This window comes from Balaenoptera musculus, chromosome X (assembly GCF_009873245.2).
Source record: "Balaenoptera musculus isolate JJ_BM4_2016_0621 chromosome X, mBalMus1.pri.v3, whole genome shotgun sequence".
In the NCBI taxonomy this organism is placed as follows: Eukaryota; Metazoa; Chordata; class Mammalia; order Artiodactyla; family Balaenopteridae; genus Balaenoptera; species Balaenoptera musculus.
In genome coordinates, this window is record NC_045806.1 from 46,414,123 (window position 1) to 46,556,495 (window position 142,373).

General features: G+C 44.6%; 3 protein-coding genes and 1 long non-coding RNA gene across 13 annotated transcripts; 2 read left to right on the plus strand and 2 right to left on the minus strand.

Annotated features, from left to right (window-relative positions):
* The first annotated feature begins 8,923 nt into the window (after positions 1-8,923).
* Positions 8,924-13,886, plus strand: TSR2 (TSR2 ribosome maturation factor). The gene is made up of 5 exons (XM_036839187.1): positions 8,924-9,027; positions 9,191-9,281; positions 11,823-11,914; positions 12,471-12,644; positions 12,887-13,886. Exons 1-5 carry the CDS (start codon positions 8,944-8,946, stop codon positions 13,004-13,006), a joined length of 561 nt encoding a protein of 186 aa, XP_036695082.1. The 5' UTR covers positions 8,924-8,943; the 3' UTR covers positions 13,007-13,886.
* On the minus strand, positions 13,852-50,125 carry FGD1 (FYVE, RhoGEF and PH domain containing 1). 3 transcript variants are annotated; one of them, XM_036839176.1, is made up of 19 exons: positions 49,323-49,657; positions 33,247-33,351; positions 32,994-33,167; positions 32,512-32,689; positions 31,948-32,386; positions 30,573-30,662; positions 29,738-29,886; positions 28,204-28,360; positions 27,960-28,098; positions 22,664-22,722; positions 22,372-22,518; positions 21,881-21,973; positions 21,639-21,718; positions 17,962-17,992; positions 17,345-17,446; positions 16,845-16,970; positions 16,508-16,669; positions 15,312-15,455; positions 13,914-14,775 (listed from the first exon to the last, which is right to left on the minus strand). In XM_036839176.1, exons 1-19 carry the CDS (start codon positions 49,627-49,629, stop codon positions 14,470-14,472), a joined length of 2,988 nt encoding a protein of 995 aa, XP_036695071.1. In that variant the 5' UTR covers positions 49,630-49,657; the 3' UTR covers positions 13,914-14,469. The 3 variants fall into 3 exon arrangements, with proteins under 3 accessions (XP_036695072.1, XP_036695071.1, XP_036695073.1); XM_036839177.1 differs by lacking the exon at positions 33,247-33,351 and having other exon boundaries at positions 13,852-14,775; positions 49,323-50,125; XM_036839178.1 differs by lacking the exons at positions 33,247-33,351; positions 49,323-49,657 and adding an exon at positions 33,438-33,441 and having other exon boundaries at positions 13,918-14,775.
* Positions 50,126-54,817: 4,692 nt separating this feature from the next.
* Positions 54,818-75,504, minus strand: LOC118888221. Of its 2 annotated transcripts, XR_005018272.1 has the most exons (5): positions 75,255-75,504; positions 74,426-74,529; positions 73,223-73,313; positions 56,511-56,625; positions 54,818-56,014 (listed from the first exon to the last, which is right to left on the minus strand). It is a non-coding gene; the product is annotated as an uncharacterized LOC118888221 (long non-coding RNA). The 2 variants fall into 2 exon arrangements; XR_005018273.1 differs by lacking the exon at positions 73,223-73,313.
* Positions 75,505-75,695: 191 nt separating this feature from the next.
* On the plus strand, positions 75,696-111,269 carry GNL3L (G protein nucleolar 3 like). 7 transcript variants are annotated; one of them, XM_036839184.1, is made up of 17 exons: positions 75,743-75,844; positions 78,088-78,155; positions 80,138-80,194; positions 85,148-85,209; positions 86,023-86,130; positions 86,872-86,988; positions 87,731-87,814; positions 88,370-88,505; positions 89,431-89,534; positions 91,572-91,716; positions 93,723-93,810; positions 94,297-94,471; positions 94,558-94,700; positions 95,009-95,145; positions 105,143-105,270; positions 109,117-109,336; positions 110,953-111,269. In XM_036839184.1, the coding sequence occupies exons 7-17, from the start codon at positions 87,755-87,757 to the stop codon at positions 111,033-111,035; spliced, it is 1,419 nt and encodes a 472-aa protein (XP_036695079.1). In that variant the 5' UTR covers positions 75,743-75,844; positions 78,088-78,155; positions 80,138-80,194; positions 85,148-85,209; positions 86,023-86,130; positions 86,872-86,988; positions 87,731-87,754; the 3' UTR covers positions 111,036-111,269. The 7 variants fall into 7 exon arrangements, with proteins under 7 accessions (XP_036695075.1, XP_036695079.1, XP_036695076.1 ...); XM_036839180.1 differs by lacking the exon at positions 80,138-80,194 and having other exon boundaries at positions 75,696-75,844; XM_036839181.1 differs by lacking the exon at positions 80,138-80,194 and having other exon boundaries at positions 75,758-75,847; positions 78,089-78,155.
* Positions 111,270-142,373: the final 31,104 nt, after the last annotated feature.

The following is a 142,373-nucleotide window of genomic DNA, read 5'->3' on the forward strand; positions in this document are numbered from 1 at the left end:
GAAGTCTTAGCCAGAGGGACTCAAAGTTGGGACCTCAGTTTGGCAGATCAGTTTCGGGGAGCTCTATCTGGGAATTATACTCTGGAGAACTCAATTTGTATGCATCAACTGGGGTACTCTGGCTACCAGGCACAGTCAAGGGGCTCACTCTGGATGTGAGAGACTGGTGCTCCATCTAGCAGTTTATTCTGATGTTACTCTGATGTACTCTGAGATTCATTTTGGTGGGGGGCTCAGTGTGGCCTCAGTATGGGGATCTGAAACTTCATTCTCCAAACTAAATCTCTTGTACCCAACCTGGGGAACTTCTTCAGGGAGCTCAGGCAGGGTATTTGTTCTGGGGACATCATTTTGGGGGTTTGACCTAGAAACTGTTTGGTCACCTACCTTATGGTTGCTGTCTAGGGGCTCAGGCACTACTAACTTAGTATCAGGGATCAGTCTCACGGTACTGGTCACTCAGGAGCTCTATCTGGATCATTCACTGTTGGGTGCTCAGCATGAGGATTTGGGTTTAGAGTGCTGACTCACTGTGGCTCAGACATCACCCTCCCACCCCCGCCCGGGAGGGCTCAGCATCTCATCAAAGATGTGATTGCAAGCAACAGAAAACCACCATATAAGGATGGCTTGAACAAGACAAAAGCCTTTATTTCTCTCAGGTAAAAACAGTCCCAAGGAACTGCCCCTCTATTCCATTTAAATCTCATTGGCCAAAGCGTGTATCACATGGCTGTACCCAGTTGCAAGGAAGACTAGGAAATGTAGTCTTTTAGCTGGACTTTTGCCCACTGAGCTAAAAACATGGATTCTGTTCCAAAGGAGGAAAGGGAGAATGTAAATTGGAGTGTTAAGCTAGCAGTCTTGCTACACAGGTGTCTCAACCTGGGTTTCTCAGTCTGAGCCCCTGGTTCTGTGGATACAGTTTTGGGTACTAATTCTGGGGGTATGAATTTAGAGTCTAAGAGATTGGAAGTTCATTCTGGGGAATCAGTTTCATGATCACAGTTGGGGGACCTTAGTCTAGGAACTTACTCTAAAGGCTTCAGTTCAATTTCTGAGTCTGTAGACAATATGGTAGATTCAGTCTATAGAATCCCATTCTTGGTTTTCATTTTATAAGGGGCGTAGTCTGGGGGTGCTCAGACTGGGGGTCATTCTAGTATTTCAATATGAGAGTTCAGGGTCTTCCCTGGTGGTCCAGTGGTTAAGATTCCATACTTCCACTGCAGAGGGCGCGGGTTTGATCCCTGGTTGGGGAACTAAGATCTTGCATGCCGCGCTGTGAGGACAAAAAAAAAAAAGAAAAAAAAGAGTTCAGTCTAGGAGTCTGATTCTTGGGGTTCTACCTGGGGACTCAGTCCAGGGTCTGTCTGAGCTTCTGTATCACCAGTCTGATGCTTCATTCTGGGCTTTGGGTTTGTTTTGTGGGCCCAGAGGTTGGAGGTTCAAGCTAAGGAAACCAGCTCAGTTTTGGGGATTAGCCTTCAGTCATCACTTTTCAGATTCAGGGTAGGGTCCTCAGTCTGGATTGTTAGGACCCCCTCTCTGGTCACTTGTCTGAGGATTCATTTTTTGGCATATGTCTTGAAAGCTCAGACATTGGTAGCTCAGTCTGGGGGCTGTGTGGGAGCTTTCTCGGGGGGTCAGTTAAGAGGAGCTCATTCTGGGGCACTTAGACTGGGCGCTCAGTCTTGGCAGCTAATTCTGTGAACATAAGCCTAAAGTTTTCAGAGTGGGAGTTCCATCTGGCAGCCTTTGGGGTCCACCTGGGTTGCTCCCTCTTCCATACAAACCTGAGGACTCAGACTGGGTTATTAGTTTGAGGCTGAGACCTTGGAAGCTCATCTGGGAGCATGCTGGCTTCTGATCTCAATCTGTAGACTTATTCTGAAAATGGGAGTTGTGGTCTCAGACATTGGCAGCTCAGTCTGGAGCAATTAACCTCACAGTCTCATGCCTGGGAGCTTGTGTTAGTTCTGAGAAGCAGACACTAAGATGGGATTAGTGTCACAAAAGTGAGCAACAATTTTATCAGGGGAAATGCCAAAGAGAGAAAATGGGGTGGGTGCCATGGAAGGCTGGGAGAGCCATTGGAACATAATGCAATCTGACCCAGACTAAGGAGAGAAAGAGGGAAGGTTGAGTGAAAGTGTCCTAGACTGCTGTGCAGTGCAAGGGAGGTTTGGCAAGACTGTGTGGGATTCCTTGAACCAAAGTCACCCAAGTATCCCTGCCACACTCAGTCATTGGCTGGGAGTAGCTCGTGGGAAGTATGGTCTCTGCACAAATGAGGGGAATTCAGAACACAGCAGCTGGGGCTCTTGATCAATTATGCATCCTGAAGTTTAAAGTCTATGAGATGCATTCTCATGGCTACCATGGGATGCATACTGGTTGTTCCCTCTGGGGATTCCCTCTAGGGCTCATTCTGGGTGTGTTATTTGGGACCTCAGACATTAGGTTTTCAGTCTGAGGGAATCTGTTTCAGAACGTGGGCTCAGTCTGTATTTTCAGTGGGGGCATATCTGTGGCCTCAGTGTGTGAGGGGTCCTTCTGGGAACTCAGTTTGGTCTCACTTCCAAGATACCACCCCCATTCTCCTTCAAGGAGTTAAGCTTGAGGTCTTAGTCCTGTGGCTCTGCCTAGAGGTTCATTATGGGGAACCTGACTTTGAGGGTTTAAATGTTGACGGTTCACTCTTGAGACATCTGAGAATTCAATATGGGAGCCTGATTTTTGGTCTAAGATATGACTGAGTCTCTCACCAAGTGAGTGCTAGGCTCAAGGCTCCGTCTGGGTGGCGGGTCTGGCCACCTTCGGGAGGCTCAGATACTGGGGGCTCAGTCTGGGGTATTTTAGCCTGAGGAGTCATGCCTAGGGTATCTCAATGTGATGACCTTACATGGGGATTTCTGTCTGGTGGGCTCTGTCTTGCAATCCTAAGAGGGGTCCTAGTCTGAAAAGTTTCATCTGGAAGCACCCTCTGCAGTTCAGTTTGGCAGTTCAACCTGCATTTCAATCTTGGAGCTCTGCCTGAGGTCTCATGCTGGGGATTGAATTTTGGTTTAGGTTTTGGGAGTTCAGTCTTCGACACATCAATCTGATCATCTTCATCTGAAGGCCTAAGCTAGCCTGAAATGTTCCCTCTAGAGTAGGGTCTAGGAGTATTTAACCTGGGATTCATGGATTTATTAAGTGTCATGCATAGAATTTGGAGTGTCTGTGTATTTGGATGCTAGAAAAATACATCTTATTTTCACCAACCTCCACTGAAACTTGACATTTCTTTCAATAATGAAAGTAGGCAACCAACCACAGTAGTATTAGCAGTACATATGACTTTGTCACCAATACACAGATATTTCTCATAGCAGATCTCTTAAAGTATTGTTTACATTCATCATTAATTTGAAATCACAGTAGTCATTTAACCTGTTAGTGAAACTGTGCAACTCAGGTTGGGACTTGAACCCTCGTGCCAGGACTCGAACCCAGACAAAACCTACAGTTTTTTAATTGAGATCACACACCTGGTCTCAGGACTTATTGAAGCTCAGGTTCTTTATGTCTCATTGCAGAAAGAATTCAGTGAGAGACAAAGTGATAGGTAAGAAGTAGATTTATTTAGAGAGGTACACATTCCATAGACAGAATGCAGTCTGTCTCAAAAGGGGGAATGGCCTTGGGAGAACCACACTCCACAGACAGAGTGTAGGCCATCTCAGAAGGCGAGAGGCCCTGAAATATGGAGTGGTTAGTTGTTTTTTTTTTTAATATTTATCTATTTATGTATTTATTTATTTTATTTTGGCTGCCCCAGGTCTTAGTTGAGGCACGTGGGATCTTCGCTGCAGAATGCGGGCTCTTAGTTGCAGCATGCGTGCGGGATCTAGTTCCCTGACCAGGGATCAAACCCAGGCCCCCTGCACTGGGAGCACGGAATCTTACCCACTGGACCACCGGGGAAGTCCCCCGCGTGGTTAGTTCTTATGGGCTGGGTAATTTCATAGGCTAATGAGCAGGAGGATTATTCTAACTATTTTGGGGGGAAGGGGGCACAGATTTCCAGGAATTGGGCCACCACCCACTTTTTGGCCTTTTATGGTTGGCCTCAGAACTGTCATGGCACTGTATTACAATGAGTGTATAATGAGGCTCAAGGTCTACTGGAAGTCGAATATTCTGCCATCTTGGACCTAATTGGTTCTAACCAGTTTATGTTATGTCCTCAACTGCTGTCATTCTTTTAAAGGTTGTGCCCTTCCCTCTTCCCTCCTGTTTCATTAGTAGATCATGGTATTTAATGCATTAATAAAGAAATATGGGGCTTCCCTGGTGGCGCAGTGGTTGAGAATCTGCCTGCCAATGCAGGGGACACGGGTTCGAGCCCTGGTCTGGGAAGATCCCACGTGCCGCGGAGCAACTGGGCCCGTGAGCCACAATTACTGAGCCTGCGCGTCTGGAGCCTGTGCTCCGCAACAAGAGAGGCCGCGATAGTGAGAGGCCCGCGCACCGCGATGAAGAGTGGCCCCCACTTGCCACAACTGGAGAAAGCCCTCGCACAGAAACGAGGACTCAACACAGTCATAAATAAATAAAAATTAAAAAAAAAAAAAAAAGAAATATGTATACTGGGAATTCCCTGGCAGTCCAGTGGTTAGGACTCAGTGCTTTCAATGCCAGGTCCTGGGTTTGATCCCTAGTTGGGGAACTAGGATCCCACAAGAGGAATGGCATGGCCAAAAAAAAAATGTATATTACAATTAATTTTTATATTATTTTGCTATTTTAATATAATTGGTTTCCTTTGTAATTCTATATTTTAGTTTATGCACTTAAAAACATTATTCTGGCAAGAGGTATATTGTCTTCACCAGACTGCTAGATGGGTTCAAGGCACAGAAAAGGTGAAATCTTAGTACACTCAGCTTTGCACTTCAGTCTCAAGATGAAATCTCAGGGTTCATTCAGCGGCCTTGGTTTGTTGGAGTCCAGAATTGGGCTCCCTGTGTGGGAATTTCCAGCAGGTCTACTGTGATATTGTGATTTATAATAAGAAATACAAATTGGGTCTTCAACCCATTCCTGACACAGAGCTCCTACAACCTTTGGAATTTCCTCTGAGAGTGATAAAAAGTGTCTTTTGTTACATTAATGAAGAGACGTTTGGAAAGCCCCTAGGTAACTAAGGATGGGGGCTGGTTGTCTGTGGCACCAACCACAGGATTAGAGGGTTGGCACTTTCAGTCCCTCCCCTCCACCTCTAGGAGGGGAGAGGTGCTGGAGTTTGAGTTTAATCACCAATGACCAATAATCTAATCAATCGTGCCTCTGTACCGAAGCCTCCATAAAACCCCAAAAGAACAGGTTCTGAGAGCTTCAGAGTTGATGAACACGCAGAGATGCCAGGAGAGTGGCATGCTCAGAGAGCTTGGAAGCTCCTTGACCCTTCCCACATAGCTTGTCCTATGAATCTCTTCCATCTGGCTGTTCCTGAGTTATATCCTTTTATAATAAACTGATAATCTAGTAAGTAAAATGTTTCTTTGAGCTCTGTGAGCCACTCTAGTGAGAGGGGGGGCGTTGGAACTCTGACCATTGGGCCTGTGGGTCAGAAGCACAGGTGACAACCTGAACTTGGTGATTGGCGTCTGTGGTGGGGGCAGTCTTGTGTGACTGAGCCCTTAACCTGTGGAATCTGACACTATCTCCAGGTAGATAGTATCAGAACTGAGTTGAATTGTAGGACACCCAGCTGATATTGAAGAATCGCTTGGTGGTGTGGGAAAACTCAAGACACACACGCTGCAACTGGTAACCGGAATCTTACCTACTCTCTCCACGTACGTAACTTTGAGGCCCTGGGAACTCACGTGCAAATGCTTAATCTCAGTTTCTTCGTCTGGGCTTCTTTGAACTCAATTTAAATTGCTGAGTCTGCAGGAATGAGTCTCTAGAGCCCCGTAGGAGTTTATGCCTCCTTAGATGATCAGTCTGGGAATGCTCATGATTATCATCACACACCATGTTGTTCCCTGCTTCTGTTTCTTTGTATAGATTGTTTCCTCAGCGTGAAAGGCTCTTTCTTTCTTTAGAAACACACCCTCACCCTCATCTACACAAACTCCCCATCACCTGGCAAAATTCCTGTCAAACTTTAAGTCTGAGGCATTATCTCTCAGAGGCTTGCCATTATCCCCAAGGCTGGATCAGGAACACCCTATGCTGGACTCCCATGGGCTCCTGTGGTCCTTTTTCCTCTAGCATTGCACAGAGATGGATTTCTCATAGAACTAATAAAGTTTAAGCCTCCGCACCTCACACTTACACAGACCATTTCCAAGTCCCTGGTTGTTGAGCACTGTCAATTTGAGAAGTACTTAAGATTTGTCACTGCACAAGAACAGTCAAAATATCATGAAATTTTACAGCTCACATGTAAAAGAAACTAAATAGAAGTTTTCCCAAATTTAAAAACAGTCTTAAACTTTGTGTTACTAATAACAAGCTGTGAAGTTGACATTTTTCTAAACTACCAATAACAAAATAATTTTGATCAACCGAATGGAACTGAATTCAATTGAATTCTTTTTATTCTCTCTTGAAAATGTTATTATAAAATAATTGTCATTTACTTACAGGAGGACATCAAAGTGTTTGCAGCCAAAAAAAAAAAAGGAAAAGTTAGTAGAGAGATTAGTCAGGCAATTAATAAAAATATTTTATTTCTCTAGTTTTGAGGATGTTTGTGGCATTTGTCAGTTTTTTTTAAATTGGAATTTGTAAATTTTAAAATTTCTTTTATAATCTAAAGCAATACTCACTTTCATTCCTAAATTTGTACTGTTTTTCTTAAAAACAGCTTGCAAAATTCTAGCTGCCTCAGGGCTTTCAAAAATCTGCACTCACCCTGAGCACTGATCATATTCTATGGTCCTTGGAAAATCTTGCATGCCGGACTGTAAGCTCCTTGAGCATCTGACCAAACCCCATGACCCAGCAGCACTAAGCACAGGGCCAGACACAGAAGTATCAGTACTGTTTGTTAACATGGACTTGTCCAAAGTTTGCAACCTTTGCTGTGAGAGGGAATCACCTATAATACTTCTCTAAAAACAGCTTTATTGAGATATTATTTATATACCATAAACTTCACCCATTTAAAATGAACAATTAAATGGTTTTTAGTATATTTTCAGAGTTGTGCAACTATATTAGTTTGCTAGGGCTGTCATAACAAAATACTACAGACTGGTGGCTTTAACAACAGAACTTTATTTTCTCAAAGTTCTAGAAGCTAGAAGTTTGAGATCAAGGTGTTGGCAGGTTTGGTTTCTTCTGAGGCCTTTTTCCTCGTCTTGCAGATGTGTGTTCACATGGTCATCTCTCTGTGGATGCGTCTGGTTTCTCTGTCCTACTCTCCTCTTTTTTTTTGGCCATGCCATGCGTCTTGTGGGATCTTAGTTCCCTGACCAGGGATTGAACCCCCTGTGTCCTCTGCAGTGGAAGCACGGAGTCCTAACCACTGGGCCGTAATCTCCTCTTCTTATAGGGACACCAATCATATTGGACTAGGGTGCACCCACATGGCCTCATTTTACCTTAATTACCTCTTTAAAGGCTCTGCCTCCAAATACAACCACATTCTGGGGATTAGGGTTTCAACGTATGAATGGGGGTTGGGGGCAGGACACAACTCAGGCCCTAACAGCAGATGTCACCATATCTAATTTTAGAACATTTTCATTGCCCCTAAAAGAAACCCTATACTCATTAGGAGTCAGGCCACATTTTCCCCCTTCCTCTATCCTTAGGCAACCATTAACCTATTTTCTGTCTCCGTAGATTTACTTGTTCTGTACATTTCATATAAATGATACCATGCAATATATGGGCTTTTTTGACTAGTTGGTAGTGATGTCACCTCTTTCATTACTGATTTCAGTAATTTGAATCTTCTCTATTTTTTACTTAGTTAATCTAGCAAAAAGTTTGTCAATTTTGTTGATCTTTCTTAAAAAGACTGATTTTTGGTTTTACTGATTTTCTCTGTTGTTTTTCTATTTTCTGTTACATTTATTTCCTCTCCAATTTTTATTATTTCCTTCCTTCTGCTTGCTTTGGGATTACTCTGTTCTTCTTTTTCTAGTTTCCTAAGGTGGAAGGTCAGGTTATTCATTTGAGATCTTTCTTCTTTTTTAATAGGGACGTTTACAGCTATAAAATTCCATTTAAGCATTGCTTTGGCTGCAACTCATAAATTTTGGTGTTCTGTGCTTTAGCTTTCAAGTCATTTCAAGATGTTTTCTTATTTCTCTTGTGATTTTTTTCTTTGACCCATTTGTTATTTAGAAGTGTGTTAATATCCACATATTTGTGAATTTCACAAATGTCTTTCCGTTATTGACTTCTAATTTCATTCCATTGTGGTCAGAGAACGTACTTTGTATGATTTCAATCCTTTTAAATCTATTGAGGCCTGCTTTAGACTTAACATACGGTCTGTCCTGGAAAATGCTCCACGTGCACTTCAGAAAAATGTGTATTCTGCTGTTATTGGGTGGAGTGTTCTATAGATGTTAGGATGCATTATTGAATGCAGATTTTTAGGCAATGCTACGTGAGGTTGCTTCTTCTGTCCTAGGGCCTGAAATGTGCATCTTTAATAAGTTCCCCACATCTTTTCCGCGCAGTACCCATGGGTCCGGAACTCATGGCCTCAGCCGCCCTCCCCTCCTGGCTTCCTTAGATTTAATTATTACATGTGAGTGACGGCGGTGGTGTCATCGATTGCTCGACAGACTTTTCTATTGCTCTAGTCTTGCTGCCAGGTCTGCGGAAAGGCGAATCTGCGTTCTCAGGCTCGGCTTCCGACTCCTTCTGCCTGGGCGGTGCTGCGCAGGTATTGGCCCGCCTTGATGTCACGTGCTCCGCGGCCGGATGATGGCGGGCGCTGCTGAAGATTCGCGAGCGCTCTTCGGGGTTGCTGTCCGCGCGGCGCTGGAGGCCTGGCCCGCCTTGCAGGTGAGCGGGGCCGCGGCTGGGACAAAGGTTAAAGACCGGGGCAGAACAGGAGTTGGCCCGGCGAGCCGCCCGAGGCTTGGTTGGGCGGTGTAAGCAGCGGCCTCCTGCGCCCCTGTAGGCCGGTTCCCGGGCTGACGTGGTGGGCTTGGGCCTGTGTTCGCAGATCGCTGTGGAGAACGGCTTCGGGGGTGTGCACAGCCAGGAGAAGGCTGAGTGGCTGGGGGGTGCAGTGGAGGAGTACTTCTTCCGCAATGGTGAGTGAATGTGAGGCGCTAGGATGTGTCTCTGTGGGGGCATGGGAAGGAGGAGGCCGATCCTAGTGAGTCCGCACTTCCTCTTGCGCAATTGTCGGTTGGTACCTGAGGGCGAGGTGGAATGAATGCAGGCTTTGGAGTCAGAATCCTGAGTTCGAATGCCTTACGGGCCGTGCCATTGACTCAGGATATCAGGCTGGACAAGTCGGTTTACTCCCCTGAGACTCAGTTTCATAATTTGTAAAATGGATATAAAAGTATCCACCAGCGCAGTCCAATAGAAATACAATGCTAGTCGCATCACGTAATTTAAAATTTTTCAGCAGCCACTTTAATAAAGTAAAAAGCAGATGAAATTAATATTATTCAACTCAACATATCCAAAATACTTCAACATGTAGTCAGTATAAAACACTATTAATGAGATGTTTTACATTTTTTTTTAGCATTACGTTTTCAAAATCTGGTGGGTGTTTTTCAGTTTTAGCACATCTCTTTTTTTGGCCTAGCCACACTTTAAGTGCTCAGTAACCACATTTGACTATTTGGACAGCAGAGATCTACATCTTTGGTGTGTCTTGAGGGTCGTATAAGAATAAGGGGCCCCGCAGGGAGTCTTTTGCGAAATATGATTTTTACAAAATTTTTCATATAGTTTTTTAGTCTTGGAGATGACATTAGGCAGTGTCTTTTCTCTCAAGGAAGTTTACCATCTAGTGAGGGATCCAGATAAGTAAATAGGCGTTTACACATAGGGTGATAGGTGTTCTAATAAAGAGGAGCTCGGTGCTTGGGTAATGTGAGACTGGGAAGGAGGCGTCTTTTGGAGATCGTTAGGGGGTGGTGGTGATTGGGCTGAATCTTAAGGGATGAGAAGGAGTTAACTAGCTGGGGGAGGCAGAGAGCAGCACTCAAAAATAAGTCCTGTGGTATGAGGAGATTATGCGTTATATTTGGAAAGTGGCGGGGAGCTCAGTGTTAGAGTAACGGTGTGTGTGTGCTTGTGGGTGTGTGGAAGGGAGGAGTGGTGGAGATTGGGGGTTGGAGGGGACCCTGGAAAGGGGTGAGACATGGAAGGCCTTTGATTTTTGTCCTTTAAGCTAGTGTTTGCCAAAATGCATGCTTTGGAAGACTAGTTCTGTTAGATGTTCAACGAAGAAAAAGCTGCTCCAGTCAAATTATATAAGAAAAGCTCGTTTTTTCAGTTCTTACTTAAGAGTCACAGTAATCATTAACATATTAAAGGCTTGGATAAGGTTAATCACCGAAAAGAAACCTGTTTACCTTTGGTTCCCATTAGTTTTCTATGAATAGCTTCCCTTAAAACCCAGCAGGACAGTTATTTCTCAGAAGCAGAACATGAAACACTGCAGTAGGTGATTAAAAATTCATGAGCAGGATCTAAAACGATGGGGTTTTCTGGCTAGAAAGTAGTCAGTGTGGAGCATGGACTGGAGAGGGAAAGACTGATGAGAAAGCTGTTTCTGTCTAGAAAATGATGAGGCCTGAACTAGGGCAGTGGCAATAGTCATGGAAAAGAAGGGGTGGTCCTAAGGAAATTGTTTGGCTGTAGAGGGGGAGGGGAAGGGAGACAGGTTTCAGGTTTGAGTCGCTGGGTGGCTTAGGTGCCTTTCATGGAATAGAAGAACGCTGGGGAATGAGAAGTAGGTTTGCACGGTAAGGTGATGAATCTGGCTTTGGATATGGAGGGTCTGAGGCACCTGTGAAACACGTGGAGAGTAGTCTGGGTTGGAGACAGATTTGGGGGATATTAGAGTGTTAGGGAAAGCCAAGGGGGTGAATGAGCTCTCCCAGAGGGAAGAGAGCAAGGAGCTTTGTGGAAGACTTTCTTGAGTTATTCTCTAACTCAGAAAAAGTAGAGCATGGGCCTATAAGGTAAGTGGAGCCAAGAGTCTTAGCCAAAGTAACACAATAGGATGTTAGGTCAAGGCTGTGATGATTTCATCGTGGCAAGTACTTATATCCATTTCTTCTTACCTATGCCATTGGTCTGTGGCCTCCTGTGTCGGTGGAACCACAATTGGAAAGAGTCTACATTTCAAAAACTTCAGCCCTTGAGTGATGGAAGTGAACATGGATTATGGGTCTCCCCTGTGCTAGGCATTGTTTGGGTGACTTCTCATAACAGACCTTCAAGGAGGTTACTATTAACATCACTTTGCAGATGAGAAAACTGAGGCTTGGAGATGAGTAAGTCACATGCTCAAGGTCACACAGAGAGGATTCCGGTTAAAATAGGCCAGATGAAAGAGGTCGAGTGTGGATGGAATGCTGCAGGAATAGAGGGCTTAGTAGAATGCAGGAGATTGGAAATTAGGTATTTTATTTAGTGTTTGATTTTTTTCTTTTTAAAAATCATGTTAAAACCTGGAAAGTAGAGCACTTTAGCAAATAAAAGGCTCACTGAACCTTTACCCACCAACCAGATGCGGATCCACTAAGTAGGTATTGAAGAGTAGTGGGCAGGGGTGATGAAGTTGGCTGGTCTTTGATGAGAGGACCCTATCCTTTCCTACTCAGCTGACTTGGAGCTAGATGAGGTGGAGGACTTCCTCGGGGAGCTAATGACAAACGAGTTTGATACGGTTGTGGAGGATGGGAGTCTGCCCCAGGTGAGCATATCGTGGATACAACTGCTGTCTCCCTGCCTGCAGCCTTTCTTCTCCCTAGCTGTCTGTTTTAGACCAATACTTTTGGCTGTAACCATTCTTTTCTTGAGTCCTGTGCAAGAACTTTCTATGACTCCCTATTGCCTGAGTCTAGTCTTCCCAGGCTTTTCAAATCTTGCCTCTTTTATTTCTTTCTATACGTCATTCTCAGCTAGGTCTGTTCGTCACCCCCATCTCAAGGGCACATCAGGCCAGGTACATTTCCACCCCTGCTCTGGTTAACATTACTGCCCCCGCTGGGATTGCCTTCCCTTTTTACATCTTCCATCTTTCAAACCCAGTTCTAGTGCCTTCCCTGCTAGGAGGCCCTCCTTCAATGCTTCAGACCCTTACTGAGCCCTTCATATGTGATTGCTTCATTAGTGAACTCCTTGGGGAGGAAAGAGCCCCATTCTCTTCTGGAAAATTCCAGACCCCTTCCCACTCTTGCTGCAAACACGGGCTGGTTGTATTGTAGGTTCTCTAGAAAATCCAAGCTGGTTGAATGTTTTCTTGGTAGGTGAGCCAGCAGCTACAGACCATGTTCCACCACTTCGAGAGGGGTGATAGGGCTGCTCTGAAGGAGATGGCCTCTCTCATCACCCAAAGAAAGTGCAAGGTCAGAGCCACCGCACTGACGACAGCCAGAGAGACTGATGAGGATGATGATGCAAACAGCGTGGAGGAGATGGAGGTGAAGGGGGTGCCTCTTGGGTGTGGAGATGCAGATATTTTCAATCTTCTGGAAGATCACCTAGTTTCACAGGGAAGTGATGGGGGTGGTGGTGATGGTGGTGGTGGTTGTATTATCCAGAGAGGGCAGGAAACTTTCCTAAGGTCACACAGCCAGTCCTGGCAAAGCTGGGAGAGCCTGGGTCTCCACTGGCCACAGTTGGGAGGTGTTGTATTTAGCTCTCTCTTGTATTTCTCCTCCAGGTCGCAGCTGATGGGGCAGCTACAGATGGGGTCTGCCCCCAGCCTGGTCCAGACTCCCAGACTATTAAGGAAGAGGATATAGTGGAGGATGGCTGGACCGTTGTCCGGAGAAAGAAATGAGTGGGGCTGGAAATAGTCTGGGTCCTTGTTTGCTAGTTGTTTGGGGCTTATTTGTAGGGGTTTTTTGGAGGGTCATGGACCTCTGGACTGGTTACCCCATCTCCACCCTCTCCCATTCCCCTGTCCAGCTCCTTCCAGGGGAAGAAGAGCCCAAGGGTCTTTGGTCTTGGGGTGGTCTGAGTGATGAGGCCTGGTTTCCCAGCAAAGTGCCACTTGGGTGCAGTCAGCGTGAAGAGGGAGGGATGAGTGGGTATGGGAGTGACTAGAGGAAAAGCTAAACGCTGGCTGGTAGTAGGCAGGTGGATGTGTGAAGGGAGAGGACCAACAGGAGAACCAGTATTCCCGCTGGGTAAGGAATGTTGAGATGAGCTTGCTCATGGAAGAGAGGTTAGTTGATGATGTGAATGGAAGTAGCTGTGGTACCTCTCCCTCACTTCCCCCCGCCCCCACACGGAGCATCTCTATGCCCCTGCCCAGAAATTGGAACCTCCCAGGAACGCTTCCTTCCTGCAGCCCAGTTTCTAGCCCTGGGTTCCTTCAGGATGTCTAAGACCTTGTCTAGGCAGTGAGCTCGGGGGACCTGGGCTTTGTTTTCTGTCTCCTTCAACCTCTTTTCAAACTCCTCATCCCATTGAAGTCCAGGGATGAGGCTTAAGACCTCAATAAATAATACCTTATTGTTTAATTTGTGGCTTGACCTGTGAGTAGTCTTGGAATCAGCCTTCTGGGAGCTGAGCTTCAGAGCTCAGCAAGGGAGCAGTTTCTGGGCCCACCCCAGCAGCCTGGTACTTTGGACAAACAAACAGATGGACGAATGGAGCACAGCAGCGCTCTGAATGTTTCCGTAAGCCTGAAATAAACTGTATTTTTCTTTAAAAAACAAAACAAAGAGTATTCATTGTCCTCCCCCCCCTGTTCCCCTGTCCTGCCCGGTGGCCCTGCCATGGGTCTGGACGATAAAATACTGGGTAGCCTGGGGCCAGGTAGAAGCTGTAAGCCGTGGGAGAGGCAGGAGGTCACCACCCCATGTAGCATCATACATGTGAAGACACTGGTTGAGGGGGCAGGGGTGGGCCAGGACCATGGGGTCAGTGGCAGAGCTGGCACTTGAATCCAGATCTCCTGCCTCTGGTGCTTTGTGGGGAATTGGGTGGAGGCAGGATCTGTAGGGTATTGAGGGGTTGGGGGAAATGGCCTAATTCAGGCAGGTCTAGCAACAGCTCCCACCCTCCCTGGAGGACAGGGTTTAAAAAAAATTAACATCACTGTAGGAATATTTTTTTTAAAAGCCCAGGTTTTGTGAAAAGATGAATTAAAAAACCCAAGACCCAGCATTCAGGATTGAAAGTGCCCATGATGGGAGTTCAAGTATTGACTGAGCTGGGAGAGAGCGGGCTGGGGCCCTCAATTGGACATGGGCAGCTAGAGTGTGGGGCAGGGGGCCCCAGTTACCCACAAACCCTCTAGGTCTTGTCTCGGGTCTGGGGGGCTTCGGAGGGTTCCGCCGTGGCTCCTGAAGCTGCCACTGGTGCCTCCTCCATCTCTCTGTCCTCAGACAGTGTGGGCCCTGGGCAGAACGTGTCCCCACGGCCTGCCCTGCCGAGCACAGCCATCCAGCGCCGCTGCAGCTCCTCTGTCTCAGGGCTGAAGTACCAGCTCAGGTGGCTCTGGGTGATCTTGAAGACATGCCGTCTGTCGGGCCGTTCCCCAGCCTCAGGAGGCCCCACCTCAAAGCCAATGAGGGGCAGGCTGCGCTGGGCTTTCACATCCTGGGGAACAGGGACAAAGCCAGGGGTCACCTAGGGGTTGGGCTTCTCACTGGTTTTGTATCTGCTAAACCCCTCTTTTTCTTCCCCTGCTCAAGAACCTTACGTGACTTCACTGAGCAACAGGAAGATGTCTGAACTGGGGCTAGAATGCAGGCTGGTTCAAATACCTCTTTCCTTCCACACCCCAAACCAGGTGGGCTAGTCTCTTTAGCATATAATGTTTTCCGGCCTTTGGGCTGTTGCCCCCCATCTGCATCTTCCCCACTCCAAATTGGATTAAGCAGTGCCTTGTCTCCACTACAGCTTCCTCCAAGAAGCTAGCCCCCCCACAAGTCACCGACTTTTCTCTACATAAGTTGACCCACAGTCACTCCTTGTCTCTAGCCAGTCTTTGTCTCACAAGGGTGGGGGTTTCTGATTTCTCCTTAGGTTCACCCTATCCTCCAAGGTCAAGGAGAGGTGAAGGACTCAGGTGAAAGGAGGGCAGCCTGGTTTTGCCAGGTGGCTGAAAGGACCCAAAGGAGTAGGATGCACACCTGAGGGGCTCCGTAGATGTACAGCACCAAGGGTTCGTTCTCAGGGACCACAAACCATGCCTTGTGCCAGCCTTTCCCGCCCTTCTCCATGTAGTGCAGGAAGCTGCAGATGACGCTGTTCTCCGCAGCCACTGAGGCCTGTTTCTGTGGCCAGAGACATGGGGGGCATCAATGTTGATAGGAGGCCTAGCCTGGCTCCTCTTGGCTTCAACACCCCCTCACTATAGGGATTGCTATTTCCATGTCTCAGAGGAGGATGCTGAAGCTCAGGTGGCGGGAGTGATTTGCCCGTTGTCACTCAGTGAGTCAGAGTTGAGATTCAAAGCCAGGCTTGTCTGCCGGATTTGGGCCATGGCTGCTGCCTCTAAGAGTTGGTGGGAGGGGTGTGTAGCTCTCAGTGGGGGCACCTAAATGCCAGTCAGGCATTCTTCCATCAGTCCATTTATTCCTCAAGTCATTTATGCATTTACACTTCATCTTTTTTTTCATCTTTCATCACGTGCATTCCCTACACTCAGCGAGAAGCAACCTAGCGTTGTGGTTAAGGGGTTGGGTGGGTGGGTAAGGCAGTCAGTCCCAGAATCCCAGCCCTAGACGGAAATATATTGACTTGGAAGGAGAGCATATAGGGCTGTTGTAAGGATTAAATGAATTAATACATGCAAAGCGCTTAGAAGAGTGCCTGGCACAGATTAGCTTTCTTTAAGCGTTAAATAAAATAAATACCTCAATTTAAAAAACAAAAGCAAAAGTGTGTGTATGTGCATGCATCTAGAAAGATAGGAAGCATAAGCGTTAATGGTGGTAATCTCTGGGTCAAAGGAATACGTTGTTTTTGTTTTTGTTTATATTGTCTAACTTTCTTCAGTGCATATATCCTACTTTGTAATAAGAAAGCTGTCACTCACTGTGTAACATGGGCAAATAACCTCCCAGGGCCTCAGTTTCCTCATTTGTAAAACAGGAATAGGAATAGCATTGATAGGTAAGTTACTGTGAAGAATAAAGCACTTAAATAAAAATTACTCTTTCATTCACTCATACTCATTTTACTCACTCCAAGCCTGGGTCACTTGTTCAGTGGATACACACGGTACTACGATTTCAGAGGTGCCCAGGCCTCAGCCACCACTGCGTGGGTGGCTGGGGTCCATGTGGTCAGTGTGGGTGGGTTAGTTGGGGGGCTTGGCTCTTACCTCCAGGATGGACCTCCGGCGCTGGGGTGTATGCTGGCTGCAGGCTGGGCTGCTCCCGGGCACCCCATGCAAGGCCACATAGCAGTCAGTGCACACACGGTTGGAGCGGTTGTTGTCATAGACAAGGCGGGCCCGGAACTCGGAGCACTTCCCACAAACCACCTGGGTGGCAAGTGGGTAAGAACAGCCTGATTCCAGCAGGCCTTCCCCTTCAATGTACCAACTCCCACAGCAGACTCACAGCCTCCCCCCACTTAGAGAGTGCCCATTTAGAAGTGGGCCTTTGGGCTGCCAGCCTGTCCCCTCCCTAGCTCTGCCCCTGCCTCCGAACACTCACATGCCCGCAGGCCTTGCAGTGGTGCCTGCGTTTGGTGATGGAATTGAAGGGCTCCTGGCAGCGCATGCACATGGTGACTTCCTTTTCCCGGATGGGCGTAGGTGCCCGCTTCCCAAGATCCACATTCTGGAGAGAGGGCCAGGTCTCAGGTCAGCGACAGCTACTCCCCAGTGCAGTCCATCCAGCCCTTGCCCCTGCCCCTGCCCCAAGGCTTGGATCATCACTGGGAGGCAGCAGATACATTCAGAAGACCTGCCTTTGAGTCCTGGCTCTGCTCTACCTCACTGTGCAACTGACGACCAGTCACGTCTACTTTCTGAGCATTGTTTGCCCAATGATTTCTCTGTGGCCCTACCAAAAGAAGACTGTGCTTCTGAGGTCATGCACTGCCTCTCTGGTCTTTACCCTCTGGGAAGGGGAGAGGAGCATCACAAGGTAAGGTGGGCACCTGGAGGCCCAGAGGGGGTCCCGGTGCAGGAGGAGGGGGTGGGGACTCTTACTGGAGAGTTGGGGGGTGTGTCTTCATCTTCCCTGTTTGTGGAGTTCAACAGTTTGAAGGTCTCCAGCGTCTGTTCATGCTTCAGGAGGGTAGAGTTGATGGCCTGGGAGGAGGTGTAAGAAATAAGAGGTCAGAACACCTCAAAACCCACCCATTTCCACCCTTACCTCACCTTCCTATAACCTAGCTTGGAGTCAGAAAAGTTGGGTTCTAGGCCCAGCTCTACCCCTTGCTAGGTGTATGACCTTGGGCAAGCCCCTTCCCGAATCCAGGTCTCAGTTCTTATATTTGTGAAGTGGGGGAGGGGGATCAGGGGCTGAAAAACCACAGAAGGCCTTCCTGGCTATTACTATCTGGGATTAAGGTTTTACAGGGCTTAACTCACTGGGGTTACACCCTCAGAGGAGCCAGCTTTCTAAAGGAAGAATTGGTTGGTTTCTGCTTAACCTCTGGACCTCAGTTTGCTTATCTGTAAAATGGGGATGGTAAAGTATATTGGAAGGCAGGTGTCCAGGCCCATTCTGGTCAGATGTGAATTTTAGGGGAGAGCCCACCACCCCCTTGAAGACCTGTTAATACTCTTCCAGCCCCCTACCACAAAGCCTTCTTGGATGTTACCTGGACCCAGTCTTTCTTCTCCTCCTCAGTCCTTGGGTAGGGAAGGTGGTGGGGGCAGGGGGAAAGAAAGATGTTGGGTTAGGCAGGCCAACCAAAAGCAATTGTAGTGGTAAAGAGCAGGTGTTTTGGAGTTGGAAAGACCTGAGTTTGACCCTCTGCTCCTTCACTTATCACTTATGTGACCTTAGGCAAGTCATATAACCTATCTGAGTTTATTTATTCAACAGTTATTAATACTCTCCAGACCCTGTGCTAGGAACTTGGGCCTCAGAGAGGACCCTACCATCAAGGAAGGAGCTCACGGTCTAGAGGGGGAGACAGGGACAAAACAGGGGGATCAGTGCTGTGACAGAAGGAAAATGGGGCTGAGGAGCCCAGGAGACCTGTCCCATCCTAGAGTTTGGGTGGGGGCTGCTAAAGAAGGTTTCCTCAAAGAGGTGCTAGCCCTCAAGTACAGGGGTAAGAGTGAAGTGTGTGAGTGAGAGTATGGAACATACGGGAAACCATAAATAGTTCCCTATTTTTGCTGGAATGTCAAGTTTGAGAAAGGAGGGCAGTTTGTTTTTCTTCACCTGTAAAATGGATATGATAATTATCAGTCTGGGTTGTTCTAGGCAGTAACTGAGGTGATCTGTAAAGTGCCCAGCACAATCCTTGATACACTAGGTGCTCAATCAGTGTGAGTTGCTTTTTGTTTAAGCTTTAAATAGTATGTTATTATCCATCAAAGTTTATATGGCTGCTTCATATTGTTCCATAGAGATATCTAATTTCTCTACATAATTTCCCTCATGAACTGTATTTACTGCTTTTGTCTTAAAGTGCCCATATATGTATGCATCTATTTTTGGACTCTATTCTGTTCAGTCTGTCTAGTTTATATCCTTCTGCCATAAAACACTTTTTAGTAGTTTTTTGCTAAGTCTTGAAATCTGGTAATGTAAATCTTCAGACTTTGTCATCAAGATTGGTCTGGCTGTGCTAGGTTCGTTGCATTTCCATATATATTTAGAATCAGTATGTCAACTTTTACACAAAAAAAATCTACTGAGATTTTGATTGGAACTGAATCTGTAGACCAATTTGAGATCATCGTAGTCCTAGCAATATTGAATATTTCAGTACATGAAATGATAAATCTCTCATTTATTTAGTTCCTCTTAAATATCTCTCAGCAAAATTTTATGGCTTTCAGGGTAGAGGTCTTGAAACTATTTCATTAAATTTGTTTCTAGGTATTTGATCCTTTTGATATGATTGTAAAGAACATTATTTTTCTAATTTTATTTTCTAATTGGTCCTAGTATGTAGAAATACAATTAATTTTTATATCAACCATATATCTGGTGATCTTGGTAAAGTCATTAGATATGGTACTTATTAAATTTGTTTGGATTTAAAAAAAGAAGGCAGGCTCCCACATGCCACGGAGCAACTAAAAATTAGAAGAGGCCAGGCAGGAGTCAGCCAAGAAGCTGGTCCTACTCCTAGTGAGCAGTTGATGGGCCTGCACCAGGGTGGAGGCCTTGGAGACTGCAGGGCAGACCAGAGAGTTGGGGACGGAAGGCAAAAATATATACTGATTCCTAAGTCAGTGGTTCTAAACCTTGGTGCACACATTAAAATCATCTGGGGGAGCTTTTAAAACTCCCCATGTTCAGGCTATACCCCAGACAAATTAAACCAAAGTCTCCAGGGGTGGGTCCCAGACATCAGTATTTTTTAAAAGCTCCTCAGCTGATTCCTATGTCACCAAAGTTGAGAATCAGTTGTCTAAATGGTGGGCATATGGGTATTTGTTGTATTTCTACTTTTCTGGATATTTGAAATTTTTCATTAAAAACAACTTTTGAAAGGGCAGTAAAAGCAACTGCAAAGCAAATGCTCCATGCCTTCCCTCTGCCACTAGGAGGAAACCCTACACTGTTCGGTGCACCCTTCTGGGCCCAGCATCCCTCTGCAGCCCCCTCCTTCCCAGCCTCCCAGCAGACGACTCATCCCAGTCACGTGGCTTATCACTTAGGCTCTGCTGAGGCCTGACTGGGCCCCACACCTGCCCTCCCCTGGAAGCGCCTGTTGTCGCCTTTGTTCTCACTTTCCTGGCCACAGGCCTCTGAGATGCTCTCTCAGTCTCTCAGAGCATCAAACCTAACTCCCTTCTCTCATCTTCCAGGAGGACAACCTCTAGCCCACATTCATCTCTCTCTCCTACCTCCACACAGTTCCAGCAATGAGGGTTCTGACTCTCATTTCTTAATTCCTTGCAGCCTGTCAGAAGCAGATCATCTACCCATGTGCATCCACTCACTGGCCCTGACCATGGCCTCGATACCCTATCACCTGGGCCCTCAGAAGGCAGCATGAGCTCCAATTCCTGCTCTGCTTCTTTTTAGCTGTGGGATCTTGGGCAAGGTGCGTAACTCTTCTGTGCCTCAGTTTCCTCATCTGTAAAGTGAGGTTGATGGTAACAGTGGCTACTTCAAGGGTTGTTTTAAGAATTTGACTAGTCAATTTAAACTTAAATTGTTTAAGTTAAAATTAACTTAAAACTGTGCCTGGCAGGGACTTCCCTGGTGGCGCAGTGGTTAAGAATCCGCCAGCCAATGCAGAGGACACGGGTTCGAGCCCTGGTCCGGGAAGATCCCATATGCCGTGGAGCAACTAAGCCCGTGCGCCACAACTACTGAGCCTGCTCTCTAGAGCCTGTGTGCCACAACTACTGAAGCCCGTGCACCTAGAGCCCATGCTCTGCAACAAGAGAAGCCACAGCAATGAGAAGCCCGTGCACTGCAACGAAGACCCAACACAGACATAAATAAATAAATAAATAAAAATTAAAACAAAACAAAAACTGTGCCTGGCATAAGAGCAAGTCTTCATTAAATGTGAACTATTATTATAATCATTCAAGTAGAGAATGGATATGAAGGCCCCTTTGTTAAATAGCTAGGCATTATTTTAAAATTTGTTATTATGTAAAATTTTTTTATTATGAAAAGTTTCAAGCATACAGAAAAGTAGATAGGATAACACAAGTACATTAAATATATACCCACTATATAGATACAAATTTTAAAAATATTTTGCTATATTTATTTCATATATGTATATATTAATATATATTTATATATGTAGATATAATATGTGTGTATATGTATATATTTTTTGGTTGATAAATCATTTAAAAATAAGTTACAGGTATCATGATACTAAATCATCAGCATGCATCACCAAAAAACAAGGCCATTCTCCTATATCCTCCTATACCATTATCACACCTGAGAAAGTTAGCAATAATGCCCTGATAGCTGATGCCCAGTTCACAGTTAGGATTTTCCCTATTGCCTTGCAAATGTCTTTTAGGGCTGTTTTTCTCAAACCAGACTCCTATCATGGACCAAGCATTGCATTTGGTTGTTATTTCTCTTAAATCTCTGAATCTACAATAAACTATTTGTGCTGTTGTTATTTATGTTTGGTTTACTATCTCATTCTTCCCTCTCCTCTAACAAAACCCATCAGAAGAGCAAGCATCTTTGGGGAAAGGTACCCACCCTTTCTCTGGAAAAATCTCTCCTCTAGGGAGGTAGCCTCTGCCCTGGCACTAGGCCTAGAGTGCCTCAGCATATCTGAAGGGAAGAGGGGGCTGGAGGGAAGATACAGGCAAGGGCAAGTACCTGGCCTGGAGCTCCAGGGAGCGCTGCTTTCCTGACACCAGGAAGGTCCGAGGCAGATTGAGGTTGGAGCTTTCCTTTAGCTGAATGGAGAGAGAAAGGGGCTTGGTGAGGCCTACTGAGCCCTACAGGGCCCTCGCCCTCTGCACATATGCACACACTTGGGGTCAAAGTCAGAACGTCTTTGTTCCTCCCAGCACCAAGGCCCCACTCCAGGTCCCCATTTCCCACCTCCTGGTGCTCACCTCCATGCCATCTACATCGATGCGTGCCCGCACGCTAAACTTCTGGCCAAGGAGCCGCAGCCTGGGCACACAGTAAAGGAGGCGGTCGTTGAACTAGGAAGGAAAAGGTTTCAGATGTATGTGTGGAGGACCCACAAGGGGTGTGGCCCAGCTCCCTTCCGTTATTACTCCCGAAGCTTTACTGCTAGGGACTCAAGGTGGAGTCCTTGAGGTGGAGAAAACACAGTCCGGACTGGGCACAAAGGTTGCAAGGAAAGAGCCTAGGCATGGGAGTCCCTTCCTAGTTGGGAGGCCTTGGGCAAGTCACTTCTCTCTAAGTCTTAGTTACATTATCTGTAAAGTAGAGAGAAAAAAACTCCCAGTAAAGGTACTGAAAATACAATGAGTTAGTAGAGGAAAGAATGGAGAGCAAGAAGTATAGCCTTGAGTGGGTACCAGGTCAGTGTGGCGGGCGGGGGTGGGGGGCATGCATCCCTACCCGTGGCACTTACTAGTATGAGGTATCGGTCTTGAGTGGTCCCGTTCTTTGCTGACAGCTTAAGGATGTGGCCTTCTTTTATGAGCTCTTTAGTGGGGCTGACAATGTCTTCCTCACCCCCTAGCAGCTCATATACCTTCAGCAGCTTGTGCATTCGCTCCTGGCAGGAGATAGTGAATAAAAGGCAGGGTTTGGGGTGCTGGCCTCCCCTCATATGTCCACAAGTCGCAAGCCCCCCAGCCCAGAACGGACATCGAGATAGGTGGCTTGGCCAAGGAAGGGCAGGGGTTAGAAGGACCACTCACCATTTTGCGGATGGCAGCATTAGAGTGCTCTGCTGCTGTGGCTATCAGCTCCAGAGACTCTGTGGGCAGAGTGGGAGGTCAGATGGGGGGACTAGCAGAGAAAAGGCTCTTGGGAGCTTCTCTGCTCCCTGAATACCTCCTCCTGGCCTGACCACACCCTTCCCATTCCAGAAAGTGCCAGCCTCAAAGAGGTCCATAGCAACATCACTTAAAATCAGAAACTGACTCAATTAATGCCACAATAGCAGAATCATAGGACATGAAATAGCTGGCAGCCAATAAAACGCAAGCTTAAGATTATTATTACCATTTAAAAAACAACAATAATAGTTACACATGTAACTGGAAGGAAATATACCCATGTTTAACAAGTTGTCTCTGGATGATGGGACTATGGGTGATTTTTATTGTCTTCTTTTTCCATATTTTTGACAGAGAACACGTATTACTTTTATAATCAGAAAAAAGTCAGATAAAGAAGCAAAGAGATGCTCCTATTTGTCTCAATAATTCTGATTATAGGAATCTATACTAAGAAAATACACGTTTTATGTACAAATATACTTTCATTGCAGTGGTGTTTACAACAGTGTCAAACCAGAAACAACCCATTTAAATAAATGTGCATTCATATAATGCAATACTAAACAACCTTTGCAAATGATGCTTTTGTAGGGTTTTTCATAATCTGTGAAATGCTCAGGATATTTTAAGAAAAGGAAAGGATACAAACTTGTATATACCGAATGATCTCAATTTCACAAATATACGTGTATAAAAAACACCAGGAAGAAAATATGTCAAAATGTTCCTCACGCTTATTCTCTGGAGTCTCGTATCATAGGTGATTTTCTTCCCTGCCTCTTTCAGCTTTCCTGTATTTCCATATTTCCTATTGTGACCAGGTATCAGAAAAAAAACGAAATAAGTCCCTATGCATCTCCACACACTAACAAATCTTGCCCATGCTTGAGGCCCAGCTGCACTGCACCCCTCTCTTGTCTGCACGGTGCTGTATTTTCCCACTCAGAAAATATGCCTGTAATGGAGGAGCACAGGTGCTTCTGAAGAGGGTCCACATGGTTGGCAAACCAAGTGTCATTTTCCTAGGGGAAAATGACCAAGGAAAATGACCATGGAAAATGACCTCCATGACCAAATCTTGGTGCTCAAGATCTGTGGCCCCTAACCCAGTTCAGGCCTTTCAGGTGCCAGTCTCCAAGCTCCCAGCCCTTTTCCATCCTAGCTGCCAGAGGGAGCATTCTCACACACAGCTTGCTGTCACTCCTCTGTTCAAATCTGTCAGTGGTTTCCCTCTGCCTGCAGGGTAAAGACCCAGTCCTTTAGCCTGGCATTCAAGGCCCTTGGTGATCTGGCTTCTGTTGACCTCTCCAGCTTTCTCCACTTGTACCTCTCTAAACATGTCCTGTCTTCCTTCACCTGGCCAACTCAGTCTTCTGAATTCAGCTCACTTCCTCCAATAAGCCTGCCCTGAGTTCCCAGGCTGGATTAGGATACTGTCTGGGTTTCCACCTTCCCCTTTGCTCCCCTCTGTCCCACCAGTCACACTACGTATTCATTGTGTATTTATGTATCTGCATCCCTCAGCAGACTAGGAGCTCCCTAGGATGGGGCCAAGGTCCCACCATCCTCTCCTGGGCTCCTGAACAGATGCTTTGCATGCCATCATTCAATTGTCACAACAACCCTATGTGCCCTGTTTGTCCAATGAGGAAATTGAGACTCAGAGAGAAGAGGTGCCGGCCCTAGGCTATCTGCCTGGGAGGCAGCAGAGCTGACATCAGAGCTGCCCTTTCTCCCACACATTCTGCATCTCCCCCACCCCAGGGCAAGGGGCATGCTGGGTCGTGGAGGCAGGCAGTGCCCAGGGAAGGGGACAGGAAGAAGACTCTGGCAAGCTGTGGGCATATAAGTTCAGGCCTGTGGAGGCCGCTGGGCTCAGACCGCTTTGCTATCAAAGTGTATTGTGTGAGGTACAGACTGGCATTTCCAGGGGTCCAGTGTGTGTAGGCTCTGTCTGGGGATTCAGTGTGGGGATTTCAGTCCAGGATTTCATTTGGGGGTTCAGGCTAGGGAGTGCGCTTTGGGGAGCTTTGTGTAGGAGCTTGGTCTGGAAGCTCTGGTGGGCCTGGTCTGGGCTTGGCAGTCTGGGATCTTGGTTTGAGTTCAGTCTTGGGCTCAGGGTAGGCTGCTCAGGCCAGGAGTTCCAGCTGGCCTGGTTTGGGGAGTCTAGGGTCCAGGCTCCAGAGTTCAGTCTGGGAAGTAGAAAGTGGGGGAGTCAGTCTGGGGAACCAGGATTCAGTGGGGGCTCAGACCTGGAGGTACTTTCTGGGGCTCTACCTGGGGATTTTAGTCTTGAGCGGTAAAAAAAAATAGGGAGGTCAGCTTAAGATCTTGGGCTGGGGAGCTTAGTGAGCACATCTCAGGCTGGCTCTCATTCAGAGATTTTCATTCTGAGCAGCTCAGAAAACTGGACTGGGAGGTTCTTTCTGGGGGGTTCAGCTTTGGGCTCAGTGTGGGGAGCTCAGCTGGCCAAGCTCAAGCTCTGAAGTTCATTCTCGGGACTCAGATAGGGCTGAGATTGGTATAAAACAGGAACCTAAGTTAGGTGAACTCAATCTGGGGGCTGATTTTAGGGGCATTCAGTATGGAGGGCATCAGTCAGGGTATTCAGTAATAAAAACAACTAACATTTATTGAGTCTTTACCATGTGCCAGGTACTGTGCTAATAGCTTCACCCGGATCATCTCATTTATCCTCAAAACAATTCTATGAGGTAGGTATCATCATCATCTGGAGAGTCATTCTTTTCGGGTCAAGCTAGAAGTCTCAGTCTGAGCGACAGTAAATGGGGGGGCGGGTAATCTAGGGTGCTCAGTTTGGCAATACCTGTCTATAAAATGGTGGCTAAGGAGATGAGACTGGGAAGCTCTTTTGGGGGAATCTCCCTCTGGGACCTCAGGCCGAGGGCTGTGACTGGGAACCCACTCTCAGCGCCCCGGGTGGGGAGAGCATTTTGGAAACTCGGTCTGGGGATGTTAGTTTGGGAAAACCAGTGTGGGGGATCTATAACTGGGACCTCAAACTGGGTTCAGCCTAAGGGCTCAGGTTGGAGATGTCAGTCTATGGGGCTCATCCCAGGTAGTCAGTCTGGAAGGCTTTTTCTAGAGGTTTAGGTTTTATAGTTCATCCTGATACCTCAGTGGGGATTCTCATTTGGGGAAAGGACTAAGGCACTTAGTCTGCAGAGGTCTGTTTGTAGAGTTCAGCTATCAAATTTTCTAGTGTTCTAGCTCTTTCTAGAAGTCCAGGCTTGGTAGCAAAGTGCCCCATCTGGTGGGGTGGAAGGGGCTCAGTTTAGGAAGCGGACACAGCAGTGGACACAACTGTCTGCTCCCGACCCTTGTGGCTTCCAGGACCCCACATTTTCTTGGTTTTCCTCCTACCTTTAGGGCTATTCCTTCTAAGTCTCCTTTGCTGATTCCACCTCCCTCAACTTTGTCCTTGGCCCCCTTTTCTTCTCCATTTACACTCAGTCCCTTGGTGACTATGGCCAGCCTCATGGCTTTGCATACTATCCCTGTGCTAGTGACATCCAAATCTCTCTCTCTGGGATTCCAGGCTCATCTAACTCCAAATCAAAGTCCTAAACTCATCTCAGGAACCATCACCACCAGCCAAAAATATGCATGCAAGTCATTCTTGACTCTTTCTCCCAAGCCCCACACCCATTCACCCTAGTTCTTTCAGTGCTACTTTCAAATATAATATATTCTGAATCCAACCATTTCTCACTACTTCCACTGCTACCATTCTCATCAAGCCAACCTTTCCCACTTAGATTATTGCAAAAGGCTTCTAACTGGTCTCTCGGCTCCCTTTCTAGCTCCTCAAGTGATCCTAATCAAAACCTTGCCATGGCTACCCACTGCACTCAGAATAAAATCCATCTCCTCATCTTGGCCTTCAAAGTCTTGCTCCTGTCTCCAGCCCTGTTTCTTCCACCATTCTACCATCACTGGTCATGCTCAGGTCACACTGGTCCTCTTGTTGGTCCAGAGATATGCAAGCTGCCACCCCCTCCCCCCCCCCCCCTTAGGAACTCTGCACCTGCTGTTGCCTCTGCCTGGAACGTGCTCCTCCCTACTCAGCATGTGGCTCCCTTCTTCTTATTCAGATTTGACTCAAATATCCTCTATTCTGAGAGGCCACCCAATCTAAAGTTGACCCCCCAGTCACTGTCACATTACCCTCTTATTCTCTGAATCACACATAGCACCTATCTAATGTTCTCCAGTGTATTTATGACTTTTGTCTACTGTCTATCTCCCCGAGTAGAATACACACTCCCTGAGATCAAGGACCTTGTCTGTCTTGTTCACCTCCATGTCCCCTGTGCCTAGGACAATGCACAGAACACCAAGGTGCTCAGTAAATAGCTGTTATATTAATGAAGGAATGAATGGAAGTAACAGTCTGGGGAGAGAAAGTTGGGGAGACTCTGGGCAGCACTCTTTGGGGTGTGACCCTGAGGAGTGGGTCTCATACTGAAGGAATCAGAATGAAACACTTTTCTAGTGGTTCAATGTGTGAGTACTTGTCTAAGGAGGTGGTATCTCAGCCTAGAGATCCAAATCTGGGAGGCAGAAAATATGGAGTCCAGTCTGAGGTGCTCAGTTCTGGAGAGGTGATTCTGTGGGGTTCTGATCAGACATGGGGGTTCTTTTGGGAGGTTCATTCTGGGTAGTGGCTGGTGGATACGGAGTGAAGCTCTAATGTGGAGGATGAAAAGTCAGGGGCTTGATGAGACAAGCCTCTTTCTGGGGAGCTCAGCTGTGGAGATTCAGTAAAGAGGACTTGGCCTGAGAGGGTCAGTCTGGGCTCTTAGCCTGGTGGCTCAGTCCCTGGGGGTTTAGACTCAGTTTCATTTTGGACTTGGGACAACTTCGTTTGAGGACAAGTCAAGGGGTCAGCCTTGGGGTCTCAACCTAGGAAACAGATGGCTCCCTTTAGGGGATCTTTCTGGGTATGCCCCTCAAACTCTGGAGTTCCAGTTGGGAACTTCAGACTGGGGGGACTCCTGAATGTTCTGTCTGGGTGCTCAGGTAGAGATCTCAACCTGGAGGTTCATCCTGGGGTCTCATTCAAGACCCTCAAGGTGGGCCTTTCAGTTTGGAGGTCCTATTCTGAGATCTCAATTACGTGGCAATGGAAGGCTGACCCTGTGAGTTAAGTCTTGGGGTGGGGGGGCAGGGTCCGGTTGTGTGCACTCACTTTGGGCATCCTTGCTGTCCGGGGAGCCATGGGGCAGCTTTAACAGATAGTCCTTGAGAAGCAGCTCATAACGGGGGATGCGCTGCACGGGCTCCAGCATGTGGTGCTGCAAGGTCAGGTTGCCACAGGCTTCCTCCTTCTGTGACAGGCAGAAGCAGGAGGGTTCAGGTCTGGCCAAAGACCCCTGACTGGGTCCCTGCAGACCTGTCCACCCCAGTCGGCCCCATCCAGCTTCACTGCTTACCTGCACCTCATGGATGATCACTTTAAACTGGGTAGAGCGCTCTGTCCAGGTGTTGACCAGCTCCACGGCCCGGTCAAAGTTCTTCACATACTCGCCGTACATCTTGAGGAAGGGTGCCAGCTTCTGCAGGATGTCTCCAATGCGTGGGTAGCGGTCCCTAGGGGGAACCAGGGGCTGATGTGGTCCTGCTGATCCTTGTCCCCCACAATGCCCCCACCCTGTAGGCCGGTCTTATCTCAGTCCTGGAAATCTACCTCTCAGCCAGTCTGCTCCTTTGGAAATGCTGCTTATACTATACACAAAGTAGGCCAAAAGGCTCAGTTTGACCTGAGACCACGGCCTGGGCTGCCACCCACCCCAACTCTGCCCTGCCTTGAGCACAAGGGATGACACATCCTGGAATACCCGCTCTGACCTTACTGCAAGGGCCACTTCATACACTGCTTTTTGATTCTGTACCCAGCCTTGTGCTGGGTGATTCTGGGGACACAAATGAGTCACACTTAGCTGAGCCCTGAGAGGGTCACTGTCAGGTAGGGGAGGGCAAAGTAACCAGGCCTGGTTGCACTCCTCAGGAGTCACAGTCTACTGGAGGACACAGAGGACCAAACCTGGTCCCAGCCTTCATTGGTCACAGTCTGCTGGGGGAGACACAAGAACCAGCCCTGGTTCAGCCCTCAGGGGTCATAGTAGTTGGGGAGATGTAGGAAGTGACTTCATGCCAGCCGTCTGTGGTCACACAGACACGCTTTATCCTGTGGGTGTGGGGAGCATGGAGATGATTTAATCAGGAAGTGACATGGTCTGACTGTTGTTCAGAAAAACCATTATGGCAGGTGGTATAGACGCTAAAGGATGAATTGGAAGAGGAGAGCTTGGAAGCCAGGAGACTGCCTATGAACCTTGCCCTTCTACCTCAGGACTCAGCTCAGATCTCACCTCCTCCCTGAATCCTTCTTTAACCCCCAAGCTAGTTTTGGTCCCTTTATCTGGATTCCCACAGCCTCCCATTCTCAGCTCTATCATAGCACTGATAAAAACAAACAAAAACAAACAAACAAAACAACAAAAAAAACAATAGCTCACATTCATTTAGCACTTATTACATACCAGGTACTGTTTTAAGCTCTCTACATGTATCAACTCATTTAATCCTTAAAATAACCCTACAAGGTAGGCTATTACTATTACCCTCATTTCACAGCTGAGGAAACTGAAGCAGAGTAATTTAAGAAACTCACTTAACATCATAAAGCTAGCAAGAGGCAGAACTGGAATTTGACCCCAGCCAATTTGGCTCTTAACCTCATACTCTTTAGAGCTTTGCTATAATTCTGTTGTAATTTTCTGAGTCCTGATCTGTCTTTCATTATAGATTGGGAGGGCCTAGAAAGCAGAGCTTAGGCCTGATTCTCTCTGTGAAAGGTGGTGAGGGGAGAGGGCAGGCAGGAACGAACTCTCATGCACACATCTGGCCTGGGCTCGGCAGGCAAGTGGACAGGAAGGCGGGCAGCTTAGGTCTGGGGCCCCTCACCATTCCTCCATGCGCTTCTCTAGCTCAGGCAGCAGGAACTGCTGGTGGAAGCAATAGATGGAGCAGATGTTAGAGAAGATGCCATGGACGACGTCAGCCGGGAAGGAACTGCGGTTCCGAGCTTCTTCCAGCAGCCGGGCGCAGAACACCTAGGGGGCAGGGCAGGAGAGATCAGCCCAGTGGGGCCTGGGGCTTGGCTGGGGAAGGGGCAACTGGCAGGTGAGGGCAGTGTTTGTGGGCAGCTCTGTGGAGTTTTGGGATCAGCACTGATCTTGAGACTGAGGAGTGAAGGAATGGAGTTAGGCTTATAATGTGGGGTTGGATTTCAGGTTGTCAAGGTTAGGATCTGAAGGTAGGCATTGGAACAATGAGAACTCAGGATCAGGGTCAGGGTCAGAGAGAAGTTTGGAATTAGATCCATTCATTTAACAAATATTTTTGAGTGTCTACTGTGTGCCAGGCAGTGAACAAAGCAGACAAAAATTCCTACCCTTAGGGATTCTAGTGGGTTTGGGGGTCAGGAATAGGTCCAGGGTTAGAATGAGGTTCAGAGTGTGGTTCACAGCCAGGGGTTAATTCAGGATCTGGGTCAGAGTTGCAGTCAGGGCTGGTATACCTACCCAGGTTTAGGAATGAGGGTTGATACAAAGATCAAGCTTGGGGTCATGAATCAGAGTTGGCTTCAGGGATAGGATGGGGGTCAAGGTCAGAGGGGAGCCTTACCAAACTCTAGATTCTGGCCTCAATGGTAGGGTTGGGCTCAGGTCCTATCACTTCCTCCTTGGCACCCACCTACCAGGTCCTGGTGCCCCGGCACCCCTGAGGGACCATTCACCTGATCCAGGAGGTGGAGCCTGGAAACATAGGCTTTCTCGGTTTGCAGGAGCTCATTGGCAATGTGGAACACCTTCTGCTGCACAGTCAACTGGAGAGAGAAGAGGCAACTGGTGGTCCATCATCCTGTACCCTAATCTTCACCAAACCCCCAGAATTCTCAGATAGTGTAAATGCTACTCTAAGCCTAATGCCACCCCGAGATAACCCTACCTCCCATCCCTGAACCCATAAGCCCCACAGCTTCACCCCTAACTCCCCCGTGTTTCGTAAAGGTCACCCCTCAATTCTGAGGCCGTGCACTCCTCATTCGGTCACTCATTCACCCAGCCATCTGCTCCCTCTATTCACTCAGCATAGTGTAGTGGTTAAGGTGTGGGCTGGAAAGTCAGACTTCCTGGGTTCAAATCCTAGCTCTGACATTTACTAGCCTGCGTAAGTTGTATAAATGCTCTGTATTTAAGTCTCTTCATCTACATATACAGATAATAATAGGACCTAAGTCCATTTGTAATTGAGACAACAAAATGATTTAATATATATAAGACATATTAGACTACAGATTAAGTAGACTATAAATGTTATTTATTCACCCACTCAGTTCACTGTCAGCAAAGGCTTGCTGAGTACCTGGGGTGTAAGGAAAACCCAAAAGTATAAAAATGTATAAAACTCATTGCCTGTTGGCCCACTTGCCTCTTCACTGGACACATATTTGCTGAGTCCCAGACCTCGGCCCCCACATTTGAGCCAGGTTCTGGCGGAGCAGGTATTCTGGCTGCGACCTAATTAAGTTCAAGGATGCCTTTGGAAGCAGTGTTAGGCTGCTGGGGCACAGAAAGGGATTCCTGCTGCCGAGAGCCTTTGTCCCACAGCCTCAGGTTCCTAGGGGGCTCTAAGCTCTTGTGGCCCTCCGGAGGCCAGCTGTCTGGAATTCTCTCTGGATGTGAGACTTTCCATTTTACAAATAAGGAAACTGAGGCTGTGGTGGGGCAGCAGAGACTTGCCCAATGTCACATAGCTACTGAATCTGGGGATTTTCCAGTTGGAACAGGACTTTAAAGATCCCCAACCATGATGCCCATCTTCAAGATGGAAAAACTGAGGTCCAGCTAGTGGTTCTTGGATGAGGGTAGAACAATTTTCCTAGTGGGCATTTGGAATTGTGCATGGTCATTTTGTATTTACAGTGATGGGGGGACAGCGTACAGGTCTGCTACTGATATTTAGTACCAGGAGACCAGGGAAGCCAAACATTCCAAGTGGAAACAATGCCCTGTTTCAAGAAATACTGAGCTGGGGGAAGAATCAAGTGTAAAAGCCAGGCTCCTGATTTCTCCACACAGTCCTGCCTCTCGGTGAACGTGGGTCAGTACCTCCACAGACTCTTGTCTCTCCATCGGGGGCACTGGGATTTCTCTGTCCTTCTCATCCTCCTCCTCGTCATCCTCCTCCTCCAGGTCACTATCAACCTCCTGGGAGCTGGGTCGGTGGGGGTCGGCCAAAGCAACAGGGACACTGGCCAGGGCAGGGAGCCCGGGGCAGAGGCTGTGGCTGGGGGGCCCATCATCACTGATGAAGCAGGTCTCCTCGCTGTTGGATGGTGAGCTGATGCTGTCAATACCGCTGTCCCGATTGGGCACCTTCTCGCCGTCCCGGGGCCCGGGAGCCAGCAGGAACAGGCAGCGGGAGGCCTCGCCCTCGGGGAGCTGGGGCACTGGTGGCTGCAGGGGTGGCTGTGGCAACATGGCTGGCTCTGCGGGACCTGGGCTGGGGCCAGGGGCTGGCCTATCCGAGGCGACAATCACAGGCTCTCTGAGGTGGGTGGTGGACACACATGAAGGCAGGGTATGAGCTTGACTGAGAGGCCTGTCTTACAACTGTCCTTTCTATCCCAGGCCCACCCTACCCCCACAGGGTCCCCCGGGGACCAGACTCACCTTTCAAATTTCTCAATCAGTGAGGATACTGCTGCAGAACTGAGGCTGGCCTCTGCCCTGGAGGCCAGGCCCTTGGCTACTCGGGGGTCTGCAGGCAGTGGGCGTGATGGTGGGGGTGGGATGGGCTCAGGTGGTGGGGGCATCCGGGGCATCTGCAGGTAGCTGGGCTTTGGGGGGACTAGAGAGATGGATGGGAAAAAGAGGGGAGATCCCAATGGGCTGAGTTTGGAGTTGGCTGTCATAGCCAGACCACAGGCCCCTCCACAAACCCCCAGTCTGTACCTTTGCCTGAGGTAGGCACAGAGCAGGCCTGAGGTGAGATGCCAGTATGCACATGTTAGCCCCAGGTCACAGCCCTTTGCCCCTAGACCACAGTGCTTCCTGTCCTTCTAACAAGCCCTCTCCTCTCCCACTGGCCAACCTTTCCCCTCCTCTGTCCCCTCTCATGGGCCATTCCTCTGCCCCTCTCTGGACCCACTTACCCTGTGGCTTTGGGCCCGGTGCCCGCTTCAGTGGTGAAGGACGCTGGCTGGGGGTTTCAGTGGGGGGACCTGGGTCTGAGCGAAGTCGCTGGGGACCTTCTGGATGAGGCTCAAGGCTCTGGCCAGGGTCAAGGGACAAACTTTTAACCAGGATACGGTTTCCCTGGTGCAGCCCTGCAGAAAGGGAGAAACTGGGTGTGAAGCAACTGATTACCCCAAAGGAGACTGGGAAGTTGTATGTCTTAGCAGGTACCTGTGGTATCGGGTTTTCCTGAGCCCCTTTCCTGGCCACACTGCCTTTCTGGGAAGCCTTCACCCCAGCCGTCAGACGGGGAGCCAGGCCCAGGGTTGTGGCTGGCTGTTTTCAGTAACAGACAAGAGTTCTTTGTGATTAGTACATTGATTTCTTCTATGTCAGCAGGCATTATTATTAGGCAGTTTAACCAGGCTGGGGGTGAGCACGAGCAGCCTATGGTTTGTGTACATGCTTGCACTCTTGTTTATTTAGCCACAGTGAGATGCTGAGCCTAAACCATTCTTCACCTTTTTTCTTAAGGTCCTGAGGATATCTGGACTTCCTTTTCTACGGTTCTATATAGCTGAAAATGATGAAATTATATTTCATGAACAAAAGTTTTGCTTCTTAAAATGCCAGCTTCTCACTAATCTGTACTATCCTCTATTTCCACACCTACACACACAAACACACAGCCAGCAGCCAGAGTTCAGGTCACAAGAACAGCTTTAAACAGGCAAAAAAATTCAGAAAAGGGAGGCCTTTTTGCACTGTCCCTCTTCTTTCACTGTGGGCTCCCTACCTACCTTTGTCTTTGGGCCTGGGGGAGATGATGGTCACACTGGGGAGAGAAGATTCAGTCTGGGAGGTATGAGGGACACCCCCCCCACCAAGGGATGGCATGTCCTAAGGGAAGGAGTGTGGCCTGGATGGGCAGGGAGCTGTGGTGGGTCTCAGATGATAGAGAAGAAGGGGAGGGGGAAGAGTAGAGTAGAGAGGGCAAGCCCTGGATGGCAGTCTGAGGAGCTGGGTGACCATCCTGTGGGCAGAAGGGAGCCATGAAAAGCTGTTGTAGGGAAGGATGCAGGCAAACAGGTGTGAGGACGAGAGGGTGAGTGGCAGCCAAGAGCCCCCAGAGCTCCCACCCACATATGGTGCCAGTTTTGCTGTGCCACAGACTCTCACGTGGCCTCTCACAGCCACAGAGAGTCTGTTAATCTGTGTCACACAGTCTCATACATGACCAGTCACAAGTGGGCCCACTCAGTCACAGAGACACATGGGGTTATTTACACTGTTTCACTTAACTTTGGGGCCGCACAAATTCAAACATCCAATCACGTGCCACCATGCTTCTGAAAGCCTGGTCACACATAGTCACAAAGACCCACAGTCACAACTTCACATGTTATCACACAGCCTCACGGTATCACATGCACCGGCAAACGTGGCCATGCACAGTCACAAAGATGCAAGTCACACGGTGGCAAATATACAATTTCACACACAGCCCCATACAACAATCACCCAACCACTTACCATCATATACCCACTTATATACTCTTCAAATATGGTTCCACTGAGTCACAAAGATATACAGTGCCATTTATGCTGTACCTCACAACTGCAGGGCCACAGGGTGTCATACACACCAGGATATGGTGTTGCAGGTTCACACACCTGCGAACGGTTCACACAGTGACAAGACTATAGCCACACAGGGTCATTATACCATGTCAGACACAACCTTGCACAGTGGCAAAACAGCACAAAGTCACATGCCACCATGTACCCAGAAACACAGACACACAATCACAGACACATGGCATAATTTACTATGTCATACTCATGAAACAAACATGTCCATGGAGTCCCTGGGTCTTAGGGGCTCAGGTATACACACCCACATGACACTTGCCTCCTGGTCTAAATAGTCATGGTTTCACATGCGGCCTCTGTTGCAAAAACATACAGTACAACACAAAGATACCCTACCGGGTCACAGGCAGAAAGAGCAGCAGGGAATTTTAGCTCTCCCAGTCCAGGAGGGAAGGGAGCAGCCCAACCCACAGGGTTCCAGCAGCTTCCCAGGGTCTCTGACTCCATCCAGGCCACAATCCAGTCGCAAAGGCCCCAGGGGCCTCAGGCCATGGTCCCCTCCCAGCCCTGAAGGAACAAGGTGCCCCAGGCCACAGGCTGAGGCCCCCACCCCCACTCTGTACCTGGCTTTGGGTGCAGTTTCCCTACTTCCTTTCCCACTTGAGCAGGCAGGGCCCTGGCTGGGAGGGAGAAGGTGCTCCTCTCAGCTCAGCTGGGCTTCTTACCCTGCCCTGCTCAGCACATCCTGGCCTGCTCCTGCCCTGCCCTCCCCCTGGGCGTGGGGTTGAGGGAGATGAATCACCTGGAGGGCGGCACATGCAGAGACATAGTTCGAGAGACAATATGGCTAGAGAAAGTGAGAGACACAGAGAGCAGCTGAAAGGACCAGAGATCCAGAGAGCAAAGCGAGGCACCCCACCATGCAGAGACCCCTCTCAGGGTTACACACATAGGTGCCAGGGTCCCAGGTGCCCCTTGTCTGCCTCCTTGGGTCTGGAGGCGCCCACCTGGCCCTGTCTCCACACCTCAAAGCAGGCAGGCCTCCCTGGGCAAGCCCTCCCACCCAGTCGGTACAGGGCAGTGGGGCCCCTAGTTGGGGCCTCACCCTCTCTCCACTGCTTGTCCCAGGGATAGGGTGACCATGCCACCCTCTGTGGCCTTGCTCTGGCCCACTCTCTGCTCCCTCCTCACCCACCTCACCTGGGAGTGCACAGATGGGCCTGCCCCTCCTTTCTCTCTGCCTCCTTGCAGGCAGCCATGCAGAACGGGATTCAAATATTCGGGGACACCCTGGATTCCCAGTTGAGAGGGGCAGGGACTGTCAGCCCAGTTTCTAATGAAGAGATGAAGGCAGCGAGAGGGGCAGTGACTTGCCCGAGGTCACACAGCAAGTCAGTGACAGACTTGTAGCAGACTGATCTGAGACTGGACTTCTTAACCCTGCTCTCCAAGAGGAAGCTCAGAAAGAGGGGAATCTAGAGGGGCAGAGGTGCGTGTCAGTGCTTCCGAAAGTCATGAGCTAGTGCGGCTAGTAAGAGCAACACCCCCAAGCCTGCCCACAGATTATGACAACAGGGCTTCAGTTCAGGAGCCTAGGCCTGGCCAAGAACCAGGCAGGGCTCCACTGAGGGAAGAAGATTCAAGATCCATCTCTCTCCTATTGCAGTGCTCCCCCTCCCTGTCCCTCTGCCTACATTTCCCTGTTTCCTCCTACGTTTCCCCTTAGTGGCCCCCTTGGCCCCAGGTCTTGCTCCCTTCGGGTGGCTAGATGGACCTCCAGCTCAGGTCATGCCACTTATCTGCGCAAGAACGTTCCATGACTCCCCATTGCCCATCGGGAAAATAGAAGCTTCCCAGCTAGTTCTCTATGGCCCCTCAAGACCCTGCTGAACTCCCTGGCTTCCCTCAGCTTAGTTTAGTCGCCCCAATACTTCTGAGCTCTGCTCTGAGCCTGGTAGATTCTGTGCTGGGGGAGTTGAAAATCCTATCTCTGCCCTCAGGGAGCTCCGAAGGGAGGTCCTTCCCCTCCCCTAGATATCACAGCCCTTCCCACTTCCCCATTCCATCCCCACCCCCCCTTAAGTCCTGCATTGATTTTCTCCAGTCCATTTTTTTTACATTTAATTTAATTTTTTTGGCCAAGCTGCTCCGCATGTGGGATCTTAGTTCCCCGACCAGGGATGGAACCTGCGCCCCCGGCAGTGGAAGTGTGGAGTCTTAACCACTGAACCACCAGGGAACTCCTCCAGCCCATTTTTTATGGTTGATAATCCACAACATTCTCTCTTACACGTGCACGCACATCCACACTCACACCCACACACCTGACAAGGTCTTCCACCAGCACTGCCCCCTTGACCACTGGCATTAGAACAGAGGCCACAAAGGGCATCCCCTTCCCCCACCACGAAAGTCACACCACCAAATGCTTCCAATGCAGGGGGCACGGGTTTGATCCCTGGTCTGGTGGGGGGGGGGGTAGAGAAAACCGCAAAGACCTGGTGAGAACCACAAAGCTGCTCACACGTCCACATGCAACACGCTTGGCACAGGGTGTGCACACACAGCCATACTCAGGCGTCTCTTGTCACTGATGGGAAACACGCCCTGGGCACCCCAGGATGCCTGGGTGTGGCCCTGGCTCTGCTGTGGGTGTGGGGTGCGCCCTCCGACAGGCCCCTCAGCAGGCCGAAGGGCAATCTTGATCCTGACCCTGAGGGAGCTCCCAATCTCAAAGACAAGAAGCTCTCATTCAGGAAAAGCTAAGTGTGGCTCAGGAAGTGCAAGGGGGTCAGCCTGTCGGGACTGGGGAAGCTCAGGGGAGGGAGAGGCCAGGGACAGGATGGCCAGATAAAATACAGGATGCTCAGTTATGTTTGACTTTCAGATAAGCAATGAATAATTTCTTAGTATAAGCATGCCTCATGCATACTAAAAATGTATTATGCTATACTAAAATTTTTTTGTTGTACATCTGAAATTCAAATCTAACTGTACTTTTTTGGGGGTGAACTCCAGAAGCCCTAGTCAAGAAGGGATTCTAGTGAATGAGGTGGAGCCAGGCCTCCGAGGTGGCACCAGGCAAGCTGTGGGCTCTACCCAATTTCCCTGCAATGGGCACCTGAATGCTTATGACAGTGACATTATCTCAGGGATCACCTTGAATCTGGTCTTATTTATTAAAAAAACAAAGTCAATAATTAAAAACCTGTGGTACTTGACCATTCCAAAGAAGGGTGGCATGATCACACTCGATGACCAGACTGCATGGGTTAAGGTGTTGTGAAGCCTTCACTAGGAACATCTGGCTCAGGAGTAACACAGACCTCAGTTAAATCCCAACACCCTCACTTACTAGCTGTGTGGCCCTGGGCAAGCCTCTCCATCTATCCGAGCCTCAGTTTCCTTGTGTGGAAAATAGGATAATAATCACAGCTCCCTGGTTTTGAGGAGTCCATGACACAAAGAAGGGAAAGAGCATAGTGCTCCCCCACCCGCAGAGCAATGTGGCTTGAACTTGAAAGCCAACAGAACCGCACATCCACAAAGACACAAAACTACGCACACAGATACATAAACCCACAGGCCACAGGCTGCAACCCAACACAAAGCTATCAACACACTGAGAAACGTGTGCAAACCCAGCCAGAGATGGACACAGAATCCAGCACCACTCTCCTTGGCAGCTTCTCAGATCAGGGCGGGATTCCTACTAGAGGCGGAATGGCAGAGAAAAGACAATGGTACCCCATCCCCCATTCAAATTCAGTTCAAATATAGAAAGCAAACAAAACCATAAAATAAGTGTCAAGAAGTATAACAGAGTTTGGAATTTTCCCATGACAACTTACTGTTAGTGAAATAGCAAACTCATTCCAAAAATTGTTTCTGGTAGCTTCATGCCCCTGCTTGGCAGGTGCCCTGAGCATGTGCTTCTGGGCTTACTGGCAGAGTAGGTCTACCGTCTAGCTGAGTTTGAGGACAATGACTTTACCACTGGAACTGGACCCTTACCTCTTTCCGAGAATTTCAGCTCCCAGCTCTCCCCCTCCCTGGCCAGCAGCAACCCCTCTCCCTTCTCCCAGCTTTAGCCTTGGCTTAATCTCAAGACAGCTAATAGGACCCCAGACTGGACCTCAGCCATTAACTCCCTGGTGACGTGGGGAATCGCTTCACAACTCTGGACCCCGATTTCCCCATCTGCAAAATGGGGAGCATATGTGTGTGCTTCTCATTGTGAGGAACTGATGACATGCTATTGTGGGCAGAAGCCAGCCCTAGCACTCAGGCCTGCTGACCCCCAGTGCATGGTTCTCCCAGCAGCCCTCAGCCTCCAGGCTGAGAGGTAGGCCCCTGGGACAGTTGAATTCCTGGGGGTGGGGTGGGGTGGGGAAAGGGAGCAGAGGGAGTGGAGAAAAAAGAACAGCAAATAAGAAAGTGTCCTTTGGGCAGCCAGCTCTGTGGGGGGGGGGGGGGGGGGAGGGGAGTCCCTTAGCTTGAGAAAAAAGCAGAGGATAAAGGTGGAGTAGCTGCCCCACCTCTTCCCACCTGCCCCTTGAATGTGAGGTCCAGCCCAGCTGCCCTGCTCCACCTTTGCAGCCAAACTTGCTTGGCCTGGCAGATGTTCTTTCTGAAAATTTAAACACAAAACTTTGTCAAGTATGAGAAGTGCAGGGGGAGCTGTCTATAGGAACCCTGTGGCTAGCCCGAAGATCCCTTCCTTGAAGTGGACTGGTCTTGTGAACATAAGGACTCTGCAGAAAAATGGAGGCACCTTTTGCAGAGTGAAGGCATTTTTGGAAAGTGGGAGCCATTCTGGCAAGTAAGGAGCTTCCTAGAGTGTTCCCTCTTGAAAACTGGAGAAACTTTCTGTAAAATGAAGGTCTTTTTGTTAAAAAGAAGGCTCCTTCTGCAAAGGGAAGAAGTTTCTGCAATATGGAGGCACTTTCTTCAAAGTGGAGGGACATTCTGTAAAGTGAGGAGAGTTCTATAAAGACCCTTTTGTAAAATGGATGATGTCTGTAAATGAAGGACTCTTTGACAAAATACAAGACTGTTCTGTAAAACGGAGGAACTCTTTTGTAAAATGAGGCTCCTCTGTAAAGTGAAGAACGTTTTTGTGAAGTGTGGACCCTTGTGTAAAGTGAGGACCTTTTTGTAAAATGGGACAATATAATGCAATAGGGGATGGTGAAGACGGGGGTAAACTGGAGAGCACATGCCTCACTTAAAGTAGGGATGGCAGCTTCTCCCCTCTATCTAATTGTCACCTTGCAGTAATGGGGGCCCTGCATTTTCAGGTCTTCCAATATTTCAAGAGAATCAGAAATCCAGGCTTTTATGTGAAATCCCCTAATTTTAAAAACAGTGAGTAGGCCAAATGAAACTTGTGAGTCAAATTGAACTTGTGGGCCACCAGTTTGCAATATCTGAGTTAGATGGTCCTTAAGGTCCCTTCCACCTCTGCCATTTACCTCCTGCTCTATCTGATGTGCTCTGGCCCTAGGGCAGCAGCTTTGGAGTCCCTCCTCTACCCCCTGGAAGGGCCCAGTCTCTTCTGGGCCTGAGCACCCTCAGGGAGCTGGCTCATGTAATACTTGTCAGCAGTTCCCTGAACTGGAATCTGCCTTTCGTTCTGTCTGGTCTTCTGCCTTGTGCAGGATGCCTGGTGAAAAAAGCAGGAGACTGCAAGAACTTTTAGAACTCTCTGGAACTCAAGGTGTTCAGTTTTTTGTGGAGGATATAAGGTATGAGGATTCAACTGTTTGTTGAGCTCCTACTCTGCACCAGGCATTTTGTTGATGCTTTCCTGTAGGGCATCCTCCTAACAACCCTGTATGCTATTAGCTCCATTTTACAGATGAGGAAACTGAGGCACAGAGAAACAAAATAACTTGCCTGAGGATACACAGCTAGAAGTGGTTGAACTGAGACTGGATCCCAAGTGTGTCTGTGTCCAGAGTCACAGAGCACATCCTCGGTCAATGTTTGCTGAATTGCGAAAGAAATCACATTGGGGGCGGTCGGGGGGGAGGTCAGAGAACTTTCTAAAGGAAATGGTTTTTGAGTTCGCCCATCCAGGTTGTGTTTTTTCAGGTGTAGATAGACTGGACACAGTCCTGCAGGCAAGGGAAGAAAAGTGAGCAAAGGTGTGGATACTAGGGGTGGGGAGGTGAAGAGTGTGTTTGAAGGGCACAGTGACCAGAGTCTTGGGTTTGTAAGAACAGGAGGAAGGGGCAGAAAAAGCCAAAAGACAGGCAGGCACCCTCCTTCTCCACCAACCACTACCACCAAGATACAGACCCATAGGGGCCATGCAGAGGCAGGCACTGGCACAGAAACACACACACACACACAGAGTCTACATACAGAGACCCACATGCAGAAACATCTGGAAATGCCCCAGGGGCTTAGACAGAGCCAAGGTGTCATAACACAGGAACACATAACGTATACAGACCCAAAGACACACATAGACACACATGGATATATAATGACATGCACTCAAACATACACATGGATATACAGAAACAAGAACATTAAGATATACACAAAACAGACCCATGGGGACAAAGACAGCTAGGCAGCCAGGCACATGTGCACGCATGCGCACGTACACACACACACACACACACACACACACACACACACACACACACACACACACACACACACACACACACACACACACACACACACACACACACACACACACACACACACCACAGCCACATGGGAGCACAGACAGCCCATCTCTCTTCCAGTTGCTTGATTGCTGTGAGGGCCTGGCCACCTCCTCCCAGCATCTCTGGACCTGAGGCCAGAGAAGGCTGGGGGTGGTAGCTCCACCCCCAGGGAGGGGCTGGGGACTTCAGAGGACAGGAAGGGAAGGGAGTGGAGCTGCAGCTGGGAGCACTGGGGGCAGTAATTACCCAGTGCTGGGGCTGCCACGCTGGCTGTGATTTCCCTCCCCTTGAGGACAAAGCCGCTAGGGGATGGCCCCTCTGACCCCTGCTGTGTGTGACCCCAGAGCCCCCAACACCCACCCATCCCCCCTCCCCACTCCCCTCCCCCCACCGAGGCCTGGTCAAAACTGAGAGTTGGCAACACAGAAAGATCATGACGGAAAAGGACCCAGAGAGACTGGGACAAAAACAAGGAGGAAGAAGACAGGGAAACTACAGAGACCCAGAAAATCGGACAGCTAGAGAAGGAGACAGGAAAAAATGGGCGGGGGCGAGTCAGAAGGGAGACAGAGACAGTGAGGGATGCAGGCCCAAAGAGGCAAAGGGGACAAAAAGAGCAGACCAGGGCCACTTGTTGAACATGGCTACAATGTGCCACGCCGAGTGCTCTGCTCTACCTGTGGCATTTAATCCTAACAACCCTAGGAGGTGGGGATGCTAACCTCATTTTGTAGATGAGAAAACCGAGGCTCAGAGGGGTGAGGTGATTCGCTCAGGATCACATGAAACTAGAAAGTGGCAGAGCTGGGTCTGGGGGGCTCTCACCACTGCCTGCCCCTGACAGGGACATGGGGCCCAAACTGAGATCCCTGAAGGAATTCTCCAGAGACAGAAGCTGTCGGGGAGATCTGGAGACTTGGAGCCCCTAAGAGAGGCAGAGTGAAAGAGCCCAGCACCTTCCCTGCCCCCTCCCCTGTGCCCCGGGGTGGGGGAGGGGGCCGCAGCTACACCTGGAACGCATTAGGCTGGGAGGCCCCGCCTGGGGAGCAGGGAAGAAGCTGGAGGGGGGGGCAGAGAAGGTGAAGGTGAAGTTGAAGGCAGCGGCGTGGGCGGTGGCGAGGGCCTAGCAGGCCCAGGCAGAAGGGCTTCTATGCCAGCTTCAGCTCCTTGGGGCCAGCGCTGCCAGTCCTGCCTTTCCCGCTTTCTACAGGCGCCTTCCCTCCCTGACTTAACCCCTTCTCTGCACGGGCCACGGGGAGGTGCTGCAGAGGGCTGAAAGCCTCCAGCAACGGGAAGAGGCCTTCAGTTCCCTCTCTGGGCCTCAGCCACACACCTGTGCCCCTCACCCTCCTGTCCTTAGTCTGGGGCCCAGATGGACACAGTTGATGCCTACTGGGCACTGCCCCTTTTTCAGGCTCCTCAGACTCAGTGCATCTTAAAACCCAGCTCTATCCCAGCCCCTAGTGGCTCTTCCTCCTGTTTCCCCACCCCAGGAGTGGCACCTCCAGCCACCCAGTTCCCTAAGCCAGAGGCTGGGCTTTCTCCACGACTCCCCCTGCTCCCTTAACTCACACGTCCAGCCAGACCCCAAGTCCTACAGATTCAACTTCTTAGGAGGGCAGGAATCCATAGACTATTTTTCCCACTCCAGCCTCCTAACTGGTTTCCCTCCCATCCTCAGGGCCCTCTACAAGGTATTCTCCACACCACAACCAGGTTATGAAAACACAATCCCCTTCAATTTCTGTAGCCCGGTGAAGGGCTCCCCTTGCCTCCGGGGTGAACTCCAAACTCCTGAGCACAGGGACAAGTAAGGCCCAGCTTGAAAACACTTCCCCACCCCCACCCCCACCCCCACCCTGCAGCCACAAAGGCCTCTTGTCTGTTCCTCGAAAGTGCTCTCCTCTGCCTGGGGCTTTGGCACATGTCATTCTCGTGGGCCTGAACAGCTTTTCTGCTTCTCCTTACCTCTGGACTATTTATCCTTCAGATCTCAGCTCAAGTGTCCTCTTTTCCCTGCCTGCCCCCTCCTCATCTGTTCCTTCAGCATCTGTGCTTGGAATTACCTGTCATGTATGTCTTCCCTGCTAGAAAGGAGCTCCACGAGGACAGGGACTGAGCCTGCCTTTTGTTGCCCACCCAGCAATTCACACAGGGCCAAGCACAAAGTAGGTACTCAATAAACATTTGTTAAATGAAGAAATGTCCTCCTTCCTCCCCTCTTTCACTCTCCCTTATCTGCTCACCAAGTACTTATGGATGCCCTACTATACCCCAGACAAATGCGATGAACAGGTCCTTGATGTTACACATGGGGAAACGAAGGCCTTGAGGTGGGAAGGGAAGCCTGAGGGCACAGTGAACCAAGGGAAGAGTCAGGAGTGCAGAGGTGCCTTCTGCTATTGCCCTCATCCTTGTCTCCAGCCCTCTGTGTTTTGAGGTACCTTTTGGAGGTGTGATGCCTTCCAGGTCCAAGGAACTGGGTACTGGAGCCTGGAGAGGCTGGACTCACTGCTCCAAGGATGTCTGCTTTCTCCAGATGAGGGCACTTAACACTTCCGGGCTGGGCAACGGCAGAGTGCACTTCCTGTCCTCATTCCAGACAGGTCCTAGCCCCACCCAGCCAGCGTCTGGCCAGCTCCACATCTGCCTAAGGCATTTAGCTAACTGGTCCCCAGAATGCCATGGTTGGCATCTGTCTGGGGCACTGGTAGCTGCCGCTCACCCTTGAAGGAGCAAGTAGCCCCAGCCAGGCTGTCCCCTAGGGGCAGAGGCACGTGAAAGGGCCGAGGAATGGGGGTGCCAACCATCTGCAACTGGAAACTTCAATTCTTTTAGTCCTGTCTGGAGAAGTCCTTTTTGCAGCTACCCAGTCTTTACACTTTGTTGTGTTTGTTTGGGAGGCCCCAGCTGACTAGAAACCAAATCTGGGTCTTTTCCCAGACACTCTCCTGGAATTTCAAACTGCTGCTCTCCAAAAATCACCAGCAGAGCCCACCACCCCCTCCTGTCATGAGTCCCCTCTTCTCCTTTCCGTGAGCAACCTCCCTCTATGGCCTCTCAGGATGCCCTCAACAGGGAAAACACGGAGGGAGCCACAGGAATTTACTTCACCAATGTTTGATTTGCTTTTCAGGAGTACTCCCTCCGTTCTTCGCAGCAGCCACTACCCTGGGTATATGTGAAATGGGTCTCAGCTTTATGCAAATATACTTTAAAAACTGCTCCTCCCCCCACCCCACCCCCAAATGACATTTCTAAGGCAAAGTTTGGGTGACTCTGCTGACCTCACTATCTATGTCTTCAAGGATGGGACTGGGGCTTCCCTGGTGGTGCAGTGGTTAAGAATCCACCTGCCAATGCAGGGGACACGGGTTCGAGCCCTGGTCCAGGAAGATCCCACATGCCGCAGAGCAACTGAGCCCGTGAGCCACAACTACTGAGCCTGCGCTCTAGAGCCTGCGAGCCACAACTACTGAGCTGGCGAGCCACAACTACTGAAGCCCACGCACCCTAGAGCCCGTGCTCTGCAACAAGAGAAGCCAGAGCAACGAGAAGCCCGCGCACCACAATGAAGAGTAGCCCCCGCTCGCCACCCGGATGTCCCCCCAGGCCTCTCAAATGCAACAGGTTTCAAATGTACATCAGTATCTCCCCCCAAACCTGCTCCTTCTCTTGCAAGTAGGTGGCCCCACCAGCATCCACCAGGTCACCGTAGTTGGTTTCAGAAAACAACCCAGACTCATCCTGGACTTTTCCTTCTTCCTCGGCCTCTACGTCCAAGCCACCACCAAGATCTGTCCATGTTAGCACCAAAATATCTCTCAGATCTTACCTTCCTCACTTGCCATCACTCTAACCCAAGCTACTATCACCTCTTGCTGGGATGACTGCGACCCCTACCTGCCGGTCTCTGACCCCACTCTTGTGCCCCTACCATCCACTCTCCACATACAGCCGTGGGGATTTCTCAAACACCCACATCTGAGCACATCATTCCCCTTCAAAGGTTCCCCTTTGCCCTCAGGATAAAGTCCCTTCGCCAGCCTTATCTCTCTACTTCTCCCAATACCAGCCCCTGTCCGAGGATGCCTCATGTCTCAGTGCCTTTGCTCCCACTGAACTTCCTACCTGAACTGCTCTCTATGTTCCTCCTAGCTCTGCAAACCTTGCTGGCACCCCTCTAGAGCCCTTCCTTTGGGCCAGGCCCTGTGCTGGGTGCTGCTGATGCCAGCGTTTCCTCTGCCTAGAGTCCCAAAACTGTAACTGCCTTCCAGCTTAAACTGCCAAATGGCAGCCATACATAAGAGCTAGGCATAAAGGGTAAACTGAGGCTGCCAGTGTTTGTGCGTATGTGGGTGAGAGGTTGACTCACTCCCTTTAGCTTAGATCCCATGCCTCCCTTCAGGGTTGGGAGTTATGGTGGGAGGCCCACACAAGGCCCTGGGGAGAGGGCCTCAGAGTGGAGGCTGATGTGGTATCCTAATGATGCTGACTCACTGTAGGACCGCAGCTAAACTCCCTCTCAGAGTCTCCACTGTCCCAGCTCAAGGATGGTTCCCACTCTAGGCTATACATCAGAATCACCTGAGGAGCTTTCAAAATAGATTCCCGGGTTGCAACCCTAAGATCCTGGAGCTTTGAGGTAGAGTCTGGGAATCACATTTATTTTTTCAAAGTCAACAAGGGGGATTCTGATGTTCATCCAGTTTAGGAAGCCCAGGACCAGACGGTGACTAGGGGCCTTTCCAGCTCCAATTCTTACTCTTAGAGTGTCAGATGATGGCCCAGGCTCCAAATCAGGAGCCAGCCCCTCAGGCTGCCCCCCTCAACAGGCTGAGTCCTTCCACTACCCACGAAAAGGCTTTAACACCAGGTGCAACTCCTTTGACTGAGCTAGGGTCAAGTCCCAAGCTATCCCCCAATCAGCATCTGGAAAGATATTCCCAAAGCTGAGGAAGAGGGCAGGGCTCCCCCCAAATCTCTATGAGCAAACCTACACCTGGGAACTCCTTTCTGACTCTCTCAAAGCCCTCTCTGGTATCTCAGAGAAGTTTAGTTATCTCAGTAACCCAGTAAGGCCTTAGGTTTTATCAAACTGGGAAATGGGCATAAAAACAATCAACCAACCCCCCACTAGGAATCAGGGTAACTAAAAGAGAAAGCACTTTGAAGCAATTCAAAGCTTTCACATGGATAAGATATATTATTTTAAAAACCATCCCCTCCACCAGGATGGGCCACTGCCCCTAAGGATGGTGATTCTATAAAGGCCTCAGCAGTCTGAGGGAGGAAGCGGGGAGGCACACGGAAATCTTAACATGTGGACGAAAATGTTTCAACCCTTTAATTGACGCTCTCCCTCTCTCTCTCTCTCTCTCACTCACACACACACACACACACACACACACACACACACACACACACACACACCCTACAACTACCAACCCTGCCCTCTTTGGGCCAATTATAGGCAAGTCCTGTGGAGAGAGAAGCAAGTCACTTGTGCCTACCCCTGGGCTGGAAGGGCAGTGGGGGAGGCGGGATCTCACGCCCCATGCTGCTGTGAATCACATGGCCCAGCGCTTGTCTTGCCAGGGCCTGAGTAATTCCTCCGCCTCTTCTTCAGAAGGTTTTTCTCTTATTTTTTTTTTTAAATTTTATTTCATTCTGCAGGCTTTGCAACCAGTATCTCATAGACTTCTCATGGCATTCTCTAGATGAGGAAATTGAGGCTCAGAGAAGGGAAGTCACTCACCCGGGGTTCCACAGTGAGTCAGTTAAGAATGGTTGGATGGGAGGCCAGGTCCTTCCCTGACACCCTTCTTATTCCCACTCCTCAACTTGAAGTGAAAGAAAGAAAAAGACACCCATCAATTAGAGAGGCAGGGACTTCATTGGGAAAAAGGATCGTAGGAACTTTGTGCTGCTTTTTGGGGGGAGGAGGGGAGTGGTTCAGGATGGGTATTTTGATTGTAATTTGGAAGGACTGATGGAGTGGGAAGAATCACTGCTGTGTATTGATCAGAGGCCAGAGATCAGAAGCCTAGATGCTGCCCAGCTACTGACTCCCATACCAAGAGTATCTGGAGGGCAGGAGCTCAGTTGTCCTTCTCTTAGACAATGGTTACTGAGGGCCTACTATGTGGTCCCTTTGTATCTGTTCAGGCATTTGTTCAAGGATTTATTGAGCACCTACTGTGTGCTAGGCACTATGCTAGTTGCTGGGGATACAACGGTGAACAAAACAGATATAATCCCCTTGCCCTCAAGGAGCTCACATTCTAGTTGAGGGAGACAGGCAATAAATAAGTAGACACATAGAATAAGATAACTGCATATGTACTAAGTGCAAAGATGGAAGTGCAGTGGCAATTTCGATGGAGACCCACAAGGGCCCCTACCTAAAGTGATCAGGGAAGGTCTCTCAGAGGAGGTGACATCTGAGCTGAGACCTGAAAGGTAAGAAACAAGCCAGGTAGAGAGCAGGGGGAAGAGCTGCCAGGCAGAGGGAAAAGCAGATGCAAAAGCCCTGAGGTGGGAGTGCTTGTGGCATGTTTTGGGATCTGAAAGAAGGTGCTGCAGTAAAGTGGGTGAGTAACCTTCTCCACACAGTGTCTGTCAAGGGGAGTTTGGAAAGTCAGCAGGAGCAACATGCAGGGCAGGGTGTTAAAGGCCTGTTGTCAGCTGGTTATCTCCAGCCCACACCGAGGGAGCCCCTGAGAACTCCCAGAGGTTCCACAACTAGCCCAAGGTCACAAGAGCAGCAAGGGGCACATGTTGCCCATACTTTTATGCTTTACTAATGCTACCTGGTGCTGGGCCACAGTCCCCCCAAACCTGAGAAGCCTGGGATGTGGACCCTGGGAGGTCCCAGAGGCTCAACAGCTACTTCAAGTGTTGCCCAGTGGAAGATACTGCTCTTCCTCCATGGCTCCTGGGCTCAGGTCCACATGGGATGTCCCCAGACGGGGGAGGCCCTGCTGGACTCCTCAGGCACTCAGTTCTGTGCAGTGCAAAGGTCTCTCCAGGCAGTGGTCTGTGGCCCCAGCCTGACCTAGAGCTGCTCCACCTCTGCAAATCCAAGTTCAAGCATCCTGACTTCGCCTCACAAACAACCTTATAGCCCTGCACCTCTGCAGCTCTGCTACAACTGGCTTCTGCCTCCCCCCATCACCACCTTTCTGCTGTCTCCCTACCTACCAGCCCCTCCAGCCCTTCCCTCCAACTTGACCCCCAAGGCCCACCTCTTCCACCTTTCTCTCTCATCAGCACCTTCTACTCCCTCCTTCCCTTGTCCTCCTGCCACATACACCTGGCAAAACCCCAACCTTGGATCAATCCACCATCCCTCTTTTTTTTTTTCCACTCATACTCTAGAGCTGCTGAACAGTACAGGAGAAAATCACATAAGCAGAAGGCTTGGCTTTACTTTCATGGTCTCCAGCCTCAGTTTGGGAAGCAGAAAGACCATAGACTTTGGACTCAAATAGATCTGGTTTGGAATCCTGTCTCTATACTAGCTGTGTGACCTTGGGCAACTTACTTAATTTCTTTGAGCCTCAGTTTCCTCCCCTACAAAGTGGGGCTAATGATACTTACTTCACAGGAGGCTCCTGAAGATGAAATGAAAACCCATGTAAAGCACCCAGTGCCTGGCACAATGTAGGCGCTTGGCAAATGGGAGACTCCTTTTCTCCCATTCCCCCAAACAAACCCCCCTTACTGCCTTGCAATCCAGCCCCTTTTTCTTAGAGTGCTCCCTCTCCCATTAGCCTCAGCAGATGTAAGAGAAGAGGGTCGGAAGGGTTGAGGGGGCACAGGGGACAGAGAGGAGGCGGGAGGTGGGGGGACAGGGGTTGAAAGAATTAGACGAAGGCCGAGGAGCGAGGGAAGGGGTTGCGGGTTGAGAAGAGACGAAGGGCTGGGGTGAGCGGGCCGGCCCAGAGGTGGGGCTTAAAGGGCCCGAGAACAAGAACCCGCTCCCAGGCCCATGGCTCGGGCTCGCATGCTTTCTCGATCACTCACCAGGCCGGGGTTGCGAGCCCTCCAGGTGGTAGGAGAAGCGCAGGGCCCGGTGGTGCTGTGGACTGGGGCCGCAGGGCAAGACCCGGGGGCCTGGAGCGACGCCCAGACTGGCGTCCGAGGGTCCGGCAAACTGGGGATCCAAGAGGCTTCCGAGAGCCGAGCCTGATCCCCTGGGCACCGGCAGTCCAGGCTCCGAGGCTCCAGGGTCCGAGTCGGCATAGGCCGGTGGCGCGGCGCTGGGGGAGTTCGCGGTTGGGTGTTCGGGCTCGGAAGGCCCGGCGCCCCCCGGGGCTCGGTGGCCGTGCATGGTCCGGGCCTGGGCGCGGGGCCCAGGCTCCCCGCTTGGCTCCAGCTCCTGGGGCGTAGGCGCGGGCGGAGGAGGCCCGGCGCCCGGCGGAGCAGCGGCCTCAGGCTCGGGGGGCGGGGCTGCGGGCTCAGCCCCACTGCGGAGACTCGAGCCCCCGGCCCGGGCCCGGACCAGCAGCCGTGGCAGCGGTGGCAGTACCAGCAGCAGCCGCGGCCACCGCCGCTGCGGTGCCAGGCATCGCCGGCCCGGGCCCCGCGCGGGGAGTGGGCTCGGCGGGGCCGGGGGCCCGCTGGGGAGCGCTGTCTATGCGGCAGCGGCTGGGTGAGGGTCGGGGGGTAGCGCTCGGCGCGGGCTCTCTCGTGAGCGGCGAACCACTTCCGTGGCCCCGGGGCGAGCGGCCGGTCTGTTCCGAGTGCGTGTTCTCTTCTTTCTCCCCAGATGGGAATCGATCTGGGCTCTCCTGGCTGGTCGGAAAAGGTTCTTCCTCCCGCCGCAGCGGAGGCTGGGGGGCGGAGGGGAGGAGAGGAGAGGGAAGGGGAGGGAGGGAGGGAGGAGAGGATGGCGGTGGCGGGGGGCGCGCGTGTACGCTGCGCGCTCGGGCTGGGGGTTTCCCCCTCAGCCAATGCCTCCTGACGATGCTCCAGCGGCGGGGGCAGGGGAACAGCCTGGGCCCGGCTTCGCCGTCCTCCCCAGCCTCGGCCTGGGTCTCCGCGGCGGCGGGCGGGAAGGAGCCCGGGGAAGGGGGGTGGGGAGGCGGGAGCAGTCGCTGAGGCAGCCGCAGCCACAGCGGCGCTGGGACCCAGTTGCCCGGGCCCCGCCCCCTCGCCCGGGATTTGCGCCTGGCCACGCCTCCTCACTTCGGCCGGCCTCAATTCTCGCTGCGACCGCCTTCAAGGCCCTCCTTCTTCTTAAAAATTCCCCCTCAGCCTGTCCTCCCCATCTCCCCCTGGTCCCGCACAGTCAAGTCTACGGGCTCAAACCCCCAAATCTGCCTTTCTGTTCCATCTCAGTTCTGCCTCCCTCTGCTCATCGTTCAATCTCTTTTCCAGCAACCTTTCCACATGTTCCAAAGTTTCCCTAGAGCTTGGCTCATAGGGAACTTGCCTTTGATACTCTTCACGCAGCTCAGACCAGACCTCATGTTTCTTTACTTCGCCACTCTTTGGCCAATAGCCTCAGTTCCCAGGATTGTCGCATCTGCCTGGCAACATTCCAACCTTGAATCAGTCCAACTGTCCGCCTTTTCCATGCCTGTGCCCAGGCAGCTAAACACTGCTGGAGAAAACTATTCAACCTCACAGATTTGTGCCACTATAAACTCATGGTCCCCAGCTTCTACCAGGCCCTTGGTGCTGACCCACAACCCTACTATGCGTTCCCGGGCAGCCTTCTCTCTCATGCTCTGCAACAGCCATTTCTAACCTCCCTTTTCCTCAAACCCCCAACTTCTCCATCTGTCCCCTGACCCTCAGCAGATGACCCCACCTCCTACTTCACAGAGTAAACAGAAGTCATCAAAAAGGAAGTTCTTTCCTTCTTGCCACCAAACCTACAGAATCTGTCCCTTGTGCCTTCCCAACAGCATTTAAACATACTCAGGTCTCTTCCATCTAAAAATTACCAAAAAATCTCCCTCTCCAACCACCTCCCTCTCTTCCCTCTATAAACGTCTCAAGAGTCGCCTACACTTAACTGTCTTAATTTTCCCACTTCCCACTTATCTTTCAACCCACTCCAATCTGCCTCTACTATTTGCCTGATACTGCTCTCTTATCAAGGTCTGCCATGGCCCATGTCACTAAATCCAATAGAATCTATTCAGAGGTTATCTTACCTGACTTCTTGGTAGCATTTGGCACTAGTGACCACTCCCTCCTCCTTAAACCACTTCCATGACACCACACTCTCAGTTTTCTCCTGCTTCCTTGGTAACTCCTTTTTACTTTCCAGACTCCTTGTCCAACTCTTAAATGCTGGTGCTCTTTAGGTTTTGGCCTGAGCTCTCTTCTCTCTCTCTGCTCTTTCCTATGATTATTACATTCATTCTCATGGTTTCAACTATCATTTCTTTGCTGATGACTCCCAAATTGATACAAGTCCAGGTACTTCTCCTGACCTATGCGTTCAATGGGTTAATAGACAGATAGCTCTGCCTGAATACCCTGGAGACACCTAAAGCCTCAGCTTCTCTCCAACTCAAGGTATCCTCCTCCCAGCCTTTTTGTCCTTCTTTGTGCCTTACCTTAGCGAATGACCCCAGTCAAGGCAGAAACCTGAGCTATACCCCTCTTCTTTCTCCTCCACTCCCATGCAATCACCAAGTCCCGTCATTTTTTATCTCCTGAATATCTCCCAAATTTATTTACGTAGTCTCTTTTATTTCTGTTGCTACTACCCTAATCTAGGCCAGCACCATTTCTAACCTGAATACTGTCACAACCTCCCTGTTTCAGTCGTATTCCCTGGAATCTAGTCTCTTCACTGTAGGCAGTATGATCTTTTGAAAAGGTAAACCAAAATCATATCACTCTCACGTTTAGAACCCTTCAATGAGTCCCCCACTTGCTCAAAAGGAAAACTACCTTCCTCAACAGGCAAAGTTAAGCTGGGCTCTTAACGATTTGACCGCCACCAGCCTTTCCAGACTCCATGCTTGAGTCAAAGCTGAAATTGTTAGACTGTTCCTTAGTCTGTCTAGCTTTGGAGTCTTTGCATATGCTGTTGCATCTGCAAGAAATTCTGTCCACATCTCCCCAGTTCCATTTCATTTGTTCTTCAGATCTCTGCTCATTTGATGAATGCCTTTTGAGCACACACTTTGGGCCAGGCACCATATGAGGCACTACTTATGCAGTGGTGAATAAGACAGACATGAACAAGATCATGGAAGACAAACTTGGCCCTCAGAATTTCAGTCTGGTGCTGGAGAGGACTTGAGGTAAACAAATACATAATTACAACATATAAACACACAAAATTACAAATTGTGATAAGGCTATAAAGAGTTGGAACAGGGTGATAGGAAAGAGAATAACAGGTGGGGGCAATTTAGCCTGAGATTCAGGCAAGGCCAATATTTAAGGTGAGTAAAGGAATGGGAGTTAGCCGATGAAGAGTGGAGGCAAAAGTGTCCCAGGCAGAGGCCACGGCAAGTGAGAAGGCCCTGGGAAGAAAGGGAAAGGGTATACTTAGGAACTGCAGGAAGGCCAGTGTGGCTGGAGCACAGTAAGCTGAGGGCAAGAGGTATGGGATGTGAGGTTGAGGAGGTAGGCAGGCAGAAGCCAGCTTATGTTGGGCTTTATAGGCCATGGTAAGGAGAATAGATCTTATTCTATGAGCAATAAAAAGGTACTGAAGCAGTGTTTTTTTAAAAAATTTATTTATTTATTTTTGGCTGCGTTGGGTCCCCCCTGCTGCGCGTGGCCCCTCTGTAGTTGCGGCGAGCGGGGGCCACCCTCCGCCGCGGTGCACGGGCCTCTCATTGCAGTGGCCTCTCCCGTTGAGGAGCACGGGCTCCTCATTGCAGTGGCTTCTCCCGTTGAGGAGCACGGGCTCCTCATTGCAGTGGCTTCTCTTGTTGAGGAGCACGGGCTCCAGGCGTGCGAGCCCCAGCAGTTATGGCACGCAGGCTCAGTAGTTGTGGCATGCAGGCCCAGCCACTCCACGGCATGTGGGATCCTCCCGGACCAGGGCTCGAACCCGTGTCCCCTGCACTGGCAGGCAGATTCCCAACCACTGCGCCACCAGGGAAGCCCTGAAGCAGTGCTTTTAAATGTGGGTCAAACTGCAGAAGGTACTGAAATCAATTTGAGAAAAGAATAGAAAATATCAGAACGTATCATAGGATTACGTAGGAGGGGTAAGCATGTCTCAGTTTGCATCATATATGATCATGATGAAATAGTACCTCTTTTGTAGATACTTCCTATCCCCCAAATGCTGAAATACACTACATTGAAAGGTTTTAAGCTTGGAATTGACATGGTATAGTTAATGTTTAAAGAGATTACTTTGGCTGTTGTGGATTGGATTGGAGGTGGACAAGATTAGGAGTCTACTGCAATCAGAGATGACGGTGAGTGGACTAAGGTGGCAGAGGTGGAGATGAAGAGAGGTGGATTTGAAAGAGATTTAGAATTGAAAGGGCTTGGTGTGGTGGCTTGCGGGTAGGAGAGGGAGGAATCAAGGATACCTCCCAGGGACCTGGTGATGTGAGGCCAGGTCATTCATCGAGATGAGGAAGACAGAAAAGAGGAACAGGTTTTCAGGGGAAGATCAAGAGTTCAGTTTTACATGCCCTTGAAATAGCCAAATGAAGAAGTCAAGCAGATAGTGGTATATATTGTACATCTCAGAGAGGTCTGGTTTCAGATATAAATGAGAGTTGGCAGTATAGAAATAGCATTAAAAAACCACGAGAGAAGAAGTCAGTCTGAGACAGAAGAAAGAGAAAGGAAGAGGATCCATGACTGAGCTCTGAGAAATTTCAAGTTTAGAGGTTGGATGAAGGAGTAGGAGGTGGCAAAGAGACTGAAAAGAGGTAAAGAGATAGGGACATAACTAGCGATGTGTCAGGGATGTTTTAAGAGTGCTGAGAAGTCAACTAAAATGAGGATTGAAAAGGGTCCATTGGATACGGCAATATGGGTGTTGGTAGTGACCTTGATATAAGTAGTTTTGGAGGAGTGCTGGGGTGAAAACCAGAATGGATGAAGAGTGAATGGATACACCATTGGTAGGAGTGTAAACTGATACAACCACTCTAGAAAATGTTGGCCATTTTCTAGTAAAGCTGAACTATGCACATACTCTAGGTCCAGCAATTTTAGGTGTCTATCCCAAAGCGGTAGTTCCCACAATGTGGTCTGGGGATCCTGAGGGCAGGGATGGGGGTTGGGGGAGCCAAAACCATAATACTAGAAAGATGTTATTTGCTTCTTTTACTCTCATTCTCTCAAGTACGTAGAGTGGAGTTTTCCAGAGGCTACATGACATGTAATATCACAACAGATTGAATGCAGAAGCAGATATGAGAATCCAGCTGTCTTCTATTAAGCCATACAGTAAAGAGATTTGCAAAAATGTAAAACAATGCCACTCTTCTCACTATATTTTGTTTTGGAAAATATAGTTATTTTTCATAAAAATGTTACTTTTGTTAAATGTAACTGGCTTATTATTTTAAAATTAATATATTTAAGCTTTCTCAGTTTTAATTTCTAATACAGCAAGTATCAGTTGGTATAACCCACATACGCCAAAGCTTTTTAGGGTCTGCAGTGATTTTTAAGAATGTAAAGGAAGTCCTGAGACCAGAAAGTTTGAGAATCGCTCCCCTAGAGAAATCCTCACATGTGTGTACTGGGAGACACTACAAGAGTGTTCACCAAAGCCTGTTTGAAACAGCAAGAAACAGAAACAAGAAAATAAGATGAATAAATTGAGACATATTTATACAATGGAATATTATAATTAAATAAATGAATGAACTCCAGCTACATGTATCAACATGGATAAAACTCAGGAAACCTAATACTGATTCAAAAAAGTCATGAAAGAATATGTTTGTTTATATAAAGTTGAACATTCAAAATTATACAATATATGGATGCAGTAATATGTTGTAAAACCATACAAAAAAGCAAGGCATGAAAAATGACACTGGTTACCTCAGGGAGGGGAAGGAGATGTGACTGGGGAGGGCTACATGGCGGGTTTTGTCATTCAGAAATGATTTGTTTTTGAAGCTGGGTGATGGGTACAGGTACATAGGTATTTGTTTTATAATTTATTCAAACTGTACAGATATGTATATTATAAAATTTATAATGTATTATCATGAAAAATAAATAAAATTTGAAAAGCAGGAATAATTGGATAGAGTGCTGGTGGGAGGGTAGATTGTTACAGGACCCTCCCTGAGGTCAGAGGGAATAAAACACTGCCCCCTATCCTGCTAAAGTGGAGCTAGGTGTGTAGGCAATTTCCTTGTGAAACATGGCTGTGAATGGGAACAGAGCCCAGAGAGCTAAGGTGATGGTAGGAAGAGGGGCAAAGAATGATTTTTCTAAGATGGGAGATACTAGACTATGCTTGTTTGCTGCTGGGAAAGACCCAGAGACCATAGAGAGGGACCGGACGGGAACACAGAAGAGAAAGGGAATAATGGAAGGGAAAGGAGGGGCTGGGGTCTGGGGCACTGGGCCTCAGAGAGAAGGAGAGGTCCTCAGGCCCTTCATTGTAACAGGAAGGAATGAAACAAAAGATGAACACAGATACTGGGAGGTTTAGGGATTCAGTGGTGGGAAGATGAAGGTCCTGGAACAATTCTCCCATGTCTGATGGCTTTTATTTTGTCACTGAAGCATGAGATAAGATCATTTTTCTGTAGAGAGAATAGAAATATTAGTCAGTCTTTCTTAATAGCATGGTTGATAGAAATTTTTTACTATTGATAGTTTAGAAAAGTTTCAGCTTTACAATAATGTACATTTTTAGGACTATTGTCAAATTTGGGAAAACCTGTTTAGTTTCTTTCATATATGAGCTGTAAGATGTCAGGGCATTTCAATTTTCTTATAGAGTGAAGAATACACATCTTCAGTACTCTTTGATTTTTCGCTGATTGTAAAGCAGGGCCTTGCAAGAGACAAATGAGGGACCCTGAAGCTTCACTGACCTCTCTGTAAATCTGTCTTTGGCTTCTTTGAACTACTTTCTCCTCCAGGAAGCATTCTCTGATTTTCCCTGGCCGAGGTTCTCCCACAGGGCTTTATTCCTGTCACTCACAGGACTTTTCTCACTCTCTCTGAGGTAGCCAGGTCATCCTCCTTCGCTAGATAGAGGGAGCTCCAGAGTGTAAGGAGTCAGGACACACTTACCTTGGTTCAGCAGTCTTCCATCAGTCTGTGAGTGAGTCTTCACTGGAGCAGTGTGGCATGGTGGTCAGACATGTAGGCCTTGGAGGCAGGCAGACTGGAATTTGATTTTTTGCACCTTGGGTGTACAGAAAGAACAGGGTTCATCCTAATCCTTGGTTCATGACATACTCTCACCATTGGTCCAGGCTGGGGCTTCACTCCTAGCTCCTCTGTGTGACCCTGGGTGAGTTACTCATTGCTCTAAGTCTGTTTCCCCATCTGTAAACAGGGGATGATAATAATACCTACTACATCAGAGTTGTGAGGATTCAATAACATAATCCATGAAACGCATGCACAGTCCCCAGTACCTAATGTTTAATAAATGGTAGCCCTCCACATGATTGGGAGTATACTGTAGGTGGAGGATACAGTATTGCATAACAAAGGCCCAGTCCCTGCCTTCCTGAGCTCACAGCCTATTGGGTACCACACAGCCCAGTGCCAGCCCTGATATATCCGAGACTTGTGAGTGGTTGTTGAATCAAAATTACTTCATACTGTGCCTCTATTTCTTTTATTTTTTACTGTCACCCCAGTTCACCATCACTGTCACCACCTTTCAGATGTCTCCCATTTCTCTTATTTTGCTCTCTCGTCTTTCTGTTTACATCTCTCTGGTGGTTTCTCTTTCCTATCTCTCCTATGCTCTCTCAATCTCTCCCCTTCTTGCTCTTGCTCTCACTCTCTCTCCATTGCCTCTGTTGGGGGTTGCCTTGTCTCCATCCTGTCCCCATCTAACTTATGGTTCTCCTCTTGGTCTGTGTCTCCATCCTCACATATATAATACCATATTACCCTACCTCATCTGTTTCTGAATTTGTGTTCCAAAATTTCTGTCTTTTCTGTTTCTCTTTCAATTTCCTTTGGCTCCTTGGCCTCTTTTCTGTCCACCCCTCTGTCTCCATCACTCTGTACCTATTTATCTTATCTCTGGCTGTCTCCCAGTTCTCATCTTTCTATTTATGTTGCTGCATTCATCTGTCTCTGTTCCCCACCTATCTTTCTCTATTTCTATCCTCACCTTTCTGTTCCAGTCTCTGTTTTCACCCCAGCCTCACACCCCCTCACAACTAACATTTACATTCTCTTTGTTTCTCTCTCACACACATACCCCTATGTTGGTCTTCTTGCCCTTGTTTCCCTCTTTGAGTCTCTCCTCATCTATCACCCCTTTTCTACCTCTGTTACCATCTCTCTTGCTGGGTGGCTCTCCTCATGTGCCTGCCTCTTGTTTCCATCTTTCTGTCCCTATGTGTGTTTCATCTGTTTGCTGTCTTGTCCCCAGATCCCTGTCTGTCTCTATCTCTCTGTCACTGACAGAGTAGTCAAGAGTATGGCCTCTGGTGTTAGACTGTTTGGATTCCAATCCTAGTTGTGCTGCTGACTTGCTGTGCCTCAGTGTCCTCATCTGTAAAACAGGGCTGATAACAGTACCTACTGCAGTGTTACCAAGAGCATTAAATGAACTAACACATGTACAGCTTGTAGAACCATGCCTCAAATATAACAAATGCTCAAAAATATTAGCTCCTAAAAATAAATAACAAGGACCTACTATAGCACAGGGAATTGTATTCAATATCTTGTAATAACCTATAATGGAAAAGAATATGAAAAAGACTATATATACCTATATATTTACATATATATATATATAATTGAATCACTTTGCTGTACACCTGAAACATTGTAAATCAACTATACTTCAATTAAAAAAATATTAGCTTCTATATCATCAACCTCTTCCTCCTCCTCCTCAACACCAACTCCATTTCTATCTTTGTCTATCTAATCCCAGTCACTCTCTTTATCTACCTGGCTGTTATCATCTCTGTGTCTCTCTCTATCCACCTGGCTGTTATCATCTCTGTGTCTCTATCCTCATGTTTTATGTAACTGCCTTTCTGACCCCAATCTCTGTGTCTCTGTCCCCATCTCTCTCTCTCCCTACATTCCAGCCTCATTTCTGTCAGTCCCTCTTTTTCTACCCTGCCCATTCCATCTGTCTGTACATCTCTCTGTCCCCAACCTTCTTTGCTTCTTTATCACCATTTCTGACTATCTGTTCCTACCATTCAGGACCTATTTCTTGGTCTCTGTCTCTTTATCTCCTTGTTCTCATTTCTCTATCCCCCTGTTCCCATATCTATCTTTGTTTATCTATTTCTTTATAAAAATCTTATTCTGTTTCTTTCTCCTCATCTCCCTGTGTCTTCTTCTGGCCTCTCTGGACAATTTAGATTGGAATTGGTCTGGTAGATAATGTGGAGCTATAAAAGGGTTTAGGAGGAAGCAGTAGGCCTGGCAAGAGGCAAGTGGCAGGGTGTGGAATTTCATGGCTCTGCCAAATCCTCCTGAAAGACGTGGCCTCTGAGGTCAAGGTTAGCATAAACCCCCTCAACTCAGCCTCTTCAAGAAAGACAAAGAATGCTGCAGTTATTGGGAGGACCAGGAAGGGGTATTTTTCTGAGTGAAATTCCATCCGGAAGCTGGAATCCAGAGCATTTCCTGTTGTAATGTTTCTTCCAGACTTGGAGAGTCTGAACTTGCCACGTAGCATGTGCACTGCATGCATATATTTCTACAGTAAAACACAGAGATGCATACATAATCCCCCACCCTCAGAGATGAAGACATGTGCAGAGACATAAAGATACACATAGAATCAAGAACCCTCACAGTTGCAGACACTCCAAGACATGGAAAAGCACACAGAATGAATTACCAGCTGGCAGAGATGCTGATGTACACAGGGACATTGAGAGAACCATGGAAATACCCCCATCACAGCTCACGGACCCATGCAAACAGATACAGAAAAATAACTACACAGAAAAATTGTTCTTTTTCAGCCTGACATTTTCATATAAACAGAAACACACCAGAGCATCATGTATAAAAACACACCTTTATAGAAGTGTGCACATTCATACATAATCACAAATATCCAAAGCAACAGAGAATCACATATAGCCATTGATTTGCTGAAAGTGTAGAGGTAGCCAAACTTCCTCTGGCCCTCAAATGACAGACATGCTGCTCCTCTTGTGCCCCCCCTCTCTGTGAAGGCACCACCAAGTACTCAAGCCAGAAACCTGACTGCTAGGAACTATACAGAAATAATTGGAAAGATCTAGGTAAAGTTTTTTTCCTAGAAAAATATAAAATGATAAAAATGGCATAGGAAGTAGAGAACTTGAATAGACCACTAGGCATTAATGAAACTGAAATGGTAGGTAAGGACATCCCTTCCCCCCAAATCCAGGCCCAGATGGATTTACAGGTATAGTGTGCGGGACTCTCAGGAGTTACTTCTCTTCTTATATAAGTTATTCCAGAAAATAGAAAAGGAGAGAAAGCTGCCTAGCTCATTTTATTTGTCTAGTAAAATCCTGAAGTCTTGATTTTAAAAACAGATAAGGACAATTAAAGAAAATTATAGGCTCATTTCACTTATGAATATAGATGCATAAATCTTAAATAAAATATTAGCTAATGGAATCCAACAGTATTTTAAAAATACATCACAATCAAATGGAGTTAATTCCAAGAATGCAAGGAGAATGCATTCAAACTCAGAAAAATCTATCAATGTAATTTACCAGATGAATAGACTAAGGGAGAATAATCGTATGAGTATCTCAATTAATGTAGAAAAAGTATGTTACATGCCTACTTACGATGAAAACTCTTTAAAAAATACGAATAGAAGGCAAATTTCTTAACTTGGTGAAGGTTACATACCAAAATTATACAGCATATTTTGCAGTAAATGGAGAAACTTAAGATGCATCTCCTTGAAGATTAAGAACAAGACTAGATACTTACTCTCACCAACTACTGTTTAACATAGAACTGGAAGTCTTGTTTAATACTATAAAGGGAGAAAAAGAAATGAGACGTGTAAGGACTGGAAGAGAAGAGATAAAACCAACAGATTCAACTGACATACTATTAGAATTAAGAAGAGTTCAGCAAGGTTGCCAGGTACAAAATCAACTTATAAAAATCAATAACATTTCTATACATTAGCAATAAACAACTAGAAAAAATAAGATATCTAAAATTAATCACTAGACCAAAGTATAAACTTTTCTAAATGTCAGGACAACTAAAAAGAAAGGAGAAAAAAAACCACATTCACAGAAAGATAGACAAGATGAAAAGGCAGAGGGCTATGCACCAGATGAAGGAACAAGATAAAACCTCAGAAAAACAACTAAATGAAGTGGAGGTAGGAAACCTTCCAGAAAAAGAATTCAGAATAATGATAGTGAAGATGATCGAGGAACTCGGAAAAAGAACAGAGGCAAAGATCGAGAAGATGCAAGAAATGTTTAACAAAGACCTAGAAGAATTAAAGAACAAACACCTAGAAGAATTAAAGAACAAACAGAGATGAACAATACAATAACTGAAATGAAAAATACACTAGAAGGAATCAATAGCAGAATAACTGAGGCAGAAGAATGCATAAGTGACCTGGAAGACAGAATGGTGGAATTCACTGCTGTGGAACAGAATAAAGAAAAAAGAATGAAAAGAAATGAAGACAGCCTAAGAGACCTCTGGGACAACATTAAACGCAACAACATTCGCATTATAGGGGTCCTCAGAAGGAGAAGAGAGAGAGAAAGGACCCGAGAAAATATGTGAAGGGATTATAGTCGAAAACTTCCCTAACATGGGAAAGGAAAGAGCCACCCAAGTCCAGGAAGCACAGAGAGTCCCATACTTATAAACCCAAGGAGAAACACGCCAAGACACAGAGTAATCAAATTGGCAAAAATCAAAGACAAAGAAAAATTATTGAAAGCACCAAGGTAAAAGTGACAAATAACATACAAGGGAACTCCCATAAGGTTAACAGCTGATTTCTCAGCAGAAACTCTACAAGCCAGAAGGGAGTGGCATGATATACTTAAAGTGATGAAAGGGAAGAACCTACAACCAAGATTACTCTACCCGGCAAGGATCTCATTTAGATTTGATGGAGAAATCAAAAGCTTTACAGACAAGCAAAAGCTAAGAGAATTCAGCACCACCAAACCAGCTCTACAACAAATGCTAAAGGAACTTCTCTAAGTGGGAAACACAAGAGAAGAAAAGGACCTACAAAAACAAACCCAAAACAATTAAGAAAATGGTCATAGGAACATACATATCGATAATTACCTTGAACGTGAATGGATTAAATGTCCCAACCAAAAGACATAGACAGGCTGAATGGATACAAAAACAAGACCCATATATATGCTGTCTACAAGAGACCCACTTCAGACCTAGGGACACATACAGACTGAAAGTGAGGGGATGGAAAAAGATATTCCATGCAAATGGAAATCAAAAGAAAGCTGGAGTAGCTATACTCATATCAGATAAAATAGACTTTAAAATAAAGAATGTTACAAGAGACAAGGAAGGACACTACATAATGATCAAGGGATCAATCCAAGAAGAAGATATAACAATTATAAATATATATGCACCCAACATAGGAGCACCTCAATACATAAGGCAATTGCTAACAGCTCTAAAAGAGGAAATCGACAGTAACACAATAATAGTGGGGGACTTTAACACCTCACTTACACCAATGGACAGATCATCCAAAGTGAAAATAAATAAGGAAACAGAAGCTTTAAATGACACAATAGACCAGATAGATTTAATTGATATTTATAGGACATTCCATCCAAAAACAGCAGATTACACTTTCTTTTCAAGTGCACACGGAACTTTCTCCAGGATAGATCACATCTTGGGTCACAAATCAAGCCACAGTAAATATAAGAAAATTGAAATCATATCAAGCATCTTTTCTGACCACAACGCTATGAGATTAGAAATCAATTAGAGGGGAAAAAAACGTAAAAAACACAAACACATGGAGGCTAAACACTACGTTACTAAATAACCAAGAGATCACTGATGAAATCAAAGAGGAAATCAAAAAATAGCTAGAGACAAATTACAATGAAAACATGACGATCCAACACCTATGGGATGCAGCAAAAGCAGTTCTAAGAGGGAAGTTTATAACAATACAAGCCTACCTCAGGAAACAAGAAAAATCTCAAATAAAAAACCTAAACTTACAGCTAAAGGAACTAGAGAAAGAAGAACAAACAAAACCCAAAGTTAGTAGAAGGAAAGAAATCATAAAGAACAGAGCAGAAATAAATGAAATAGAAACAAAGAAAACAATAGCAAAGATCAATAAAACTAAAAGCTGGTTCTTTGAGAAGATAAACAAAACTGATACACCATTAGCCAGACTCATCAAGAAAAAAAGGGAGAGGACTCAAATCAATAAAATTAGAAATGAAAAAGAAGTTACAACAGACACCGCAGAAATACAAAGCATCCTAAGAGACTACTACAAGCAACTTTATGCCAATAAAATGGACAACCGGGAAGAAATGGAGAAATTCTTAGAAAGGTATAACCTTCCAAGACTGAACCAGGAAGAAATAGAAAATATGAACACACCAATCACAAGTAATGAAATTGAAACTGTGATTAACAATCTTCCAACAAACAAAAGTCTAGGACCAGATGGCTTCACAGGCGAAGTCTATCAAACATTTAGAGAAGAGCTAACACCCCTCCTTCTCAAACTCTTCCAAAAAAACTGCAGAGGATGGAACACTCCCAAACTCATTCTACGAGGCCACCATCACCCTGATACCAAAACCAAAGACACTACAAAAAAAGAAAATTACAGACCAATATCACTGATGAATATAGATGCAAAAATCCTCCACAAAATACTAGCAAACAGAATCCAACAACACATTAAAAGGATCATACACCATGATCAAGTGGGATTTATCCCAGGGATGCAAGGATTCTTCAATATATGCAAATCAATCTATGTGATACACCATATTAAGAAATCGAAGAATAAAAACCATATGATCATCTCAATAGATGCAGAAAAAGCTTTTGAGAAAATTCAACACTCATTTATGGCAAAAACTCTCCAGAAAGTGAGCATAGAGGGAACCTACCTCAACATAATAAAGGCCGTATATGACAAACCCACAGCAAACATCATTCTCAATGCTGAAAAACTGAAAGCATTTCCTCTAAGATCAGGAATGAGACAAGGATGTCCACTCTCACCACTATTATTCAACATAGTTTTGGAAGTCCTAGTCATGGCAATCAGAAGAAAAAGAAATAAAAGGAATACAAATTGGAAAAGAAGAAGTAAAACTGTCACTGTTTGCAGATGACATGATAGTATACATAGAGGATCATAAAGATGCCATCAGAAAACTACTAGAGTTAATCAATGAATTTGGTAAAGTTGTAGGATACAAAATTAATGCACAGAAATCTTTTGCATTCCTATACACTAATGATGAAAAATCTGAAAGAGAAATTAAGGAAACACTCCCATTTACCATTGCAACAAAAAGAATAAAATACCTAGGAATAAACCTACCTAGGGAGACAAAAGACCTGTATGCAGAAAACTATAAGACACTGATGAAAGAAATTAAAGATGATACCAACAGATGGAGAGATATACCATGTTCTTGGATTGGAAGAATTAATACTGTGAAAATGACTATACTACCCAAAGCAATCTACAGATTCAATGCAATCCCTATCAAATTACCAATGGCAGTTTTTACAGAACTAGAACAAAAAATCTTAAAATTTGTATGGAGACACAAAAGATCCCGAATAGCCAAAGCAGTCTGTTTTTTTTTTAAATTTATGTATTTTATTTATTTTATTTTTGGCTGCATTGGGTCTTTGTTGCTGCGCGCGGGCTTTTCTGTAGTTGCAGCAAGTGGGGGTTACTCTTCCTTGCGGTGCACAGGGTTCTCATTGTGGTGGTGTATCTTGTTGTGGAGCACGGGCTCTAGCTGCGTGGGCTTCAGTAGTTGCAGCACGTGGGCTCAGTAGTTGTGGCTCGTGGCTCTAGGGCACAGGCTCGGTAGTTGTGGTGCACGGGCTTAGTTGCTCTGCGGCATGTGGGATCTTCCCGGACCAGGGCTTGAACCTGTGTCCCCTGCATTGGCAGGTGGATTCTTAACCACTGCGCCACCAGGGAAGCCCTAGCCAAAGCAGTCTTGAGGGAAAAAAATGGAGCTGGAGGAATCAGACTCCCTGACTTCAGACTATACTACAAAGCTACAGTAATCAAGACAATATGGTACTGGCACAAAAACAGAAATATAGATCAATGGAACAGGATAGAAAGCCCAAAGATAAACCCACGCACCTATGGTCAACTACTCTATGACAAAGGAGGCAAGGATATACAATGTTGAAAAGACAGTCTCTTCAATAAGTGGTGCTGGGAAAACTGGACAGCTACATGTAAAAGAATGAAATTAGAACACTCCCTAACACCATACACAAAAATAAACTCAAAATGGATTAGAGACCTAAATGTAAGACTGGACACTATAAAACTGTTAGAGGAAAACATAAGAAGAACACTCTTTGACATAAATCACAGCACGATCTTTTTTGATCCACCTCCTAGAGTAATGGAAATAAAAACAAAAATAAACAAATGGGACCTATGAAACTTAAAAGCTTTTGCAAAGCAAAGGACACTACAAACAAGACGAAAAGACACCCCTCAGAATGGGAGAAAATATTTGCAAACGAATCAACTGACAAAGGATTAATCTCCAAAATATATAAACAGCTCATGCAGCTCAATATTAAAAAAACAAACAACCTAATCCAAAACTGGGCAGAAGAACTAAATAGACATTTCTCCAAAGAACACATACAGATGGCCAAGAATCACATGAAAAGCTGCTCAACATCACTAATTATTAGAGAAATGCAAATCAAAACTACCATGAGGTATCACGTCACACCAGTTAGAATGGGCCTCATCAGAAAATCTACAAACAACAAATGCTGGAGAGGGTGTGGAGAAAAGGGAACCCTCTTGCACTGCTGTGGGAATGTAAATTGATATAGCCAGTATGGAGAACAGTATGGAGGTTCCTTAAAAAACTAAAAATAGAATTACCATATGACCCAGAAATCCCACTACTAGGCATATACCCAGAGAAAACCATAATTCAAAAAGACACATGCACCCCAATGTTCATTGCAGCACTATTTACAATAGCCAGGTCATGGAAGCAACCTAAATGCCCATTGACATACGAATGGATAAAGAAGAAGTGGTATATATATACAAGGGAATATTACTCAGCCATAAAAAGGAACGAAATTGGGTCATTTGTAGAGACGTGGACGGATCTAGAGACTGTCATACAGAGTGAAGTAAGTCAGAAAGAGAAAAACAAATATCATATATTAACACATATGTGTGGAACGTAGAAAAATGGTACAGATGAACCGGTTTGCAGGGCAGAAATAGAGACACATATGTAGAGAACAAACATATGGACACCAAGGGGGGAACGTGCCGGGGGTGTGGTGTTGTTGTGATGAATAGGGAGATGGGGATTGACATATATACACTAGTATGTATAAAATGGATAACTAATAAGAACCTGCTGTATAAAAAAAATAAATAAAATTCATAAATTCAAAAAATAAAACAAAAAAAAATTGAGTGTTAACTGATAAAAAAATCAAACAAAATAGACTACATAGTAACATGATTTTAATATATAAAAATATAGCTAAAAAAGAAAATGAAACTTAAAATAATGTGACAATATTAACACCAAACATCTTTTGTATCAATAAATATAAATGGTCTTAGCTCATCTATTTAAAGAAAAACATTTTTTATTGGATCCCTGAGCAAAACCCAACTACTGCATTCAAGAGTCAACTAAAACAAATAGATTCAGAGAGGTTAAAAATACAAGAAGGGCAAAGGTGTACCAGTCAAATGCAAATAAAGAAAGCAGAGGTTGTAATCTTAATTATCAGCCAAGTTAGAAAGTCAGAATGAAAGGCATTAATTGACTGTCAATGTCATGAAAAGGAAAGACTAAGGAACTGTCCACAGGTTGGAGGAGATAGGATGACTAAATGCAATGTGGGATTCTGGTTTGGAGCCTGGAACAGAAAAAGGATATTAGTGGAAAAACTGGTGAAATCTGAATAAAGTCAGGAGTTTAGTTAATAGCAATGTACTAATGCTAATCTCTTAGTTTTCACAGATGTAGTCATATAAGATATTAACATGAGGGGCAACTAGATGAAGGGTTCTATAAAACTAAAATTATTCTGAAATAAAAAGCTTATTACAAAAAAGCACTGAGACAAAAAAGGCCACAATTCACAATGAAAATATAAAGTTATGAGTATTTTTGTATCAAATAACATAGCAACTTTCACAAAGCTGAAATATTAAGAGATACAAGGAGAAATCGATAATAGATTGAAACACACTAAAAACAGGAGAAATTTAACTCACCTTTCTCATTCCAGGACAGATCAAATGAACAACAAGAGCAACAAAAACCCAGTAAGAATACAGAAAACCTAAACAACAAAATCAATATTAGGCCAAGAAGAAAATCTCAATAAATTCCAAAATGTAGAACTAATACTGACAATGTTTTCTGATCACAACTGGATAAAAGTAGAAATCAATGTAAAAAAGATCTTCCATCTGAATATATAAAAACTCTCTGTCAAACAATTCTTGGGTCAAAGGGCAAACTCAAACCAAAATTGCTGAATTTCTAGCCAATAATAATAATGAAAACATTACATATCAGAATCTATGGGTACAGATAAAGCAGCAGTCAGAGAAAAGTTCATTGCCTCAAAATACTTATACTAAAAACAAGGGAAAAAATTAAATGAACCCAACTCAGAAAGTTAGTGAAAGAGAAACAGAATAAACTTAAGGGGAACAGAAGGAAAGAATTAACAAAGAGAAAAGTTCCAATAAAGGAGTTAGAAAACAGGTAACAGAACTAATAAATAAATAGATTAACCAATTCTGTGAAAAAGAAATATATAAGCCATTAAATAATAATCAAGAAAAGGAGAAAGCACAAAGACACAAACCAGGAAATGAAAAGTTGGACATAACTATAGTAAGAGGACATTTTAAACGTTATAAAGGACTTCCTCATGCAACTCTATGCAAATCGTTTTAAAGACCTTGAAGAAATGGAAAACATCCTAGGAAAATATAATTTACCAAAACTCTAAAAGAGAGAAGTCCATATAGACCAATTTCCATGGAAGAAATAGAAAAAGTTATAAAGAGCTACTTTCCACCAAAAGCACTGGGCCATGATGATTTCACAGGGGAAGTCTGCTAACACTGAAAAGCAGATCATTTGAATGCTATTTTTATTTTCCTGATCCTAGATAAAGAAGGAACACCTTCATATTCTTTTTATGAAGTGAGTATAACATTGATATCAAGATCTAACAAAGATTTCACAAGAAAAAGAAAATGATATAAACCAATCTTCACTTATGAATATCGATGCAAAATCCTAAATAAAATATTAGCAAACAGAATCCATGACTATGTGGAGTTTATTTCCAAGAATGCAAAAATCATTCAATATTAGGAAATCCATTAATACAATCTAACATATTGTTGAATCTAAGGAGAAAAATCATATCATCATTTTCAGAGATGCCAGAACCATTTGACAAAATTCAATACCCATCCTTTACAAAAAATTCTTTATAAGAACTTCTTCCTTAATATAATTATGTCTGCCTATCTATCTATCTATCCATCCATCCATCCCCAAATCCAGCAATCCAGCACTTCACTTAACCAGGAAACACTAGCAGCATTTATATGCTAAACTCACAAGGGTATCTACTCTCTCCACTACAATTTAACATTATATTGGAGGTAGTAAAAGCACTGTGATTAGAAAAGAAAAAGAAATTAGAAATTACAATTGGAATGGAGGAGGTAAAGCTATCATTACTTATAGATAAGACTGTAGAGCCAGAAAACCCAAGCAAACCAATAGAAAACTATTACAAACAAGAGAACTCAGCAAGGTAGCAGTATATAAAATTAATATATAGAAATCATTCAGTTAGAAGATATATGGAAGAGAAGACTCCATTTATCACAGCAACAAAAAAGATAAAATACTGTCTTAGTCTGTTGGGTCTGCTATAACAGAATACCACAGACTGGTTGGCTTATAAACAACCGAAATTTATTATTCACAGTTCTAGAGGCTGGGAAGTCCAAGATCAAGACACTCAAAGATTTTATGTCTGGGGAGGGCCCACGTCCTGGTTCATAGCCAGCCATCTTCTCACTGTGTTCTCACATGGCAGGAGTGGCAAGGGAGCTCTCTTGGGTCTCTTTTATAAGGGCACTAATCCCAGTCATTAGGGCTCCAATCTCATGATCTAATCACCTGCCAAAGGTTCTACCTCCAAACACTATCACATTGGGGGTTAGGTTTCAACGTAAAATTCGGGGGGTGCGGGCAGACACAAACATTCAGTCTACAGCAAACACCTAGAAACAAACTTAACGAGAAATGTCTAAATCCTTCAAGAGAAAACATCTGTAACACTATGAAGAAACAAATAGAAAGGCACCCCATTTTCTTAAATAGGAAGACTCAAAATCATAAAGATGTAAAATTAATTTATAAATTTAGTATAAGCTAATTAAAAATACCATATTTTTTCTTTTTCTGAAACTAGACAAGCTGAATTAAAGATCAAATGGAAAAATAACAAACAAGCACAGCCAGAATATCTCTGAAAAGGAAGAACAATGATGGGGGACTACTGCTACAATAATTCTCTATAAAAAACCAAAATGAATATTTAGATACCCAAACTTAGACAGAGTCTATGGTCAGCTGAGAGGCTCTACACGCTGGATCAGGCTCTGTTGATCTCAGCTCTGCCAGCTCATGTGTCTGCACTAAGTTGGTGGCTTGGCTGGAGGTTGGCTGCTACAGGATGCCTTGGCTGGGAGGACCAGGCTCATTTCTATATGTCTCTCACATCCCTCCAGCAGACTAGCCTGGGTATGTTCTCATAGCAGTGGCAGGGGTCCAAGAGAGGAAGCAGAATATGCAAGAGCTTTCTCAGGTCTCTGCTTAAATCAAATTTGCTACTATCCTGTTGGTTGAAGTAAATTATATGGCCAAACTCAGTCAGTATGGGAGGGCACTACCAAAGGGTGTGGAGACACATAAAAAATTGGGGTCATTAATGCAATCTATCACAAAAGTGCAAATCAAAATCTAGAATCCATAAAAGAAAACATAGATAAATTTGTTTACATAAAAATAAAGTAAAATTTGCTTGGAAAAAAAATCCATTAGCAAAGTCAAAAGAACAACAAACTGGGAAAAAAATATTGACAACTTATATCATTTACAAAGGTCTAATTTCTCTAATTATATAACAAGCTTGTAGAAATCGAGAAAATAAACAGAGCATATAAATAGACAACTCACAGGAAAAGACAAAAATGACCCTTAAACATATGAAAAGATGCTCAACCTCACTCATCATAAGAGAAATGTCAATTAAAACTACAGTGAGATACTGTTTCTCACCTATCACATTGTCAAAAATCCGAAAGTCTTTAATGATACACTTTCTGAGTGAGGTGGTGGTGAAACACATGAACTCATACATGGGTGGTAAGTGCAAAATGGTACACCTACAGAGGGAAATTTTGGCAATATCTACCAAAGTTACAAATGTGATTCTTAGAATTTATCCTATAGAAATATCTGCATACATATGAAATGTCTATTCATTATGGCACCATTTGTAATACCAAAGGGCTGAAAATACCCTGAACATCCATCAGTAGGGTATTGCAGTCATTAAATAAACTATTACACATCCACATAATGTAACACTTTCTCAGCTTTCAACAGTTTCAAGTCATACTACATGACTTTCTATGTAGTGGAAACTTTCTAATGCTCTGATATGTAAGGACCTGCAGGACGTATCACGTGAAAAAAGCAACATGTATAACTGTATGTATAGTATGTTACCTTTTGTGTAAGAAAGAGGGAGATGGAATAGGATATACATTTATACTTGTTTGTATCTGCATGAAGAATAAAAAAATAAATGAATAAAACTGGTAACTGTGGGCGGTGTGTATGGTGGCAACTGGGTAGAATGGACAAAGATGAGTGACTATTCTCAAAGTATAATTTTTATATACTTTTGCTATTCAAAATGCGTGTATATTATCTATTCAAAAAATAAAAATATTCAGAATAGTAACAAAAACTGTAAAGCCACTAGGAATTAAATTAGTAAAAACACACAAAAATTCTAAAGAGAAAACTTTAAACTCTTAATAAAGAGCACAGATAGAAGGTGAACTGAACAAATGAGGAGATATTCCATGATCTTGGATGGGACAAGTTAATATTTTGATGGTGTCAACTCCCCCAAATTAATCTATAAATTCAGTGCAATCCTAATCAAAATTACAGTTGGTTTTTTGAAGAGCTTGATAAAATCTTTTTAAAATTTATGCAGAGATATAGTTAAGACAACCCAAAAGAAGACTAAAGAGGAGGGGACTTGCCCTATCAGATTTAAGATACGTTACAAAATATTAAAAACAAGGTGGTATTAGTACAAGAACAGAAACAGACCTATGTGTGTATGTTTCATAATATATGACAAAGGTGGCATGGTAAATCAATGAAAAAGGAAGGATTGTTTAGTATTTGGTGGTGGGAAATGTGGCTCACTATGTGGAAAAAATAAAATTGCATACTTACCTATCACCACATATGAGCATGGATTCTAAATGGATTAAAACCTAAAGGTGCAAGGTAAAACTATAAAGTTAATAGAAAAAAAATAGAAGAATATCTTTTTTTTTTTACTACTTTTTAAGTAAAACCCCCCAAACCAAAAACCATAAAGCAAAAATGTGATGCATTTGACTACATTAAAATTAACAGTTTCTGTTCAAAGATGGCTATCATGGGCAAAGTCAAAACAGGGGGAGAATCCTGTTGGTTTCAGGGGACTGAAACCAACAGGGGACTAATAGCTAGACTATATAAGGAACTCTAGCAAATCAACAGGAAAGATAGGAACCCTAATAGAAAAAATGGCCCAACTATACAAGCAGGCAATTTACAGAAGAGGCGTTTGACACACATCTAAAGAGATGCTCAAAAATTAATTAGTGGGAATTCCCTGGTGGTCCGGTGGTTAGGACTCTGTGCTTTCACTGCTGAGGGCACAGGTTCAATCCCTGGTCGGGGGACTAAGATCCCACAAGCCGCGAGACATGGCCAAAAATAAAAATTAATTAATAATCAGAGAAATGTAAACTAAAGCAAGGTAAGATATAGTAATACCTATTAAACCTATTAGACCAGTAAAAACTAGAAAGCTGGAAAATGTCAAGTGTCAGTGAGGATGTAGGGATCCAGGAATCTTTGTACACTGGTGGTAAAACTGGACTGGTGTAGCCATCCCAGAGAACCATTTAGCAGTATTAGTATTCTTAGTCAAACTAAGTATATGCACACTTTATGATACAATCATCCTGTTCCTGGGTATATGTTTCAAAAGAAATTCTCATACAGGCCAATAAGGAGACATGCACAAGGATGTTCATCACAGTATTACTTGTGGTGTCATGGAGCTGGAGGCAATCTTGCTGTCCATTATCGGGGGAATATTCAGGGAAAATGTGGTGAAGGCACACTGGTTAGCATGAGCAGTTAGAAGCAATGGATTAGATGTATACACAGCAATATGGATAGACTTTAAAAACAAAAGGCTGAATGAAAAAAGTAAGAAACAGATTGAGATACCATTTATATAAAACAAAAATGCACAGACACAAAACATTCTCCACAGTGGGACAACCTGGTGTTATGTGCCTCCTGAGGAGATACAATATGAAGTAAGCGGTATCCTCTATGTACCGTTATTGCTGAAATTATTTAACCTGAATCTAATCATGTGGAAAGAGCAGATGAATACAGATATTCTGTGGGACATTCTACAAGAAACTGGCCTGGACTCTTGAAAAGTATCAGTGTAATATCAAACACACACAAAATCTAGGGGTACTATTTTAGACTAAAAGAGGTTAAAGTGCTACAACAACCAAACGTAATACACAAACCTTAATTAGATACTGGGATCAAAAAATCAGAGCAGGTCTAAGAACATTTTGGGCTCAACTGGAAAATTTGAATATAGGGTATCTTTGATGGTATTATTGAATTAGTAAGTTTTCTTAGGTGTGATAATGGTATTGTGGTTATGCAGGAGAATGTCCTTATTCTAGTAGATGTGTGCTGAAGTTTTTAGGGGTGAGCTGTTATACTGCCTGCAAGATTTATACATATACATATAAAGAGAAGTAAAACAAATTTGGCAAACTATTAAGAGTATATGGGCTTTCATTGTACTATTTTTTCAACTGTTCTGAATTTTGAAAAATGGAAAAATGAAAATTTTGGGGAAATACATGCATGTAAAACAACAATACATGTTTTGCAAGAACACATATAAACAAAAAGATATGCATAAAACACTTTAAAATGCTTGCCTACATGAAGGAAATGAGAGTGGGAAGTAGAGATGAAAGAGAATTTAAAAAACAACAAAAACCTCTCCCTAAGGTAACACTCACTCATTGAATACATGGAAAACAAAGAAAAGCACGATGAAGAAAACTAAATTCATTGATAATTTCATTTTCTCTGTCAGCAGTTCTCAAAATGTGGTACCTGGACTAGCAGCAGCAGCAGCTTCATCATCATCATCATCATCTTCTTCTTCTTCATCATCATCATCATCATCACCACCACCACCTGGGAACTTGTTAGAAATGCAAATTCCTGGGCTCTACTACAGACTTAACTAAAACACAATTCTGGGTGTGGGGCCCAGCATCTGGTATTTTAACAAGCTCTCTCAAGTGATTCTGCTGCAGCCCAAGTTTGAGAACCACTGATCTAGATTTAGACACCATTAATTTTGTTATAGATCCTCATAGTCTTTCTAAAAAAATATGAAATACTTCAGGCGTACAAATAAGTATGAAGAATAATATAGCACACACCCATGTACCTATTACCCAGATAAAATATCAGACAAACAGTCAAAGTCCCCTGTGTATTTCTCTCTCATTTTGTTCCCCAGCGGTAATCACCATTCTGCATTTGGTGTTTAATTCCTTGTTTAAAAAATATTGTTTACATATCTATGTAATTGATAAACAACATAGTGCATTGTTTTCTAGTTAAAAAAAAACTATATAAATGGTCTCACACATCATGTATCCTTCCACAACTTGCATTTTATCACAGCATTATGTTTCTGAAATTTATCTGGATTGATATACCCAATTCTGTCTGGTTCATTTTTTTCACTGTTGTATATAGTATTCTGTTGTGTGGCTATACCACTATTTATTTATTCTCCTTTTGGTGAACTTTTAGATTGTTCAGATTTTTTTCTCTATTACTAACAGTTCTGCAATGAATATTCTTTTCTTGATTGTTTTCTTTTTATCTTTATTTTGCAATGAATATTCTTGCACATGCCTCCTTGTGCATGTTTAAGAATTTCTCTAGGACTTAACATATATATATATATATATATATACACATCTCTAACAGAATTGCTGGGTCCCAGGGCCATCTTTAACTATTCTGATTACTTCTTAATTGTTTTCCAAAGTAGTAATACCAATTTTCATTCCTATCAAAGACTTCATCACAAATTTTTTCCTCATGGTTTGTGCATTTGTGACTTTGTTTAAAAAGTCCTTCCACAGTCCTAGGTCACAAAGATATTCTCCACCCTCTCATGTGGAAAAAAATAGGGATCCAGTTTTATTTTTCTCATTATGGTGAGCCAAATTTCCCAGCGCTATCTACTAAAATGTCCATTTCCCATTGATTTGTGGTGTAGGCCTGTAAACTTACCCATTTAACAAACATTTGCTGAAGCGTGCCTTGTACCAGTCTTGTGCTGGGTCCTGCTGAGGGCACGAAGATATATGGCCCCTAGTCTCAGGGAGTTCATTCTCCTGTGGAGATACAGCCACATAAATGATTACAGTACTAAGTGATAAATGCAACAAGGTGCTCTGAGTTTCTCACTCAGCTGGGAAAGTTCATAGAAGCGACAAGAGTTAGGTCTTAAAGAAAAAGGAAGAATTTGCTAATGCAGGGGGGAAGGTGAAGGTGGCCAGGGCTGGTTTGGGGTCCAGAGGAGTTGTGTTTCTCTAGGGTAAGAGTTTAGAAGCCTTCCATGGATGTAGGGGCAGTGAGTCCTTCGTATGTAAGACGTAGGAGTAGGCAGAGGGAGTCATTTTCTGCCTGGATATACTAGAGGTTGATATCCTTGGGGTAGCGGGGCTCGGCCTCACCCCAAAGTTTAGGCTAGAGAAAGAGGAGTGGCTGGAACTAAATTATCAGGAAGAAGACATTTTCAGACTAATAATTACTCTTTTAAGGGGGAGACCTCATTCTCCAGCTAGGTCAGGAGCTCCCTGAGATGGCTTCTGAAGAAACCCTTACTTGCCCCCACTCCAGAGGTAAATCCATTCCCTCCGGCAGAGGCTGCTCTGGGGCCTGAGGGAGGGAGGGAGGGAGGAGGTGGGGAAGAAGGCAAATGGGTGGGAGAGGCTTCCAGTTGTTCGGTTTGTAGGCCTGGCCGTGGATCTGCGCTGCTGCAGAAAGAGCTCTGAGCGGCTCCCTCAGGGTTTCTCTGGGACCCCGCAAGCCGGGACGGTTGCTGGGAGCAGCTAACCTAGTCATTTCAGGTGGGTATACTCAGCAAAACATGTGATCCTGGCGGCCATTTTCTCACACCCTGCCCGTCGCCATCTTCCGTTGTAGACAAAGGCACCGACACCCCACCCTTGTCTGATGCGGCCTTGGCGATCACTTGGTCACTAAGATTCGAGAACACATATTTAGGGCCAGGCAGAGGCCCGCAGACAAGAACTTGGCTTACAAGTAGGTTATATGGCCACACCAGCCAACGAACCGCTGCTGCCTCCCCGCCTCCCCGCCTCCCCGCCTCCCCGCCTCCCCGCCTCCCCGCCTCCCCCGCCTCCCCGCCTCCCCGCCTCCCCCGCCTCCCCGCCTCCCCGCCTCCCCGCCTCCCCGCCTCCCCGCCTCTGCTATTTCCTTACCTTACGGAGCGGCCGGGAGGCGGGGCCAGCGCGGCCCCGGGGAAGGGACGGGAGGGCGCGAGCCGTCAATCCTAAGCCCCGCCCCCGGGTACGCTCCCAGCGAGGCTGGGATCCGGAAGTCAAACCCTAACTCCGCGAGCGCAGCCTGTGGGCCGATAGTGTTCTGCCATCTTCTCTTCTCAGATCTCCGCCGGAAGTGGAGGTAAGACACGACTCTCTTTTTTCGTGGTGAGCGCTCACCCAGCCGGCCGCGCGGAAAGGATCAACTATTTCAGGTGAAACCCGAGGCGCCCTCTGCCCTGGAATAGAGAGGTGAAGAGTCGGGTTCCTTCCAGGGTAGAAGGGCCCGGATGAGAGGCAGGGATTGCTCGGCCTGTGGACATGCGCCCAAACACATTCTTGCGGGGTAGAGGGGCACGGACGCACCTCATCTGGACAGGTGTAGACCCCTGGACACACTGTATGGAGAGTTACAGACCCCACTTGTGTGGAGAAGCGTCGAGTGCCCTCCTCCTTTTAGGGTAGTGAGGTTCCATTCCGTATTTTCCCAGTGTAGACAGGCGTGGACACTCCGAAGGTGTGGCGACATCGACCCCACCCGTAAAGAGACACATCTCCCTCACGAGGCTGAACGGCGCAGATTTCTACCGGCGCTAAGGCACACAGATCCGCCTCGGCGCGCACCTTTTCCCTTAGGACAGAGGCTTTGATGTATTTACCCCCACCCCCGCCCGACCACCAGAATAGAGGAGCTCCGAAATTTTAATATACAGAGGAGTGAGCCTCCTTCCCTTAGCGCCAAGACCTAGAGACCTCCCTACCTCGCCCCCGTGTAACTAACTGACCGATGCCCCGCCCCCGCTCCTGCAGAGGTGGTAGACCACCCCTCTCTAAGTGTTTGGAGGCACAAGTCTCATCCCACAGAGAAGCATGCAGATTTACCCCTTCTAGGCTAGAGTGAGTCCCCATTATGGAAAATCAGATCTCACCACCTCCTCCCCAGGCGCTGGCTTACTGAATTTGTAAGGGCTTGACCCACCAAAAATGCCCCACAGCAAACAACAGCAGACCTTAACCCACGAAGAGACAGTCAGAACTGCTTCTCCTGGGGCCCCGGGGGAAGAAGGACTCAGATTTATTCTCTTTTTTAGGTAGACACAGATCATCCTTCTTCTCCCCCCTTCTCCAAGGATTTAGAATCACCAACTGTAGGAAAGGAGAGACCCCAAGGGAGCAGAGAGGTGCCCTCCAACGTTGAGAAGCAGTGACATCACTGATCACCACATAGTGCGTGCATATGGGCTCCCCCCCTTATCCGAGGTAGAGGAGCTCAGATCTTTTTCTCCCTATCCAGGAAAAAAAAACACAGGAACCCCACCACCACCACCTACTGTAAGGGCCGTTCCATTGAATGTATAGCTGCATTCCCCCCTCCCCCGTGCAGAGAACCAGAGGTCCTTTTCCTTCAATATTAACACACTGCTGACTTCAACCCGTACACAAGATAAACAGATCGTGCCCCATCCCATCTCCCATGGAAGGGGCTAGAGTAACCCACTGCAGGCAAGGTGCAGACCCCATTCACGCAAAGCTGCATAATTCCCCCCTTTGTTAGCATGGCACTAATGTCACCTTGTAGTCGAGATCGGTATATCAGTCCCATCTCATGGCCCTCCCTAGGGTAAAGCGACTCAGCGTACCCCCCCACCCCCGGTCCCTGCACAACTTACAGATGTACAGACTTGTGCTCCTCTCCCATGCAGCGGAGATGCACACAGCCACTGTGCCGGTTTATCTAGTTCCTCTGTATCCTGGAGTAGAGTGACAAAAGGCATCCTGCCCTCCTCCCCCCTGTCACCAAGGAACAGACCCCAGCCACACATACAGGTGCACATTTTTCCCCCGTCCCCCAAGATTTTGCACTGACCTTAGTCCACATAGACATACAGATAAAAAGCCCTATTCTGAGGTCCCTTTTCCCCAGGGTAGACTCCTGGGATATGTCTTTCCCTCCCACTTCCAGGGTAAATGAGACATAGAACCCTCTATTTGGGGAAAAGAGGTGCAGTTAATACCCTATGTAGAAACAGATTGTCCTTGCATACCCCTCTCCACTTAGAGAGGTTTAGTGCTAGTCCCTTACCTAGGGTATCCTATCTGATGCATTGAGGCACTGACTCCACCCAGGAAGAGAGGTTTAGACCTAATTTTCCTTTGGGTAGTGTGACACTACCTTCCCTGTAATATTATTATTATAATTAACTATACTCAGCCATACCAGGCGCCAGCTCCAGTATAACGCCTTCTCTCAGATTCCTCTAATTGTTAGGGCTTCCTTATCATGTTCTTTAACATTTTATTTTGCCTTCAGGGGGTTCAGAAGGGGCTTATAGCATTGTAGTTCCTCTCTCTGTCTTCAAATTGGTTCTTCTCCCATTCCAACAGGAAAAAAAAGCCTGCAGATTTGAATCTACCTGCTTTCAAGCTAGTCATCATGATGAAACTTAGACACAGTGAGTTTCTTTTACCACTCCTTCCCAATCCTAAGCTTTAATGAATATTCATAGTATTTTTAAAAATTGCCCAGTATGAACCAGATCATTCAGTCTGTCTTTTACGTATGGTATTATTGTTGTCTTCCCAACTTCCTTCTGAGGTACAGCTCCCCTTATCCCCCATACCCATTTTACAGATAAGGAAACTGAAGCTCAGCAAGGTTAAGTGACTTGACAAAGAGACTGCAGGTGAATAGCAGTAAATACCATATTATACTGCCTATAACCCCAACACAGCCTAGCATTTTTCTTTATAAGTTGTACCTTTAAGTTGGTATCATAGATAGTACTAGTGGTTAAGAGCATGGACTCTGGAGCCAGACTGAGTTTGAATCTCAGCTCTTCCACTTATTACTTGTGTGGCCTTGGGCAAGTTACTTACCTTCAGTCTAGTGGGGGAAGAGGAGGGTAAAAATAGTTCCTACTTAATAACGTAATAGTATTTGCCTAACAGTGTTGTTGTGAGGATTTAATGAATTAAAATAGGTAGAACACTTAGAACAGTGCCTGGCACATAATAAGCACTCTGTAAGTATTAGCTTTAAAGATTCAGCCTTCATTTCTCTTTGGAGTTTAGCCCCTCAGAGGATGCATACACTGTCTGCCACTGAATTATTGTCTGACCTGTCTTGAGCTTTGGATTTTTCTTACCTATAAAACAGACAGTGTGGATAAATTGCTGTTCTTTCTGCCTTCAGGACTCTTTCCCTTTCCTTCTCATCGTTTAACGGGATAACTCTTGCTTGTTTTTCAGATTTCAACTTATACATCATTTCCTCTGGGAATCCCTCCTGTTAACCTCCTCCCTTGGTTTCCACTTGTCTGTGTACCCACAGGAACCAGGGCTGTTGACTCTATGATTGGGTCTGTCTCTTTCACAGCACTGTTAACTTCTCAGTGACATCTGGTTCATCTTTGTGTCCCAAGGGCCCAGCATGACCAGGCATAGCTATTTGGCACTTACTGTATGCCAGGCAATAGAATGTCTCAATTAGTAGTGCTAACTCAATGCCCCCTCCTCCCACCAGGATGCTTACAGCCTAGAGGGAGAAAACAAATGTGATACATGGACTCTTCCTTGTAAGAGGGAAGGCAAAGGCAGTAGGACAGGTCTGGTTCTGTGCTTCCCTGCCTTTATCCTGCTATAGCCCAAGCAGAAAATGATAACATTTGGATAGCACACTGGATAGACTGGATGAGAATTGTGCAACCCAGTGGCCTTGTATTCTGTGTGAATTGTGGCCCTGCCTATGTAGGGCTTGGTGAAAAAAAAATCACTTACTTTATATAATCATAAAAATTTCATCAAGAATCAGACTTTGGTTATGTTAATACCAAAAGCAAATAATCATTTTATCATGCAACACGAGAAAAGTGAACAAAATTAGTTATACTCTATTTAAGAATATCAAATACAAGATAATAATAGAATTATTTTTTTAATTAATTTTTATTGGTAATAGAATTATTAATAGTGATGAAAAACACAATAATTACCTGGTGAAATAGAGTATATGCATACAAAGGAACCCTGGCAGTTTAAAAAAATGAGGAAGTAGTATATGGAAAGACTATTATATGGAAAAACTGTTAGATGGAAGGATCTCCAGGATTTGTTAAGTGAAAAAAGCAAGTTGCTGACAGGAGTACATAGTATGTTACCTTCCCTGGGAGAAAATGGAGGGAAATAAGAATATATGTTTGTATTTGCATAAAGAAACTGAATGATGCATGACAAACTAATGAAGTGGTTTCTTGTGGTGAGGGGACTGCAGTGGCTAGGGACAAGTGTGGGAGGGAGACCTCTCAGAATACATGGTTTTATTTTTATTTATTTATTTTTCATAATTCTTATTGGAGTATAGTTGATTTACAATGTTGTGTTAGTTTCAGGTGTACAGCAAAGTAAATAAGTTATACATATATCCACTCTTTTTTAGATGCTTTTCCGACATAGGCCATTACAGAGTATTGAGTAGAGTTCTCTGTGCTATACGGTAGGTTGTTATTAGTTATCTATTTTATATATAGTAGTGTGTATATGTCAGTCCCAATCTCCCAGTTTATCTCCCCCCCTTCCCACACTGGTGACCATAAGTTTGTTTTCTACATCTGACATGGTTTTACTTTGGAACCATATGACTGTATTACCTGTTAAAGAACAATCATACATATCTGCATTAGTGGGAAAATGGTGAACATTAAATTAAATAGAAAAACTTTACATGTGCACACAAAACAAAGACTTTCACTGTTAAATTGCAACTGAAGTCTTGATCAGACTAACTAGGATGATTGCAGTGGAAGATGGGGGAGGTGCTTCATGGTGCAGCTCCCTACACCCTGGGCTAGAGATACCTTGGACCCAAATGGTAATGATAATGATTAAATCTGGGAAGGTTATTGAGAAGCCCTAGAAAGAGTGTTCAGATACAGTTTCAACTGTTGTACATTTTTGAATGGCTATTAAAAAGGAGGGTATGTTTTATCATTTAAAAGATTTACAACCATCAATGACTGGTGGCACAGGTATGTAATCCATCGTAATGACAGACTGGAATGTAAGCTGTACAGGGAGGGAAATGGGGTGGCCGTTGAATAAAGAATCGAGTGGCGCCAGTGTTTTGGAAGTCTCTAGGAGGTTGAACAAATGTGCTTGAAGATAGTTGAGAGAGGTGTCTGAGATTGCTTTCTGAAGTACAAGCAGTTATAGATGATGATCATAGATGTCACCATAGCAATGGGTGGGCAGGTGGCTACATGGAATGGGGATGTCAAGGAAGTGGGAAACCTGAGCGTTGGAAGGGACCCAGTGATCACCAAAGTTGCCCAGGTTGATGATGGCAGGAGTTCAGTTGAAAGTAAAGCTATGGACTTCCCTGGTGGCGCAGTGGTTAAGAATCCGCCTGCCAGTGCAGGGGACACGGGTTCAATCCCTGGTCCGGGGAGATCCCACATGCCACGGAGCAACTAAGCCCGTGCACCACAACTACTGAGCCTGCACTCTAGAGCCCCCGTGCCACAACTACCGAAGCCTGTGCGCTCTAAGGCCCGTGTGCCCCAACTGCTGAGCCCACATGCTGCAACTACTGAAGCCCGTGCACCTAGAGCCCATGCTCTGCAACAAGAGGAGCCACTGCAATGAGAAGCCTGTACACCACAGCGAAGAGTAGCCTCTGCTAGAGAAAGCCCACGTGCAGCAACGAAGACCCAATGCAGCCAAAAATTAAAAAAAATAATTAAGAAAAAAAAAAGTAAAGCTATGAGCTAGGTGCTTCAATAAAAGAGGAAAAGTGACTCATAGGTGACAGGCATAGCAGCAGTCTCAAAAAAAGCAGGATTCCCCCCCTCCCCCCTCTTTTTTTTTTTTTTTTCAAGGAGAAACCTGGTGTTCTTTTTTTTTTTTAAATGTTTCTTCTGATTCTTTTTTTTTTTAATTTTATTTTTAATTAATTAATTAATTAATTTTTTATTTTATGGCTGTGTTGGGTCTTCGTTTCTGTGCGAGGGCTTTCTCTAGTTGTGGCAAGCGGGGGCCACTCTTCATCACGGTGCGCGGGCCTCTCACTATCGCGGCCTCTCTTGTTGCGGAGCACAGGCTCCAGATGCGCAGGCTCAGTAATTGTGGCTCACGGGCCCAGTTGCTCCACGGCATGTGGGATCTTCCCAGACCAGGGCTCGAACCCGTGTCCCCTGCATTGGCAGGCAGATTCTCAACCACTGCGCCACCAGGGAAGCCCTCCCCCCTCTTTTTTAACAAGAGGGAGAAATTGGTTTGGCAGTGGTGAGTCTGCAAGATGCCTCCTGTACCTACTGGCTCCAAGGTATTCATGTTCATGTAAACTAATAGCCACCTTTCAGGCCTGCAGGTGAAGCAGTGTCCTCAGGGGAGAGCTGAGTCTCTATTAAGGCAGGAGGTTGAGGAATTGTTCCCAAGAAAAGATGGAAGAATTAGGGGAGTGCTGATCTCCCAAGTGGGAGTTTCAGAGGGCATAGTGGGAAGTCGGATGCAGGGGTAGATGGAGGATGGGGGCAGAGTCACTGCCAGGCTGGGGATACAGGGATGTAGTGGGGTGAGAGTATGGGAGATGATGGATGAATGGAGAGATCCACCTTTGAGTATTGATATGAGAGTTGGTGGATGGAGATATTGGTGGTCAGAGAGATTTAAGGAAATTCTTCAAGGTCATATAGCTAGGTAGTTATTGAGCCAGAACAGGAACCTAGGTATGGCTGGCTAAAAAATGGTAGCTGTTTTCTCTCTGAAGCTATTAAAAAACAGTAACAGCGGCTCCTGGGTGTTGCAGTGTTGTGAGTGGTGACTGCACCCCTACCCTCTTCCTCGCTTCTCCTCCCCCCTCCTTCTCCTCTCTGAAGCAGGTGTTTTTCCCCACTTTAAGTGATGTATTTTCTTTCATCGTGTGCCTGTATCCAGTGCAGGCCCTCATTTTCCAGGGAAGTTAGGCCGATGCAAATTGTTGAGTAAAATGGCCAGACCTGGTTCCTTCCAAACCTCACATTCTTTTCATTGCAACATGAGTACTTTGGAAGAAAAGGAGACTTGGGATCTGATTTTTTTTTGTTACGGGGAAATTCGGTCCATTCACATTCATTATGATAACTAATATGTTTGGTCTGATTTTTACCATCTTATTTTATATTTTTTGTTTGTTTCTTCTTATTCCCTTATTTTAAAAAGTTTAACAAGTTAAAAAAATCCTCCACCAGGACTTAAAATTATGTTGGTAATTGCATTCATATTTATATCAAGCATAACTAAATTTTTCTATCACTTTACCAAAGTTAAATAACTATTTTTGCTCTACTCTTCCAAAGTGAGACCTTTAGCATGATTTTATGCTTATTTTTGCTGGTATACTTCCTCAAGTAGTTTTACCAGAAAGGGAACACAGGTGGTAATCTTTGCACGTCTGTCTTTTACCTTCACGTAAGAGTGATATATTGATCAGTTATAAGAATTTAGCTTGGAACACGGTCCCTTGTCTCAGTACTTTGTAATGGTTATTCTTCTGTCTTAAGTGTTCAGAATTGTGGATTTGAGAAGGCTGTCTGCTTCTCTCACCTTTGTTGGGAATGCCTTCTATTTGGAAGTTTACAAGATTTTCTCTTTATCCTTGGAGTTCAGAAATTTCATCAGTGTATGCCCAGGGCATATGTCTTTTTTGTTAATCTTGATGCTCTATGCGCCTTTCTAGTCTGAAGCCTCAATCCTGTTTTCAACTTGGGAAACTTTCATCTATTATTTTAAAAAATAATTGCTTCTCCATTTGTATCTTTTCTCTTTCCGGAACTCCTTTTAATTTAGATACTAGCTCTCCTGAGTCCATTCTCCTTTTTCTGTTTTTACTTTTTTTTTTTTTAAGTTGTGGCGCGCGGGCCCAGCAGTTGTGGCTCGCGGGCTCAGCCGCTCCGGGCCATGTGGGATCCTCCCGGACCAGGGCCTGAACCCGAGTGCCCCGCACCGGCAGGAGGACTCCCAACCACTGCGCCACCAGGGAAGCCCCTGTTTTTACTTTTCTTTGGATTTTTGTCCTGTTTTAAGCAAGCTCTTCCCTTGACCTTCTAGCTCATTAATTTGGTTATTAGTAATGTCTCTTCAGTTTTTCACTACATCAATTGAATTTTTATTCAATATCAAATTTTGGGAATCTTTTTCTCACATAGTTCATTTGAAGTATCTTCTTGAATCTCTTTAAGAACTTGCAGTAGTATTTATTTATTTATTTAATTTATTTAAAAAATTGTTTTTGGCTGTGTTGGGTCTTTGTTGCCTCGCACAGGCTTTTCTCTGGTTGCAGCAAGTGGGGACTACTCTTTGTTGTGGTGCGCGGGCTTCTCATTGCGGTGGCTTCTCTTGTTGCAGAGCATGGGCTCTAGGCATGCGGGCTTCAGTAGTTGTGGCGCATGGGCTCAGTAGTTGTGGCTCACGGGCTCTAGGGCACAGGCTTAGTAGTTGTGGCACACGGCCTCAGTTGCTCCGCAGCATGTGGGATCTTCCCAGACCAGGGCTCGAACCCGTGTCCCCTGTGTTGGCAGGCAGATTCTTAACCACTGTGCCACCAGGGAAGTCCTGCAGTAGTATTTAAATCCTCTGTTTCCTACATTAACTCTGCTTTGGTGTGAACCACCTAGTGTGATTGGGGAGCCTGTTCTCTGATAATCTCAAGCTGCTCCTATATTTGTTTGTAGCATATATCCTGACCTTCCAGAACCTCCCCCTGTAAGAATTCCTTTAGCCCCCTTGCAAATGGTGAGAATTAAGGGAAGCCTTTCTTTCTGAGAGGCCAGCTGTGAAGGAGATGACAGACGGGACTCCTCATTGAAGTGGGAAGAGGCCCCTTAAGTTCCTGGGCTTTGTTAAGGCATGATTGTAGAAGGTGAACTCTCTCCTCCTTAAATCAAAGGGAGGTTTCAGTTTAGCTGTGTAGTGCAATTCCCTTTGGAGGCAATGACATGAGCAGGGTTAGCAGGAAGGGACAGTTCTCTCCCCATGTGCTGAGGGCATCTACTCTGGCTTAGCTGGCTGGGACTCCTCAGAGTCCCTAACCAGGGACTAACCAGGGTCCCTAACCCTAACCCTAACCCTCAGACCACTTTCCCATGCTACCAGCCCCCCACCTCAGCCTGGTGCCAAAATTGTTGAGCTGCCCCAGCTAGAAGTTGGGAGAGAGAAAGAGGAGTCAGAAGCGCACATTCAAGTTGCTCTCTTCACAGGATTCCCTTAAGAATTGTTTCAGTTTGCACTGAATACCCCAAACATTTATATCCAGTACCTCCTCTGACACTGTTGCTGCCAGCTCCGTGTCTGTCTTGTGCGCCTAGACAGACATGGTGTCTGAGGCTTCCTTAGGTTCCCAGTGTGGCCTGACCTCCATTAAGGTTCAACAAATGTTGGGTAGGTGGATGATGGCTTTTTTTTTTTTCTTTAGAAAATAAAAAGCCAGGTAAAAGTTCCAAAGGCCGCAAGAAGATAAGTTGGTTCCACACTCAGGTAAGGTATACCCGTTGTTGGCGACAAGGTCAGGAACAGGTTGCCCACCCTAGAAGAGGCCCACAAAACCAGGTAGATATTGGGTGACTCCAAACAGAGCACTGCATTGGAATCAGTAGATCTGGCTTTCCCTCCCTCTCTGGGTGGCTTCAGCAGAAAAGTAGCAGTATTTATTAAGTTCCCACCACAAGCCATACACTGCTTTGTGCTTGGTTTACCTTGGTTAGGGATTGTCATCATCCTATTTTTTAGATGAAGAAACTGAGCCTCAGTGAGAAAGTTCTTAGGTTCAAGGTAGCACAGCTAGGACTTGAGTCTGTCTAATTCCCAAGTCCCTATTGCTCATGGAGAGGAGGGAGGTTCAAACAGTCTTTGGCCCCAGCTCCTGGATCTCCTGGTCCTGCTGGGAAAGTTGTGGACAAGTAGGACTTGGGTCAGAGCAGCAGTTCTCAAACTTTAACTAGCCCTCCAGAATCACCTGGAGGGCTGGTTAAAACACAGATTGCTGGGCTCTACCCTTGCGTTTCTGATTTGGTAGGTCTGTCTTGGCATCTGATAATTGGTATTTCTAACAAGTGCCTAGGTGATGCTGGTACTGTTGTTCCAAGGGCTGCACGTCCCTGCCTGGCTAGGGGAAGAAGGGTCTCTCTCTAGTCAGATGGGCAGACCTCTGGGGACAGAGCCCTTTTTGTTTGCTTCTCTCCTCTTTCCCCCAACAACTACACTTCTGAGCAGCTTTAACACCCCCTGGGAAGGGTAATTTCCATGGGTTCATTAGGTCTGTTCATTTTTTCCCTGTTGTGTGGTGACCAGCCTGCAAAGCAGAATGGGAAGAAAGCAGCCACCAAAGTAGCCTCCGCTCCCCAGTTTGTTCACTCCAATGATCATGCCAGTCGGAAGGCTGAATTAAAGAAGAAGAGGGTAAGCCCTTTCCCTTGGAGAGAGAGGACCTGGCTTGACTGCCAGGTCCACAGAAATGTTGAAAGGCAAAGGCCAGAACTGTTAGGGTTGTCGAGGCTGTTTGTGGAAAGGGGAAGAGAGGGCGGTTGCCTTGATACTTGATTTAGTGTCTCCATTTGCTCACCTCCCAGTCCATGGCTGTCTGGTTTATGTTCTCATTGCTCCACTGGAATGACCCCTGCCAGCCTCACCAGCATGTTCTCTGATATCAGACTCATGGATAGCTTTCTTCCCTCATCTTATTCAAATTCTCAGCATTTGAGACCATGATTTTTTTTTTGAAACACTCTCACTTTGGCTTTCCTGTCATCTCACTCTCCTGGATGTCCTTCTTTCTTTTCTACAGTCTCTTTTGCTGCTCTGTAAATGATGGAGCATCCCAGGACCTTGTTTTCTTTTCCTCTCTGGTCTTAAGTGCTTCCCGCTGCCTAGAACACATTCTCTCTCAGCTTCACATACCTTCCTTGTATTAGTGTCTGCCATGCTTTCCCTTTCTTCATCTCTTTGTCTTTTTCTTTCTCTCAAACCCCTTATCTCTTGCTGTCATATCTTCTCCCTTCCTGTATCCCTGCTCCTCCCACCTGTGCCATGTCACACTGTTTTCTCCCTCTGTCACCTGCTCCCTGTTACTCTTGGTCTTCCATCCCTCCCTTAGACTGCAGACCTAGTCAGCTACAGCCCTGGTGTGCGTTCACTTGTTAGGTTGAGGACGTGCGGGAGAAGCAGCAGGCTGCCCGGGAGCAAGAGAGACACCGACGCAGGACCATTGAAAGCTATTGTCAGGATGTCCTGCGACGCCAGAAGGAGTTTGAGCGCAAGGTAAGAGAGCAGTCTTTGCCCCTGGGTAGGACTGGTGTGGGTTCGCTCAAAAGCATCTTTTGCCATTGATCTGTGAAAAGGAAAGAGGAAGGGTGTGAGATTGTTGGAGGGGGAGTAGGGAATCAGTTCAGAGAGGATGGGAGACAGTAGGGACATGGAGGGAGGGTAAGAGGGAGGTGAAGAGCCTTATCTGTGACTGGACAACCCTGGTTAGGTCCTTTCTCCCAAGCTGGAACCCAAAGACTGGGGTTTGGGAGTGGGGAGGCGCTGGACTAGGGGACAGGGGGAGAGAAGGAGTGAGAACGTGAGGGGAAAGTTAAGAGAAGAGTCATCTTCTTTCTAGGACTTCTTACTGCCTTTCTAGAATATATTCGCATCTCACAGAATATATACTTTCCAACTCAAAGTTCCTTTTCTAATATAAAGTACACATTTTGCTTCCTCCATCTCACATTCCCCATAGATTGTTTTTCTCACTTATACCTCCCTCTTACATTCCTCCCTTATACACTCAGGTGCAATCCCAGGCCTCTAGCTGGTGCTCGAACACACACTTACAAATAGGCACACACATGGACCATGTGGGTCTATCCTTTCTTCTTCTAGTTCCTGGCTTTGTTGGCTGATACAAGCTGCTCTTTGGTGGTCTGGGACTCACATGGCTCTCCCAGCCTCCCATGGTTGCCAAAGACAGCTCTCACTCTCTTTCCTGCCCTGGACCATTGTCTTTTTTTCCCTTTAGGAGGAAGTTTTGGAGGAATTAAATATGTTTCCTCAGTTGGATGATGAAGCCACAAGGAAGGCTTATTACAAGGAGTTCCGTAAGGTATGGAGGCCCATTTCTTTTTTTAAAAAAATTTTTATTCATTTATTTATTTTTTGGCTGCATTGGGTCTTTGTTGCTGTGCACGGGCTTTCTCTAGTTGTAGCGAGCGGGGGCTGCTCTTCGTGCGTGGGCTTCTCACTTCTCTGCCGTGCGTGGGCTTCTCATTGTGGTGGCTTCTCTTATTGCGGATCACAGGCTCTAGGCATGCGGGCTTCAGTAGCTGTGGCACACGGGCTCAGTAGTTGTGGCTTGTGGGCTCTAGAGCGCAGGCTCAGTAGTTGTGGCATTCGGGCTTAGTTGCTCTGCGGCATGTGGGATCTTCCCGGACCAGGGCTTGAACCCGTGTCCCCTGCACTGGCAGGCGGATTCTTAACCACTGCGCCACCAGGGAAGTCCCGGGGGCGCATTTCTTAAGGTCCTTTAGGGAGGGCATCAATCCAGTCCTGTCTCCTCTCTGCTTCTGTTTTTCCTAAGATGGAGACCTCTTCTTTCATGGGCCTGTTGATTGCTACCCAGTTCTTTCCCTGCCTTCATCCCTCATTCCCTGCCCTACAGGTGGTGGAATACTCTGATGTGATTCTAGAAGTCCTGGATGCCAGGGACCCATTGGGCTGCCGCTGCTTCCAAATGGAGGAGACTGTCCTGCAGGCAGAAGGCAACAAGAAGCTGGTCCTGATCTTGAACAAGATTGGTGGGTGTTGGGCAGTATTGGGTAGGGCAAGGCAGGGGCCAGGCCTTGTTGAAAAACTAGCTTGGACCAGACCCTGACACCCAGCAACTCAGTGGTATCCATAACAGTTGTGTGAGGTAGGAATTCTTGTTCGAGTTTTTAAAGCCAGGGATTTGAGAGGTGAAGTCACTTGTCTAAATACACACACACCACACACACAGTACAGCAGAAGTTGGGAGTGGAGTTAAAGCCTGTCTGCCTTTCAGTCCCCTGTTTTTGCCATTTTGAGCTTTATCTGTGACTGGCCAACCATGGAGAGTTCCTCTTCTCTCCCAAGCTGGAACCCAGACACTGGGGCAGAAGAGCACATCGGCTCACGAGTCACTCAGGTCTGGATCTTATCCCAGTTTTGCTGTCTGTTTTCTCTGGGATCTTGGACAAGTCATGTCACCTGAGAGCTTCTGTTTCTCTAGGTGTAAAATGGGCTGTGATTGTCCCAATCTCACAGGATTGTTGGAGAATTAATGATAAAGTGCTTGGTACATACATGTTCAGTTCTTCATAAATGGTAGCCATTTTTGTCAAGGTTATTCTTGACATTTGGCCCAACCTAGAATGATCCAGGGAGGGGATGGGAAGCATAGTCTTTGGGAGGCCTCTGGTACCCTGGGCCCCCTGGTCTGGAAGGAAGGCATCTAGGACCATACAGCTGGTTACCCATTCTCCTTGAGGAAACAGAGGTCTCCTCAGGGAGGGCCTACTGGTCCCCTAGACTAGACTGTCCTTTCTAACTCTAACCTGGGGACTGGACAGGGACTGTCAGTGCTAGGGAGATATCTGTTGGCAGGAGGTGGGCCAAGTCTTGGATGTGGGTGGCTGCATCTTTGGAGTGAGCCATTGAGGTGATGTTCTCCTTTCCAGTCCTCTCTGTTCCTATTTTCCCCAGACCTGGTCCCCAAGGAGGTTGTGGAGAAGTGGCTGGAATACCTTCGGAATGAGCTGCCAGTCGTAGCTTTCAAGGCCAGCACCCAGCATCAGGTCAAAAACCTGGTAAGCTGGGGCCAGGGACATCTAGCCTCTTTCAGGGTAGCCTGGGGCTACACTGTTTTCTAATTATATCATTAACATGGAAATGCGTTTTCAATGTAAGATATTAAAGTATACAGAAACATTTGTTGTTGCGATGGAGAGAAACTGGGTCCTGGGGGACTTTTTTAAAAAAAAATAATTAATTAATTAATTTTTTTTGGCTGTGTTGGGTCTTCGTTTCTGTGCGAGGGCTTTCTCTAGTTGTGGCAAGCGGGGGCCACTCTTCATCGCAGTGCGCGGGCCTCTCACTATCGTGGCCTCTCTTGTTGCGGAGCACAAGCTCCAGACGCGCAGGCTCAGTAGTTGTGGCTCACGGGCCCAGCTGCTCCGCGGCATGTGGGATCTTCCCAGACCAGGGCTCGAACCCGTGTCCCCTGCATTGGCAGGCGGATTCTCAACCATTGCGCCACCAGGGAAGCCCCCTGGGGGACATATTTTTTTCAGTTTTGCACCAGGTATAAAACTTATTTATTTAAAAAAATAAAGTAGAAAAAATAAAAACAATTACAGTTGACCCTTGAACTAAACAGGGGTTAGGGACATCCACCTTCTGCACAATGGAAAATCCGTGTATAACTTATAGTTGGCCCTTCATATCTGCAGTTCTGTATCTGCAGATGCAACCAACTGCGAATCATGTAGTACTGTAGTATTTACTAGTGAAAAAAATTTGCGTATAAATGGACCTGTGCTGTTCAAACCCGTGTTGCTCAAGGGCCAACTGTATAGATGAAGCTTGAATATCCTTACTCTGGTACCTCTAATTCCAATCTCTTTTATCCATACCCAGAAGTAACCACCATTGTTAGTTTGGTGTGTATCCTTCCAGATGTTTTTCTGTGCTTTATATTATATGTGGATGTGTTTATAAAGAGAAAATAGTGTTTGCGGGTATCATATATGTCATCCTGCGTTTTTTTTTTTCCTTGAAGATCTTTCTATAGAGTTCTACCTTTTTGATGCTAAATAAAATTAGTTTCCAATTTTTTTTATCATTATAACCGGTACTACAACATGTACCCTTACAAGTGTTGGCTAGTGGGCAAGTGTTTGTGTAGGTTGGGCACTGAGAGGTAGAGTGGCTGGGTCATAGGCTTTTTGCATTTTACATTTTCCTAGTCACTGACAAATTGCTCCCCAGCACCCCACCTCCTCCACCCCCACCCCTCAGTGGCTGTACCAATTTATCTTCCCACTAATGGGATAGATGACTGTGTGAGAGGGCTTTTTTCCCTACACCCTTGCCAACATTTGATATCATTAAACATTTAAATCTTTGTTCATCTGGGAGAAACATGATATCTCCTTTATAATTTTTTGGCCTTTTTCATGGCAAAAATGTGATAAGCATCCTTTTTTAACAGCTTTCTTTCATTTGTGTTCCACTTCAAGGATATAGCTCCTTAATCTGTTTCTTATTAATAGATATTTAAGTCAGTTCCTATTTTGAAGTATTGTGGTGGGTAAATAAGGACAGAAGAAGAGCTGAAAGGGCATTCTAGGCAGAGGAGGTAGCATCAGGAGTAAGGAGACGGAGGCCGAAATGGCCTTGTCCTGTGTGAGGAATCAAGGGAAGGTAGACTTTATGTGGGCCAGGCACTATCTCTTCTCTCCACAGACAGGGAGGTAAACGTCCCCATTGTGTAGGCAAGGTTAACTGAGGCCCAGAGAATGGAATCAGAATTTGCCAGGCACACGCCTGTGAGAGGCAGAGCTGAACTTAAACCTGGCCTGCCTAGAGGCAAGGATGCTATCCTGCCCCTGCTGAGGGAGGCAAGAGACAGGCAGGGACAGAGAAGACTGGAGATGCAAAGACAGTGGAAAAATAGGCCTTGTGGAAGCAGGGAAATGGCAGGTATTCAGGGCCTGTGTGAGAAGCCCTCTGCTTCAGGCTGGGGGTCTCAGTGATCACAGGGAAGCGGCCCTGAAAGTTGGAAATCTGAGCTGAGACTACATCTCCCACCTGATGCCTCTTCTATAATACCCCTCATTTTCCAGAATCGCTGCAGTGTGCCAGTGGATCAAGCCTCTGAGTCATTGCTGAAAAGCAAAGCCTGCTTTGGAGCTGAAAATCTCATGAGGGTTCTGGGGAACTATTGCCGCCTGGGTGAAGTACGCACCCATATCCGTGTGGGTGTTGTGGGTAAGGCCTTGGGGGAGGTCATGGGACCCAGGCTTCTTCCTTGTGCAGGGGCTTCATTGGGACAAAGGATTCTGGGAACTTCATGTTACTTTTGTGGGGGGAGGAGAGGAGCTGTTCAGGAAGGGTCTTGTGATGTGTAATTTGGATAGGTGGACGTGGGAAGGCATACTCAGGATCACCACCGTGGTTTGAGTGTTAGAACCATGGACCAAATGTGCGGGGCCAGGCTTGGAGTTGGCCCCATCTCATTCTACCAGAGCTGTGGGAGGGAGGGGTGAACATCTCCCTTTCATAGATAAGAACACTGGGGCTCAGAGGCGGGAAAGGGACTTGTAGGGCTCAGCCCTGGGTGAGACAAGGCAGAGCTGAGGCTCAAACCTGGAACCCAGGGTACTGAGGGAAGGCTGGTGGGAAGGGAACAGGGAAATTGAGAGAGGCAGAGATAGACCCGCAGGGAGAGGAAGTGAGGCTGGACACTGAGAAAAAGGTGTAGATTTGCATACCTGAATAGACACAGAAGATTTGGGAAGCCAAATGGTGGGATTGGTGGGGAGTGGAAAGGGAAGACATGTGAATGACAGAGGCATGCAGAGAGAGGGAGATATGATCACAAAGACGTGTGCACAGAGACTTGCAGAGAAACATAAGAGGGCTAGAGACCCTCCCATGTAAGTAGAGAGGCAGACATGCATACCCAAGGAAAGAATGAGTGAGTCAAACACAGGGATAGAGAGAGATTCAGAGGGAGATACACATAGAAAGAGGCAGGAACAAAGATGCAGACACAGAGGAATGCACCCCAGACCTATGCACACATACAGTTCCACATGTATGGAGACATGCACAGACCCAGAGGCAAAATACATGCAGACCAAGCTCTTCCCATACACTCACCCAACTCCGCTTCCCCTCCCCAATCAAATAGAGCCACGGAGAGACACGTGCCTGGATACACTCGACCCTCAGACGTAGTCACGCCCCAGAGTCACAGAGACAGATACACGTCTATGATGAGACGGATATATATATATATATAGAGAGAGAAATAGAGACAGAGCATTAGGGAGGCACAGAGAAAAAGAGACACAGTGGAACACGTACGGAAGGACATACATGTAGAGAGACAAGCCCATGGAGAGAAGGAACATGTACAGAAAGAGCTGAGAGGAGTTGGCATAGAGGGAATTACAAAGAGGCAGAATTGGTGGGGTGGGGAGAATTAGAGAGAAAGGACAATGGCCAGAATGAGATACAGTGAGACAAACCAGCAGAGAAAGAGGTGCTTAGATACACAGACAAAGAAAGATATGATAGAGAAAAAGATGGAGTGGGAAAGACAGAAATGGGAAAAGCAGCGGTATTTAGAATGAGAACAACCAAGAGACAGAAGATATACAGAGACTTCTATACACGAGGGATATATATACACAGGCACATCTGTGAGGGAGCAGTACATGTGTAAGTTCTAGCACACAGAGAAAGAGAATGGTGGGAATGAGAGACCCAGTGAGGAAGAAATGGACAAGGACATCCATAGGCTGAGAGGTGCTCACAGATGCCCAAACAAAAAAACACGCACCACAGGCAGAAAGCTGCTCAGAGACTGACATCTGGAGATGAGCTCCCCCCACCCCCTGCCAGGTGAATTATACACCAGGATGGATGGTTCTGTCTTACAACATTTCCCAGTGTCCACCCTCCACTGGATTTTGTCACAGAGGCCTTGCATTGAGCGTCTTTCCCAGGCTGTTTGTAGGTAGGAGGTGGGTGTCACATCTAGAGGGAGGGACACGTCTAGCCAGGGTGCTCACATATGGAGGAGAGGGTTAGAAAGGCCATGGAGGGGGTTGGTCAGGGCCTTGGATGGGAAGGCAGGAGGCCAGGCTCTGTTTTTGGCTTCCCCATGGCCTGGTCACACTGCCCCTGCCTGAGCCTCCCACACACAGGCTGTCCCAGATGTTCCTGAGGACCCTTCCTGCCCTGAGCCATCTGCTGCTCCTTTGTAGGCCTTCCCAATGTTGGGAAGAGCAGCCTGATCAATAGCCTGAAGCGCAGCCGTGCGTGCAGTGTGGGAGCCGTTCCTGGGGTCACCAAGTAAGCACCTGCCTGCTCCCCCACTTCACAGATCCTTCACCCTACCATTCCCCCAACTCCCACGCCTTCAGCCCCTGTCCCTTATCTTGGACTAGCCTTTGATTCTTCCCTGGGCATGGGAGTCTCACTAATAGCCCTCATTTACCTGGCACACCCTGGCTGTGGGCCAGGCACCCAGCTGGGTGTCTCCCCCACTTAGCTCCTTGAAGCCTCCCCGACACCATGCAAGATTGGGCTCTGAATAAGCAGCTCCACTTCCTCGGTGAAGCAGCAGGCTCAGAGAGTCAGAAGCTTGCCTGTGGTCCTGCAGCTCAGTCCCTGGTGGTGGAGGTTAGACTAGAATCAGACCCCACATCTCTCCATCTTCATCTGTGTGCCATCTGTCCCACCCCTTCTCTCAACTGGGTGCTTGGAGCCTAGAGGATGCCAGGCACATCTGGGCTTATCACCATCCTGTGTCCTCCTATCTCCCCTCTCCCGCCCCAGGTTCATGCAGGAGGTCTACCTGGACAAATTCATCAGGCTGCTGGATGCCCCGGGCATTGTCCCAGGACCCAACTCGGAGGTGGGCACCATCCTGTGCAACTGCATTCGTGTGCAGAAGCTGGCGGATCCTGTGACCCCAGTGGAGACCATTCTGCAGCGCTGCAACCTGGAGGAGGTACGCGGGCCTCTTGCGTATGTCCTACCCTGCTCCAAGGGCCCTTCGTTCTTCCTCATGATTTCTCTTCTTCCTCTCTTCACCAGATTTCCAGCTATTACGGTGTCTCTGGGTTCCAGACCACTGAGCACTTTCTGACTGCAGTGGCCCACCGCTTGGGGAAGAAGAAGAAGGGGGGCATATACAGTCAGGAGCAGGCAGCCAAAGCTGTCCTGGCTGACTGGGTGAGGTGAGGAGGGGGCTAGGCGTAAGGGTGAAGCCTGCTGGGAGTCAGACTCCACAAAGGGGATCATCTGTGTTCACTGCAGCGGCGGGGCAGCCTAACTTCTTGGGTAAGGAAGTCCAAGGCACCAGGTCACATCCTGCTTGGCAACTTATGCCCAGTGATTATCCAGCAGCTCAACCTCTTGTTCAGAAGCAACTGTCTGGGTTTTCTAGTTGTCCCTCACTGTTTCTGACCTGAGAACTCATTCTCTCTTTGATTGGTCATTTGTTGTCTTAATGAGATCACCAATTTCTTCCCACCTCCCAATTCAGCGGGAAGATCAGCTTCTATACACTCCCACCCTCCACCCACACTCTGCCTGCCCATCTCAGTGCTGAGATTGTTAAGGAGATGACTGAGGTCTTCGACATTGAGGATACCGAGCAGGCCAATGAGGACACCATGGAATGTAAGTAAGGGCGAGTAGGTTGGCCTGCCTGGCACGTGGTCCTGCCCTAGTGGAGCCACACAGACCTGACTACAGGTCCCACATTTGACCACCCCCTGCTCTGGCTCTACTCTGGCTTGGGGAAACCTGTTTAACTAGCTTTAACCTTAATGTCTTTTCCCACAAGGTGGAGAATTGTAATCTGGGTCACGGGAATATGGGGGTGGGGTGGGGTAGGGAGGCAGCTGATTGTGGGCTCTTGGTAGATAGGAAAAAAATCAGCAAAGTACCTGGAACATGGTGAGGTATTTACGAAGTGTGAGGTTCCTTTCCCCATCTCTTGAGGCCTGGAGTGGACTGAGATACTCCTCTCAAAAACCCCTTCTCTCATTTTGCTCCAGGTTTTGTCACAGCCATTGCATGTCCATTTCTAGATTTTTACTTTTATCCGCATTGGCAGGTGAGGCATCTGAGACACAGAAAGGTGATATTTGCTAAATGGTGCATGGTCATTGACAGGCAGACGTGGCATTCAAACTAGCTCTCTTGCCTTGTTTTGAAGATTCTCCCAACTCAGTATCTAAGTGGTTAAAAGAATGGACTGCCTGGATTAAAATCTGAGTTTTGTTAGTTGTGTGGTGCTGTACAAGTTCTTAAGCTCTCCATGTCCAATGATGTCATCTGTAAAATGGGGACAATAGCACCCACCTGATAAGATAGTTGTGAAGACTTATTTGTTATGTAAAAACACAGTGCCTGGCATATAGTACATGCTTGGTAAATATTAGCTGTTATTAAGATGGTTATTTGTTGAGGTACAGAGGTATGACTTTCAGAAACGCCTGTAGGAAGTTTGTTCTCTTCAGATACTCTACCATCTGCAGCTCTGGCTGATGGCTCCTTTCTTCTCTACCCCACCCAAGAAAGGTGCCTGGTGCTCTCTGGGCCTGTCTGTGGACACTCTGGGGTAGTGGAGAAAGCCTTGGCTGGCCTGGCTTCTAGTTACCCTGTTTCTCTTGAGGGCCAATAGCTTTCCTTCTCTGGGCCTTTTAGTGTGCTTGGATTACAAATGAGGACAAGAGGCTTACCTACCCCCATGTGGCTTTAGGCAAGTCAGCCCTCGTTCTGAACTTTGCTTTTCTATCAAGTGGGTAGTTGGGAGGAATTAGTGCTCACATTTTTATGATGATGCTTGACTGTGGCTGTGTGTGAGGGCAAGCGGGGCTCTGGCAGTGAGAATGTACTTTGGCAAAAGATTGAGATCCCGGAAATTGAGAAGAGGGAGTGGTTAATAGTGAGAATTTCCTAGTTGCCCTAGTGTTGAATCTTGAAGAGTGATTAGGGATTAGAGGCCCAGGGAAGGGGATGGGGCAAAGTTTAGAAGAGGTGGGAAGGTAGTGTGGGCCCAGGACAATGGACACATTTGTAGTTTGCAGTGGAGGCCAGCTCTAGGCAAGGCACCAGAGAGAGAGGGAGAGAGGCCCGGTCCTGGGGAGGGAATCCCAGTAGCTGCCATTTTTTTAAAAATTAATTAATTAATTAATTAATTTTTTTTTTTTCTTTTTTTTTTTTTTTCTTTAGACATCTTTATTGAAGTATAATTGCCTTACAATAGTGTGTTAGCTTCTGCTTTATAACAAAGTGAATCAGTTATACATATACAATAGGTTCCCATTTCTCTTCCCTCTTGCATCTCCCTCCCTCCCACCCTCCCCATCCCACCCCTCTAGGTGGTCACAAAGCACCGAGTTGATCTCCCTGTGCTATGCGGCTGCTTCCCACTAGCTATCTATTTTACATTTGGTAGTGTATATATGTCCATGACACTCTCTTACCCTGTCCCATCTCACCCCACCCCCTCCCCATATCCTCAAGTCCATTCTCTAGTAGGTCTGTGTCTTTATTCCCGTCTTGCCACTAGGTTCTTCATGGCCTTTTTTTTTTTTTTTTTTTTTCCTTAGATTCCGTATATATGTGTTAGCATACTGTATTTGTTTTTCTCTTTCTGACTTACTTCACTCTGTATGACAGTCTCTAACTCCATCCACCTCATTACAAATACCTCCATTTCATTTCTTTTTATGGCTGAGTAATATTCCATTGTATATATGTGCCACATCTTCTTTATCCATTCATCTGTCGATGGACATTTAGGTTGCTTCCATGTCCTGGCTATTGTAAATAGAGCTGCAATGAACATTGTGGTACATGACACTTTTTGACCTATGGTTTTCTCAGGGTATATACCCAGTAGTGGGATTGCTGGGTCGTATGGTAGTTCTATTTGTAGTTTTTTAAGGAACCTCCATACTGTTCTCCATAGTGGCTGTATCAATTTACATTCCCACCAACAGTGCAAGAGTGTTCCCTTTCCTCCACACCCTCTCCAGCATTTATTGTTTCTAGATTTTTTGATGATGGCCATTCTGACCGGTGTGAGATGATATCTCATTGTAGTTTTGATTTGCATTTCTCTAATGATTAATGATGTTGAGCATTCTTTCATGTGTCTGTAGGCCATCTGTATATCTTCTTTGGAGAAATGTCTATTTAGGTCTTCTGCCCATTTTTGGATTGGGTTGTTCGTTTTTTTGTTATTGAGCTGCATGAGCTGCTTGTAAATCTTGGAGATTAATCCTTTGTCAGTTGCTTCATTTGCAAATATTTTCTCCCATTCTGATGGTTGTCTTTTGGTCTTGTTTATGGTTTCCTTTGCTGTGCAAAAGCTTTTAAGTTTCATTAGGTCCCATTTGTTTATTTGTGTTCTTATTTCCATTTCTCTGGGAGCTGGGTCAAAAAGAATCTTGCTGTGATGTATGTCATAGAGTGTTCTGCCTATGTTTTCCTCTAAGAGTTTGATAGTGTCTGGCCTTACACTTAGGTCTTTAATCCATTTGGAGTTTATTTTTGTGCATGGTGTCAGGGAGTGTTCTAATTTCATACTTTTACATGTAGCTGTCCAATTTTCCCAGCACCACTTATTGAAGAGGCTGTCTTTTCTCCACTGTATATGCTTGCCTCCTTTATCAAAGATAAGGTGACCATATGTGTGTGTGTTTATCTCTGGGCTTTCTATCCTGTTCCATTGATCTATATTTCTGTTTTTGTGCCAGTACCAAACTGTCTTGATTACTGAAGCTTTGTAGTATAGTCTGAAGTCAGGGAGTCTGATTCCCCCAGCTCCATTTTTCGTTCTCAAGATTGCTTTGGCTATTCGGGGTCTTTTGTGTTTCCATACAAATTGTGAAATTTTTTGTTCTAGTTCTGTGAAAAATGCCAGTGGTAGTTTGATAGGGATTGCATTGAATCTGTAGATTGCTTTGGGTAGTAGAGTCATTTTCACAATGTTGATTCTTCCAATCCAGGAACATGGTATATCTCTCCATCTATTTGTATCGTCTTTAATTTCTTTCATCAGTGTCTTATAATTTTCTGCATACAGGTCTTTTGTCTCCTTAGGTAGGTTTATTCCTAGATATCTTATTCTTTTTGTTGCAATGGTAAACGGGAGTGTTTTCTTAATTTCACTTTCAGATTTTTCGTCATTAGTGTATAGAAATGCAAGCGATTTCTGTGCATTAATTTTGTATCCTGCTACTTTACCAAATTCATTGATTAGCTCTAGGAGTTTTCTGGTAGCATCTTTAGGATTCTCTATGTATACTATCATGTCATCTGCAAATAGTGACAGCTTTACTTCTTCTTTTCCGATTTGGATTCCTTTTATTTCTTTGTCTTCTCTGATTGCTGTGGCTAACACTTCCAAAACTATGTTGAATAATAGTGGTGAGAGTGGGCAACCTTGTCTTGTTCCTGATCTTAGTGGAAATGGTTTCAGTTTTTCACCATTGAGGACAATGTTGGCTGTGGGTTTGTCATATATGGCCTTTATTATGTTGAGGAAAGTTCCCTCTATGCCTACTTTCTGCAGGGCTTTTATCATAAATGGGTGTTGAATTTTGTCGAAAGCTTTCTCTGCATCTATTGAGATGATCATATGGTTTTTCTCCTTCAATTTGTTAATATGGTGTATCACATTGATTGATTTGCGTATATTGAAGAATCCTTGCATTCCTGGGATAAACCCCACTTGATCATGGTGTATGATCCTTTTAATGTGCTGTTGGATTCTGTTTGCGAGTATTTTGTTGAGGATTTTTGCATCTATGTTCATCAGTGATATTGGCCTGTAGTTTTCTTTCTTTGTGACATCTTTGTCTGGTTTTGGTATCAGGGTGATGGTGGCCTCGTAGAACGAGTTTGGGAGTGTTCCTCCCTCTGCAATATTTTGGAAGAGTTTGAGAAGGATAGGTGTTAGCTCTTCTCTAAATGTTTGATAGAATTCACCTGTGAAGCCATCTGGTCCTGGGCTTCTGTTTGTTGGAAGGTTTTTAATCACAGTTTCAATTTCAGTGCTTGTGATTGGTCTGTTCATATTTTCTATTTCTTCCTGGTTCAGTCTCGGCAGTTTGTGCATTTCTAAGAATCTGTCCATTTCTTCCAGGTTGTCCATTTTATTGGCATAGAGTTGCTTGTAGTAATCTCTCATGATCTTTTGTATTTCTGTAGTGTCAGTGGTTACTTCTCCTTTTTCATTTCTAATTCTATTGATTTGAGTCCTCTCCCTTTTTCTCTTGATGAGTCTGGCTAATGGTTTATCAATTTTGTTTATCTTCTCAAAGAACCAGCTTTTAGTTTCATTGATTTTTGCTATTGTTTCCTTCATTTCTTTTTCATTTATTTCTGACCTGATCTTTGTAATTTCTTTCCTTCTGCTGGCTTTGGGGTTTTTTTGTTCTTCTTTCTCTAATTGCTTTAGGTGCAAGGTTAGGTTGTTTATTCGAGATGTTTCCTGTTTCTTGAGGTAGGCTTGTATTGCTATAAACTTCCCTCTTAGCACTGCTTTTGCTGCGTCCCATAGGTTTTGGGTCGTCGTATCTCCATTGTCATTTATTTCTAGGTATTTTTTGATTTCCCCTTTGATTTCTTCAGTAATCACTTCATTATTAAGTAATGTATTGTGTAGCCTCCATGTGTTTGTATTTTTTACAGATCTTTTCCTGTAATTGATATCTAGTCTCATAGCGTTGTGGTCGGAAAAGATACTTGATACGATTTCAATTTTCTTAAATTTACCAAGGCTTGATTTGTGACCCAAGATATGATCTATCCTGGAGAATGTTCCATGAGCACTTGAGAAAAATGTGTATTCTGTTGTTTTTGGGTGGAATGTCCTATAAATATCAATTAAGTCCATCTTGTTTAATGTATCATTTAAAGCTTGTGTTTCCTTATTTATTTTCATTTTGGATGATCTGTCCATTGGTGAAAGTGGGGTGTTAAAGTCCCCTACTATGATTGTGTTGCTGTCGATTTCCCCTTTTATGGCTGTTAGTACTTGCCTTATGTATTGAGGTGCTCCTATGTTGGGTGCATAAATATTTACAATTGTTATACCTTCCTCTTGGATCGATCCCTTGATCATTATATAGTGTCCTTCTTTGTCTCTTGTAATATTCTTTATTTTAAAGTCTATTTTGTCTGATATGAGAATTGCTACTCCAGCTTTCTTTTGATTTCCATTTGCATGGAGTATCTTTTTCCATCCCCTCACTTTCAGTCTGTATGTGTCCCTAGGTCTGAAGTGGGTCTCTTGCAGACAGCATATATATGGGTCTTGTTTTTGTATCCATTCAGCCAGTCTGTGTCTTTTGGTGGGAGCATTTAATCCATTTACATTCAAGGTAATTATTGATATGTATGTTCCTATTCCCATTTTCTTAAATGTTTTGGGTTTGTTATTGTAGGTGTTTTCCTTCTCTTGTGTTTCTTGCCTAGAGAAGTTCCTTTAGCATTTGTTGTAAAGCTGGTTTGGTAGTGCTGAACTCTCTCAGCTTTTGCTTGTCTGTAAAGGTTTTAATTTCTCCATCACATTTGAATGAGATCCTTGCTGGGTAGAGTAATCTTGGTTGTAGGTTCTTCTCCTTCATCACTTTAAGTATATCCTGCCACTCCCTTCTGGCTTGCAGAGTTTCTGCTGAAAGATCAGATGTTAACCTTATGGGGATTCCCTTGTGTGTTATTTGTTTTTTTTCCCTTGCTGCCTTTAATATGTTTTCCTTATATTTAATTTTTGACAGTTTGATTAATATGTGTCTTGGCGTGTTTCTCCTTGGGTTTATCCTGTATGGGACTCTCTGTGCTTCCAGGACTTGATTAACTATTTCCTTTCCCATATTAGGGAAGTTTTCAACTATAATCTCTTCAAATATTTTCTCAGTCCCTTTCTTTTTCTCTTCTTCTTCTGGGACCCCTATAATTCGAATGTTGGTGCGTTTAATGTTGTCCCAGAGGTCTCTGAGACTGTCCTCAGTTCTTTTCATTCTTTTTTCTTTATCCTGCTCTGCAGTAGTTATTTCCACCATTTTATCTTCCAGGTCACTTATCCTTTCTTCTGCCTCAGTTATTCTGCTATTGATCCCATCTAGAGTATTTTTAATTTCATTTATTGTGTTTTTCATCATTGCTTGATTCCTCTTTAGTTCTTCTACGTCCTTGTTAAATGTTTCTTGCATTTTGTCTATTCTATTTCCAAGATTTTGGATCATCCTCACTATCATTATTCTGAATTCTTTTTCAGGTAGACTACCTATTTCCTCTTCATTTGTTAAGTCTAGTGTCTTTTGACCCTGCTCCTTCATCTGCTGTGTGTTTTTCTGTCGTCTCATTTTGCTTATCTTACTGTGTTTGGGGTCTCCTTATCACAGGTTGCAGGTTTGTAGTTCCCGTTGTTTTTGGTATCTGTCCCCAGTGGCTAAGGTTGGTTCAGTGAGTTGTGTAGGCTTCCTGGTGGAGGGAACTAGTGCCTGAGCTCTGGTGGATGAGGCTGGATCTTGTCTTTCTGGTGGGCACGTCCACGTCTGGTGGTGTATTTTGGGGTGTCTGTGGCCTTATTATGATTTTAGGCAGCCTCTCTGCTAATGGATGGGGCTGTGTTCCTGTCTTGCTAGTTGTTTGGCATAGGGTGTTCAGCACTGTAGCTTGCTGGTCATTGGGTGATGCTGGGTCTTGATGTTGAGATGGAGATCTCTGAGAGATTTTTGCCGTTTGATATTACGTGGAGCTGGGAGGTCTCTTGTGGACCTGTGTCCTGAAGTTGGCTCTCCCACCTCCGAGGTACGGCCCTGATGCCTGGCTGAAGCACCAAGAGCCTTTCGTCCACACGGCTCAGAGTAAAAGGGAGAAAAAATAGAAAGAAAGGAAGGAAGGAAGGAAAGGAAAGGAAGGAAGGAAAGAAGGAAGGAAGGAAGGAAGGAAGGAAGGAAGGAAGGAAAGGAAGGAAGGAAGGAAGGAAGGAAGGAAGGAAGGAAGGAAGGAAGGAAGGAAGGAAGGAAGGAAGGAAGGAGGAAGGAAGGAAGGAAGGAAAGGAAGGAAGGAAGGAAGGAAGGAAGGAAGGAAAGGACAGGAAGGAAGGAAGGAAGGAAGGAAGGAAGGAAGGAAAAGGAAGGAAGGAAGGAAGGAAGGAAGGAAGGAAGGAAGGAAGGAAGGAAGGAAGGAAGGAAGAAGGAAGGAAGGAAGGAAGGAAGGAAGGAAGGAAGGAAGGAAGGAAGGAAGGAAGGAAGGAAGGAAGGAAGGAAGGAAGGAAGGAAGGAAGGAAGGAAGGAAGGAAGGAAGAAAGAAAGAAAGAAAGAAAGAAGCTATAATATAGTGAAGTAAAATAAAGCTATTATAAAGCAAAGCTATACAGACAAAATCTCCCCCAGAAGCATGTGCATATACACTCACAAAAAAAAAAAGGAAAAGGGGAAAAATTAATATATCCTGCTCCCAAAGTCCACCTCCTGAATTTGGGATGATTCGTTGTCTATTCAGGTATTCAACAGATGCAGGCACATCAAGTTGTTTGTGGAGTTTTAATCCGCTTCTTCTGAGGCTGCTGGGAGAGCTTTCCCCTCCTCTACTCTGTTCGCACAGCTCCTGGGGATCAGCTTTGGATTTGGACCCGCCTCTGCGTGTAGGTCGCCTGAGGGCGTCTGTTCCCCGCCCAGACAGGACGGGGTTAAAGGAGCAGCTGCTTCGGGGGCTCTGGCTCACCCAGGCCGCGGGGAGGGAGGGGTACAGAGGAGGCGGGGCGAGCCTGCGGCGTCAGAGGCCGGCGTGACGTTGCAGCAGCCTGAGGCGCGCAGTGCGTTCTCCCGGGGATGTTGTCCCGGGATCACGGGACTCTGGCAGTGGCGGGCTGCACGGGCTCCCGGGAGGGGCGGCGTGGAGAGTGACCTGTGCTCGCACACAGGCTTCCTGGTGGTGGCAGCAGCAGCCCCAGCGTCTCACGCCCGTCTCTGTGGTCCGCGCTGACCGCCGCGGCTCACGCCAGTCTCTGGAGCTCGTTTCGGCGGCGCTCTGAATCCCCTCTCCCTGCCCGCCGCGAAACAAAGAGGCAAGAAAAAGTCTCTTGCCTCTTCGGCAGCTGCAGACTTTTTCCCGGTCTCCCTCCCAGCCAGCTGTGGTGCGCCAACCCCTTCAGGCTGTGTTCACGCCGCCAATCCCAGTCCTCTCCCTGCGATCCAACCGAAGCCCGAGCCTCCGCTCCCAGCCCCGCCCGCCCCGGCGGGGGAGCAGACAAGCCTCTCGGGTTGGTGAGCGCTGCTCGGCGCCGAGCCTCTGTGCGGGAGTCTCTCCGTTTTTCCCTCTGCGCCCCTGTTGCTATGGGATCCGCGCTGTTAGCCGCGGCTCGCGCCCGTCTCTGAAGTTCGTTTAGGCAGCGCTCTGAATCCCCTCTCCTCGCGCACCAGGGAACAGGGAAGAAAAAGTCTCCTGCCTCTTCGGCAGCTGCAGACTTTTTCCCCAGACTCCCTCCCGGCTAGCTGTGGTGCACTAACCCCTTCAGGCTGTGTTCACGCCGCCAACCCCAGTCCTCTCCCTGCGATCCGAAGCCCGAGCCTCAGCTCCCAGCCCCGCCCGCCCCGGCGGCTGAGCAGGCAAGCCTCTCGGGCTGGTGAGTGCTGGTCAGCGCCGAGCCTCCGTGCGGGAAGTGCGGGAATCTCTCCGCTTTGCCCTCCGCACCCCTGTGGCTGTGCTCTCCTCCGTGACTCTGAAGCTTCCCCCCTCTGCCACCCGCAGTCTCTGCCCGCGAAGGGGCTCCTAGTGCGTGGAAATCTTTCCTCCTTCACAGCTCCCTCCCACTGGTGCAGGTGCCGTCCCTATTCTTTTGTCTCTGTTATTTCTTTTTTCTTTTGCCCTACCCAAGTACTGGGGGAGTTTCTTGCCTTTTGGGAGGTCTGACGTCTTCTGCCAGCGTTCAGTGGGTGTTCTGTAGGAGCAGTTCCACGTGTAGATGTATTTCTACTGTATCTGTGGGAAGGAAGGTGATCTCCGCATCTTACTCTTCCGCCATCTTCTCTCTCCCCCCTAATTAATTAATTTATGGCTGTGTTGGGTCTTCGTTTCTGCACGAGGGCTTTCTCTAGTTGCGGCGAGCGGGGGCCACTCTTCATCGCGGTGCGCGGACCTCTCACTATCGCGGCCTCTCTTGTTGCGGAGCACAGGCTCCAGACGCACAGGCTCAGTAACTGTGGCTCATGGGCCCAGCTGCTCCGTGGCATGTGGGATCTTCCCAGACCAGGGCTCGAACCCGTGTCCCCTGTATTAGCAGGCGGATTCTCAACTACTGCACCACCAGGGAAGCCCCCAGTAGCTGCCATTTACAGAGCAGTGTCTCAGGCCAGTGCATTTCAGGCACCCTCTGCTGTGATTCAGCCCTTTGTTATAGGGCTTTGTGGCATTCTCATTTTCCAGATGAGGAAGCTGAGGCTCCAAGACCAGCTCCCAGCAGGCGAGTACCCTACTGCAAAACCCACATCTTGAATCCTTTGTCATGTGGCCTCCCAGCAGGAATAAAAGAGCCTTCCCTCCTGACTCTGCTGGGCAGCGTCCACATATCCTTTCCACTGAGGCCTGACCAGGAGGCTAGTAGCAGGGAGGAGCCAGGGCCCTGACTGTGGTATTTATTGTGTTAAAGGCTTGGCCACTGGAGAATCTGATGAGCTGTTGGGTGACATGGACCCGCTCGAAATGGAGATCAAGTGGCTCCATTCTCCGATGGTGAAAATAGCAGATGCCATGGAAAATAAAACCACGGTGTATAAGGTACCTGTTCTCTTTCTTCATGGCAACACTCTCCTCTACCCTGGGCTCTGGGAAATGGTCAGTCCCTTCCACCTGGCTCCCACAAGGTCCGCCTATAATACTGGGGAGATGCGGGTTGTTCATTCACACCCTGTGGGCTCCCTGGGTGCTAGGCAGGGTGCATCCTTTGCCAACCAATGGCAGGTCCAAGGAGGAGGCATGCTCTCTCAAGCAGCTTTCCCAGCCCAGCTCTAGCCTAGAGAACAGGATCCCCATCTATCCACCCGCTTGTTCAAGTTACAAACCTGGGCAACCCTGATTTTTCCTTCCTTCTAACTAGTATCCTGGATCCTATATACAGTCAGTCACCAAGTCTGGCTTCTCCCTCCTAAATCTTAAGAGATGCTCTTGGCCTCTTTCTATTCCTACCATTCCTGTAACCCTAGCCTAAGCTTCTAGTTGTCTCCCACCTGGACATTTGTTCCATATGGCAGGTCCCAAAGGTCACCTGCCCTTTCATGTCTCCCCAGCACCTACAGGATCAAGTTGATATGCTGTGCTATGATCTCTGGAGGCTTTTTCAGCCTCTACATCTGCCAGTCCCCCATCGCTGCCCTTCGAGAGGTCACAGTTTAGTGGTTTCAACCACAGATATCTACACTGTGATGGAAGACACACAGGCTGGGGTTGGGGGCAGAGGTTGGGAAAGCACGGATCTAAGGGCCCTAACCTATACTACTTGTGGGTCAGGGAAGTATTCCAGGGGGCCTTGATGCTTGTGCCATGTCTTGAAGGTTGAGGAATTCTCTGGGCAAGGGGGGCAGCAGCCTGTGGTCAGGGGCTCAGCCTGTGTGCGTGCCAAGACCCAAAAGGGTGAGAGCGTGTTATTTTGCAGAAATCACTAGTGGTCTGAGGTGGCTGGAGTGAGGGTAGAGGCGGGGAAAGATGAATCTGGTGTCAGATCATTGAAGGCCTTGAGTTTGACTTTAAACCATGGGTAATAGGTAAACACTGAAAGTTGGTTATGTTTTGTGGGGGAGGGGAGGCAAAGGGTTTAAATTTTTTTTCCCATTTTGTTTATTTAAGATATTTTTTTGACTAGGTACATGGTATAAAATTGAAAAGGTAGGATATTCCCTGGCGGTCCAGTGGTTAGGACTCCACGCTTTCACTGCTGAGGGCCTGGGTTCAATCTCTGGTCGGGGAACTAAGATCCCACAAGCCGTGTGGTGTGGCCAAAAAAAAAAAAATATATGAAAAGGTAAAGGTTATACAGCAAAAGTAAATCTCTCTCCTGCTTCTCTCTCCCAGCCACCCTGCCCACTCCTGAGTGTCCTTTCAGAGCTATTCCATCTTTATACACACATATACATAAAAGCAGATAACAGACCTATTTCAATGCTTTTTTAAAAAAATTTTATTTATTTATTAATTTATTTATGTCTGTGTTGGGTCCTCGTTGCTGTGCGCGGGCTTTCTCTAGTTGTGGTGAGTGGGGGCTACTCTTCATTGCGGTACATGGGCTTCTCATTGTAGTGGCTTCTCTTGTTGTGGAGCACGGGCTCTTAAGTGTGCAGGCTTCAGTAGTTGTGGCTTGTGGGCTATAGAGCGCAGGCTCAGTAGTTGTGGCACACAGGCTTAGTTGCTCCGCGGCATGTGGGATCTTCCCAGACCAGGGCTCGAACCCGTGCCCCCTGCATTGGCAGGCGGATTCTTAACCACCGAGCCACGAGGGAAGTCCCAACAGATCTATTTCAATTCAAATAGTCGTATGCTGTTTTTATTGTTCTGCACATTGCTTATTTCACTTACAAATTCATCTTGTAGATTGTTCCACGTGATTACTTAAAGAACAGTCCTTCATTTTTAAAAAAGAAAATTATTTATTTGACTGCATCGGGCCTTAGTTGTGGCACACGGGATCCTCACTGCGGTATGCGGGCTCTTCGTTGCAGCGCGAGGGCTTCTCTCTAGTTGTGGCATGAGGGGGCTCAGTAGTTGTGGCGCGTGGGCTTAGTTGCCCCGCGGCATGTGAGATCTCAGTTCCCTGACCAGGGATCGAACCCACGTCCCCTGCATTGGAAGGCGGATTCTCAAACACTGGACCACCAGGGAAATCCTCTGTCCTTCATTTTTGATGGCTATATAATATCTGGAAGGGTTTCTTAAGCAGGGAAGCAACATGGTTAAGTTTATGTATTAGAACTATCACTCCAGTGGCTGGGGTAAAAATCCAGTTGGAAAGAAAGGAGCCAGAGTGGAGGTAAGAAGTCCAGTAAGGAAACTGTTGCCTGAGCTCTGTAAGAGATGATGAGGCCCGCATTAGGGCAGTGGTAGGAATCACGCCATTCCCATCTTCACATAGTTTCGAAAGTCCCCCCAGTGCTTATAGGAAAAGCAGTTTAAAGTTGTGAGTTTAAGGCCATCCCCTGATATTTCTCACTGAGCCCATAAGCCCCAGAACATACCATTTTTCCTCAAGGACCAGCAGTAGTTCCCTACTCCATACTGCAAATTCCAGGCTCAGGTTCAGGGCCCTGAGTAGGGCCACTCCATTGCACAACTCCATTTAGGTGTGCTATATTGTAAATGGTGCCCCCTCCCACCCCCGCAACCCCATAGTTGTACAGTGTGGTAGCCTTGCCTTTTACCCACTGTAGTGTAGCAGGTAGTCATACATACAGAATCTTGACTGCTTGGGTTCTAATTTATTCTACTGCTTACTAACTGTGTGACCTTACGTTCCTTGTTTGTCAAAGACATTGTTGCAAGGATTAAATGAGTTAATACACAGATGTGTGTGAGTACATGTATACATATATGTATGTATGTATATGTATAACACACACATATATGTATATGCTTAGAAAGGTACCTGGCATATAGTGAGCTTCCTGTCAATATTACCTTTTGCTGACCACATGTACCTTCTATTACAGCCGAATAGACACCCTTTTGGGTGCCCAGGTATGCTCTCTGCTTTTCCAGTGTTCAGTCAGGAATGACCCTCCCATCAGCAGAAGTATGTTGACCACCACCATCCCCTCAGCCTCTGTCACTTATGCTGCATTTCTTTGGTGGGCACTTACCACATTCTTTTTTTTTTTTGGCTATTATTTATTTATTTATGGCTGTGTTGGGTCTTCGTTTCTGTGCGAGGGCTTTCTCTAGTTGCGGCGAGCGGGGGCCACTCTTCATCGCAGTGCATGGGCCTCTCACTATCGCGGCCTCTCTTGCTGCAGAGCCCAAGCTCCAGACATGCAGGCTCAGTAATTGTGGCTCACGGGCCTAGTTGCTTCGCGGCATGTGGGATCTTCCCAGACCAGGGCTCGAACCCGTGTGCCCTGCATTAGCAGGCAGACTCTCAACCACTGCACCACCAGGGAAGCCCCCTCTTACCACATTCTAACTTGTGGTGTGGTTGGGTTTTTTCCTCTTTAGCCTGGTTGCTTCCCGAAGGTGGGACTGCATCTGAGTCATTTCTCCAACATTTCCCCATACAGAGCTAGGCATAAAATAGGTGTCAGAACATATTTGTTAAATTGAGTTAAGACCTTGAAGGGTCACTTGAACAAAGAATCATTGTAATACCAATTGTCATTGACAAGTAATTCTGCTTTTTCATTTTATTCTTGTAAAAGCCATGCAAGCTACCCACTGTCCACCCTTATTTGACAGATGAGCAAATTGTGGCTGAAGGGATAACTAAGCACCTGCTAGTCTGTGGTGGGGCCAGACTTGAAGCTTATTAGTTCTGTGTGGCTCCAAGGTTCCTGTTCTTAATGCAAGCCTGTCCCTGCCTCCCCTGCAGAAGTCTTTGTAGGTACTCTGCGGCCCAGACCTCACTGTTGTCTTCTCTTTCCCCAGATTGGAGATCTCACTGGGTATTGCACCAATCCAAACCGTCATCAGATGGGGTGGGCTAAGCGCAACGTGGACCTTCACCCCAGGAACAATAGCTCAGTGGATGTCTGCCCAGTGGACCGCCGCCCGATGCTACAGAGGATCATGGAGACAGACCCCCTGCAGCAGGGCCAGGCTCTGGCATCTGCCCTGAAGAATAAGAAGAAGCTCCAGAAGCGTACAGGTGGGGGCACCTGACCACCCCCCTGTACTCCAAAAAGAACCCACCTGAGGCCTTAATTAGGGGCTCCTGAATGAGCATCTCCATGTGTCTAGCCCCAGGCCAGGGTTAGGGGGCAGGGATGGGTTAGGAGGCTTACCTGCTAGCACAGTGGTTCTCAAACTTTAGCTTGTATTAGAATTGCCTGGAGGGCTTATTAAAACACAGGTTTCTGGGACCCACTCCCAGAGTTTCTAATTAAGTAGTTGGACCTTGGGTGGGTGGGTGGCGGGGTGCTGAGAATTTGTGTTTCTAACTGGTTGCCAGTTAGTGGTGATGTTGCTCCTCTGGGGACCACACTTGGAGAACCACTGGCCTAGTTTCATGTATCAAATACCCACCATTTATTTATCACCTGCTTTCTATGTGTTAAGAAGCTTTCAGGCTATATATGTTTACTTTATCAATAGGTGATATACTCAAAATCCAAAGGTTACAAAAGAATATACAATAAAATGTCTCCTTCCAGTCCCCCAGTCTTCCAGGCGTCCCTCCAGAGGCAACCAATTAATTTCTTGTATCTCATTCCTGAGATAGGTACACAGGCAAATATCTATATATTCTTTGTTCTCTTTTTGTAGACAGAGGCTAGTCTCCTGAACATATAGTTTTGCCACATCATTTTTCCACTCAATATATATTATAGATATTTCCCCATCAATTCACAAAAGAACTTCTCCCTTCATTTTAATGGTGGTCTGTTGTATGGCTGGTCCATTTAGGTCTTCATGCTATGCTAATTCTCACTAACTCATTGCAAAAGTCTTATTCTCAGTTGGTAAGTGAGGAAACTGGGGCCCAGAGACATTAAGTGACACACTCAAAGTATTTGATGGGGCCAAAATCCAAACCTAGATTTGACTGATCCCATGAGCCCTGTTCTTTGAACTAGACTGTGTTCATAACCATTCGCTCTTGGCCTGGTTCCACGCTGAGTCCTGGGAATACAGAGATGAATTGCCCTTGAACTGCTGGTCTTTTTGGGGAGTGGGGAGGAGACAAGAAAACAGACATTGGAAACACAAAGTGATCACTGTGAAGACATAGAAAGCACAGTGAGGGAACCTAACCCAGCCTGGAGGTCGTGGTGGGGTAGGGGTGATCAGAGAAGGCTTCCAGAAGGAGGTGATGTCTGAGGGGAATCCTGAGGAACAATAGGGTGTGGCTGGAGGATGGAGGTGAGCATGCAGGCCCAAAGCCCCTACTGCCATCCTGCCCCTTTGCTGTGAGAGCTTTGAGGGTCATGGCAGAGTGCTAATAAGTTCAACACACAAAAAGAAAACAGCTGTTTTGATACTAGGAAGAGATAAAAATACTTGACGCTCAGTAGTCTGACACTCTGAGATAAAAGCTATTTTGGGGTGATCATTTCATAGGTAGACAAATGGGTCTTCCTGTGAGGCTGAGCAGTGGCTGCCAGTAGCTCACCAGTTGTTTTGTTTAGTGTTGGATGGGGAGGGGGCGGTTAGGGAGCCAGTTTGGAAGTTTGGTGCAGACCAAGGTAAATGTAGGCTAGCTCCTGCAGGCCTCCTGTTGGCAAGCCAGCCACCAAGTGACTGCCTGTTTTTCTCCATCTGCAGATAAACTCGCCAGCAAGCTGTCTGATTCCATGATGTCCGCCCTTGACCTCTCTGGCAACGCTGATGACAGTGCTGGTGACTGATCCACTGATCTCATCTCCTTCCCCCACTCCAAGCATCAGTTCCAGTGGAAATAACAGATAAAATGGTTTGCTTCTCCCTGAAGCACCTACATATTAAAAGAGCCCCTTCCCCCAACCCCCCTTCCCTCCATTCTCCAGGAAAAAAAAAGTCCCAAGTGTCTGAAACTGACAAACCCAATGCCCTTATTTAATCCGTACTCTGTTTTCAAGAGAAATAAAAAAAAATTATCAGCAGATCCCTTATGCTAACAATTTATCCCCACCTTATAGGTTGGGCTGGTTGGAGGGCTGACCCCTCACAAAACCCTCTTGGAGAGCTAAACATGCAACTGGAGGCTAGGCTGCTCATGGATCTGGGGCTTCCTCGGTGGTGGTGGGGATGATGATTTCTTTACCAGTCCACAACAGAGCTCAGCAGCAAGACATCCCTGCAATGGGCTGCAGGTCACACATCTTCCTCCCACCCAAGCCCACAGATCCTCGCTTGGGTGGCAGCAGGAGTAGGGGGAACAGTGATGAGCCTTCTGAGTCTCTGGAAGGGTCTAGGGATAGAATAGAGGAAAGAAGACAACACACAAGCCTGGCTGGTGCTGAGGTGTGGTAAGCACTGCCTGTTCACACAAAGGGAAAGTAAGGTACCTCTTGGTAGGTTGCTGCTGTGGGGCATTTCTGGGCAGACTGTGAGTTGGAATCCCTTGAACTGAAGCGCTCTGGCTGGGACCCGTCATTGTGTGACCATGTCTCACCCAGCACCAGCATTTGAATTCCATGATTCAAAAGAGTTCTGGTATCATTTATTCATAGCCTGCATCCTCAAGAGCTGCTATATCAGGGGTATACCAGCAAACTCCTTTTCTGCTGTCTAGAAGACATTATACCCCATAAAAATATTAGCCACCTCTTCTGGGGGAGCATACTCCATCAGACAAAGGCTCAGGCAGTGTCAGGGCCCCTCAGAAAGGGACTAGGGTAAATGATGGCAACAGAAACACAGTACCTTACTTTACCAGGGGTTGTTTGGGTTATGCATAGGACCTCAGTTCCAAGCAGTCTACCTGAGACTGGACATGTTTGAAGGGAATGGGTGTTAGATTGCAGGCTTTGCCCCCCACCCCAAACTTCCACATCGTCTATGGATCCACAGCCACATCTTAGCCTTGCCTCTCTTGCTGTCACCCTATTCAAATCCTGAGACTGGAACCGTGTGATGGCCTGATAGGCCCTTGGTTGCAGGATGGTTGGCAGGGAAGTGCAGACCACTTCTGCATTCTGTGGCAGCCAGAGGAGAGAATTACATACTGCTTGAGCACAAACTGTACCAGACCCTGGAAACCTGTTACCTCCTTTAGCCTTCAATACAGCTTTGCCAGTAAGAGGTTAGTCTCCCCATATGAAAGATAAGTAGGCTCAAAGTTGTCAGGAAGTACCCAAGACAACATGTTAAGTGGTGGTGCCAGGATTGGAACCCAGGTGTGATAAAAACATTATGCAGGCCCTTTCCTCTGCATTGTACTGCCTCCTTAACATTAAGCACCTACGGTGTGCCAGCCTCTGTTATCAAGTCTTTTAAATATATTCTCTTTTTTTGGCTTTAAAAAATAGGGCCTTGATAAAATTCCACTCCAAATACTCTAATGGGGTCCAACTTACTTCACACTATCCTATCAAAGTCTCCTGATAGATAATAGTGCTACAATGAAAAATTGCATACCAGGACAGCTACTGCCATTTTATAACCGTATGGCAATTCATAATTTAACTTTAAAAATATTTTCTAGTACTCCTAAGAGGTATTGGTAACTACTAGGAATAAGAGGTATCTCGTTGAGTAAGAAACATCATGGGAACAAAATTTGGCCCAAGTCAAACATAAGAACTAAAGTAGTCATGTCAGGATAAGAATTTGGGATTCCAGATTTCTACAGCATATCAAGTTTTTTTTTTAAAAAAAATCATTTATTTATTTATGGCTGAGTTGGGTCTGTTGCTGCGTGTGGGCTTTCTCTAGTTGCTGTGAGCAGGGGCTACTCTTCGTTGTGGTGTGTGGGCTTCTCATTTCAGTGGCTTCTCTTGTTGCAGAGCACGGGCTGCAGGTGCGCGGGCTTCAGTAGTTGTGGCATGCGAGCTCAGTAGTTGTGGCCCGTGGGCTCTAGAGCGCAGGCTCAGTAGTTGCAGCGCACAGGCTTAGTTGCTCCGCGGCATGTGGGATTTTCCTGGACCAGGGCTCGAACCTGTGTCCCCTGCATTGGCAGTCGGATTCTTAACCACTGCGCCACCAGGGAAGCCCTATCACAAGTTTTTTACAATGCTATTTTTCGAGTCTTTTCCCTCTTGCCTTTTTTTTTTTAAAAGTATAATTTATATACAATAAAGTTCACCCTTTATAGTGTAAGTTCTGTGAGTTTGGACAAATGTATACAGTAGTGAACTGCCATCACTATCAAGGTATAGTTTACATCACCCCCAAAACTCTTGGAACTCTTTGTAGTCAACCCCTACCCCCACCCTCAGATTCCGGGAGCCCCCGATCTTTTTTCTGTCCCTATAGTTTTGCCTTCATGTGAATGTCATGTAAAAATCATACAGCATGTAGGCTTATTTTATGCCTATAGGCATAGAATAAAATAACCTCTGGTGTACTTAGAATAAGATAACCTCTGGTGTACAGTTCTATAAGCTTTGACAAATGCATAGAGTTGTGTAACCAACACAATCAAGGTAAAGAACAGTTCCATTACCCTCTGCCCTCCCCCATCAAATTCATCCCTGCTACTTTATAGTAAAAACCTCCCTACCTCTTAACTCCTGGCAACCCTGATTTGTTCTTTGTCCCTATAGTTTTATCTTTTGGAGAATGTCATATAGATGGAATTATACAATATGTAGCCTTTGGAGACTGGCTTCTTTCTCTAAGCACATTTGAGATTCATCTACATTATTGGGTTTATCAATAGTTCCTTATCTGAGTTACACTACATTGTATGGATGTACCACCATTAGTTTATCCATTCCCCAGTTGAAGGGACATTGGGTTGTTTCCAGGTTTGGGTGATTACAAATAAACCTGCTGTAAACATTTGCATGGATTTTTTTGTGTTTTCATTTCTTTAAATACTTAGAGTTGGTTTGCTAGGATATATGGTAAGTATATGTTTAACAGTCTCAGAAACTGCTAAACTTTCTCAAAGTAGCTCTACCATTTGGCATTCCCATCAGTGTGTGAAAATTCTCCACACCTTTTCCAGCAGCTGGCATTGTCAGTTTTTTGACATTAGCTAATCTAGTAGGATATAGTGGTATCTCATTGTAGTTTTGATTTGCATTTTTCTACTGACTAATGATTTGAGAGTATTTTCATGTGCCATCCAAATATCTTCTTTGGTAAAATGTTCAACTCTCTTGCACATTTTGTATTGGGTTGCTCATTTTATTGTTGAGTTTTGAGAATTCTACATATAATTGGATAAAAATTCTTTATCAGATATATGTATGTTTTGTAACATTTTTTCCTCAGTCTGTGGCTTGTCTTTTCATTCTTTAAAAAGTGTCTTTTTTTCATTCTGAAAAAGCTTTTCATTTATGGCCACACAGCATGCGGGATCCTAGCTCCCCAACCAGGGATTGAACCCGTGACCCCTGCAGTGGAAGCCCAGAGTCTTAACCACTGGACTACCAGGGAAGTCCCCTGAAAAAGCTTTTAAAACATTTAAAATTTTAAAAAATATTGTGGTAAAATACATATAAAATTTACCATCTTAACCATTTTTAAGTATAGAGTGGCATTAAATACATTCACATTTGTGCAACCATCACCACGATCCATCTTCAGAACTCTTTTCATCTTGCATAACTGAAAGTCTACCATCTAAACACTAATTCATCCTCCCCCCAGCCCCTGACAACCACCATTCTACTTTCTGCCTCTGAATTTGATTACTCTTGGTACCTCATATAAGTGGAATAATACAGTATTTGTCCTTTTGTGACTAGCTTATTTCACTTAGCATAATGTCTTCAAGGTTCATACATGTTGTAGCATGTGGCAGAATTTCCTTTTTAAGGCTAAATAATATTCCATTGTAGTGTACACCATATTTTGTTTATCCATTTACCCATTGATGGACACTTAGGTTGCTTTTACCTTTTGGCTATTGTGAATAATGCTGCTTTAAGTATGGGTAAACAAATATCTATTTGAGCCCCTGCTTTTAATTCTTTAGGGTATATACCCAAGAATGGGATTGCTGGATCATATGGTAACTCATTTTTAATTTTTTGAGGAACTGCCATACTATTTTCTGTAGAGACTGCACCATCTTATGTTCCCAACAACACTGCTCTAGGATTCCAGTTTCCCCTCATCCTCACTAACACTTTTTCTTTTCTTCCTTTCTCTTTCTTTCCCTTCCTTTCCTCCCTCCTTCCCTCCCTTCCTTCTTTTTCTTTCATCATCCTAAAGGGTGTGAAGTGATATGTGATTTTGATTTGCATTTCCCTAATGATTAGTGATGTTGAGCATCTTTTCTTGTGCTTATTGGTCATCTGTATATCTTCTTCACCCATTAAAAAATTTCTTTTTATTGTTGAGTTGTAGAAGTTCTTTATATATTCTGCATATTAACTCCTTATCAGATATGATTTGCAAATATTTACTCCCACCTCCTGGATTGCCTTTTCATTCTGTTGACTGTGTCCTTCAATGCATAGTTTTAAATTTGGATATAGTTCAGTTTTTTCTTTTGTTGGCTGTACTTCTGGTGTCATACACAAAAAATCATTGCCAAATCCAATGTCGTGAAGCTTTCTGCCTATGTTTATTTCTAAGAGTTTTGTAGTTTTAGCTCTTACATTTAGATCTTTGATCTATTTTGAGTTTTTATATATGGTATAAGGAAAGGGTCCAACTTCATTCTTTTGCATGTGGATATCCAGTTTTCTCAACTCTATTCTTTATCTAAACAGTGTCTTTTGAAGAGAAGACATTTTAAATTTTGTTGGAGCTTAAAAAATTTTTTTATTGGCGTATAGTTGCTTTAAAATGTTGTGTTAGTTTCTGAGGTACAGCAAAGTGAATCAGTTATATGTATACATATATCCACTCTTTTTTAGATTTCCTTCCCATTTAGGTCACCACAGAGCATTGAATAGAGTTCCCTGTGCTATACAGTAGGTTCTCATTAGTTATCTATTTTATACATAGTAGTGTATATATGTGAATCCCAAGCCCCCAATTCATCCCATCCCCCCTTCCCTTTGATGAAGTTTAATTTATTATTTTATTCTTCTATGGAATATGCTTTTGGTGTCATATCTAAGGAATCTTCGTCTAACATAAGATTACAAAGGTTCTCTCCTATGTTTCCTTTTATGAGTTTTATAGTTTTAGGCTTTACATTTAGGTCCGTGAGCCATTTGGGGTTAATTTTTGTATATGGCACAAGGTATGGCACCACGTTCATTTTTTTTTTTTTTAAGCATGTAGTTACCCAATTGTTCTAGCAGTGTGTGTTGAGAAGGCTATCCTTTCTCCATTGCATTGCTTTTGTGCTTTTGTCGAAAATCAATTGTCTATATATGCGTGGGTTTTTTTCTGGACCCTCTGTTATGTTCCATTGATGTATTTGTCTACCTTTATGCCAGTATTACACTGTTTTGATTACTGTAGCTGTATAATAATTTGGGAGATCAGATAGTCTTAGGCCTTCAATTTTGTTCTTTTTCAGGATTGTTTTGGCTCTTTGGGGGTCTTTTGCATTTCCACATGAATTTTAGAATCGGCTTGTCTATTTCTACAAAAGAGCCTGCTGGGATTTGGTTGGGATCGCATTGAATCTATAGATTAATGTGGGGGAAGAATTGACCTCTTAACAATATTGAGTCTTTGGCTCATGAACAAGACGTATTCCTCCATTTATTTAGGCCTTTAATTTTTCTCAGCAATATTTTTTATAGTTTTCAGTGTACAGGTCTATCACATTTTTTCAGATTTATCCCCACTTATTTCATATTTTTGGATGCTATTATAAATGGTATTTTAAAATTTTCAATTCCCAGTCATTCACGGCTAGTATATAAAAATACAATTGTAGCAGTGAATTTCCAGTCATTCACTGTTAGTATATAAAGATACAATTGTGGGACTTCCCTGGCGGTCCAGTGGTTAAGACTGTGCGCTCCCAATGCAGAGAGGGCACGGGTTCAATCCCTGGTTGGGGAACTAAGATACTACATGCCTCACAGCACGGCCAAAAATGTATATACATATACAATTGGTTTCTGTATATAGATATTATATCCTGAAACTTTGCTAAACTTACTTAGTTCTAGTAGCTTTTTTCTAGATTTCATTATACTTTCTACATAGATAATCATGTTCTCTGTGAATAAAGATTGTTTTACTTTTTTTGTTGTTGTTCTCTTTTTAAATTTGTTCCTATCTTCAAGATTTTTTTTAAGGTTTTCTTTTTTAAAAATTTAAATACAGTTAATTTACAATATTGTGTTAGTTTCAGGTGTACAGCAAAGTGATTCAGTTATACATATACATATATATATATATATATATATATATATATTCTTTTTCAGACTCTTTTCTATCATAGGTTATTACAAGGTATTGAATATAGTTCCCTGTGCTATACAGTAGGTCCTTGTTGTTTACCTATTTTATATAGTACTGTGTATATGTTAATCCCAAACTCCTAATTTATCTCCCCTGCCCCACTATCCCCTCTGGTAACCATAAGTTTGTTTTCTACGTCTATTTCTGTTTTGTAAATAAGTTTGTTTGTATGATTTCTTTAGATTCCACAGATAAGTGATATCACATGATATTTGTCTTACTCTGACTGACTTACTTCACTTAATATAATAATCTCTAGGTCCATCCATGTTGCTGCAAATGGCATTATTTTATTCTTTTTTAAAAATTTATTTATTTATTTATTTTTTTGGCTGCGTTGGGTCTTCGTTGCTGCGCACGGGCTTTCTCTAGTTCTGGTGAGCGGGGGCTACTCTTTGTTGCAGTGTGCGGGCTTCTCATTGCAGTGGCTTCTCTTGTTGCGGAGCATAGGCTCTAGGCCCACGGGCTTCAGTAGTTGTGGCACGCGGGCTCTAGAGCGCAGGCTCAGTAGCTGTGGCGCACAGGCTTAGTTGCTCCGCGGTATGTGAGATCTGCCCGGACCAGGTATTGAACCCGTGTCCCCTGCATTGGCAGGTGGATTCTTAACCACTGCGCAACCAGGGAAGTCCCTATTTTATTCTTTTAATGGTGGAGTAATATTCCATTGTATATATATATACAACATCTTCTTTATCCATTCATCTGTTGATGCACATTTACATTACTTCCACGTCTTGGTTATTGTAAATAGTGCTACAATGAACATAGGGGTGCATGTATCTTTTTGAGTTAGATTTTTCGCCAGATATATGCCCAGGACTGGGATTGCAGGATCATATGGTAACTCTATTTTTAATCTTTTAAGGAACTTCCATACTATTCTCCATAGTAGCTGTACCAATTTACGTTCCCGCCAAGAGTGTAGGAGGGTTCCTTTTTCTCCATCCTCTCCAGCATTTATTGTTTGTAGACTTTTTGATGATGGCCATTCTGACTGGTGTGAGGTGATACCTCATTGTAGTTTTGATTTGCATTTCTCTAATAATTAGTGATGTTGAGCATCTTTTTATGTGCTTTTTGCTCATCTGTATGTCTTCTTTGGAGAACTGTCTACTTAGATCTTCTGCCCATTTTTTGACTGGATAGTTTGTTTTCTTGATATTAAGCTGTATGAGCTGTTTGTATATTTTGGAAATTAATCACTTGTCAGTAGCATAGTTTGCAAATATTTTCTCCTGTGGGTTGTCTTTTCATTTTGTTTATGGTTTCCTTTGCTGTGCTACTTCTTCATTTCTAATATGCATACCTCTATTTTCTTTTCTTGCCTTATTGTGGTGGCTGGAACTCCCAGTACTACATTGAATAAGAATGGTGTGTTTGGGGATCCCCAGCTTTTTCCTGATCATAGGGGTAAGCATTCTGTCTTTAACCATTAAGTATGTTAGCTGTAGATTTTTTTGTATTTCCCTTTACCAGTATGAGATACAAAGTTTTTTTGTTTTTTTCAGGAAAGGATTTTGGATTTTCTCAATTGTTTTTGTACATTGATTGATATAATCACACTGTTTTTCTTTTTCAGTTTGTTTTTATGGTGAATTACATTGATTGGCTTTCTAATGTCAAATCAAACCTTCAATCATGTGAATAAATCCCAGTTGGCCATGACTTTCACTGGGCCAAAATAAAAGTGTTGGCAGGGTCACACTCCCTCCAGAGATTCTAGGGGAAAATCCATTTCCTTGCTATTTCCAGCTTCTAAAGGCTGCTTAGATTACTAAGGTCATGTCCCCTTCCCCCATCTTCAAAGCAGCAATGTAGTATCTTCTCTATCTCATTCAAATCCTCCTGCCTTCCACTTATAAGGACTCTATTTTTTAAATTTTTTTAAAATTTTTTAACATCTTTATTGGAGTATAATTGCTTTACCATGGAGTGTTAGTTTCTGCTTTATAACAAAGTGAATCAGTTATACATATACATATGTTCCCATATCTCTTCCCTCTTGCATCTCCCTCCCTCCCAACCTCCCTATCCCACCCCTCTAGGAGGTCACAAAGCACCAAGCTGATCTCCCTGTGCTATGCGGCTGCTTCCCACTAGCTATCTATTTTACATTTGGTAGTGTATATATGTCCTTGCCACTCTCTCACCCTGTCACATCTTACCCCTCCCCCTCCCCATATCCTCAAGTCCATCCTCTAGTAGGTCTGTGTCTTTATTCCCGTCTTGCCACTAGGTTCTTCATGACCTTTTTTTTTCCCCCTTAGACTCCATATATATGTGTTAGCATACGGTATTTGTTTTTCTCTTTCTGACTTACTTCACTCTGTATGACAGACTCTAACTCCATCCACCTCACTACAAATACCTCCATTTCATTTCTCCTTATGGCTGAGTAATATTCCATTGTATATATGTGCCACATCTTCTTTATCCATTCATCTGTTGATGGACACTTAGGTTGCTTCCATGTCCTGGCTATTGTAAATAGAGCTGCAATGAACATTTTGGTACATGACTCTTTTTGAATTATGGTTTTCTCAGGGTATATGCCCAGTAGTGGGATTGCTGGGTCATATGGTAGTTCTATTTTTAGTTTTTTAAGGAACCTCCATACTGTTCTCCATAGTGACTATATCAATTTACATTCCCACCAACAGTGCAAGAGGGTTCCCTTTACTTCACACCCTCTCCAGCATTTATTGTTTCTAGATTTTTTGATGATGGCCATTCTGACTGGTGTGAGATGATATCTCACTGTAGTTTTGATCTGCATTTCTCTAATGATTAATGATGTTGAGCATTCTTTCATGTGTTTGTCAGCAATCTGTATATCTTCTTTGGAGAAATCTCTATTTAGGTCTTTTGCCCATTTTTGGATTGGGTTGTATGTTTTTTTGATATTGAGCTGCTTGAGCTGCATGAGCTGCTTGTAAATTTTGGAGAGTAATCCTTTGTCAGTTGCTTCATTTGCAAATATTTTCTCCCATTCTGAGGGTTGTCTTTTTGTCTTGTTTATGGTTTCCTTTGCTGTGCAAAAGCTTTTAAGTTTCATTAGGTCCCATTTGTTTATTTTTGTTTTTATTTCCATTTCTCTAGGAGCTGGGTCAAAAAGGATCTTGCTGTGATTTATGTCATAGAGTGTTCTGCCTAACAATATTAATTCTTCCAATCCATGAACATGGTATATCTTTCCATCTGTTTGTGTCATCTTCAATTTCTTTCATCAATACCTATTCGTTTTCCAAGTATGAGTCTTTTACTTTCTTAGTTAGGTTTATTCCTAGGTATTTAATTCTTTTTGATTCAGTTGTAAATAGGCTTGTTTTATTAATTTCTCTTTCTGATAATTCATTATTATTGTATAGAAAGGCAACTGACTTCTGTGTATTAATTGTGTATCCTGCAACGTTACTGAATTCATTTATTAGTTCTAATAACTTTAGGTGTTTTTTTTTTTAAATTGGGGTATAGTCGCTTTACAATGTTGTGTTAGTTTCCGCTGTACAGTGAAGTGAATCAGCTATAGGTATACATATATCTCCTTTTTTTTGGATTTCTTTCTCCTTTAGGTCACCACAGAGCACTGAGTAGAGTTCCCTGTGCTATACAGCAGGTTCTTATTAGTTATCTATTTTATACATATTAGAGTATATATGTCAATCCCGATCTCCCAGTTCATCCCACCCCTTTTAGGTGGTGTCTTTAGGATTTTCCATATGTAGTATCATTTCATCTGTAAACAGTGACAATTCTACTTATTCATTTTCAATATTGATTCCATTTATTTCTTTTCCTTGTCTGACTGCTGTGCTTAGGACTTCCAATATTATGTTGAATAAAAGTGAAGAGAGTGGGCATCTTTGTCTTGTTTCTGACCTTAGAGGAAATGCTTTCAGTTTTTCACCACTGAGCATGAAGTTAGCCATGGGCTTGTCTTCTATGGCCTTTATTATGTTGTGATATGTTCCCTCTATACTCACCTTGTTGAGAGAGAGTTTTTATCATAAATGTATGTTGAAATTTGTCAAATGTCTTTTCTGTCTTTTGAGATGATCATATGATTTTTGTCACTCATTTTGTTTACTGTGGTATGGCATACTGTTTGATTTGTGGATGTTGAACCATTATTGAATCTCTGGAAAAATTCCACTTGATTATGGTTACAATTCTTTTATTGTGTTGCTGAATTTTGTTTGCAAATATTTTGTTGAGGATTTTTGATTCTATGTCCCTCAGGAATGTTGGACTGTAATTTTCTTTTCTTGGTGTCCTTGTCTAATTTTGAGATTAAGGTAATGTTGGTCTCAAAAAATGCATTTAGATGTGTTGCTTCCCTCCATTTTCTATATTTTAGAAGAGTTTGAGAAGTACTGGTATTTATTCTTTAAATGTTTGGTAGAATTCACCATTGAAGCCACCTTATCCAGGGCTTTTAATTTTTTGGGAGTGGTTGGTCTATTTAATTTTCTGTTTCTTCCTAAATCAGTCTTGGTAGGTTGTATGTTTCTAGGAATTTATCAGTTTCCTATAGGTTGCCCAATTTGTTGGTATATAATTCTTCATAGTAGTCTCTTATTATCCTTTGTATTTCTGTGGTATCAATTGTTAACATCTTCTCTATAATTTCTGATTTTATTTATTTGAGACTTGCTCTTTTTATCTTGGTGAGTGCAGCTAAAGTTTTGTCAATTTTATTTATCTTTTCAAGGAACGAGCTCTTAATTTTATTGATTTTTTTCGATTGTCCTTTTAGTCTCTATTTCATTTATTTCCACTCTGGTCTTTATTATTTCCTTCCTTCTACTGACTTTGGGCTTCATTTGTTCTTCTTTTTTCTAGTTCCTTGAGGTATAAAGTTAGGTTGTTTATTTGAGCTTTTTATTGTTTTATGATGTAGGCATTTATCTCTATGAATTTCCCTCTTGCAACTCCTTTTGCTGTAGCCCATATGTTTTGGTATGTTGTATTTCCATTTTCATTGACTCAAGGCATTTTTTATTTCTCTATTGATTTTTCTTTGACTTATTGGTTTTTCAGTAACATATTTAATCTCCACTTATTTGTGAATTTTCCACTTTTCTTCTTCTAATTGATTTCTAGTTTCTATAGTCCAAAAAGATGCTTGATATGATTTCAATTTTCTTAAATTTATTTTTTTATTTTTTAAGTTATTTTATTTTATTTTATTTTTTATTTATCTATTTTTTGGGGCTACGTTGGGTCTTCATTGCTGCATATGGGCTTTCTCTAGTTGTGGCGAGAGGGGGCTACTCTTTGTTGCGGTGCGCAGGCTTCTCATTGCAGTGGCTTCTCTTGTTGCACAGCATGGGCTCTAGGTGCATGGGCTTCAGTAGTTGTGGTGTGTGGGCTCAGTAGTTGCAGCATGTGGGCTTAGGTTCTCCACAGCATGTGGGATCTTCCTGGACCAGGGATCAAACCCGTGCCCCTGCATTGGCAGGTGGATTCTTAACCACTGTGCCACCAGGGAAGTCCCTTAAATTTATTAAGACCTGTTTTGTGCCCTAACATATGATGTACCCTGGAGAATGTTCCATGTGCTCTTGAGAAGAATGTGTATTCTGTTTCTTTCAGATGGAACGTTGTGTATATTTTGTTAAATTCATCTTGTCATTTAAGGTCAATGTTTCCTTGTTGATTTTCTGTCTGGATGATATATCCATTGATAAAAGTGGGGTATTAAAGCCCTCTACAATTATGTATTGCTTTTTATTCTCCCTTTAGGTCTATTAATATTTCTTTGTATATAGGTGCTCCTATGTTAGGTGCATAAATATCTAAAATTATTATAGGCATACCTTGGAAATACTGTGAGCTTGGTTCAAGATCACTTCAATAAAGTGAATATTGCAATAAAGTGAGTCACATGAATTTTTTGGTTTTCCAGTGCGTATAAATGGCATGTTTACACTACACTATAGTCTACTGTGTGCAACAGCATTATATCTTTAAAAAAGTGCTAAAAAATTTAGTGCTGACCATCATCAGACAAGGCAGGGTTGTCACAAATCTTTGATTTGTAAAAAATGCAATATCTGTAAAGCACAATAAACAAAGGGCAATAAAATGAGGTATGCCTGTGTATCCTCCTGTTGGATTGACTCCTTTATCATTATCTAATGACCTAATTTGTATCTTATTGCAGTCTTTGTTTTAAAGTCTATTTTCTCTGATATAAGTATAGCTACTCCAGCTTTCTTTTGGTTTCCATTTACATGGAAGATCTTTTTACATCCTTTAACTTTCAATCTGTGTGTGTCCTTACATCTGAAGTAAGTCTCTTGTAGGCAGCATATATATGGGTCTTGTTTTTTAATCCATTTAGTCACTTCATGTCTTTTGGTTGGATAATTTAGTCCATTTACATTTAAGTTAATTTTTGAGAGGTATGTACTTTTTGCCGTTTTGTTCATTGTTTTCTGGTTGTTTTTTTTGCAGTTCTTCTCTGTTCTTTTCTATTTCTCTTGTTCTCTTCCCTTGTGGTTTGATGATTTTCTTTTGTGTTATATTTGGATTCCTTTCTCTTTATTTTTTGTGTATCTATTATAAGTTTTTTGTTTTTGATTACCATGAGCTTCATATATAACAATCTGTATATAAAGCAGATTATTTCAAGTTGATAGTTGCTTAAATTCAAATGCATTCTAAAAGCACTATATTTTAACTTACTCCCCCTTTTAATATTTTTGACAGCCTATTTTACATCTTTTTATTTTGTGTACCCCTCAACTACTTATTGTACTTTTAGTTGATATTACTACTTTTGTTTTTTACCTTTCATGCTAGCTTCATAAGTGGTTTTGTTATATATTTGTTTTTACCAAGAAGATTTTTCTTTTGCATATTTTCTTATTTCTATTTATGGACTCTTCTATTCTGCTTAAAGAAGTTCCTTTATCATTTCTTGTAAGGCTGGTTTAGTGGTGATGAACTCTTTTAGTTTTTGCTTGTCTGGCACACTATTTCTCCTTCAATTCTGAATGATAACCTTGCTTGATAGAGTAGTCTTGGTGTAAGTTTTGTCCTTTCAGCACTTTGAATGTATCATGCCACTTCTTCCTGGCCTGCAAAGTTTCTGCTGAAAAATTCACTGATAATCTTAAGGGGGTTCACTTATATGTAACTAGTTGTTTTACACTTGTTGCTTTAAAAATTCTCTTTATTTTTAACTTTTGACATTTTAATTATAATGTGTCTTGGTGTGGATCTCTTTGGGTTCATTTTGTTTAGGACTCTACATACTTGGATGTCTGTTTCTTTCCCCAGGTTAGGGAAGTTTTCAGCCATCATTTCTTCAAAGAAGTTTTCTGCCCCTTTCTTTCTTTTCCTTCTGGAGGTCCCTGTAATGCAAATGTTAGTATGCCTGAGGTCGCCCAGAGTTCCCTTAAACTATCCTCATTCCACAGAATTCTGTTTTCTTTTTGCTGTTCTGATTGGGTGATTTCCACTACCCTGTCTTCCAGATCATTGGTCTGTTCTTCTGTATTATCTAACCTTCCATTGATTCCCTCTAGTGTATTTTTCATTTCAGTTATGTGTTTTTCACCTCTTATTGGTTCTTTTTTATATTTTATAAATTTTTTTGAAGTTCTCACTGTGTTCATCCATTCTTCTCTAAGTTCAGTGAGAATCTTTATGACCATCACTTTGAATTCTTTTTTTTTAAGGGGCCACCACTTCTTTTTTTATTATTATTATTTTTATTTATTTATTTTTGGCTGTGTTGGGTCTTCGTTGCTGTGCACGGGCTTTCTCTAGTTGCCACGAGGAGGGGTTACTCTTCGTTGTGGTGCGTGGGTTTCTCATTGTGGTGGCTTCTCTTGTTGTGGAGCATAGGTTCTAGGTGTGCAGGCTTCAGTAGTTGTGGCGCATGGGCTTAGTTGCTCCACAGCATGTGGGATCTTCCTAGACCAGGGCTCAAACCCATGTCCTCTGCATTGGCAGGCGGCTTCTCAACACTGTGCCACCAGGGAAGCTCATTCTTATTCTTTATAAATTATATTACTTATTCCTATATCATTAAGGTCTATTTCTGAGGGTTTTGTCTTGTTCTTTCATTTTGAACATATTTTTCTGTTTCCTCACTTTGCTTTGGTCTCTATGTTTATTTCCATGTATTAGGCAATATTGCTACCTCTCTCATTCTTGAAGGAGTGACCTTGTGTAGGTGATGATCCTTCTCATTCAACCTCATCCTAGCTCTTGGTTGTCTCACAAATCTTTGCAGTTGTCTATACCACCTGATTTATTCTTGATATGCCCCTGATGTTGAAGAAGTGCTGAGACCTCTCAGTGTTCCAAGGGGAGGAATCTCATTTAACACAAGTGTCAGTCTGATTGGAAGCCAGACCCTCATGCAGTACTTTTAAAGTATGCAGATATATACAGTCCAGTGGAGCCATAATTGTATTCTCTGCTGGCTTCCAGACCAGGAGACCTGGAGGTGTCCTCTGGGTAACAGCTGCAAAAACTGGGGCTCCTGACTAGTGTATAAGCTGCACTCTGGGGAGCCTTGTTGAGCATTAGTGAGGCCAAGAGGGTGGGCAAGGATGGTGTCTCCCTGCTTATGTACCCTGGGAGCACCTCCTTAACCTCTAGATGTGTGGGAAACCTGAAGCCTCTACTTCAGGGTGAAGTTCCAGGCTAAGTAAATAGGCCTTTTTCACAGGAAGACTGAGATTGTGTTTCAGTCTGCTGTCTGTGCAGTGCCCTGGTGTTGGCGGCCTGCTGAGAACTGTCTTTCTGATTGTTACAGTCCCATGGAGCTCTGGAATGCCAGCCCTCTTGGTCAACAGGGCCAGGCAATCAAGTGCTGTCCCTTTTGTGAATTGTACATGCCCAACAACTTTAGCTAGGAAGCTGGAGAGTGTATGGTGCAGGGCTTGTTCCCTTTTTTCAGAAAGGCAGTGGGAAAACGACTGCATACAGTTGCAGGCTTCAGCAACACAGCAGTAGAGTGCCTTGTCTGAGTGCATGTCAGCTTTAGGCCAAGTGTAGGAGAATGCTGCAACTGCTCATATTTGCAAGACCCAGCCTGGTGGCAGGGAAGTGTTGAGTTGGCTTTAGGCTGGGAGAGGGATAATACTGCAACTTGTCATACTCGCCTGACCCAGCCAGGGAATGGTGTGTGTGTGTGTGTGTGTGTGTGTGTGTGTGAGTGTGTGTGTGCTGCAACCACAGACATTCCCTAGCTTCAGCAAGGTGGTGGGATAGTGCTGTGACTGCTCGCCCCCACATCCCAAGTCAATTCTCACATTCTTTTCAGGTGGAGTGATCCTTATATAGCTGTGTATTTATTGTATCCTTGGGAGGAGGTAAGTTCAGGCTCTTTTTATGCTGCCATTTTGAACCCTATTATCTTAACTTTTATTTTCAAGATTGGCTTATCAGATGCAAAAATTCTCAATAAAATATTAGCAAATCAAATCCAGCAATGTATAAAAAGAATTATACACTGCAACCAAGTGTAAATTATCCCAGGTATGCAAGGCTGGTTCAACATTTGAAAATCGATAAATGAAATCCATCACATCAACAAACTAAAAAAGAAAATCACATGTTCATATCAATAGATGCAGAAAACACATTTGACAAAATCCAACACTCATTCCTGATAAACTCTCAGTAAATTAGGAACAGAGGGGAACTTTATCAACTTGATAAGGACTATCTATGAAAAAATCCATTGCTAACATCCTACTTAATGGTGAGAAACTTGAAGCTTTCCCACTATGATCAGGTAGAGGGCAAAGATTTCCTCTCTCACCATTCCATTTCTGAAAGTCCTTGCTAATGCAATAAGACAAGAAAAGGAAACAAAAGGTATACAGATTGGGAAGAAAGAAATAAAATTGTGTTTTTCAGATAACATGATTGTCTTTGTAGATAATTGAATCAACAAAAAACTCTTGGAATGAATAATTGATTATAGTAAGGTTGCAGAATAAGATTTTAATGTACAAAAATCAATCTCTTTTCTACATAACAGCAACAAATAAGTTGAATTTGAAATTAGAAACGTAATATCATTTACATTAGCTTCTCCAAAATTAAATATTTAGATATAAATCTAACAAAACATGTACAAGATCTATATGAGAAAAATTATAAAATGCTGAGTAATGAAATCAAAAGAGAACTAAATAAATGATGAGAGAGTCCATGTTCATGGGTAGGAATATTTAATATTGTCAAGATGTCAGTGCTTCTGAAATTGATCTATAGATTCAATGCAATCCCAATCAAAATCCCAGCAAGTTTTTTTATGGATATTGACAAACTGATTCAAAAGTTTATAGGGAATTCCCTGGTGGCCCAGTGGTTAGGACTTGGGGTTCAAATACTGGTCGGGGAACTAAGATCCTGCAAGCCGCTGGCCAAAGAAAAAAAAAGTTTATATGGAGAGGCAAAAGACCCAGGATAGCCAACACATATTGAAAGAGAGAACAAAATTATAGGATTGACATCATCTGACTTCAAGAACTACAATAAAGCTACAGTCATCAAGAGTGAGATATTAGGGAAAGAACTGACAAACAGATCAGTGGAACAGAATAGAGAGCCCATAAATAGACCTGCATAAATATAGTCAACTGATCTTTGACAAAGGAGAAAATGCAATAAAATAGAACAAAGAGAGTCTCTTCAATAAATGGTGCTGGAAAAACGGGATATCCACATGCATAAAAATGAATCTAGACACAGACCTTACACAGTTCAAAAAATCAACTCAATATGGATCATAGACCTAATTGTATAATGTAAACCCATAAAACTCTTAGAACATAACCTAGTAGAAAACCTAGATGACCTTGGTATGGTGATGACTTTTTAGATAAAACACTAAAGGAATGATCTATGAAAGAAATAATAAACAAGACTTTATTAAAATTAAAATCTTCTGGTCTGTGAAAGATGCCAAGAGAAACAGGAGGCAAGCCACAAACAGAGAAAATATTTACAAAAACACCACGGATAAAGGACTGTTATCCTAAATATACCAATAATTCTTAAAACTCGCCTATAAGAAAACATACAACCTGATTAAAAATGGGCCCAAAACCTTAACAGATACTTTACCAAAGAAGATATACAGATAGTGAATAAGCATGTGAAATGATGCTTTACATTCTATGTCATCAGGAAAATGCAAATTAAAACAACGGTGAGATACCACTTCACACCTATTAGGATGACCAAAATCTGGAACACTGATAACAGCAAATCCTGGTGAGGATGTGGAACAGGAACTCTCACTCATTGCTAGTGGAAATGCAAAACTATACAGCCACTTTGGAAGACAGATTGGCAGTTTCTTACAAAACTAAACATACTCTTACCATATAATCCAGCAATCACATTCCTTGGTTTTTACCCAAAAGGAGTTGAAAATTTTGTCCACACAAAAACCTGGACATGGATGTTTATAACAGCTTTATTCATAATTACCCAAACTTGGAAGCAACCAAGATGTCCTTTCGTAAGTGAATGGATAAATAAACTGTGGTACATTCAGGCAATGGGAAATTATTCAATGATAAAAAGAAATGAGCTATCAAATCATAAAAGGACATGGAGGAAACAAATGCATATTGCTAAGTGAAAGAAGCCAATCTGAAAAGGCTACATATTGTATGATTCCAATTTTATGACATTCTGGAAAAGACAACATTTGTCTCCATTTTTACTGTGAAGACAGTAAAAAGATCAGTGTATGCCAGGGGTTGGGGTGGAGGGAGGAATGAAGAGGTGGAACAAAGAGAATTTTTAGGAAAGTAAAAATACTTTGTATGATATTATAATAATAGATACATGGCATTATACTTTTGCCCAAACCCATAGATTGTACGACACCAAGAGTGAACCCAAAGGTAAACTTTGGACTTTGGGTGATTATAATGTGTCAATGTAGATTCATCAATTATAGCAAATGTACAATTCGGGTGAGTGATGTTGAAAGTGGGGGAAGCTATGCATGTGTGGGGACAGGAGGTGAATGTGAAATCTTTGTACCTTCCTCTCAATTTTGCTGTGAACCTAAAACTGCTCTAAAATAATAAAGTACAATATTTAAAGACTTACCTTATCTTAAAATATATTTTTTGCATACTGCCTCATGGATTTCAGATTTGTCTGTCATATGAATTTTAACATGTATTAATGGAAAACTAATAAAACAGAAGTTATTTTACCAGCAAAATGGGTTTTATTTGGGAAACAGCAATTAATTGCACTTTGAGACATGCAATCTATGTCGAACCACAGACATGTCCAGAGAACAAAGGAAAAGAGGCTGCTTTTATAGGGAAGCAGGTGTAGTTGAGAGGGACAGCTCTAAATAAAAGTTCATTGGAGAAAAGTAGGAGTTCATGGTGGTGATGGTTTCTCATTGGCTGAGCTGCACCCATTCCTTATTTTTTTTTTAATGTCTGAAACATTTATATTAACATATTTCCATACATATTTCGATACACATACAAATATAAGATTTTTAGAAATTTCATGTAATGTCTGAAACATTTATATTAACATATTTCCATACAAATAACCCAATGAAAGTTTAGTATTAGTTGTTTGGTTTGTTTTTTTATACTGCAGGTTCTTATTAGGCATCAATTTTATACACATCAGTGTATACATGTCAATCCCAATCGCACAATTCAGCACACCACCATCCCCACCCCACCGCAGTTTTCCCCCCTTGGTGTCCATATGTCCATTCTCTACATCTGTGTCTCAACTTCTGCCCTGCAAACTGGCTCATCTGTACCATTTTTCTAGGTTCCACATACAAGCATTAATATACGATATTTGTTTTTCTCTTTCTGACTTACTTCACTCTGTATGACAGTCTCTAGATCCATCCACGTCTCAACAAATGACTCAATTTCGTTCCTTTTTATGGCTGAGTAATATTCCATTGTATATATGTACCACAACTTCTTTATCCATTCGTCTGTTGATGGGCATTTAGGTTGCTTCCATGACCTGGCTATTGTAAATAGTGCTGCAATGAACATTCGGGTGCATGTGTCTTTTTGAATTACGGTTTTCTCTGGGTATATGCCCAGTAGTGGGATTGCTGGGTCATATGGTAATTCTATTTTTAGTTTTTTAAGGAACCTCCATATTGTTCTCCATAGTGGCTGTATCAATTTACATTCCCACCAACAGTGCAAGAGGGTTCCCTTTTCTCCACACCCTCTCCAGCATTTGTTGTTTGTAGATTTTCTGATGATGCCCATTCTAACTGGTGTGAGGTGATACCTCATTGTAGTTTTGATTTGCATTTCTCTAATAATTAGTGATGTTGAGCATCTTTTCATGTGCTTCGTGGCCGTCTGTAGGTCTTCTTTGGAGAAATGTCTATTTAGGTCTTCTGCCCATTTTTGGATTGGGGTGTTTGTTTCTTTGATATTGAGCTGAATGAGCTGTTTATATATTTTGGAGATTAATCCTTTGTCCGTTGATTCATTTGCAAATATTTTCTCCCATTCTGAGGGTTGTCTTTTCGTCTTGTTTATGGTTTCCTTTGCTGTGCAAAAGCTTTGAAGTTTCATTAGGTCCCACTTGTTTATTTTTGTTTTTATTTCCATTACTCTAGGAGGTGGATCAAAAAAGATCTTGCTGTGATTGATGTCAAAGAGTGTTCTTCCTATGTTTTCCTCTAAGAGTTTTATAGTGTCCAGTCTTACATTTAGGTCTCGAATCCATTTTGAGCTTATTTTTGTGTATGGTGTTAGGGAGTATTCTAATTTCATTCTTTTACATGTAGCTGTCCAGTTTTCCCAGCACCACTTATTGAAGAGACTGTCTTTTCTCCATTGTATATCTTTGCCTCCTTTGTCATAGATTAGTTGACCATAGGTGCGTGGATTAATCTCTGGGCTTTCTATCTTGTTCCATTGATCTATGTTTCTGTTTTGTGCCAGTACCATATTGTCTTGATGACTGTAGCTTTGTAGTATAGTCTGAAGTCAGGGAGTCTGATTCCTCCAGCTCCATTTTTTTCCCTCAAGACTGCTTTGGCTATTCGGGGTCTTTTGTGTCTCCATACAAATTTTAAGATGATTTGTTCTAGCTCCGTAAAAAATGCCATTGGTAATTTGATAGGGATTGCATTGAATCTGTTTATTGCTTTGGATAGTATAGTCATTTTCACAATGTTGATTCTTCCAATCCAAGAACATGGTATATCTCTCCATCTGTTGGTATCATCTTTAATTTCTTTCATCAGTGTCTTATAGTTTTCTGCATACAGGTCTTTTGTCTCCCTAGGTAGGTTTATTCCTAGGTATTTTATTCTTTTTGTTGCAATGGTAAATGGGAGTGTTTCCTTAATTTCTCTTTCAGATTCTTCATCATTAGTGTATAGGAATGCAAGTGATTTCTGTGCATTAATTTTGTATCCTGCAACTTTACCATATTCATTGATTAGCTCTAGCAGTTTTCTGGTGGCAGTTTTAGGATTCTCTATGTATAGTATCATGTCATCCGCAAACAGAGACAGTTTTACTTCTTCTTTTCCAATTTGTATTCCTTTTATTTCTTTTTCTTCTCTGATTGCCGTGGCTAGGACTTCCAGAACTATGTTGAATAATAGTGGTGAGAGTGGACATCCTTGTCTCGTTCCTGATCTTAGAGGAAATGCTTTCAGTTTTTCACCATTGATAATGATGTTGGCTGTGGGTTTGTCATATATGGCCTTTATTATGTTGAGGTAGGTTCCCTCTATGCCCACTTTCTGGAGAGTTTTTATCAGAAATGGGTGTTGAATTTTGTCAAAAGCTTTTTCTGCATCTATTGAGATGATCATATGGTTTTTATTCTTCAATTTTTTAATATGGTGTATCACATTGATTGATTTGTGTATATTGAAGAATCCTTGCATCCCTGGGTTAAATCCCACTTGATCGTGGTGTATGATCCTTTTAATGTGTTGTTGGATTCTGTTTGCTAGTATTTTGTTGAGGATTTTTTGCATCTATATTCATCAGTGATATTGGTCTGTAATTTTCTTTTTTTGTAGTGTCTTTGTCTGGTTTTGGTATCAGGGTGATGGTGGCCTCATAGAATGAGTTTGGGAGTGTTCCTTCCTCTGCAATTTTTTGGAAGAGTTTGAGAGGGATGGGTGTTAGCTCTTCTCTAAATGTTTGATAGAATTCACCTGTGAAGCCATGTGGTCCTGGACTTTTGTTTGTTGGAAGATTTTTAATCACAGTTTCAATTTCATTACTTGTGATTGGTCTGTTCATATTTTCTGTTTCTTCCTGATTCAGTCTTGGAAGGTTATACCTTTCTAAGAATTTGTCCATTTCTTCCAGGTTGTCCATTTTATTGGCATAAAGTTGCTTGTAGTAGTCTCTTAGGATGCTTTGTATTTCTGCGGTGTCTGTTTTAACTTCTCCTTTTTCATTTCTGATTTTATTGATTTGAGTCCTCTCCCTCTTTTTCTTGATGAGTCTTGCTAATGGCTTATCAATTTTGTTTATCTTCTCAAAGAACCAACTTTTAGTTTTATTGATCTTTGCTATTGTTTTCTTTGTTTCTATTTCATTTATTTCTGCTCTGATCTTTATGATTTCTTTCCTTCTGCTAACTTTGGGTTTTGTTTGTTCTTCTTTCTCTAGTTTCTTTAGGTGTAAGGTTAGATTGTTTACTTGAGATTTTTCTTGTTTCTTTAGGTAGGCTTGTATAGCTATAAACTTCCCTCTTAGAACTGCTTTTGCTGCATCCCATAGGTTTTGGATCGTCGTGTTTTCATTGTCATTTGTCCCTAGGTATTTTTTGATTTCCTCTTTGATTTCTTCAGTGATCTCTTGGTTATTTAGTAACGTATTGTTTAGCCTCCATGTGTTTGTCTTTTTACGTTTTTTTCCCTGTAATTCATTTCTAATCTCATAGCATTGTGGTCAGAAAAGATGCTTGATATGATTTCAATTTTCTTAAATTTACTGTGGCTTGATTTGTGACCCAAGATGTGATCTATCCTGGAGAATGTTCCGTGAGCACTTGAGAAGAAGGTGTAATCTGCTGTTTTTGGATGGAATGTCCTATAAATATCAATTAAATCTATCTGGTCTATTGTGTCATTTAAAGCTTCTGTTTCCTTATTTATTTTCATTTTGGATGATCTGTCCATTGGTGTAAGTGAGGTGTTAAAGTCCCCCACTACTACTGTGTTACTGTCGATTTCCTCTTTTATAGCTGTTAGCAGTTGCCTTATGTATTGAGGTGCTCCTATGTTGGGTGCATATATATTTATAATTGTTATATCTTCTTCTTGGATTGATCCCTGGATCATTATGTAGTGTCCTTCCTTGTCTCTTGTAACATTCTTTACTTTAAAGTCTATTTTATCTGATATGAGTATAGCTACTCCAGCTTTCTTTTGATTTCCATTTGCATGGAATATCTTTTTCCATCCCCTCACTTTCAGTCTGTATGTGTCCCTAGGTCTGAAGTGGGTCTCTTGTAGACAGCATATATATGGGTCTTCTTTTTGTATCCATTCAGCAAGCCTGTGTCTTTTGGTTGGAGCATTTAATCCATTCACGTTTAAGGTAATTATCGATATGTATGTTCCTATGACCATTTTCTTAATTGTTTTGGGTTTGTTTTTGTAGGTCCTTTTCTTCTCTTGTGTTTCCCACTTAGAGAAGTTCCTTTAGCATTTGTTGTAGAGCTGGTTTGGTGGTGCTGAATTCTCTTAGCTTTTGCTTGTCTGTAAAGCTTTTGATTTCTCCATCAAATCTAAATGAGATCCTTGCCAGGTAGAGTAATCTTGGTTGTAGGTTCTTCCCTTTCATCACTTTAAGTATATCATGCCACTCCCTTCTGGCTTGTAGAGTTTCTGCTGAGAAATCAGCTGTTAACCTTATGGGAGTTCCCTTGTATGTTATTTGTCGTTTTTCCCTTGCTGCTTTCAATAATTTTTCTTTGTCTTTAATTTTTGCCACTTTGATTACTATGTGTCTCGGCGTGTTTCTCCTTGGGTTTATCCTGTATGGGACTCTCTGCGCTTCCTGGACTTGGGTGGCTATTTCCTTTCCCATGTTAGGGAAGTTTTTGACTATAATCTCTTCAAATATTTTCTGTGGTCCTTTCTCTCTCTCTTCTCCTTCTGGGACCCCTATAATGCGAATGTTGTTGCGTTTAATGTTGTCCCAGAGGTCTCTTAGGCTGTCTTCATTTCTTCTCATTCTTTTTTCTTTACTCGGTTCCGCAACAGTGAATTCCACCATTCTGTCTTCCAGGTCACTTATCCGTTCTTCTGCCTCAGTTATTCTGCTATTGATTCCTTCTAGTGTAGTTTTCATTTCAGTTATTGTATTGGTCATCTTTGTTTGTTTGTTCTTTAATTCTTCTAGGTCTTTGTTAATCATTTCTTGCATCTTCTCAGTCTTTGCCTCCATTCTTATTCCGAGGTCCTGGATCATCTTCACTATCATTATTCTGAATTCTTTTTCTGGAAGGTTGCCTATCTCCACTTCATTTAGTTGTTTTTCTGGGGTTTTTTCTTGTTCCTTCATCTGGTACATAGCCCTCTGCCTTTTCATCTTCTCTATCTTTCTGTAACTGTGGTTTTTGGTCCACAGGCTGCAGGATTGTAGTTTTTCTTGCTTCTGCTGTCTGCCCTCTGGTGGTTGAGGCTATCTAAGAGGCTTGATGGGAGGCTCTGGTGGTGGGTAGAGCTGACTGTTGCTGTGGCGGTCAGAGCTCAGTAAAACCTTAATCCACTTGACTGTTGATGGGTGGGGCTGGGTTCCCTCCCTGTTGGTTGTTTTGCCTGAGGCAACCCAACACTGGAGCCTACCCGTGCTCTTTGGTGGGGTTAATGGCAGACTCTGGGAGGGCTCACGCCAAGGAGCACTTCCCAGAACCTCCGCTGCCAGTGTCCTTATCCCCACAGTGAAACAGAGCCACCCCCCGCCTCTGCAGGAGACCCCCCAACACCAGCAGATAGGTCTGGTTCAGTCTCCCCCAGGGTCACTGCTCCTTCCCCTTGGTCCCGATGCACACATTACTTTGTGTGTGCCCTCCAAGAGTGGGGTCTCTGTTTCCCTCAGTCCTGTCAAAGTCCTGCAATCAATTCCCACTAGGCTTCAAAGTCTGATTCTCTAGGAATTCCTCCTCCCATAGCCAGACCCCCAGGTTGGGAAGCCTGATGTGGGGCTCAGAACCTTCACTCCAGTGGGTGGACTTCTGTGGTATAAGTGTTCGCCAGTCTGTGAGTCACCCATCCAGCAGTTATGGGATTTGATTTTACTGTGATTGCGCCCCTCCTACCGTCTCACTGTGGCTTCTCCTCTGTCCTTGGACGTGGGGTATCCTCCTTGGTGAAGTCCAGGGTCTTCCTGTCAATGATTGTCCAGCAGCCAGTTGTGATTCTGGTGCTCTCGCAAGAGGGAGTGAGAGCACGTCCTCCTACTCCACCATCTTGGTTAATCCTACCCATTCCTTATTGGTTGGGCTGTTGCTGAGCAAGGAAAATTCTTCCTTCAGGATACTAAAGTAGTTGCACTTTCTGTCTGAGAGTGCAACTTATGCTTCTTCCTGTTAGGCATGCAAATCAAGGTCAGTGCATGCAAAGGATGGCCAGTGATAATGCATGCATGAGAGTTCCCTCTACAGGCCATTTCCAACTTTAATTTTAGTTGAGGTTTCCTTTATTAATTTTCAAATGTATAGATTGGTTAAAAACAAGCACAATCAGAATACAGAACAGTTCTATTACCCCTTAAACTGCCTGTGTTATCCCTTTGTTTTCATGTTTCCCCTCTATTCCTAAATCCTGACAACCACTGGTCTGTTTTCTGTCAGTATATAAATGGAATCACAGAACAGAATATAGGACTTTTGAGAATAGCTTTTATTTTCACTCAGCTTTGAGATTAGTTAATTTTGGTCTATGTATCAGTGTTTTATTCCTTTTAATTCTGGAGTGGTACTCCATTGTATGGATATACCACAGTTTGTTTATACATTCCCTCACTGAAGGCTATTTGGGTTGTTTCCAATATATGGGGATTGTGAATGGAGCTTTTACAAACACTTGTGTACAAATTTTTGCTGGTACAAAATTGTTAGTTTTGTGGAGCAAATACTTGGTTTAGGATTGCTGGTCCTTATGGTACATTTATGTTTAACTTTTTACAGGTTTATTGAGCTATAATTGATATTAAAAAGGCACACATTTAATGTATACAATTTGATGAGTTTGGACATATTCACACACCCATAATCACCACGATCAGGTAATAAACTTACCCATCACCTCTAAAAGTTTCCTTTCATCCTTTTTTTTTTTGTGATACGAATTATATTTGTACAAAACTGCCAAACTGTGTTTCAGAGTGGCTCTATAATTTTGCCCACCCACTATGCAGATATGAGAGTTATAGTTCTGCTAACTATAGTTCTGCTCCATCTTCACCAGCACTTGGTGTTGTTATAATTGTTTACTTTAGATATCGTAATAGGTGTGTAGTGTTACTCATAGTTTTAGCTTTTAGTTCTCTAATGGCTAATGATGGTGAACATCTTTTCATCTGCTTATCTGTCATCCTATAATCCTCTTTTGTGAAGTGTCTGCTCATGTCTTTCACCCACATACGAATTGTGTCACTTATTTTCTTAGCATTGAATTTTGTGAGTTCTGGCTACAAGTCGTCATTGGATATGTAATTTGCAAATATTATTTCCCACTCAGTGGTTTATGTTTTCCTCTTTTAACAGTGACTATATCAGAGCAAATATTTTAAATTTTAATGAATTCTAATTTATCAATTATATCTTAATGGATTGTATCTCTAGTTTCATGTCTACTATTTGCCTATGCCAATGCCATGAAGATTTTCTCCTTTGTATTCTTCTGAATGTTTTGTAATTTTACATTTGGATCTATGATCCATTTTGACTTAATATTTATATAAGGTGTGAAGTTTAAGTTGAGGTTCATTTAAAAAATATGGATACCCAATTTTCTCAAAACCATTAAAAGAATTACTATTCTCCCACCATCAAGATGCCTTTGTGTCTTTGTAAAAAAAAAATCAAGTGACTATATTCACGTGGGTCTATTTCTGGACTCTTATGTTGATTTCTGTCTTTATCAATGCAAATTCCATGTTGTCGTAATTACTATAGCTTCATAGTAAGTCTTGAAGTTAGTGTGATTATTCCAAATTTCTTCTTTTTAATATTCTTTTCTTCTAGTTCTTTTGCCTTTCCATATAAAGTTTAAAATCAGCTTGTCTGTATCTACAACTAATCCACTGGAGTTTTGATTGGAATTATGTTTTATCCTTAGGTCAATTTGGAGAGAGCTGAAAAATTTCCTGCACCTACCCAAGTCTTTTAACCCATGAACATGGTATGGTTCTCAGTTAATTTAGGTGTTATTTGATTTTTCATCAGTATTTTTTAGTTTTCAGCCTGCATATCCTGTACATGTTTTTAGGTTTTTACATATTTCATTTTTGTGGAGCTACTATAAGTGGTAATTTTAAAAATTCCATTTTCCAGTTGAACTTTGGTAGTGCACAGAAATACAATTGATTTTTTCCTGAGCTATCTTGAGATATAATTGACATATAACATTGTCTAAGTTTCAGGTGTACAACATGATGATTTGATACATGTATATATTGCAAAATGGTTACCAAATAAGGTTAGTTAACACCTCCATTATGTTACATAATTGCCTTTTGTTGTGGTGAGAACATTTCATATTCACTCTCTTCACAACTTTCAAGTATTCAATACAGTATTATTAACTATATTCACCTTGCTCTACATTAGATCCCCCAAACTCAATCATCTTAACTGGAAGTTTGTATCCTTTGTCCAACATGTCTCCATTTCCCCCACTCTCCATTCCTTGGCAACCATTATTCTACTACGTTTCTACGACATTGGCTGTTTTAGATTCTACATATAAGTGAGATCATAAGTATTTGTGTTTTTCTGTCTGACTTATTTCACTTAGCATAAATGCCCCCAAGGTCCATCCGTATTGTTGCAAATGGTAAGATTTCCTTCTTTTTCATGGCTGAATAATATTCCATTATTTGTGAGTGTTATATATATATACATACACACATATGTATATAAATTCACATTTAAAAAATCCATTCATACATCAGTGGACACTTAGGTTGTTTCAGTCTTGGTTATTGTGAATAATTCTGCAATGAACATGGGGATGCAGATATCTTCTTGAGATGGTGATGTCATTTCTTTGGACATAGACCTAAAAGTGGGATTGCTGGATCATATGATAGTTCTATTTTTAATTTTTTGAGGAAACTTCATTCTATTATATGTAGTGATTATACCAATTTACATTTCCATCAATAGTGCACAAAGGTTTGGTTTTCTACACATTTTTGCCAACACTTGTTATCGTTTGTCTTTTTAACAATAGCAGTTCTAATAGGTATGAGGTGATATTTCATTGTGTTTTTTAAAATAAATTTATTTATTTTTATTTATTTATTTTTGGCTGCATGGGTTTTTGTTGCTATGCGTGGGCTTTCCCTAGTTGTGGTGAGTGGGGGTTACTCTTCATTGTGGTGCATGGGCTTCTCATTGCAGTGGTTTCTCTTGTTGTGGAGCACGGGCTATAGGTGCATGGGCTTCAGTAGTTGTGGCATGTGGGCTCAGTGGTTGTGGCCCATGGGCTCTAGAGTGCAGGCTCAGTAGTTGTGGCGCACAGGCTTAGTTGCTCTGCGGCATGTGGGATCTTCCCGGACCAAGGCTCGAACCCATGTCCCCTGCATTGGCAGGTGGATTCTTAACCACTGTGCCACCAGGGAAGTCCCTCTCGTTGTGGTTTTCATTTGCATTTCACTGATGATTAGTGATGTTGAGCACCCTTTCATGTACCTTTTGGTCATATGTATATCATTTTTGGAAAAATCTATTCATTTTCTCTGCCTGTTTTTAAATTGGGTTGTTGGTTTTTGTTGCTATTGAGTTGTATGTGTTCTTTATATATTTTTGGATATTAACCCCTTATCAGATATATAATTTGCAAACATTCTTTCCCATTCCATAGGTTGCCTTTACATTTTGTTTTTTTTTTTTGGCGTGAAGAAGGTTTTTAGTTTGATGTAACCCACTTGCTTCATTTTGCTCTTGTTGCTTATACTTTGGGTGTCATATTTAAAAAATCATTGCTGACTCTAGGAGTCAAGATGGTGAAATAGGAGGACGTGGAATTCGCTTCTCCTCACAAGTACCTCAAGAATACATCTACAAATGGAACAATTCTCACAGACCACCTGCTGAATACTAGCAGAAGACCTTGGACATCTAAAAGTACAAGAAACCCCCCCAGCAACTGGGTAGGATGAAAGAAGGAAAAAAAAATAAAAGAGGAAACGGGAAGGGACCAGCATCGCTGGCAGGGAGATGAAGGTGAGGAGAGCTTCCTGCACTCAGAGAAGCCCCCTCATGGTGGAGAAATCAGCTGGGACAGAGAGGGACCTTTGGGGGATTGGGAGATCAGAGGGGAACGCAGCAACAGGTCTGTGGAAGGCAGGACAGGGTAAGATCTTTGCACACGGTCCATGCCACAGCCCTGTGCACCCCAGCTTGAGTTGTGTGTCTCTTGGTGTGGAGGGGGGCTGGGTGCTGGAAAGCGGGGTTTGGAGAGTGGACCCAGGGAGGGGACAGCTGTTGGCTGTGAAGAGACAGCCTGAAGGGATGGGAGTAAGGAGATCCAAAACCAGGAATGTTTGTGGAAGAAACCCAGGCCACCATAGAAACAAGGCACCACTGTTGAGTGGTGCACAAGGGGTGGCGCCACCATTGCAATGCCATTCCCTACCCTCCCGCCCCTGACTCTGCATGCAGTGGAGGGGCACCCATCTGAGCAGGCTGGCCTGCACCTCAAGCCTAGGCCTCCTCTGCCCACGCAGGGTCCGGGGTCCTGAGCGCTGCCCCAACCAAAGTCTCCTAGGGAATCAGCCCTGGGTGCCCCAGCCTGAGACGAGAATCTGCCAGTGCTGGTGGGGGCTGAGTGCTAAAGTGTGGGGTTAGGAGAGTGGACCCAGGGAGAAGACTGCTGTTGGCTGCATGGAGATGGCCTGAAGGGATGGGAATGAGGAGCTCAGGTGCGTGGAGACAACCTGAGGGGACAGGAGTGAGGGGTTCTGTGGTTGGGAATCCTCCTGGAGGAAGCGTGGTCTGCCTTGGAAACGAGGTGCCATTGTTGAGTGCTGCGCAAGGGGCTGGGCTGCCATCGTGGACTCTCTCCCCACACGCCAGCCCCTGCTTCTGTGGGAACTGCCCACCAGAGTGCCTCGGACTGTTGCAACTTCCTGCTGGTCTCTGCAGCTGCATGCACTAGAGGGGGATCCCATCAGAGTGAATGCGAGTGCCCCAGTTGTGGCCACCTTATCCCTCCCTGGCTTGAGCAAGCAAGTGTGCCCCAGTCAGCTGTTGCTTTCACCCCCTCTCACCTGGAACAGATGCCTGAGGTTGACCCACACATAGAGGTGGGACCAAAACCAAAGCTGAGCCCCAGGGGCTGTACAGCTGCACAAGGGAGAGGAACAGAAATCTCTCTGTACAGCTGCACAAGCTGTGGGTTAAATCCCCATGATCAGCTTGGTAAACCCTGCATCTGTGGAATATCTGAATAGACAATGAGTGCTCCCACAACTGAGACCAGTCTAGCTTTAGCAGCCATGGACTTTGGGGGCAAGTACATGCAGGAGTTGGGGCAGGTCAGAGGCTGAACTGCCCTCACAGTGCCCACAGTGGGTCCAGAGACCTACCTAGAGGTATTGGAGGGACTCCTGGGGAGGTGGGGGTTGGTGGTGCCTCACTGTGGGGGCAAGAGCACTGACAGCTGAGACCCCAGGAAAATTTTTTTTTGTTTTGCTCTGCTGTTATTCTTTTATTTATTTATTTATTTAAAAAAATTTGTGTAATATATTTTTTATCTTTCTATTTTTATTTTACGTTTTTGTTGTTTCATTTTTTTGTTTTTCTCTTTGTTTTTTGTTTTCTTTTGTTTTGTTTTTATCTTTTTTCCACTGTTTTTTTGTGTTTGTTTTATGTATTCTTTGCTTTTTTTTTAGTTTGCTTTCTGTTTTTGTTTTGATTTTAAAAAAATTTATCTATCTATCTATCTATCTATCTATCTATCTATCTATTTATTTATTTTGGCTGTGTTGGGTCTTTGTTGCTGTGCAAGGGCTTTCTCTAGTTGCGGTGAGCAAGGGCTACTCTTCATTGCAGTGCAAGGGTTTCTCATTGTGGTGGCTTCCCTCATTGCGGAGCATGGGCTCTAAGCACGTGGGCTCAGTAGCTGTGATTTTCAGGCTCTAGAGCGCAGGCTCAGTAGTTGTGGTGCATGGGTCTAGCTGCTCTGCGGCATGTGGGATCCTCCCGGACCAGGGCTTGAACCCATGTGCCCTGCACTGGCAGGCAGAACTTAACCACTCTGCCACCAGGGAAGTCCCTGTTTTGATTTTTGTTTTCTGTTTTTGTTAGTTTTGCTTTTATTTTTATTTTTAAAAGATATTTATTTATTTATTTATTTTGGCAGTGCCAGGTCTTAGACACAAGAGGGAGGAGATATGGGGATGCATGTATGTTTAGCTGATTAACAGCAGAAACTAACACACCATTGTAAAGCAATTATACTCCAATAAAGATGTTAAAAAAAAAGAACTACAATG

What these genes read in the sequence shown, in the direction of transcription:
- TSR2 (XM_036839187.1), top strand. Translation starts at nt 8,944, where the DNA reads ATGATGGCGGGCGCTGCTGAAGATTCGCGAGCGCTCTTCGGGGTTGCT. An exon ending in AGGCCTGGCCCGCCTTGCAG is followed by an intron (nt 9,028 to 9,190) that starts GTGAGCGGGGCC and finishes CTGTGTTCGCAG; the next exon opens with ATCGCTGTGGAGAACGGCTT. An exon ending in ACAGCGTGGAGGAGATGGAG is followed by an intron (nt 12,645 to 12,886) that starts GTGAAGGGGGTG and finishes TTTCTCCTCCAG; the next exon opens with GTCGCAGCTGATGGGGCAGC.
- FGD1 (XM_036839176.1), bottom strand. Translation starts at nt 49,629, where the DNA reads ATGCACGGCCACCGAGCCCCGGGGGGCGCCGGGCCTTCCGAGCCCGAA. An exon ending in ACCGGGCCCAAAGCCACAGG is followed by an intron (nt 32,690 to 32,993) that starts GTAAGTGGGTCC and finishes CCATCTCTCTAG; the next exon opens with TCCCCCCAAAGCCCAGCTAC. An exon ending in AGAAGAAAGACTGGGTCCAG is followed by an intron (nt 17,447 to 17,961) that starts GTAACATCCAAG and finishes ACCTCCTCCCAG; the next exon opens with GCCATCAACTCTACCCTCCT.
- GNL3L (XM_036839180.1), top strand. An exon ending in AGCATCAGGTCAAAAACCTG is followed by an intron (nt 89,535 to 91,571) that starts GTAAGCTGGGGC and finishes CTCATTTTCCAG; the next exon opens with AATCGCTGCAGTGTGCCAGT. An exon ending in GTCCTGGCTGACTGGGTGAG is followed by an intron (nt 94,701 to 95,008) that starts GTGAGGAGGGGG and finishes CTCCCAATTCAG; the next exon opens with CGGGAAGATCAGCTTCTATA.